This window comes from Pleurodeles waltl, chromosome 9 (genome assembly GCF_031143425.1).
Source record: "Pleurodeles waltl isolate 20211129_DDA chromosome 9, aPleWal1.hap1.20221129, whole genome shotgun sequence".
Lineage (NCBI taxonomy): Eukaryota > Metazoa > Chordata > Amphibia > Caudata > Salamandridae > Pleurodeles > Pleurodeles waltl.
Window position 1 is genome coordinate 622,944,262 of NC_090448.1, and position 144,179 is coordinate 623,088,440.

Sequence of the window (144,179 nt, forward strand, 5' to 3'; positions counted from 1 at the left end):
GGGCACGGCAGGGGCCCCCTAACAGGGCCCAACTAGGCTTTTCAGTGTCTGCGATGCAGACACTGAAAAGCGCGACGGGTGCTGCTGCACCCGTCGCACGCCTTCCACTCCGCCGGCTCGATTCCGAGCCGGCTTCCTTGTGGAAGGCGCTTTCCCGCTGGGCCGGCGGGCGATCTGAATCAGATCGCCCGCCGGCCCAGCGGGAAAGTCAGAATACCCCTCGCGGTCTATTGACCGCGGGGCGGTATTCAGGCGGCTTCCGACGGGCGGGCGGCAACTGCCGCCCGCCTAGGTCGGAATGACCACCATAATTCTACTCTCTGCCACATCATCTCACTCAGCGCCACATAATTCCACTGCACATCACATAATTCCTCTCTACTCCAAGACACACTATTCCAGGCCACACCACTCAATTCCAACACATGATTCCACTCCACACCTCATAACTAAGCTGCTCACCACATTGTTCTGTGCCATGCCAACTACTTCCACACCATGCCACGTAATCGAATCCATACCACACAATTCATCAGTACCCAATTGCACTCAATGCCACACAATTTCACATCTCACAATTCAACTTCATGCCACACAATTCCATGCCATGCTACAATTCCATGCCGTGTTCCACTCCATGGCACACAATTGAATGCCATGTTTCATTATTCCATGCCACATAGTTCTGCTCCCTCACAGGACACATCATTCCATGCCACACCACATCATTTAACACCATGTCAAATACTTCCACTTCACACAATGCCACTCCACATCAAAAAGTTGCTCTCAACATTACACAATTCCAGTTGAGGTCACACCTTTGCACTCCACACCACACATTCCCACTTCTCACAATTCCACCCCACCACACAATTCCACCCCATGCAACACAATTCTCAGCCACATAATTCCAGTCCTCGCCTCTTAATTCCACTCCATATTTCCGTTCTATTCCAGGCCCCATGATTCCACTCCAAGCCACTTAATTCCACGCCACATAATGGCACACAGCTCAATGCCATGCAATTTCACACCAGAAATCCACAAAACACCACATCATTTCAGTCCATCCCACAATACATAATGCCATTCCATGCCACATAATTCAATACAATTTATGCCACACAATTCCACTCCAGCCAACTTAATTTCACTCCACCTAATACCACACAAATTTGTGCTAGAAATCCAAGCCATGCCACATAATTTCAGCCCACTGTACAAGACATAATGTCATTCTATGCCACGTAATTCCACACAACCCACAACATTCCAGTCCATGCCACATAATTCACTGCACTCTGTGCCATACAATTCCACTCCTCGTAATTCCACTCTATGCCACACCACAGAATTCCCTCCATGCTGTATAAAACAAGCTGACTCCGCATAACACAGCTCAGCACAACACAATTTCACCCCATGTCATACAGTTCCACAGAACATAGTCCTACTCTGTGTGGCACAATTCCACACCTCTCAATGCTGCATAGTTCCCCTCCAGTACACATAAATCCACTCCTCGGAATTTCTATCTGTGCCGCATCATTCCACTCCACATCACACAGTTGCAGGGCACACAGTTATTCTTTGCCACCTTGCCATAATTTCATGCCATATAATTCCACACCATGTCAGATAATTCCACTCTTCTCCACATGATAGACCTATATGGAACATATTTAATTTCCACGTTACACAATTAAGTCCATGCCACACAATCCTACTCGTACCACACAATTCCACATCCCACAGTTCCACCCCTCCACAAAAGTCCACTCCACAGAAAATAATTCCACACCACATAATTTAGCCCCACTCCACATGATTCCACACCTCATAATTCAACTACTTGTGACATCATTTCACTCCACATATTTTCAGTCAAGTCTATGCCACATAAAGCCACTCTGTGCCACACAATTCCATACCACACAAACCTGTGCCACATCATTATACTTCACAATGCATAATTCCACCCCACATAACTCAACACAATTCTATGCAATGCAATTCCACACCAGATGTCCACGCCACATAATTTCAGCACAATCCACACCACATAATTCCATGCCATGCCACATAATTCCACACCAGGTATTTTTACTCCTTTTACAGAATTCCACTCTGTTCCTCATAATTACACTATACTGCAATGCATATAAGTGCACTCCATAGAATTCCATTCCAGTAAATCCAGCACAATTCCACCACACATCACACAATTCTACACCACAAAATTCCATTTATCCCACATAATTCCAAGCCACACCACTTAGTAAAATGCCATAACTCCTACTTACAACCCATTGGCACATAATGCCAATCCACGCCACATAATTCATATCCACACAGTTGCATTCCACACAAACAATTCAACTTCACTAAATTCAATGCCACGCACCACAATTCTATGTCATATAATTTTACTCCAGGCCACATAGTTCGTCTCCACTACACATAATTGCAATCTACACATTTCCACTCCACGACATGTATTTTGACTCCACGCCACATATTTCCACTCAACTGCACACCACATAATTTCACTCTATGTAGTGCAACACAGTTGCTGGGACACAGTTCCACACCAGGCCATATAAATCCCCTTCATACTACAGAATTGCATGCCATGCCGCCTAATTTCACCACACCCTACAAAATTCTAGTCAACACAACATAATTCAAATGCACACAATTGCACTCCTCACCACAAAATTCCGCTCGTCAACACATAATTCTACTTCATCCCTCACAATCCCATGCCACAAAATTCTACTCCATTCTATACAACATAATTCCACATTGAATAATTCTACACCATGTCATATAATGCACTCCACCCAGTGGCAATGCATATCATACAACTGCACTTCTCATTCCACAATTGTGCTCCAGGTGACACAATTGCACTCCATGCTACACAATTTCAGTCCATGGCACTCAATTCCACACCATTCAACACTATTCTATGCCACATAATTTAACTACACATGACATTATTCCACACTACCCTCATAGATACAGATTTAAGAGCACCGAGCGCCTCCTTGTGCCCCATTAAAGTAATGTTTTCATACTAATGTGGCCCAACGAGGCCATAAGTGCTGTGCCAAATATACAAAGTGGTGCAATGCATGCATTGCACCACTTTGTAGCCCTTTACGCTGCAATATGCCTGCACCAGGCCTTATGTATACAAAATGGGTATTCCCCAGTTAGGGACGCTGAAAAAATGGCGCAAAATAATCTAAGATATTTCTTTGCGTAATTTTTTGTGCACTTTTTATACCTGCTCAGAGCAGGTGTTAAAATGAGGCACACCATTGTTTACAATTAGTCTCAATGGGCTTTGCAGGATTAGTGTCAATACAATTTACACTAATCCTGCAAAGCTCCGAACTAGCGCTAGATCCTAACTTCTGGCATGGTGCGCTGTATATTAGATTCGGTGCACACATAGTGGCGTTAGGGGAGCACTAAGGGGCGCAAGAAAAGTGGCTCTGCACTGGGTGCAGCAACCCTTTTCTTCAATCTGTCTAGTAGTTCTACTTCGCATAGTCCCAATCCAGTCCACATCACATAATTCCATTCCTCTCCATTCAGTGTCCCACAATTACATGCCACACATTTTCACTTCATGCCACATAATTACACAAGACGAAACACCACACAATTTCATATGGCACAATTCCGTGCCACACAGATCCACAACAGAATTCCGCAGCAGATACTTCGGTTTAATTTAAGTCCTCACCCTACCGCAGAATCCCACACCATGCCACATAATTCCAATGCACTCCATGCTGCAGTCCCATGCCACACTGCACAATTCCATGCCATTTATTTCTACTCCATGCCACATAATTCTATTTCACACCATGCCACATAGTTCTAAACCATACAATTGCACTCCAAATCACACAACTGCACTCCACTTCATTCTACACCGCACAATTGCACTCCACGCCACACAATTGCACGGTGCACAATTCCAAGCCACGCCAAATAATTCCTTTACATGGTACATAATTGCACACCATTCACATCCAGTCTACTGCATGCCACTCAATCCCTTTCCATTAACCATAATTCCACTCAGCGCCACATAATTCCATCTCTGTTACATAATTCCATTCTGTCACATAATTCCACTACATACCACATAATTCCACTCTATAACACAACTCCACTCCTTTCAATGCAACACAATTACATAGTACACATTCACACCACATGCCTCATAATTCCATCGCACGCCACAGCTTCACTCCAATCTATAAAATTCATCTCCACATACTTTCACTCCACGTCATACAATTGCACTCCACGTCACACATTTGCACTATATGCCACACAACTCCTCTCCACACCACACAATTTCACGTCTCACAATTTGACTTCAAACCACACAATTCTAGAGCTCATAATCCCACTCCACACTACATAATTCCTCTCCTTGCCACATATTTCCACTCCACCACATGCAACATACTTCCACTCCACTCAGCGCAACACAATTGTACTCTGCAGAATTCCACACTACACCACACAGTTCCACACCCACTTTATAATTACACTCTATGGAACATACTTCCACTACATAATTCCATGGAATGTCACCTAATCCGACTCCACACAATTGCCCTCCAAACCACAGAATCCCACGTCATTCCATATAATGCCATGCAATTTCATGTCTGACAATTCCCTGCCATACAATTCCACGCCTAGCAACATTATACCACCAATATATGATAGCTTACCATTGGTTAGCTTCAGTGTCGCTCTCATTCTCATTGTTACTGTTCATTATAGCATTCATGTGGCTTGCCGTAATCTCGCCTTTGCCTCTGCCACCCCCCTCCATTCCCCGGATCACTAACCAAGTACTTATGTTTTTTCACTGCTCCTGTTTCTGGAGCTATGTGTTTTGGGTTCATGCACTCCGGATGAGTGCTTGTGATTTCAGACCATCTCCCATAGCCCCATCCTTTTGTTCCTTTTCCTCCTGCCCGCCCATCCGTGTTGCTTCTTTTTCCTTCTGCACGCCCCCTACACGTGTTATTTCTTCCACCCCACATGCCACAGTTTTACTCCATGTCGCATAGTTCTACTACACTCCATGACACACATTTCAACACCACATAATTCTACTCTGATTCATGCCAAACAACTGTATCACCCTCATCCCAGCACAATTTCCTACAGCACAATTCAATACCACATTATTTTCCTCCACAATACATAGGGGGTCATTCCGACTACCGCCAGGGCCGGGCACCGTAGATGCACCGCCAACAGGCTGGCGGTGCATCCATGGGCATTCTGACCGCGTCGGTACAGCCGCAGTCAGAAACGGGAAACCGGCGGTGTCCCGCCGGTTTCCCGCTGCCCTTAGGAATCCTCCATGGCGGTGCTGCAGGCAGCGCCGCCATGGGGATTCCGACCCCCTTACCGCCAGCCTGGCTCTGGCGGTTTTGACCGCCAGAACCTGGCTGGCGGTAACGGGTGTTGCGGGGCCCCTGCAGTGCCCATGTGTAGGAAAGTACCATCTTGCCTGGCATGTTACCCCCATTTTTCACTGTATATATGTTGTTTTAGTTGTATGTGTCACTGGGACCCTGGTAACCCAGGGCCCCAGTGCTCATAAGTGTGCCTGAATGTGTTACCTGTGTAGTGACTAACTGTCTCACTGAGGCTCTGCTAATCAGAACCTCAGTGGTTATGCTCTCTCATTTCTTTCCAAATTGTCACTGACAGGCTAGTGACCATTTTTACCAATTTACATTGGCTTACTGGAACACCCTTATAATTCCCTAGTATATGGTACTGAGGTACCCAGGGTATTGGGGTTCCAGGAGATCCCTATGGGCTGCAGCATTTCTTTTGCCACCCATAGGGAGCTCAGACAATTTTTACACAGGCCTGCCACTGCAGCCTGAGTGAAATAACGTCCACGTTATTTCACAGCCATTTTACACTGCACTTAAGTAACTTATAAGTCACCTATATGTCTAACCTTTACCTGGTAAAGGTTAGGTGCAAAGTTACTTAGTGTGAGGGCACCCTGGCACTAGCCAAGGTGCCCCCACATTGTTCAGAGCCAATTCCCTGAACTTTGTGAGTGCGGGGACACCATTACACGCGTGCACTACATATAGGTCACTACCTATATGTAGCTTCACCATGGTAACTCCGAATATGGCCATGTAACATGTCTATGATCATGGAATTGCCCCCTCTATGCCATCCTGGCATTGTGGGTACAATTCCATGATCCCAGTGGTCTGTAGCACAGACCCTGGTACTGCCAGACTGCCCTTCCTGGGGTTTCACTGCAGCTGCTGCCAACCCCTCAGACAGGCAGCTGCCCTCCTGTGGTCCAGCCAGGCCTGGCCCAGGATGGCAGAACAAATAACTTCCTCTGAGAGAGGGTGTGACACCCTCTCCCTTTGGAAAATGGTGTGAAGGCAGGGGAGGAGTAGCCTCCCCCAGCCTCTGGAAATGCTTTGTTGGGCACAGATGTGCCCAATTCTGCATAAGCCAGTCTACACCGGTTCAGGGACCCCTTAGCCCCTGCTCTGGCATGAAACTGGACAAAGGAAAGGGGAGTGACCACTCCCCTGACCTGCACCTCCCCTGGGAGGTGTCCAGAGCTCCTCCAGTGTGCTCCAGACCTCTGCCATCTTGGAAACAGAGGTGCTGCTGGCACACTGGACTGCTCTGAGTGGCCAGTGCCACCAGGTGACGTCAGAGCCTCCTTGTGATAGGCTCCTTCAGGTGTTAGTAGCCTTTCCTCTATCCTAGGTAGCCAAACCCTCTTTTCTGGCTATTTAGGGTCTCTGTCTCTGGGGAAACTTTAGATAACGAATGCATGAGCTCAGCCGAGTTCCTCTGCATCTCTCTCTTCACCTTCTGATAAGGAATCGACCGCTGACCGCGCTGGAAGCCTGCAAACCTGCAACATAGTAGCAAAGACGACTACTGCAACTCTGTAACGCTGATCCTGCCGCCTTCTCGACTGTTTTCCTGCTTGTGCATGCTGTGGGGGTAGTCTGCCTCCTCTCTGCACCAGAAGCTCCGAAGAAATCTCCCGTGGGTCGACGGAATCTTCCCCCTGCAACCGCAGGCACCAAAAAGCTGCATTACCGGTCCCTTGGGTCTCCTCTCAGCACGACGAGCGAGGTGCCTCGAATCCAGCGATGCTGTCCAAGTGACCCCCACAGTCCAGTGACTCTTCAGCCCAAGTTTGGTGGAGGTAAGTCCTTGCCTCACCTCGCTGGGCTGCATTGCTGGGAACCGCGACTTTGCAGCTACTCCGGCCCCTGTGCACTTCCGGCGGAAATCCTTCGTGCACAGCCAAGCCTGGGTCCACGGCACTCTAACCTGCATTGCACGACTTTCTAAGTTGGTCTCCGGCGACGTGGGACTCCTTTGTGCAACTTCGGCGAGCACTGTTTCACGCATCCTCGTAGTGCCTGTTTCTGGCACTTCTCCGGGTGCTACCTGCTTCAGTGAGGGCTCTTTGTCTTGTTCGACGTCCCCTCTCTCTGCAGGTCCAATTTGCGACCTCCTGGTCCCTCCTGGGCCCCAGCAGCGTCCAAAAACGCCAAACGCACGATTTGCGTGTAGCAAAGCTTGTTGGCGTCCTTCCGGCGGGAAAACACTTCTGCACGACTCTCCAAGGCGAGAGGGATCCGTCCACCAAAGGGGAAGTCTCTAGCCCTTTTCGTTCCTGCAGAAACCTCAGCTTCTTCTGTCCAGTCGAAGCTTCTGTGCACCCGCAGCTGGCATTTCCTGGGCATCTGCCCATCTACGACTTGCTTGTGACTTTTGGACTTGGTCCCCTTGTTTCACAGGTACCCTAGGTTGGAAATCCACAGTTGTTGCATTGCTGGTTTGTGTCTTTCCTGCATTATTCCTCTAACACGACTCTTTTGTCCTTAGGGGAACTTTAGTGCACTTTGCACTCACTTTTCAGGGTCTTGGGGAGGGTTATTTTGCTAACTCTCACTATTTTCTAATAGTCCCAGCGACCCTCTACAAGGTCACATAGGTTTGGGGTCCATTCGTGGTTCGCATTCCACTTTTGGAGTATATGGTTTGTGTTGCCCCTATCCCTATGTTTCCCCATTGCATCCTATTGTAACTATACATTGTTTGCACTGTTTTCTAAGACTATACTGCATATTTTTGCTATTGTGTATATATATCTTGTGTATATTTCCTATACTCTCACTGAGGGTACACTCTAAGATACTTTGGCATATTGTCATAAAAATAAAGTACCTTTATTTTTAGTATAACTGTGTATTGTGTTTTCTTATGATATTGTGCATATGACACTAAGTGGTACTGTAGTAGCTTCACACGTCTCCTAGTTCAGCCTAAGCTGCTCTGCTAAGCTACCATTATCTATCAGCCTAAGCTGCTAGACACCCTATACACTAATAAGGGATAACTGGGCCTGGTGCAAGGTGCAAGTACCCCTTGGTACTCACTACAAGCCAGTCCAGCCTCCTACATTGGTTGTGCAGCGGTGGGATAAGTGCTTGAGACTACTTACCACTCTTGTCATTGTACTTTTCATAAGAGAAAAATATACAAAACAAGGTCAGGGTATATACACATAGCCAAAAAGTTTTGCATTTCCTCTTTGCACTCTTTTCTAAGTGCTGAAAAGTACTTCTAAAACTTTCAAAAAAGTTCTTAAAAGTTTTAAAAGTTTTTTTTCTGTCTTTCCAAAAAGTTCTGAAAACTTTTTTCTCTTTTTCTATCACTTTAACTCTCTCTAAAAAATGTCTGGCACAGGAAAAAATGTTGAACTGTCCAAACTTGCATATGATCACCTTAGCTGGAAAGGAGCAAGGAGTCTCTGCATAGAGAGAGGTTTGAGTGTAGGGAAGAATCCTTCCTTAGAACTGTTAATTAATATGCTTAGAGTACAGGATAAGGCCATAAGTGCCCAATCTGTAGAAAAAGTAGCTAATGGTTCTCAATCTGATCCAGGGACTCCCCCAGGAAAAGGTTCAGGAAAGAAACTTCTCAGCCTGCCCATTACTAGACAGTCTAGCATAGTTGGTACAGAGGTTGAATCACACCATACTAATGGTGTGCTCTCACATTATACTGGTAGCCAAGCTGTTAGGGTGCCCTCTGTAAGGGACAGGTCTCCTTCTGTTCATTCCCATCATACCTCTGTATCTAGAAATGTCCCTCCCACCCACCCTGATGACAGATTGTTAGAAAGGGAGCTCAATAGATTGAGAGTGGAACAAACCAGACTGAAGCTCAAGAAGCAACAGCTGGATTTGGATAGACAGTCTTTAGAAGTAGAGAGGGAAAGACAGAAGTTGGGTTTAGAAACCCATGGTGGCAGCAGCAGTATTCCCCATAGTCATCCTGCAAAAGAGCATGATTCCAGGAATCTGCACAAGATAGTTCCCCCTTATAAGGAGGGGGATGACATTAACAAGTGGTTTGCTGCACTTGAGAGGGCCTGTGCTGTACAGGATGTCCCTCAAAAGCAGTGGGCTGCTATCCTATGGCTATCATTTACTGGAAAAGGTAGGGATAGGCTCCTTACTGTAAAAGAAAATGATGCTAATAATTTCCAAGTTCTTAAGAATGCACTCCTGGATGGTTATGGCTTAACCACTGAACAGTACAGGATAAAGTTCAGAGAGACCAAAAAGGAGTCTTCACAAGACTGGGTTGATTTCATTGACCAGGCAGTGAAGGCCTTGGAGGGGTGGTTACATGGCAGTAAAGTTACTGATTATGACAGCCTGTATAACTTAATCCTGAGAGAGCATATTCTTAATAATTGTGTGTCTGATTTGTTGCACCAGTACTTGGTGGACTCTGATCTGACCTCTCCCCAAGAATTGGGAAAGAAGGCAGACAAATGGGTCAGAACAAGAGTGAACAGAAAAGTTCATACAGGGGGTGACAAAGATGGCAACAAAAAGAAGGATGGTAAGTCTTCTGACAAGGGTGGGGACAAATCTAAAAATGAGTCTTCATCAGGCCCACAAAAACACTCTGGTGGGGGTGGTGGGTCCAAATCCTCCTTTAATCAGAACAAGGAAAAGAAACCATGGTGCTATTTATGTAAAATAAAAGGCCATTGGACAACAGATCCCAGTTGTCCAAAGAAAGGCACCACAGCTCCTACCACTACAACCCCTACTGCTACACCTAGTGTCCCTACTAATAGCAGTGGTGATGGGAGCAAACCTACTAATAGCCAATCCAAGGGAGTAGCTGGGCTCACTTTTGGTAATTTAGTTGGGGTTGGTCTGATTAGGGAGACCACAGAGGCTACTTTAGTCTCTGAAGGGGCTATTGATTTAGCCACTTTGGTTGCTTGCCCCCATAACTTGGAGAAGTACAAGCAACTAACCCTAATAAATGGTGTTGAGGTCCAGGCCTACAGGGACACAGGTGCCAGTGTCACAATGGTGATTGAGAAACTGGTGCACCCTGAACAACACATAATTGGACACCAGTACCAAGTAACCGATGCTCACAACATAACACAAAGCCACCCCATTTGTTGTAAATCTCAACTGGGGGGGGGTAACTGGTCCAAAGAAAGTTGTGGTAGCTTCAGATTTACCTGTAGACTGTCTATTAGGGAATGATTTGGAGACATCAGCTTGGTCAGATGTGGAGTTGGAGGCCCATGCAGCAATGCTGGGCATCCCAGGGCATATTTTTGCTTTGACAAGGGCTCAGGCCAAAAAGCAAAAAGGACAGGGAAGCTTGGATCCTGGAACAATGGACCAAGTGCTCCCTAAAGCTAGGGCTAGTAGAAGCAAACCACTTCCTACTATCCCTCCCTCTACAGTGGATTCTACTTCTGAGGAAGAAGAATTCCCTCCCTGTGCAGAACCTACACCAGAGGAGCTGGAAGCAGATACTGCTGAGCTTTAGGGTGAAGGGGGGCCTGCCAGGGAGGAGCTGAGTGTGGCACAGCAAACCTGTCCCACATTAGAGGGTCTCAGACAGCAAGCTGTCAAACAGGCTAATGGGGATGTCAGTGACTCTCACAGAGTTTACTGGGAGGACAACCTCTTGTACACTGAGCATAGGGATCCTAAACCTGGAGCTGCCAGGAGATTAGTGATTCCTCAGGAGTACAGAAAGTTCCTCCTAACACTGGCACATGACATTCCCTTAGCTGGGCACCTGGGTCAAATGAAAACTTGGGACAGATTGGTACCATTGTTTCATTGGCCTAGGATGTCTGAGGACACAAAGGAATTTTGTAAGTCCTGTGAAACCTGTCAAGCCAGTGGCAAGACAGGTGGCACTCCAAAGGCACCCCTTATCCCACTGCCTGTGGTTGGGGTACCCTTTGAAAGGGTAGGGGTTGACATAGTTGGCCCCCTTGACCCTCCTACTGCTTCAGGCAATAGGTTTATCTTGGTGGTAGTGGACCATGCCACAAGATATCCTGAAGCTATTCCTTTAAGGACCACTACAGCTCCTGCAGTGGCAAAGGCCCTCCTGGGAATATTTTCCAGGGTGGGCTTCCCAAAGGAAGTAGTATCAGACAGAGGAAGCAATTTCATGTCTGCATACTTAAAGGCCATGTGGAAGGAGTGTGGTGTAACTTACAAGTTCACAACACCCTATCATCCACAAACAAATGGACTGGTGGAGAGATTTAATAAAACTCTCAAAGGCATGATTATGGGACTCCCTGAAAAACTCCGCAGGAGATGGGATATCCTTCTACCATGCCTCCTTTTTGCCTACAGGGAGGTACCCCAGAAAGGAGTGGGCTTCAGCCCCTTTGAACTTCTTTTTGGACACCCTGTTAGGGGTCCACTCACACTTGTAAAGGAGGGTTGGGAACAACCTTTAAAAGCTCCTAAACAGGATATTGTGGACTATGTACTTGGCCTCAGATCAAGGATGGCTGAGTACATGAAAAAGGCCAGTAAAAACCTTCAGGCCAGCCAAGAGCTCCAGAAGCAATGGCATGATCAGAAGGCTGTCTTGGTTCAGTACCAACCAGGGCAGAAAGTGTGGGTCTTGGAGCCTGTGGCCCCAAGAGCACTCCAAGATAAATGGAGTGGACCCCACACAATTGTTGAAAAGAAGGCGGAAGTCACCTACTTGGTTGACTTAGGCACTGCCAGGAGTCCCCTTAGGGTGCTCCATGTCAACCGCCTGAAACCCTACTATGACAGGGCTGATCTCACCCTGCTCATGGCAACAGATGAGGGACAGGAAGAAGACAGTGATCCTCTACCTGATCTCTTCTCTTCCACAGAACAAGATGCTCTTCTGGAAGGTGTAGTTTTGGCTGATTGTCTTACTGCTGAGCAGAAAGATAATTGCATAAATCTCCTAGGACAATTTTCAGAACTCTTCTCTACTGTGCCAGGCACCACTTCTTGGTGTGAGCACACTATAGATACTGGAGACAGTTTACCTGTCAAAAGTAAGATCTATAGGCAGCCTGACCATGTCAGGGACTGCATAAAGCAAGAAGTTCAGAAAATGTTGGAACTAGGAGTAGTTGAGCACTCTGACAGTCCATGGGCTTCTCCTGTGGTACTGGTACCAAAACCCAATTCTAAAGATGGAAAGAAGGAAATGAGGTTTTGTGTAGACTATAGAGGTCTCAACTTGGTAACCAAAACTGATGCTCACCCTATACCCAGGGCAGATGAGCTTATAGATACACTGGCATCTGCCAAGTATCTAAGCACTTTTGATTTGACTGCAGGGTATTGGCAGATCAAATTGTCAGAAGATGCTAAACCTAAGACTGCATTTTCTACCATTGGAGGACATTACCAGTTTACTGTAATGCCTTTTGGTTTGAAAAATGCACCTGCCACTTTTCAGAGGTTGGTGAACACAGTCCTGCAAGGGCTGGAAGCTTTCAGTGCAGCATATTTGGATGATATAGCTGTCTTTAGCTCCAGCTGGGATGATCACCTGGTCCACCTATGGAAAGTTTTGGAGGCCCTGCAAAAGGCAGGCCTCACTATCAAGGCTTCAAAGTGCCAGATAGGGCAGGGTAAGGTGGTTTATCTGGGACACCTTGTTGGTGGGGAACAGATTGCACCACTTCAGGGGAAAATCCAAACTATTATTGATTGGGTTCCCCCTACCACTCAGACTCAGGTGAGAGCCTTCCTAGGCCTCACTGGGTATTACAGGAGGTTCATTAAGAACTATGGCTCCATTGCAGCCCCTCTTAATGACCTCACATCAAAGAAAATGCCTAAAAAGGTATTATGGACAGCAAACTGTCAGAAAGCTTTTGAGGAGCTGAAGCAGGCCATGTGCTCTGCACCTGTCCTGAAAAGCCCTTGTTACTCTAAAAAATTCTATGTCCAGACTGATGCATCTGAATTAGGAGTAGGGGCAGTCCTATCACAACTTAATTCTGAGGGCCAGGATCAACCTGTTGCTTTGATTAGTAGGAGGTTGACCCCTAGAGAAAAGCGTTGGTCTGCCATTGAGAGGGAGGCCTTTGCTGTGGTCTGGGCTCTGAAGAAGTTGAGGCCATACCTGTTTGGCACTCACTTCATTGTTCAGACAGACCACAAACCTCTACTTTGGCTAAAACAAATGAAAGGTGAAAATCCTAAATTGTTGAGGTGGTCCATATCCCTACAGGGAATGGACTATACAGTGGAACATAGACCTGGGAGTAGCCACTCCAATGCAGATGGACTCTCCAGATATTTCCACTTAGACAATGAAGACTCATCAGGTAATGGCTAGTCTTATTGTCCTTCGTTTGGGGGGGGGTTGTGTAGGAAAGTACCATCTTGCCTGGCATGTTACCCCCATTTTTCACTGTATATATGTGGTTTTAGTTGTATGTGTCACTGGGACCCTGGTAACCCAGGGCCCCAGTGCTCATAAGTGTGCCTGAATGTGTTACCTGTGTAGTGACTAACTGTCTCACTGAGGCTCTGCTAATCAGAACCTCAGTGGTTATGCTCTCTCATTTCTTTCCAAATTGTCACTGACAGGCTAGTGACCATTTTTACCAATTTACATTGGCTTACTGGAACACCCTTATAATTCCCTAGTATATGGTACTGAGGTACCCAGGGTATTGGGGTTCCAGGAGATCCCTATGGGCTGCAGCATTTCTTTTGCCACCCATAGGGAGCTCAGACAATTCTTACACAGGCCTGCCACTGCAGCCTGAGTGAAATAACGTCCACGTTATTTCACAGCCATTTTACACTGCACTTAAGTAACTTATAAGTCACCTATATGTCTAACCTTTACCTGGTAAAGGTTAGGTGCAAAGTTACTTAGTGTGAGGGCACCCTGGCACTAGCCAAGGTGCCCCCACATTGTTCAGAGCCAATTCCCTGAACTTTGTGAGTGCGGGGACACCATTACACGCGTGCACTACATATAGGTCACTACCTATATGTAGCTTCACCATGGTAACTCCGAATATGGCCATGTAACATGTCTATGATCATGGAATTGCCCCCTCTATGCCATCCTGGCATTGTGGGTACAATTCCATGATCCCAGTGGTCTGTAGCACAGACCCTGGTACTGCCAGACTGCCCTTCCTGGGGTTTCACTGCAGCTGCTGCTGCTGCCAACCCCTCAGACAGGCAGCTGCCCTCCTGGGGTCCAGCCAGGCCTGGCCCAGGATGGCAGAACAAAGAACTTCCTCTGAGAGAGGGTGTGACACCCTCTCCCTTTGGAAAATGGTGTGAAGGCAGGGGAGGAGTAGCCTCCCCCAGCCTCTGGAAATACTTTGTTGGGCACAGATGTGCCCAATTCTGCATAAGCCAGTCTACACCGGTTCAGGGACCCCTTAGCCCCTGCTCTGGCGCGAAACTGGACAAAGGAAAGGGGAGTGACCACTCCCCTGACCTGCACCTCCCCTGGGAGGTGTCCAGAGCTCCTCCAGTGTGCTCCAGACCTCTGCCATCTTGGAAACAGAGGTGCTGCTGGCACACTGGACTGCTCTGAGTGGCCAGTGCCACCAGGTGACGTCAGAGACTCCTTGTGATAGGCTCCTTCAGGTGTTAGTAGCCTTTCCTCTCTCCTAGGTAGCCAAACCCTCTTTTCTGGCTATTTAGGGTCTCTGTCTCTGGGGAAACTTTAGATAACGAATGCATGAGCTCAGCCGAGTTCCTCTGCATCTCTCTCTTCACCTTCTGATAAGGAATCGACCGCTGACCGCGCTGGAAGCCTGCAAACCTGCAACATAGTAGCAAAGACGACTACTGCAACTCTGTAACGCTGATCCTGCCACCTTCTCGACTGTTTTCCTGCTTGTGCATGCTGTGGGGGTAGTCTGCCTCCTCTCTGCACCAGAAGCTCCGAAGAAATCTCCCGTGGGTCGACGGAATCTTCCCCCTGCAACCGCAGGCACCAAAAAGCTGCATTACCAGTCCCTTGGGTCTCCTCTCAGCACGACGAGCGAGGTCCCTCGAATCCAGCGATGCTGTCCAAGTGACCCCCACAGTCCAGTGACTCTTCAGCCCAAGTTTGGTGGAGGTAAGTCCTTGCCTCACTTCGCTGGGCTGCATTGCTGGGAACCGCGACTTTGCAGCTACTCAGGCCCCTGTGCACTTCCGGCGGAAATCCTTCGTGCACAGCCAAGCCTGGGTCCACGGCACTCTAACCTGCATTGCACGACTTTCTAAGTTGGTCTCCGGCGACGTGGGACTCCTTTGTGCAACTTCGGTGAGCACCGTTTCACGCATCCTCGTAGTGCCTGTTTCTGGCACTTCTCCGGGTGCTACCTGCTTCAGTGAGAGATCTTTGTTTTGGTCGACGTCCCCTCTCTCTGCAGGTCCAATTTGCGACCTCCTGGTCCCTCCTGGGCCCCAGCAGCGTCCAAAAACGCCAAACGAACGATTTGCGTGTAGCAAGGCTTGTTGGTGTCCTTCCGGCTGGAAAACACTTCTGCACGACTCTCCAAGGCGAGAGGGATCCGTCCACCAAAGGGGAAGTCTCTAGCCCTTTTCGTTCCTGCAGAAACCTCAGCTTCTTCTGTCCAGTCGAAGCTTCTTTGCACCCGCAGCTGGCATTTCCTGGGCATCTGCCCATCTACGACTTGCTTGTGACTTTTGAACTTGGTCCCCTTGTTCCACAGGTACCCTAGGTTGGAAATCCACAGTTGTTGCATTGCTGGTTTGTGTCTTTCCTGCATTATTCCTCTAACACGACTCTTTTGTCCTTAGGGGAACTTTAGTGCACTTTGCACTCACTTTTCAGGGTCTTGGGGAGGGTTATTTTGCTAACTCTCACTATTTTCTAATAGTCCCAGCGACCCTCTACAAGGTCACATAGGTTTGGGGTCCATTCGTGGTTCGCATTCCACTTTTGGAGTATATGGTTTGTGTTGCCCCTATCCCTATGTTTCCCCATTGCATCCTATTGTAACTATACATTGTTTGCACTGTTTTCTAAGACTATACTGCATATTTTTGCTATTGTGTATATATATCTTGTGTATATTTCCTATCCTCTCACTGAGGGTACACTCTAAGATACTTTGGCATATTGTCATAAAAATAAAGTACCTTTATTTTTAGTATAACTGTGTATTGTGTTTTCTTATGATATTGTGCATATGACACTAAGTGGTACTGTAGTAGCTTCACACGTCTCCTAGTTCAGCCTAAGCTGCTCTGCTAAGCTACCATTATCTATCAGCCTAAGCTGCTAGACACCCTATACACTAATAAGGGATAACTGGGCCTGGTGCAAGGTGCAAGTACCCCTTGGTACTCACTACAAGCCAGTCCAGCCTCCTACACCATGCCACTGGCATGGGCACTGCAGGGGCCCCCTAACAGGGCCCCACCAAGATTTTCAGTGTCTGCCAAGCAGACACTGAAAATCGCAACGGGTGCAACTGCACCCGTCGCACCCCTACCACTCCGCCGGCTCCATTCGGAGCCGGCATCCTCATGGAGGGGGTTTCCCGCTGGGCTGGCGGGCGGCCTTCTGGCAGTCGCCCGCCAGCCCAGCGGGAACCTCAGAATAACCGCGGCGGTCTTTTGACCAAGCAGCGGTATTCTGGCGGTTCCCACTTGGCGGGCGGCTCCTGCCGCCCGCCAAGCTCAGAATAACCCCCATAATTCCATCCAAGACCACCCCACATAATTCCCCTCAAAACTACACAACATAATGCCACATTTTCTCACATAATTCAATCCACTTCATGCCACATCATTCCATTCTACACAATTGCACTCCTAGTCACAAATATACTAAACACCATGCAATTCCACGTCTCACAATTGCACACAATTCCTGCCCACACAACTCCAAAACACAACATCTAATTCCACGCCATGCAGCATAATTCTATTCCATGGCATGTAAATATGAGGTGCAAAATTTCACTCCACTCCATTGCGCAAAACAACTCCAAGACACATAATTCTACTCTCTGCCACATCATCTCACTCAGCGCCACATAATTTCACTCCACATCACATAATTCCTCTCTACTCCAAGACACACAATTCCAGGCCACACCACTCATTTCCAAAACATGATTCCACTACACACCTCATAACTTAGCTGCTCACCACATTGTTCTGTGCAATGCCAACTACTTCCACACCATGCCACATAATCGACTCCATACCACACAATTCATCACTACCCAATTGAACTCCACACAACACAATTTCACACCTCACAATTCAACTTCATGCCACACAATTCCATGCCATGCTACAATTCCATGCCGTTTTCCACTCCATGGCACACAATTGTGTGCTATGTTCATAATTCCACGCCACATAGTTCTACTCCCTCACAGGGCACATAATTCCATGCCACACCACATAATTTAACACCATGTCAAATACTTCCACTTCACACAATGCCACTCCACATCAAAAAGTTGCTCTCAACATTACACAATTCCAGTTGAGGTGACAACTTTGCACTCCACACCACACATTCCCACTTCTCACAATTCCATCCCGCCACACAATTCCACCCCACGCAACACAATTCTATGCCACATAATTACATTCCTCGCCTCTTAATTCCACTCCATATTTTCGTTATATTCCAGGCCACAGGATTCCACTCCAAGCCACTTAATTCCACTCCACATAATGCCAAACAGCTCAATGCCATGCAATTTCACACCAGAAATCCACACAACACCACATCATTTCAGTCCATCCTACAATACATAATGCCACTCCATTCCACACAATTCCACTCCAGCCCAATTAATTTCACTCCACCTAATACCACACAAATGCGTGCTAGAAATCCAAGCCATGCCACATAATTCCAGCCCACTGTACAAGACAAAATGTCATTCTATGCCACATAATTCCACACAACCCACAACATTCCAGTCCATGCCACATAATTCATTGCACTCCATGCCATATAATTCCACTCCTCGTAATTCCACTCTATACCACACCACATAATTCCCTCCATGCTGTATAAAACAAGCTGACTCCGCATAACACAGCTCAGCACAACACAATTTCACACCATGTCATACAGTTCCACAGAACATAGTCCTACTCTGTGTGGCACAATTCCACACCTCTCAATTCTGCCTCCAGTGCACATAACTCCACTGCTCGGAATTTCTATCTGTGCCACATCATTCCACTCCACATCACACAGTTGCAGGGCACACAGTTATTCTTTGCCACCTTGCCACAATTTAATGCCACATAATTCCACACCATGTCAGATAATTCCACTCTTCCTCACATGATAGACCTATATGGAACATATTTACTTTCCACGTTACACAATTAGGTCCATGCCACACAATTCTATTTGTACCACATAATTCCACATCCCACAGTTCCACCCCTCCACAAAAGTCCACTCCACAGAAAATAATTCCACACCACATAATTTAGCCCCACTCCACATGATTCCACACCACATAATTCAACTACTTGTGACATCATTTCACTCCACATATTTTCAGTCAAGTCTATGCCACATAAAGCCACTCTGTGCTACACAATTCCATGCAACACAAACCTGTGCCACATCATTAAACTTCACAATGCATAATTCCACCCCACATAACTCAACACAATTCTATGCAATACAATGCCACACCAGATTTCCATGCCACATAATTTTAGCACAAGCCACACCACATAATTCCATGCCATGCCACATAATTCCGCACCAGGTACTTTTTACTCCTTTTACAGAATTCCACTCTGTTCCTCATAATTACACTATACTCCAATGCATATAAGTGCACTCCATATAATTCCATTCCATCAATCCAGCACAATTCCACCACACATCACACAATTCTACACCACAAAATTCCATGCCACACCATAAAATTATATATCATGTCTTTCAGCCTCGCATAGATCTACTCCATACATTTGCACTTCACTTTTCACAGATGCACTCTACTCCACACTTTCACACCACACAATTCCAAACCATGCCTCACAATTCGAGGAGACACCATGCTACATTATTTCACTTCACTAAATATAAATTCCCCACAGTCCATACAATTTCAATCTGCACCACGTAATTCCACTGTACCACATAGTTCCGCTCGGTACCACATAATTCCATCACGCTACATATAATTCTACTCCACTCCACTACACGTCATTCCACTCCACTCAAAGCAACACAATTGCCTGCTTCACAATTCCTTGCCCATGGCTCTCAAATTCATAACACACCAATAATTCCATCTATCCCACATAATTCCAAGCCACACCACTTAGTAAAATGCCATAACTCCTAATTACAACCCATTGGCACATAATGCCAATCCACGCCACATAATTCATATCCACACACTTGCATTCCACACAAACAATTCAACTTCACCAAATTCAATGCCAGACACCACAACTCTATAGCACATAATTTTACTCCAGGCCACATAATTCCTCTCCACTACACATAATTGCAATCTACACATTTCCACTCCACGACATGTAATTTGACTCCACGCCACATATTTCCACTCAACTGCACACCACATAATTTCACTCTACATAGTGCAACACAGTTGCTGGGACACAGTTCCACACCATGCCATACAAGTCCCCTCCACACTACAGAATTTCATGCTATGCCACCTAATTTCACCCCACACCACAAAATTCTAGTCAACACAACATAATTCAACTGCACACAGTTGCACTCCTCGCCACAAAATTCCACTCCTCAACACATAATTCTACAACATCCCTCACAATCCCATGCCACGCAATTCTATTCCATTCTATATAACATAATTCCACATTGAATAATTCTAGAACATGTCACATAATGCACTCCATCCAATTGCAATTCATATGATACAATTGCACTTCTCATTCCACAATTGTGCTCCGGGTGACACAATTGCGCTCCGTGCTACACAATTACACATCTCACAATTCCAGTCCATGGCACTCAATTCCACATCATTCACCACTATTCCAAGCCACATATTTGAACTCCACACCACATACTTCCACACTACACTCATAGATGCAGATTTAAGAGCACCTAGCTCCTCCTTGTGCCACATTAGAGTAATTTTGTCATGCTAATGTGGCCCAATGAAGCCATAAGTGCTGCGCCAAATATACAAAGTGGTGCAATGCATGCATTGCACCACTTTGTAGCCCTTTGCACTGAATTATACCTGCGCCAGGCCTAATGTATGCAAAAGGGGCATTCTCTCATTAGGGAGGCTGAAAAATGGCCCAAAGAAATGTAAGACATTTCTTTGCGTTATTTTTATGGCACTTTTAATACCTGCTCAGAGCAGGCGTTAAAAGGAGGCACACCATTGTTAACAATGAGTCTCAATGGGCTTTGCAGGATTAGTTACACTTGGATAATTCCATTCCACTGAACGCAACACAATTATACTCTACAAAATTCCATGCTACACCAGACAGTTCCACACCCACTCCATAATTACACTCTTTGCCACATACTTCCACTGCACACCACATAATTCCATGCCATGTCACCTAATACCACACCATAACACATAATGCCACTCCGCATCACATAATTCAACTCTACACCATTGTACTCCATGCCACACAGTTCCACTCCAAGCCTCGCAGTACCACTCTACGTCAATCAATCAATCAATCAAAAAATGTATAGAGTGCGCTACTCACCCATAAGGGTCTCAAGGCGCTGGTGGGGTGTGAGGGAGGAGGAGGGGAAGTGGAGGCCGATTACTGTTTGAAAAGCCATGTCTTGAGGTGTTTTCTGAAGAGCAGGAGGTTCTGATTCTTGTGGAGGTTGGTGGGGAGGGAATTCCAGGTTTTGGGTGCGAGGTAGGAGAAGGATCTGCCTCCCGTGGTGGCGCGTTGGATGCAGGGGACTGTGGCGAGTGCGAGGTCGGCGGAGAGGAGGTGGCGAGTGGGAGTGTGGAAGTTCACTCTTTCGTTGAGGTAGGTTGGTCCAGTGTTGTGGAGGGATTTGGGTGTGTGGATGAGGGTTTTGAAGGTGATCCTCTTGTCGATCGGAAGCCAGTGAAGGGATCTGAGGTGTGAGGAGATTTGTTCATGGCTTGGGAGGTCCAGGATGAGGCTGGCCGCTGCGTTCTGGATTCTCTGGAGTTTTCGCTTGAGCTTGACTGTGGTGCCGGCGTAGAGGGCGTTTTCGTAGTCTAGCCTGCTGCTGATGAGTGCAAGGGTGACGTTCTTCATGGTCTCTATGGGAATCCATTTGAAGGTTTTTCGCAGCATGCAGAGGGTGTTGAAACAGGAGGAGGTGATGGCGTTGATTTGCTGGGTCATGGAGAGGGAAGAATCCAACATGATGCCGAGGTTGTGTGCGTGGGTTGCAGGTGTTGGTGGGGATCCTAGGGCAGTGGGCCACCAGGAGTTGTCCCATATAGTTTTGTTGGGGTCAAAGATGATGATTTCGGTTTTGTTGGAGTCTAGCTTGAGGTGGTTAGCTGTCATCCATTTGGCAGTGTCAAGGAGTCTGGCATGGATGTTGGTTTAGGCGGTGGTAGGGTTTCGGGTGAGGGAGATGACGAGCTGGGTGTCGTCTGCGTAGGACATGATGGTGATTCCGTGTGGCCAGAGGATGTTGGTGATCGGGCCATGTAAATGTTGAAAAGGGTGGGGCTCAGGGAGGACCCTTGGGGGACTCTGCAGATGATCTTGGTGGCTGGAGAGTGGAAGGGAGGGAGGCGGACTTTCTGGGTTCTTTCGGTGAGGAAGGAGGCAAGCCAGTCTAGGCCCTTGTGTCGAATACCTGCGTTGTGGAGATGTCTGCAGAGTATTTGGTGGCAGACAGTATCGAAGGCAGCGGATAGGTCCAGGAGGATGAGTGCGACGGTCTCGCCTTTGTCGACTCTGGTTCTGATGTCGTCAGTACATGCGATGAGGGCGGTCTCAGTGCTGTGGTTCTTGCGGAATCCAGACTGGGAAACGTCGAGTGCGTTGCTTTCCTCTAGGAAGTGAGACAGTCACACAATTCCACACCAAGCAATAAAATTCCAAGAGCATACACACCGCTGGCCACGTCATGGTGCTTTTTTACCTTCTCCTGACCCGCCCTCCACTCCCTCCCTTGTTGTGTTGCTTGCCTGTCCCCCATGTTGATTTGCTTATCCCTCCTCTAGACAAAAAAGCACTATGACGCGGCCAGCACTGGCAGCATAGTAAGGCTTTATTCTCGGACTTTCAGTCTTGCTGAACAGTAGCTGTGATGCTATACAACATGGCTAAAAAATCACTTGACAAAGCCAATAGCTGTTGCATTACCGAGACCTTTTGGCCTTGCTAGTGCTTGTTTAAGAAAGAGTTGAATAATCAACAATCTTCTATTCCCTCACCTACACTTCTTGTTAAGATACCGTTTTCTCCTGAATTCAAATTGTCTCTGTCAGGATCATCTTCTCCTTCTGGAGGTAACAAAGTTCTTCCCGTATTTGGGAGGAGACAGTTGTCCATCCATGGCATTCCTTGCCATTGGAGCATCAGCAGAACAAGTCTTGTGTTGATGGTATCTTCATCCTGCAGCTATGATGGAGTTCACTTAGGATTCAGCACAGGTCTTTCCGAGAACACTTTCTGAGGGAGGCAATCACCACGCTTGCTCCAGTGTGGCGCTAGGCTCATCACCAAAAACATTCTTTGAACTTATGCCGACTTTTTTGTCCACTTTCTGCCGTTTTAATTTCCTCACAAGAATTTTAAGAATTGTAGTCTGGAATATCGAGAAGGGAATATCATTAGATTTTAAAAACGTGCCAAAGTATTGAGTACAATACTGTAAAAAGGTTGTATATCCCCATCTGTGTACCTTCAAGATACACATATCTTCAGGGTATAGAGTTAGGGGTATAAAATCTATACATAATCACCTCTTGCTATTCATGTTCTCCATCTTATGGATACAATTGTATAATACAAGAATGTTCCCTGCTCGACATTCAGGACCCAAACCAATGGTAAGACCCATCTGGAAGGGACAGTGATTAACAGGCGTCATCCATGTCTACTTCAGTCATCACAGGTGCATAGTGGACATTGAGCCACAGGCGGTGTCTGCTCATTACCAGGTTCCCAGAGGCATCACTCGCAAGAGAATTATAAAGTTAACTTAGTGGTGAAGATGGTGCCCGTAAAACAAGCACCTGATCTTAATATTCACTCTATATTGTAATTGTATTTATATAGCGCTCACTACCCCTGACGAGTAGTCGAAGCGCTTTGTATATCCTCCAACCGATAGGCGCATGAAGATAACTGAGGGAGTTCACAGCTTTATGAAAGACATAAAGGATGACATTGTCATACATCCGTAATAGTAAACAAGCGACTCTGACTGCACAGCATTGGAGCTTAACATCTTAAATGGGTAAATCTGTACCCTCGTCCCATTAAAATAAAGAATAACAAAAAATAAAATATTATTTTAACAGGCAATATAACACAAGTACATTGTTTTTGGTACTCTGTGGTTCATGCATTGGCAGTTTGTTGACATTCTGTGGTATTGAGAGCAGGTGAAGAGGCGCAGCCGAGATGATGTTTAATGACGTAATTTCCTCCTGACATTTGCAACAACTCCAGGCGGAAGTGCTGACTTCTTTTCACATTGTAGTGCAGATTTTACCCGCTGGAAATGAGTTTTTTTGTAAAGTAAATTATGTTTTGTTTCACGGTGACAGAATGCTTTTCTAATACATGTTTGTTTTTTACAGGTTGGAAGTAACAGTTCCGGCCTTCACTTTACACGTCTTTTAGCAGATCCTAAAAGAATTGAAATCCCTTCTTTTTTGTTTAAAACTATTTTAGAGTGAAACATGTTTAACTATTCTCATCCACTATCATGCTGATAATATTGAAAACAGCACTGAGCAGGATTTAAGGGACAAGGAATGAAGAGGGAATATATTGATAAATGTACACATAGCACATTCTTGCGTGCAAGGTTGTGGAAGAGGTTTACAGTGCACGTAATGCCGCTTTCTTTGGGGCGCCTTCTCTAAAGATCAGCCTTGAAACGAACATTGTACAGCTGGATAACTTTCGGATTAGTGATTATCTAGTGAGGTGCCTGATAGCCCCACTTTTCAGCAGTATATTGCCCCTGTTGTCTCCGTGATGTTCCCATGATGCACTTCGGGGCAGTGTCATCCTACGACATGTATCTTGCAAATGTGTAAAGGCTGATCTCTGCTATTCTGAACTGCCCCTTAGTGACTCTAAAGGACTGAAGAGCCCGAGCCTCGGGGACGTTATAAAAAGTGCAGCAGGTGCAGTGGCGCCGGGTCTCTGGGCTTGTAAGCCACCGAGTGGACGCCAAAAGTAGCTGTTTTGGGGCCATATTTAGTCAATGGCACCTCTGCTGCGCCAGTGCTCGGAGCCAGAGTCATCAGCAGGGATGGGACATGGCGGTCATACCTTCAAATAGCCTGAATATTATTATTATGTTTACAGTACAATTTAGAAATAATATTTTAACTCTGTGTTTTCTTTTGCTTAGGATGCAGTAAGAAAGGCCCATAAAACATCGATTCAATAATCTGTTAAAAAAAGAGTAATACCTGTCATGCATCTCAAATCCTCAAAAAGCAGAAAAACATAAAACGGATGCCATTGTACAACCACATGTTATGTACATTAATGTAAATGTTCATTAAGGGGGCAATTAAACTAATGTGTGATTTACTCTACTTTTCTGCTGACAGAGGCCTGTTTGATTTACCAGACGCAGCACGGAGCTGGAGTGAAGGGGAGCGACTATCTGCAGGGGGTGTCAGATATAGTGGGGGGGTTTCAGCAGGAGAGGGAGGGCCAGGGAGACAGTGTGGGGGAAGATGCCGCCAAGGTGACCACTGAATTTAAGTGGACAGCGCGGGGCCTGTCTGTCTGTCAGTACAGAAAGGATGGTCGCACAGAAGCTGTGTTTACCCCGGGTCTTTTGACTATGACATTATACACCGGAAGTACGATCATCACGGCGGTGATGACAGACAAGAATGTTGCTTTCAATGTGTCGCCTCAGGATGGCTCAAACTTTCACCAGTTTCCTTGGAGCGAACCCCTGGAGCCGGGTGGGAGAGTAGTTATGGTGTAGAGAAGTGGGGGTGGGCCCCAGATTATGTTATGCAGCCACGGGGCAGTCAGAGTGGAGGCGAGCAGGAGGGGAGGGGTACAGAGTGTGGGGGCCAGCATGGGCGGGGGGAAGGAGAAAGTACAGGACAGCAGGCAGCCGGGGGGGTGGGCAGCCAGTGGGCGAATGGGGCTGAAGGAGGGTGGAAGCAGCAGTGGGACTGGGAGGGGCTGGGTGGCGGGGATCAGGGGTTTTGGGGCGCAGGAGAGACAGAATCCCCTGGAGAGGCAGAAGAGGCAGGACCGAGGTGGGGGGCAGGAGGGGTCAGCCAGGGACGGGGTTCAGGAGAGGAAGGGTCAAGGCAGCACTGGGACTGGCAGGGGCTGAGCGGTGGGGAGCAGGGGGCCCCTGGTTTCGGAGACCCCGGGCACCAGTGGGGCTGGTACGATGAAGGGATTCAGCGGCTGTGGGGAGAGTGCGGAGGGGAGACAGGGCCGCATGGGGGCGCTGGAGGGGTCAGCCAGGGCTGGAGCTCAGCAGAAGAAAGAGTCTGGCGGTGGGACTGTGAGAAGCTGAGTGCGGGGTGGCAGCAGGAGGGACTGACCAGGAAGGGCCCTGACGAGGGAGGCGTAGAGGGTCAGTGCAGCAAAGAGGAGGAGGGGAAGCAGGAGAAGGAACAGCACCTGGAGGTTGAGGAGGGACAGTTCAGTGAAGGCGAGGGAGCTGGAGTCAAGAGACAGTCTAGTGAAGGTGAGGGAGCTGGGCTGGAAGGACAGCCTAGTGAAGATGAGGGAACTGGAGTGGAGGGAGAGTCTAGTGAAGGTGAGGGAACTGGAGTGGAGGGAGAGTCTAGTGAAGGTGAGAGTGCTGGTCTGGAGGGACAGTCTAGTGAAGGTGAGGGAACTGGAGTGGAGGGAGAGTCTAGTGAAGGTGAGAGTGCTGGTCTGGAGGGACAGTCTAGTGAAGGTGAGGGAACTGGAGTGGAGGGAGAGTCTAGTGAAGGGGAGAGTGCTGGTCTGGAGGGACAGTCTAGTGAAGGTGAGGGGACTGGAGTGGAGGGAGGGTCTAGTGACGGTGAGGGAGCTGGGTTGGAAGGACAGTCTAGTCAAGGTGATGGAGTTGGAGAGGAGGAACATTCTAGTGAAGGCAAGGGAGCTGGAGAGGAGGGAGATTCTAGTGAAGGTGAGAGTGCTGGTCTGGAGGGACAGTCTAGTGAAGGTGAGGGAGCTGGAGTGGAGGGAGAGTCTAGTCAAGGTGAGAGTGCTGGTCTGGAGGGACAGTCTAGTGAAGGTGAGGGAGCTGGAGAGGAGGGAGATTCTAGTGAAGGGGAGGGAACTGGATTGGAGGGAGAGTCTAGTGAAGGTGAGAGTGCTGGTCTGGAGGGACAGTCTTGTGAAGGTGAGGGAACTGGAGTGGAGGGAGAGTCTAGTGAAGGCAAGAGTGCTGGTCTGGAGGGACAGTCTAGTGAAGGTGAGGGAACAGTGATTTGTTTAGGATTACAGACTGACTAACAAAAGAGTACTTTTCCAATTGGTCTTTATTGAAGTTTGTTAATATACAATGGGAAGGCAATATTTTGAGACATTTAGTAGTCTGACAACACTAAAGAATGCAACCTTTTGTCATTAAATACGTGAGCATTTGGAGTGCACTGTGATCTCGGGTATCCATGTACATTGACGTGAAGTATGGGTGAGTTGGCCTGATATGTGCAATACGTTTCTCTGTGTGAGAGGGCCGCCCTCAGCCATAAGAAGTCTGAGTTCGGACCGATGGCCATGACCAGTGTATTGACTCCAAGCTCTGTGTGCCAACTGCCCGAGCAGCCCCAGGACACAAGCCCTGACCAGCAGTCCTTCAGGGTGGCCGCCTGTCCGGGTCAGGCTCCGATGTAAGCAGTATCAAATCCCATCCAGTGATTTGGTTGGCCGAGCCCGCCTGTACTAGCAGTCTAGCAGTGGACTTCGTTCTGTCATGCCGCCAGAGGAGACTGAATATCAAAAGCATTACCAAGCGTTTCAACTTACACAACAACTTAGAAGACGTGCCTGATCAGGTCTCTTAGACAAAGATGCTGCCATATTACATATCTGGACACAAAAGCATAGTGGCTCTTTGAGACACCAACCAAGAATGGTGAATATTCAATGCACCAAATTGGGTTACTGGTTTAGGGGGGTGAAACCCTACTCAAGCAGTAACCACAATCTTTGTCAGGGTGAAGTCACAGACAAACCCCAAAATTAACCTGTGCTCAACCATCTGGTAGCTTCGCACAAGAGCAGTCAGACTTAACTTAGAGGCAACGTGTAAAGTATTTATGCAGCACGTCAAACAGTAATTAAGTCAAATACAACACAAGAAAAATCCCACACAAATTACAAAAATAGAGTAAAACTTAATAAACAATTTAAGATCAAAATAACAAAAATCCAATCAGTAGAACCGGAGATATGCAATTGTAAAGATTGCAGTGAATTTAGCCCCAAAAAGCACTGAACCAAAACTGTGGTTATCTGATCGTACCTGGCTGGGACAAAGTCATATGTTCAGGCCAACTGAAATGGAGCGTGGGCCAGCTGCAGGGACCCAGTTATGCCTGCAAAACAAAGTAGCTTAAATCCTGGGTGCAGAGCGTTGCGAGGCCTTGTGCCGAGGATGCATAGCGCAGCCGAAGCGATGTGAGGTCCTGGTATGTAGACGCATCGAGCATCGTCTCTTCCAAGGAGCTTCAAGGCGAGGACCTCCATCATCATCAAGGGGGCTATTGACCAGGGGGTTTGTGAGGTGAGGGCCTGCGTTGACAATATGTTGCGCTGCGGGGCTTCTGATGCAGAGTCATCCATTGGCGTCAAGGATGCCATCGAAGAGGGGCTTACAATCTGAGGACCAGCACCAATGATGCTTCACTCACCGGCTCTGATGCAGACTTTTCCAAAGGCAATGTGTCTGTTCCATTGGGAGCAAAGCTGGGCTGACACAGCACCTTCAGGCTCACTTCCAATGGTCCAGAACTCAGGAGGCACCACTTGGGAGGGTATCACTCACAGTAGGCAAAGTCCAGGTGCTGTGTTCAAAGTGGCTGGAGCCTCTCTCCATGAGGCGGTGGTCAGGAGGACAGCCAACTTTCCAACTTGGTGGTCATGGGTTCAAGAAGCAGGTCAAGTCCTACGTGCAGGCAGCACGGCAGTAGATCAGAAGTCCTTGTTGCAGAGCAACACAACAGGCCTCCTCCTGAGTTCCCCCATAGGTCCAGATGTGTACTGAAGAGCTGGGTCTAACAGTCCAATATTTTTACCTGGTGCCCACTTTAAAGTAGGAGAAGGTTTTGGAGGTTTCCACCCTCCCGCCCCCCACCCCAAGGGGTAAGGCATCCCCTTCCTCCTTACCCTGACCCCAGCTTGACTTGGTTCACAAAAGACCAGTGTCAGAACCTTTCTGAAAATGCTCCAGAAGAGCCTTTTTAATGTGCAAGCCTGATAGGTAACAGTTCTTCCCTTTCATCAACCCAGAGTGGCCTATCCTACCAATACATATCTTCTCTTCGTCTCACTCTCAGGGAGCAATACGCATGGACCAAATGCCAGTTGCAACTAGTCATTAGCTGTGACCCAGGGACAGTCTTCTGCCACCAAATGGATAGGCCAAGAAAATGCAAAATTTTGAAAAAGTGACATTTAAGTATTGTGGCTAAAAATGAAACTTTACTATTAAAGTGGACTTTTAATTACAATTCTTTAGAAGCCAAGTTTGATATTCCTACCTGCTGCCAATTGTTAGTTATCTCTTATTAAATGTAATAAGTTGATCCAATGTTATCCTTAAAGAGAGGTAGGCCTCAAAGCAGTTATTTGACTATCAAAACATGTAAAATCTAAAAGTACATGTCAAAACTTTCAAGTATATTGCAACCTGCCCTCTGGGCTATTTAGGATCTACCATAGAGGTGTCTTCCATGTAATAAAACAGAACAGGGGGGAGTGTTGCGCCTGGCAAGAGTTATATTTTGCCAAGTTGAAAAGGAAGTTTTAAATTGCACGCACAGGCTACAATGGCAGGCCTGAGACCTGTTTTAAGAACTACTTAAGTGGGTGGTACAATCAGTGCTGCAAACCCACTAGTACCTTTTAATTTACTGGCCCTGGGTGAATATACTACCAATTTACTAGGGACATCCAAGTAAATTAAATATGTCAATTGGATGTAAGCCAAAGTTATAATATTTAAAGGAGAGAGAACAAGCACCATAGCACAGGTTAGCAGTGGTAAAGTATGCAAAATTTTAACGCCAGCTAAAAAAGTGAGCAAAAACAGAAGGCTGTACAACAAAAAAGTTTGGGTAAATCCACATCAAGGATGTCAGGATCAACAGCACCTTTTTGGAGGACGCAAACTGGTGTCAGTTCCCTGCCCCTAGTGAAAATGTTTACTGCAATCCTAAAAGTCAAGCTGGGCTCATCTTCAGTGAAAGACAGAGTTGCATTTTATATCTCTCATCTATGCTCTGTCTCCAATTCAAATATTGGAGAAAATGCATTTATTATTTTATTGGGTGGACTATGCTGTCATAGACATGGTACATCAATATAGTGGACTCATTAAAACCCAGACTGTGTAACCAGTCTATAATTGTTCATATAATGTGTGTCACTTAACATTACTTTGTGTGTAAGTGTTTTCAGGTCATTTTGTGGTTTCTATCTCTCGATCTAATTATATGTACCTTTTGTGGTTTTTTTCTTCAACAGGCTATAGGTGGTTGTCATCAGCAGTGGAGAATTTGTTAAATGCCTCACTGATCAGAGGAATCAGATTTTTAACATATACGAATAGATATATTTTCATTTCTGTATTATGCATTTAGTTAATGTTTAGTTTACAATAGTTTTTAATAGTATTTCCTTCTGTATGCATTAGGTCACTAATAGAATAGAGTAATAGGAATAAAAAATTGAGAATATAAAAACCCAAGAAGCAGGAAAAGCAGCGCTACATGCTATCCACCTTCAAATTCAGGGATAGTATGAAAAATTTATATTTGAAGGGGGTGTTTGCTGAGCGCTTCCTCACCATTCTTAAGAACATAACAAATAACTAAAAAATATAGTGAATAAAGTGTGATTTTAGTATTCTACGAAATGTTTCTAAATATATTTCTGCTGTTTTCAAAGCAAGTCAACACTTGCAATTCTATTTAGGAATGTTAAAAAAAACATAAATAGGTACCTTAATTTACTTATCTTTATCCGAATTTCACTAAACTGGAACTTTCAAGCAAGTTTAATTTACTGACATTTGACTAAAATAAATAGGAAGACCTTTTGAAAGTAACACAAAATTTGTGTATGTCTAGGTTAGGTGATGGGAGGACAGAGCTCTGGGGGATCAAAATGTTAGGGTTTCACCATATAATTAGATGAAACAATGGTCCTGATGTCATTGAGACTTATAGTCCCCAAAACGCAACACAATTCGATGCCACATAATTACAGTCCTCGTCTCTTAATTCCACTCCATATTTCCGTTCTATTCCAGGCCACGTGATTCCACTCCAAGCCACTTAATTCCAATCCACATAATGCCACACAGTTCAATGCCATGCAATTTTACACCAGAAATCCACACAACACCACATAATTTCAGTCCATCCTACAATACATAATGCCACTCCATGCCACATAATTCACTACACTTTACGGCACACAATTCCACTCCAGCCCACTTAATTTCACTCCACCTAATACCACACACATTTGTGCTAGAAATCCAAGCCATGCCACATCATTTCAGCCCACTTTACAAGACATAATGTCATTCTATGCCACATAATTACACACAACATTCCAGTCCATGCCACATAATTCACTGCACTCCATGCCATATATTTCCACTCCTTGTAATTCCACTCTATGCCACACCACATAATTCCCTCCATGCTGTACAAAACAAGCTGACTCCGCATAACATAGCTCAGCACAACACAATTTCATACCATATCATGCAGTTCCACAGAACATAGTCCTACTCTGTGTGGCACAATTCCACACCTCTCAATGCTGCATAGTTCCCCTCCAGTACACATAACTCCACTCCTCGGAATTTCTATCTGTGCCACATCATTCCACTCCACATTACACAGTTGCAGGGCACACACTTATTCTTTGCCACCTTGCCACAATTTCATGCCACATAATTCCACACCATGTCAGATAATTCCACTCTTCTCCACATGATAGACCTATATGGAACATATTTACTTTCCACGTTACACAATTAAGTCCATGCCACACAATTCTACTTGTACCACACAATTCCACATCCCACAGTTCCACCCCTCCACAAAAGTCCACTCCACAGAAAAAAATTCCACACCACATAATTTAGTCCCACTCCACATGATTCCACACCACATAATTCAACTACTTGTGACATAATTTCACTCCACATAATTTCAGTCAAGTCTCTGCCACATAAAGCCACTCTGTGCCACACAATTCCATGCCACACAAACTTGTGCCACATCATCACACTCCACAATGCATAATTCCACCCCACATAACTCAACACAATTCTAGGCAATGCAATTCCACACCAGATTTCAATGCCACATAATTTCAGCACAAGCCACACACATAATTACATGCCATGCCAAATAATTCCACACCAGGTATTTTTTACTCATTTTACAGAATTCCACTCTGTTCCTCATAATTACACTATACTCCAATGCATATAAGTGCACTCCATATAATTCCATTCCAGTCAATCCAGCACAATTCCACCAGACATCACACAATTCTACATCACAAAATTCCATGCCACACCATAAAATTATATATCATGTCATTCAGCCTCGCATAAATCTACTCCATACATTCGAACTTCACTTCCCACAGTTGCACTCTACTCCACACTTTCACACCACACAATTCCAAACCATGCCTCACAATTCCAGGATACATTATGCTACATTATTTCACTTCACTAAATATAAATTCCCCACACTCCATACAATTTCAATCTGCACCACATAATTCCACTATACCACATAGTTCCACTCGGTTCCACATAATTCCATTACGCTACATATAATTCTACTCCACTCCACTACACATCATTCCACTTCACTCAAAACAACACAATTGCCTGCTTCAAAATTCCTTGCCCATGGTTCTAAAATTCATAACACACCAATAATTCCATCTGTCCCACATAATTCCAAGCCACACCATTTAGTAAAATGCCGTAACTCCTAATTACAACCCATTGGCACATAATGCCAATCCATGCCACATAATTCATATCCACACAGTTGCATTCCACACAAACAATTCAACTTCACCAAATTCAATGCCACGCACCACAATTCTATGTCATATAATTTTACTCCAGGCCACATAGTTCATCTCCACTACACGTAATTGCAATCTACACATTTCCACTCCACGACATGTAATTTGACTCCACGCCACATATTTCCACTCAACTGCACACCACATAATTTCACTCTATGTAGTGCAACACAGTTGCTGGGACACAGTTCCACACCATGCCATATAAATCCCCTTCATACTACAGAATTGCATGCCATGCCACCTAATTTCACCCCACCCCACAAAATTCTAGTCAACACAACATAATTCAAATGCACACAATTGCACTCCTCACCACAAAATTCCACTCGTCAACACATAATTCTACTCCATCCCTCACAATCCCATGCCACACAATTCTACTCCATTCTATACAACATAATTCCACATTGAATACTTCTACACCATTGCATATAATGCACTCCACCCAGTGGCAATGCACATCATACAATTGCACTTCTCATTCCACAATTGTGCTCCAGGTGACACAATTGAACTCCATGCTACACAATCTCAGTCAATGGCACTCAATTCCACACCATTCAACACTATTCTATGCCTCATAATTTAACTATGCATGACATTATTCCACACTACCCTCATAGATACAGATTTAAGAGCACCGAGCGCCTCCTTGTGCTCCATTAAAGTAATGTTTTCATACTAATGTGGCCCAACGAGGCCATAAGTGCTGTGCCAAATATACAAAGTGGCGCAATGCATGCATTGCACCACTTTGTAGCCCTTTACGCTGCAATATGCCTGCATAGGCCTTATGTATACAAAATGGGCATTCCCCAGTTAGGGACGCTGAAAAAATGGCGCAAAATAATCTAAGATATTTCTTTGCGTCATTTTTTGGGCACTTTTTATATCTGCTCAGAGCAGGTGTTAAAATGAGGCACACCATTGTTTACAATTAGTCTCAATGGGCTTTGCAGGATTAGTGTCAATACAATTTACACTAATCCTGCAAAGCTCCGAACTAGCGCTAGAACCTAACTTCCGGCATGGTGCGCTAAATACTAGATTCGGTGCACACATAGTGGCGTTAGGGGAGCACTAAGGGGCGCAAGTAAAGTGGCTCTGCACTGGGTGCAGCAACACTTTTCTTCAATCTGTCTAGTACTTCTACTTCGCATAGTCCCAATCCAGTCCACATCACATAATTCCATTCCTCTCCCTTCAGGGTCCCACAATCACATGAAAAACATTTTCATTTCATGCCACATAATTACACAAGACGAAACACCACACAATTTCAAATGGCGCAATTCCGTGCCACACAGATCCACATCAGAATTCCGCAGCAGATACTTCCATTTAATTTAAGTCCTCACCCTACCACAGAATCCCACACCATGCCACATAATTCCAATGCACCCCATGCTGCAGTCCCATGCCACACTGCACAATGCCATGCCATTTATTTCTACTTCATGCCACATAATTATATTTCACACCATGCCACATAGTTCTAAACCATACAATTGCACTCCAAATCACTCAACTGCACTCCACTTCATTCTACACAGCACAATTGCACTCCATGCCACACAATTGCACGGTGCACAATTCCAAGCCATGCCAAATAATTCCTTTACATGGTACATAATTGCACACTATTCACATCCAGTCCACTGAATGCCACTCAATCCCTCTCCATTAACCATAAATCCACTCAGCCCCACATAATTCCATCTCTGTTACATAATTCCATTCTGTCACATAATTCCACTACACACCACATAATTCCACTCTATAACACAACTCCACTCCTTTCAATGCAACATAATTACATAGTACACATTCACACCACATGCCACATAATTCCATCGCACCCCACAGCTTAACTCCAATCTACATAATTCATTTCCACATACTTTCACTCCACATCATACAATTGCACTCCACGTCACACATTTGCACTCTATGCCACAGAACTCCTCTCCACGCCACACAATTTCATGTCTCACAATTTGACTTCACGCCACACAATTCTAGAGCTCATAATTCCACTCCACACTACATAATTCCTCTCCTTGTCACATATTTCCACTCCACCACATGCAACATACTTCCACTCCACTCAACGCAACACAATTGTACTCCACAGAATTCCACACTACACCTCACAGCTCCACACCCACTTCATAATTACACTCTATGGAACATACTTCCACTACATAATTCCATGGAATGTCACCTAATTCGACTCCACACAATTGCCCTCCAAACCACAGAATCCCACGTCATACCATATAATGCCAGGCAATTTCATGTCTGACAATTCCATGCCATACAATTCCATGCCTAGCAACATTATTTCACCAATATATGATAGCTTACCATTGGTTAGCTTCAGTGTCGCTCTCATTCTCATTGTTACTGTTCATTATAGCATGCATGTGCCATGCCGTAATCTCGCCTTTGCCTCCGCCACCCCCTCTCATCCCCCGGATCACTGACCAAGCACTTATGTTTTTTCACTGCTCCTGTTTCTGGAGCTATGTTTTTTGGGTTCACGCACTCCGGATGAGTGTTTGTGATTTCAGACCGTCTCCCATAGCCCCATCCATTTGTTCCTTTTCCTCCTACCCGCCCATCCGTGTTGCTTCTTTTCCCTTCTGCACGCCCCCTTCACGTGTTATTTCTTCCACCCCACATGCCACAGTTTCACTCCATGTCGCATAGTTCTACTACACTCCATGACACACAATTCAACTCCACATAATTCTACTCTGATTCATGTCAAACAACTGTATCTCCCTCATCCCAGCACAATTTCATACAGCACAATTCAATACCACGTTATTTTCCTCCACACCACATAATTCCATCAAAGACCACCCCACATAATTCCTCTCAAAACTACACAACATAATGCCACATCTTCTCACATAATTCAATCCACTTCACGCCATATCATTCCATTCTACACAATTGCACTCCTAGTCACACAAATACACTACACACCATGCAATTCCACATCTCACAATTGCACACAATTCCTGCCCACACAACTCCAAAACACAACATCTAATTACAGGCCATGCCGCATAATTCTATTCCATGGCATGTAAATCTGAGGGGCAAAATTCCACTCCACTCCATTGCGCAAAACAACTCCAAGACACATAATTCTACTCTCTGCCACATCATCTCACTCAGCGCCACATAATTTTACTCCACATCACATAATTCCTCTCTACTCCAAGACACACAATTCCAGGCCACACCACTCAATTCCAACACATGATTCCACTGCACACCTCATAACTTAGCTGCTCACCACATTGTTCTGTGCCATGCCAACTACCTCCACACCATGCCACATAATCGACTCCATACCACACAATTCATCACTACTCAATTGCATTCCATGCCACACAATTTCACATCACACAATTCAACTTCATGCCACACAATTACATGCCATGCTACAATTCCATGCCGTTTTCCACTCCATGGCACACAATTGAGTGCCATGTTCATAATTCCACGCCACATAGCTCTACTCCCTCACAGGACACATAATTCCATGCCACACCACATAATTTAACACCATGTCAAATACTTCCACTTCACACAGTGCCACTCCACATCAAAAAGTTGCTCTCAACATTACACAATTCCAGTTGAGGTCACACCTTTGCACTCCACACCACACATTCCCACTTCTCACAATTCCATCCCCCGCCACACAATTCCACCCCACGCAACACAATTATATGCCACATAATTACAGTCCTCGCCTCTTAATTCCACTCCATATTTCCGTTCTATTCCAAGCCACATGATTCCACTCCAGCCCACTTAATTTCACTCCACCTAATACCACACAAATTTGTGCTAGAAATCCAAGCCATGCCACATAATTTCAGACCACTGTACAAGACATAATGTAATTCTATGCCACATAATTCCACACAACCCACAACATTCCAGCCCATGGTACATAATTCACCGCACTCCATGCCATATAATTCCACTCCTCGTAATTCCACTCTATGCCACACCACATAATTCCCTCCATGCTGTATAAAACAAGCTGACTCCGCATAACATAGCTCAGCACAACACAATTTCACACCATGTCATGCAGTTCCACAGAACATAGTCCTACTCTGTGTGGCACAATTCCACACCTCTCAATGCTGCAAAGTTCCCCTCCAGTACACATAACTCCACTCCTCGGAATTTCTATCTGTGCCACATCATTCCACTCCACATCACACAGTTACAGGGCACACAGTTATTCTTTGCCACCTTGCCACAATTTCATGCCACATAATTCCACACCATGTCAGATAATTCCACTCGTCTCCACATGATAGACCTATATGGAACATATTTATTTTCCATGTTACTCAATTAAGTCCATGCAACACAATCCTACTCGTACCACACAATTTCACATCCCACAGTTCCACCCCTCCACAAAAGTCCACTCCACAGAAAATAATTTCACACCACATAATTTAGCCCCACTCCACATGATTCCACACCACATAATTCAACTACTTGTGACATCATTTCACTCCACATATTTTCAGTCAAGTCTATGCCACATAAAGTCACTCTGTGCCACACAATTCCATGCCACACAAACCTGTGCCACATCATTACACATCACAATGCATAATTCCACCCCACATAACTCAACACAATTCTATGCAATGCAATTCCACACCAGATTTCCATGCCACATAATTTCAGCACAAGCCACACCACATAATTCCATGCCATGCCACATAATTCCACACCAGGTATTTTTAATCCTTTTACAGAATTCCACTCTGTTCCTCATAATTACACTATACTCCAATGCATATAAGTGCATTCCATAGAATTCCAATCCAGTCAATCCAACACAATTCCACCACACATCACACAATTCTACACCACAAAATTCCATGCCACACCATAAAATTATATATCATGTCATTCAGACTGGCATACATCTACTCCATACATTTGCACTTCACTTCTCACAGTTGCACTCTACTCCACACTTTCACACCACACAATTCCAAACCATGCCTCACAATTCGAGGATACACCATGCTACATTATTTCACTTCAATAAATATAAATTCCCCACACTCCATACAATTTCAATCTGCACCACGTAATTCCACTGGACCACATAGTTCCACTCAGTACCACATAATTCCATTACGCTACATATAATTCAACTCCACTCCACTACACATCATTCCACTCCACTCAAAACAACACAATTGCCTGCTTCCCAATTCCTTGCCCATGGCTCTCAAATTCATAACACACCAATAATTCCATCTATCCCACATAATTCCAAGCCACACCACTTAGTAAAATGCCATAACTCCTAATAACAACCCATTGGCACATAATGCCAATCCACGCCACATAATTCATATCCACACAGTTGCATTCCACACAAACAATTCAACTTCACCAAATTCAATGCCACGTACCACAATTCTATGTCATATAATTTTACTCCAGCCCACATAGTTCCTCTCCACTACACATAATTGCAATCTACACATTTCCACTCCACAACATGTAATTTGACTCCACGCCACATATTTCCACTCAACTGCACACCACATAATTTCACTCTACATAGTGCAACACAGTTGCTGGCACACAGTTCCACACCATGCCATATAAATCCCCTTCATACTACATAATTGCATGGATGCCACTTAATTTCACCCCACCCCACAACATTCTAGTGAACACAACATAATTCAAATGCACACAATTGCACTCCTCACAACAAACTTCCACTCATCAACACATAATTCTACTCCATCCCTCACAATCCCATGCCACACAAATCTACTCCATTCTTTACAACATAATTCCACATTGAATAATTCTACACCATGTCATATAATGCACTCCACCCAGTGGCAATGCATATCATACAATTGCACTTCTCATTCCACAATTGTGCTCCAGGTGACACAATTGCACTCAATGCTACACAATCTCAGTCCATGGCACTCAATTCCACACCATTCAACACTATTCTATGCCACATAATTTAACTACGCATGACATTATTCCACACTACCCTCATAGATACAGATTTAAGAGCACCGAGCGCCTCCTTGTGCCCCAATAAAGTAATGTTTTCATACTAATGTGGCCCAATGAGGCCATAAGTGCTGTGCCAAATATACAAAGTGGCGCAATGCATGCATTGCACCACTTTGTAGCCCTTTACGCTGCAATAAGCCTGAGCCAGGCCTTATGTATACAAAATGGGCATTCCCCAGTTAGGGACGCTGAAAAAATGGCGCAAAATAATCTAAGATATTTCTTTGCGTCATTTTTTGGGCACTTTTTATACCTGCTCAGAGCAGGTGTTAAAATGAGGCACACCATTGTTTACAATTAGTCTCAATGGGCTTTGCAGGATTAGTGTCAATACAATTTACACTAATCCTGCAAAGCTCCGAACTAGCGCTAGATCCTAACTTCCGGCATGGTGCGCTGTATATTAGATTAGGTGCACACATAGTGGCGTTAGGGGAGCACTAAGGGGCGCAAGAAAAGTGGCTCTGCACTGGGTGCAGCAACACTTCTTCAATCTGTCTAGTAGTTCTACTTCGCATAGTCCCAATCCAGTCCACATCACATAATTCCATTCCTCTCCCTTCAGTGTCCCACAATTACATGCCACCCATTTTCACTTCATGCCACATATTACACAAAACAAAACACCTCCCAATTTCATATGGCACAATTCCGTGCCACACAGATCCACAACAGAATTCCGCAGCAGATACTTCGGTTTAATTTAAGTCCTCATCCTACCACAGAATCCCACACCATGCCACATAATTCCAATGCACCCCATGCTGCAGTCCCATGCCACGCTGCACAATTCCATGCCATTTATTTCTACTCCATGCCACATAATTATATTTCACACCATGCCACATAGTTCTAAACCATACAATTGCATTCCAAATCACACAACTGCACTCCACTTCATTCTACACCGCACAATTGCACTCCACGCCACACAATTGCACGGTGCACAATTCCAAGCCATGCCAAATAATTCCTTTACATGGTACATAATTGCACACCATTCACATCCAGTCCACTGCATGCCACTCAATCCCTCTCCATTAACCATAATTCCACTCAGCGCCACATAATTCCATCTCTGTTACATAATTCCATTCCGTCACATAATTCCACCACATACCACATAATTCCACTCTATAACACAACTCCACTCCTTTCAATGCAACACAATTACATAGTACACATTCACACCACATGCCAAATAATTCCATCGCACGCCACAGCTTCACTCCAATCTATATAATTAATTTCCACATACTTTCACTCCACGTCATACAATTGCACTCCACGTCACACATTTGCACTCTATGTCACAGAACTCCTCTCCACGCCACACAATTTCACATCTCACAATTTGACTTCACGCCACACAATTTTAGAGCTCATAATTCCACTCCACACTACATAATTCCTCTCCTTGCCACATATTTCCACTCCACCACATGCAACATACTTCCACTCCACTCAACGCAACACAATTGTACTCCGCAGAATTCCACACTACACCACACAGTTCCACACCCACTTTATAATTACACTCTATGGAACATACTTCCACTACATAATTCCATGGAATGTCACCGAATTCGACTCCACGCAATTGCCCTCCAAACCACAGAATCCCACGTCATTACATATAATGCCATGCAATTTCATGTCTGACAATTCCATGCCATACAATCCCACGCCTAGAAACATTATTCCACAAATATATGATAGCTTACCATTGGTTAGCTTCAGTGTTGCTCTCATTCTCATTGTTACTGTTCATTTTAGCACGCATGTGCCATGCCGTAAACTCGTGTTTGCCTCCGCCACACCCCTCCATCCCCCCGGATCACTGACCAAGTACTTATGTTTTTTCACTGCTCCTGTTTCTGGAGCTATGTTTTTTGGGTTCAAGCACTCCGGATGAGTGCTTGTGATTTCAGACCGTCTCCCATAGCCCGATCCATTTGTTCCTTTTCCTCCTGCCCGCCCATCCATGTTGCTTCTTTTCCCTTCTGCACGCTCCCTACACGTGTTATTTCTTCCACCCTACATGCCACAGTTTCCACTCCATGTCGCATAGTTCTACTACACTCCATGACACACAATTCAACTCCACATAATTCTACTCTGATTCATGCCAAACAACTGCATCCCACTCAACCCAGCACAATTCCCTGCAGCACAATTCCATACCACATTATTTTCCTCCACACCACATAATTCCATCCAAGACCACCCCACATAATTCCTCTCAAAACTACACAACATAATGCCACATCTTCTCACATGATTCAATCCACTTCACACCACATCATTCCATTCTACACAATTGCACTCCTAGTCACACAAATAAACTACACACCATGCAATTCCACATCTCACAACTGCACTCCATGCCACACAATTCCTGCCCACACAACTCCAACACACAACATGTAATCCCACGCCATCCCGCATAATTCTATTCCATAGCAGGAAATCTGAGCTGCAAAATTTCACTCCACTCCATTGCGCATAACTACACCACTTCACATAATTCTACACTCTGCCACATCATTTCACTCTATGCCACTTGATTCCACTCCACATCACATAATTCCTCTCTACTCCAAGACACACAATTCCAGGCCACACCACTCAATTCCAACACATGATTCCACTACACACCTCATAACTAAGAAGCTCACCACATTGTTCTGTACCATGCCAACTAATTCCACACCATGCCACATAATCAACTCCATACCACACAATTCATCAGTACCCAATTGCACTCCACGCCACACAATTTCACATCTCACAATTCAACTTCATGCCACACAATTCCATGCCATGCAACAATTCTATGCCGTGTTCCACTCCATGGCACACAATTGAGTGCCATGTTTCATAATTCCATGCCACATAGTTCCAGTCCCTCACAGGACACATGCTAGACAATTCTATGCCCCATAATTCCAGTCCTTGCCTCTTAATTCACTCCATATTTCTGTTCTATTCCAGGCCACATAATTCCACTCCAAGCCACTTAATTCCACTCCACATAATGTCCCACAGCTCAATGCCATGCAATTTCACACCAGAAATCCACACAACACCACATAATTTCAGTCTATCCCATAAGACATAACTCCATTCCATGCCACATAATCCATTTCATCCCACATAATTCCACTCCATGCCACATAATTCACTACACTTCATGCCACACAATTCCACTCCAGCCCACTTCATTTCACTCCACCTAATACCACACAAATTCATGCCAGAAATCCAAGCCACGCCACGTAATTTCAGCCCATTTGACAAGACATGATTCCATTCTATGCCACATAATTCCACACAACCCACAACATTCCACTCCATGACACATAATTCACTGCACTCAATGCCATATAATTCCACTCCTCGTAATTCCACTCTATGCCACACCACATAATTCCCTCCATTCTGTATAAAACAAGCCGACTCCGCATAACACAGTCCAGCCCAGCACAATTTCACACCATGTCATACAGTTCCACAGAACATAGTCCTACTCTGTGTGACACAATCCCACACCTCTCAATGCTGCATAGTTCCACGCCAGTACACATAAATCCACTCCACGGAGTTCCAATCTGTGCCACATCATTCCACTCCACATCACACAGTTGCAGGACACACAGTTATTCTTTGCCACCTTGACACAATTTAATGCCACATAATTCCACACCACATCACATAATTCCACTCTTCTCTACATTATAGACCTATATGGAACGCAATTACTTTCCACATTACAAAATTGCACTCCATGCAACACAATTCTACTCCATACCACACAATTCCACATCCCACAGTTCCACCCCTCCACAAAAGTCCAGTCCACAGAACATAATTCCACACCACTTAATTTAGCCCCACTCCAGATGATTCCACACCACATAATTCAACTAATTGTGACATAATTTCACTCCACATATTTTCAGTCCAGTCCATGCCACATAAAGCCTCTCTGTGACGCACAATTCCATGCCACACAAACCCATTTCACATCATTACACTCCACAATGCATAATTCCATCCCACTGAACTCCACGCAATTCTACGCAATGCAATTCCACACCAGAATACCATGTCACATAATTTCAGCATAAGCCACACCACATAATTCCATGCCATGCCACATAATTCCGCACCAGGTATTTTTACTCATTATACAGAATTCCACTCTGTTCCTCATAATTACGGTATACTCAAATGCATACAAGGGCACTCCATAATATTCCATTCCAGCCAATCCAGCACAATTCCACCACACATCACACAATTCTACACCACAAAATTCCATGCCACACCATAAAATTATATATCATGTCACTCAGCCTCGCATAAATCTACTCCATACATTTGCATTTCACTTCTCACAGTTGCACTCTACTGCACACTTTCACTCCACACAATTCCAAACCATGCCTCACAATTCGAGGATACACCATACTACATATTTTCACTTCACTAAACATAAATCCACTACACTCCACATAATTTCACTCTGCACCACATCATTCCCACACACTACAAATAATTCTACTCCACTCCACTACACATCATTCCACTCCACTCAAAACAACACAATTGCCTGCTTCACAATTCGTTGCCAATGGCTCTCAAATTCATGCCACACCAAAAATTCCATCTATCCCACATAATTCCAGACCACACCACTTAGTAAAATGCCGTGACACCTAATTACAGCCAATTGGCACATAATGCCACTCCACGCCACATAATTCCTATCCTCACAGTTGCATTCCACTTAACAATTCAAATTCACCAAATTCAATGCCACACACCACAATTCTATGTCATATAGTTTTACTCCAGGCCACATAATTCCTCTCCACTACACATAATTGCAATCTACACATTTCCACCCCACGACATTTAATTTGACTCCACGCCACATATTTCCACTCAACTGCACACCACATAATTTCACTCTATGTAGTGCAACACAGTTGCTGGGACACAGTTCCACACCATGCCATACAAGTCCCCTCCACACTACAGAATTTCATGCCATGCCACCTAATTTCATCCCACCCCACAAAATTCTAGTCAACACAACATAATTCAACTGCACACAGTTGCACTTCTCGCCACAAAATTCCACTCCTCAACACATAATTCTACAACATCCCTCACAATCCCATGCCACGCAATTCTACTCCATTCTATATAACATAATTCCACATTGAATAATTCTAGAACATGTCACATAATGCACTCCATCCAATTGCAATTCATATGATACAATTGCACTTCTCATTCCACCATTGTGCTCCGGGTGACACAATTGCGCTCCTTGCTACACAATTACACATCTCACAATTCCAGTCCATGGCACTCAATTCCACATCATTCAACACTATTCCAAGCCACATATTTGAACTCCACACCACATACTTCCACACTACACTCATAGATGCAGATTTAAGAGCACCTAGCTCCTCCTTGTGCCACATTGTCTTGAGGTGTTTTCTGAAGAGCAGGAGGTTCTGATTCTTGTGGAGGTTGGTGGGGAGGGAATTCCAGGTTTTGGGGGCGAGGTAGGAGAAAGATCTGCCTCCCGTGGTGGCGCGTTGGATGCAGGGGACTGTGGCGAGTGCGAGGTCGGCAGAGAGGAGGTGGCGAGTGGGAGTGCGGAAGTTCACTCTTTCGTTGAGGTAGGTTGGTCCAGTGTTGTGGAGGGATTTGTGTGCGTGGATGAGGTTTTTGATGGTGATCCTCTTGTCGATCGGAAGCCAGTGAAGGGATCTGAGGTGTGAGGAGATTTGTTCATGGCTTGGGAGGTCCAGGATGAGGCTGGCCGCTGCGTTCTGGATTCTCTGGAGTTTTCGCTTGAGCTTGACTGTGGTGCCGGCGTGGAGGGCGTTTTCGTAGTCTAGCCTGCTGCTGATGAGTGCAAGGGTGACGTTCTTCATGGTCTCTATGGGAATCCATTTGAAGGTTTTTCGCAGCATGCAGAGGGTGTTGAAACAGAAGGAGGTGATGCGGTTGATTTGCTGGGTCATGGAGAGGGAAGAATCCAAGATGATGCCGAGGTTGCATGCATGGGTTGCAGGCGTTGGTGGGGATCCTAGGGCAGTGGGCCACCAGGAGTTGTCCCATATAGTTTTGTTGGGGCCGAAGATGATGATTTCGGTTTTGTTGGAGTTTAGCTTGAGGTGGTTAGCTGTCATCCATTTGGCGGTGTCAAGGAGTCTGGCGTGGAGGTTGGTTTAGGCGGTGGTAGGGTTTCGGGTGAGGAAGATGACGAGCTGGGTGTCGTCTGCGTAGGATATGATGGTGATTCCGTGTGGCCAGAGGATGTTGGTGATCGGGCCATGTAAATGTTGAAAAGGGTGGGGCTCAGGGAGGACCCTTGGGGGACTCCGCAGATGATCTTGGTGGCTGGAGAGTGGAAGGGAGGGAGGAGGACTTTCTGGGTTCTTTCGGTGAGGAAGGAGGCAAGCCAGTCTAGGCCCTTGTGTCGAATACCTGCGTTGTGGAGGTGTCTGCGGAGTATTTGGTGGCAGACAGTATCGAAGGCAGCGGATAGGTCCAGGAGGATGAGTGCGACGGTCTCGCCCTTGTCGACTCTGGTTCTGATGTCGTCAGTACATGCGATGAGGGCGGTCTCAGTGCTGTGGTTCTTGCGGAATCCAGACTGGGAAACGTCGAGTGCGTTGCTTTCCTCTAGGAAGTGAGACAGTCACAATTCCACACCAAGCAATAAAATTCCAAGAGCATACACACCGCTGGCCACGTCATGTTGCTTTTTTACCTTCTCCTGACCCGCCCTCCACTCCCTCCCTTGTTGTGTTGCTTGCCTGTCCCCCATGTTGATTTGCTTATCCCTCCTCTAGACAAAAAAGCACTATGACGCGGCCAGCAGTGGCAGCATAGTAAGGCTTTATTCTCAGACTTTCAGTCTTGCTGAACAGTAGCTGTGATGCTATACAACATGGCTAAAAAATCACTTGACAAAGCCAATAGCTGTCGCATTACCGAGACCTTTTGGCCTTGCTAGTGCTTGTTTAAGAAAGAGTTGAATAATCAACAATCTTCCATTACCTCACCTACACTTCTTGTTAAGATACCATTTTCTCCTGAATTCAAATTGTCTCTGTCAGGATCATCTTCTCCTTCTGGAGGTAACAAAGTTCTTCCCGTATTTGGGAGGAGACAGTTGTCCATCCATGGCATTCCTTGCCATTGGAGCATCAGGAGAACAAGTCTTGTGTTGATGGTCTCTTCATCCTGCAGCTATGATGAAGTTCACTTAGGATTCAGCACAGGTCTTTCCGAGAACACTTTCCGAGGGAGGCAATCACCACGCTTGCTCCAGTGTGGCACTAGGCTCAGCACCAAAAACAATCTTTGAATTTATGCCGACTTTTTTGTCCACTTTCTGACGTTTTAATTTCCTCACAAGAATTTTAAGAATTGTAGTCTGGAACATCGAGAAGGGAATATCATTAGATTTTAAAAACGTGCCAAAGTATTGAGTACAATACTGTAAAAAGGTTGTATAGCCCCATCTGTGTACCTTCAAGATACACATATCTTCAGGGTATAGAGTTAGCGATATAAAATCTATACATAATCACCTCTTGCTATTCATGTTCTCCATCTTATGGATACAATTGTATAATACAAGAATGTTCCCTGCTCGACATTCAGGACCCAAACCAATGGTAAGACCCATCTGGGAGGGACAGTGATTAATAGGCATCATCCATGTCTACTTCAGTCATCACAGGTGCATAGTGGACATTGAGCCACAGCCGGTGTCTGCTCATTACCAGGTTCCCAGAGGCATCACTCGCAAGAGAATTATAAAGTTAGCTTAGTGGTGAAGATGGTGCCCGTAAAACATGCACCTGATCTTAATATTCACTCTATATTGTAATTGTATTTATATAGCGTTCACTACCCCTGACGAGGCGTCGAAGCGCTAAGTATCGCCTCCAACCGATAGGCGAATGAAGATAACTGAGAGGAGTTCACAGCTTTATGAAAGATATAAAGTATGACATTGTCATACATCCGTAATAGTAAACAAGCGACTCTGACTGCACAGCATTGGAGCTTAACATCTTAAATGGGTAAATCTGTACCCTCGTCCCATTAAAATATAGAATAACAAAAAATAAAATATTATTTTAACAGGCAATATAACACAAGTACATTGTTTTTGGTACTCTGTGGTTCATGCATTGGCAGTTTGTTGACATTCTGTGGTATTGAGAGCAGGTGAAGAGGCGCAGCCGAGATGATGTTTAAGACGTCATTTCCTCCTGACATTTGCAACAACTCCAGGCAGAAGTGCTGACTTCTTTTCACATTGTAGTGCAGATTTTACCCGCTGGAAATGAGTTTTTTTGTAAAGTAAATTATGTTTTGTTTCACGGTGACAGAATGCTATTCTAATACATGTTTGTTTTTTACAGGTTGGAAGTAACAGTTCCGGCCTTCACTTTACACGTCTTTTAGCAGATCCTAAAAGAATTGAAATCCCTTCTTTTTTATTTAAAACTATTTTAGAGTGAAACATTTTTAACTATTCTCATCCACTATAATGCTGGTAATATTGAAAACAGCGCTGAGCAGGATTTAAGGGACAAGGAATGAAGAGGGAATATATTGATAAATGTACACATAGCACATTCTTGCGTGCAAGGTTGTGGAAGAGGTTTACAGTGCACGTAATGCCGCTTTCTTTGGGGCGCCTTCTCTAAAGATCTGCCTTGAAACGAACATTGTACAGCTGGATAACTTTGGGATTAGTGATTATCTAGTGAGGTGCCTGATAGCCCCACTTTTCAGCAGTATATTGCCCCTGTTGTCTCCGTGATGTGCCCATGATGCACTTCGGGGCAGTGTCATCTTAAGACATGTATCTTGCAAATGTGTAAAGGCTGATCTCTGCTATTCTGAACTGTCCCTTAGTGACTCTAAAGGACTGAAGAGCCCGAGCCTCGGGGACGTTATAGAAAGTGCAGCAGGTGCAGTGGCGCCGGGTCTCTGGGCTTGTAAGCCACCGACTGGACGCCAAAAGTAGCTGTTTTGGGGCCATATTTAGTCAATGGCACCTCTGCTGCGCCAATGCTCGGAGCCAGAGTCATCAGCAGGGATAGGACATGGCGGTCATACCTTCAAATAGCCTGAATATTATTATTATGTTTACAGTACAATTTAGAAATAATATTTTAACTCTGTGTTTTCTTTTGCTTAGGATGCAGTAAGAAAGGCCCATAAAACATCGATTCAATAATCTGTTAAAAAAAGAGTAATACCTGTCATGCATCTCAAATCCTCAAAAAGCAGAAAAACATAAAACGGATGCCATTGTACAACCACATGTTATGTACATTAATGTAAATGTTCATTGAGGGGGCAATTAAACTAATGTGTGTTTTACTCTATTTTTCAGCTGACAGAGGCCTGTTTGATTTACCAGACGCAGGACGGAGCTGGAGTGAAGGGGAGCGACTATCTGCAGAGGGTGTCAGATCTAGTGGGGGGGTTTCAGCAGGAGAAGGAGGGCCAGGGAGAAAGTGTGGGGGAAGATGCCGCCAAGGTGACCACTGAATTTAAGTGGACAGTGCGGGGCCTGTCTGTCTGTCAGTACAGAAAGGATGGTCGCACAGAATCTGTGTTTACCCCGGGTCTGGTGACTATGACATTATACACCGGAAGTACGATCATCACGGCGGTGATGACAGACAAGAATGTCGCTTTCAATGTGTCGCCTCAGGATGGCTCAAACTTTCACCAGTTTCCTTGGAGCGCACCCCTGGAGCCGGGGTGGGAGAGTAGTTATGGTGTAGAGAAGTGGGGGTGGGCCCCAGATTATGTTACGCAGCCACGGGGCAGTCAGAGTGGAGGCGAGCAGGAGGGGAGGGGTACAGAGTGTGGGTGCCAGCAGGGGTGGGGGGAAGGAGAAAGTACAGGACAGCAGGCAGGCGGGGGGGGGGGGCAGCCAGGGGGCGAATGAGGCTGAAGGAGGGTGGAAGCAGCAGTGGGACTGGGAGGGGGTGGGTGGCGCGGATCAGGGGTTTTGGGGTGCAGGAGAGACAGAATCCCCTGGAGAGGCAGAAGAGGCAGGACAGAGGTGGGGGGCAGGAGGGGTCAGCCAGGGACGGGGTTCAGGAGAGGAAGGGTCAAGGCAGCACTGGGACTGGCAGGGGCTGAGCGGTGGGGAGCAGGGGGCCCCGGGTTTCGGAGACCCCAGGCACCAGTGGGGCTGGTATGATGAAGAGATTCAGCGGCAGTGGGGAGAGTGCGGAGGGGAGACAGGGCCACATGGGGGCGCTGGACGGGTCAGCCAGGGCTGGAGCTCAGCAGAAGAAAGAGTCTGGCAGTGGGACTGTGAGAAGCTGAGTGCGGGGTGGCAGCAGGAGGGACTGACCAGGAAGGGCCCCAAGGAGGGAGGCGTAGAGGGTCAGTGAAGCAAAGAGGAGGAGGGGAAGCAGGAGTAGGAACAGCACCTGGAGGTTGAGGAGGGACAGTTCAGTGAAGGTGAGGGAGCTGGAGTCAAGAGACAGTCTAGTGAAGGTGAGGGAGCTGGGCTGGAAGGACAGTCTAGTGAAGATGAGGGAACTGGAGTAGAGGTAGAGTCTAGTGAAGGTGAGAGTGCTGGTCTGGAGGGACAGTCTAGTGAAGGTGAGGGAACTGGAGTGGAGGGAGAGTCTAGTGAAGGTGAGAGTGCTGGTCTGGAGGGACAGTCTAGTGAAGGTGAGGGATCTGGAGCGGAGGGAGAGTCTAGTGAAGGTGAGGGAACTGGAGTGGAGGGAGAGTCTAGTGACGGTGAGGGAGCTGGGTTGGAAGGACAGTCTAGTCAAGGTGAGGGAGTTGGAGAGGAGGAACATTCTAGTGAAGGCAAGGGAGCTGGAGAGGAGGGAGATTCTAGTGAAGGTGAGAGTGCTGGTCTGGAGGGACAGTCTAGTGAAGGTGACGGAACTGGAGTGGAGGGAGAGTCTAGTGAAGGTGAGGGAGCTGGAGAGGAGGGAGATTCTAGTGAAGGTGAGGGAACTGGATTGGAGGGAGAGTCTAGTGAAGGTGAGAGTGCTGGTCTGGAGGGACAGTCTAGTGAAGGTGAGGGAATTGGAGTGGAGGGAGAGTCTAGTGAAGGCGAGAGTGCTGGTCTGGAGGGACAGTCTAGTGAAGGTGAGGGAAATGGAGTGGAGGGAGAGTCTAGTGAAGGTGAGGGAACTGGAGTGGAGGGGGAGTCTAGTGACGGTGAGGGAGCTGGGCTGGAAGGGCAGTCTAGTGAAGGTGAGGGAGTTGGAGAGGAGGGAGAGTCTAGTGAAGGTGAGGGAGCTGGAGTGGAGGGAGAGTCTAGTGAAGGTGAGAGTGCTGGTCTGGAGGGACAGTCTAGTGAAGGTGAGGGGATTGGCGTGGAGGGAGAGTGTAGTGAAGGTGAGGGAACTGGAGTGGAGGGAGAGTCTAGTGAAGGTGAGCGTGCTGGTCTGGAGGGACAGTCTAGTGAAGGTGAGGGAACTGGAGTGGAGGGAGAGTGTAGTGAAGGTGAGGGAACTGGAGTGGAGGGAGAGTCTAGTGAAGGTGAGAGTGCTGGTCTGGAGGGACAGTCTAGTGAAGGTGAGGGATCTGGAGTGGAGGGAGAGTCTAGTGAAGGTGAGGGAACTGGAGTGGAGGGAGAGTCTAGTGACGGTGAGGGAGCTGGATTGGAAGGACAGTCTAGTCAAGGTGAGGGAGCTGGAGTGGAGGGAGAGTCTAGTGAAGGTGAGAGTGCTGGTCTGGAGGGACAGTGTAGTGAAGGTGAGGGGATTGGCGTGGAGGGAGAGTGTAGTGAAGGTGAGGGAACTGGAGTGGAGGGAGAGTCTAGTGAAGGTGAGAGTGCTGGTCTGGAGGGACAGTCTAGTGAAGGTGAGGGAACTGGAGTGGAGGGAGAGTGTAGTGAAGGTGAGGGAACTGGAGTGGAGGGAGAGTCTAGTGAAGGTGAGAGTGCTGGTCTGGAGGGGCAGTCTAGTGAAGGTGAGGGAACTGGAGTGGAGGGAGAGTCTAGTGAAGGTGAGGGAACTGGAGTGGAGGGAGAGTTTAGTGAAGGTGAGGGAGCTGGAGTGGAGGGAGAGTCTAGTGAAGGTGAGGGAACTGGAGTGGAGGGAGGGTCTAGTGACGGTGAGGGAGCTGGAGTAGATGGAGAGTCTACTGAAGGTGAGGGAGCTGGTCTGGAGGGGCAGTCTAGTGAAGGTGAGGGAACTGGAGTGGAGGGAGAGTCTAGTGAAGGTGAGGGAACTGGAGTGGAGGGAGAGTTTAGTGAAGGTGAGGGAGCTGGAGTGGAGGGAGAGTCTAGTGAAGGTGAGGGAACTGGAGTGGAGGGAGGGTCTAGTGACGGCGAGGGAGCTGGAGTAGATGGAGAGTCTACTGAAGGTGAGGGAGCTGGTCTGGAGGGACCGTCTAGTGAAGGTGAGGGAACTGGAGTGGAGGGAGAGTCTAGTGAAGGTGAGGGAACTGGAGTGGAGGGAGAGTTTAGTGAAGGTGAGGGAGCTGGAGTGGAGGGAGAGTCTAGTGAAGGTGAGGGAACTGGAGTGGAGGGAGGGTCTAGTGACGGTGAGGGAGCTGGAGTAGATGGAGAGTCTAGTGAAGGTGAGGGAGCTGGTCTGGAGGGACAGTCTAGTGAAGGTGAGGGATCTGGAGCGGAGGGAGAGTCTAGTGAAGGTGAGGGAACTGGAATGGAAGGAGAGTCTAGTGAAGGTGAAAGTGATGGTCTGGAGGGACAGTCTAGTGAAGGTGAGGGATCTGGAGCGGAGGGAGAGTCTAGTGAAGGTGAGGGAACTGGAGTGGAGGGAGAGTCTAGTGACGGTGAGGGAGCTGGGTTGGAAGGACAGTCTAGTCAAGGTGAGGGAGTTGGAGAGGAGGAACATTCTAGTGAAGGCAAGGGAGCTGGAGAGGAGGGAGATTCTAGTGAAGGTGAGAGTGCTGGTCTGGAGGGACAGTCTAGTGAAGGTGACGGAACTGGAGTGGAGGGAGAGTCTAGTGAAGGTGAGGGAGCTGGAGAGGAGGTAGATTCTAGTGAAGGTGAGGGAACTGGATTGGAGGGAGAGTCTAGTGAAGGTGAGAGTGCTGGTCTGGAGGGACAGTCTAGTGAAGGTGAGGGAATTGGACTGGAGGGAGAGTCTAGTGAAGGCGAGAGTGCTGGTCTGGAGGGACAGTCTAGTGAAGGTGAGGGAAATGGAGTGGAGGGAGAGTCTAGTGAAGGTGAGGGAACTGGAGTGGAGGGAGAGTTTAGTGAAGGTGAGGGAGCTGGAGTGGAGGGAGAGTCTAGTGAAGGTGAGGGAACTGGAGTGGAGGGAGGGTCTAGTGACGGTGAGGGAGCTGGAGTAGATGGAGAGTCTAGTGAAGGTGAGGGAGCTGGTCTGGAGGGACAGTCTAGTGAAGGTGAGGGAACTGGAATGGAAGGAGAGTCTAGTGAAGGTGAAAGTGATGGTCTGGAGGATCAGTCTAGTGAAGGTGAAGCAGCTGGAGTGGAGGGACAGTCTAGTGAAGGGGAAGGAGTTGGTCTGGAGGGACAGTCTAGTGAAGGTGAGGGTGCAGCAGTGGAGGGACAGTCTACTGAAGGCGAGGTAGCAGCAGTGGAGGTTCAGTCCATTGATGGTGAGGGAGCTGCATTGGAGGGACAATCTAGTGAAGGTGAGGGTGCTGGAGTGAAAGGAAAGTCTATTGAAGGCGAGGGAGCTGGAGTACATGGACAGTCTCGTGAAGGTGAGAGTGCTGGGCTGAAGGGACTGTCTCGTGAAGGTGAGAGAGTTGGTCTTGAGGGACAGTCTAGCGAAGGTGAGGGAGCTGGAATGGCCGGACAGTCTAGTGAAGGGGAGAGTGTTGGTCTGGAGGGACAGTCTAGTGAAGGTGAGGGAGTTGGAGTAGAGGGACAGCCTAGTGAAGGTGAGAGAGTTGGAGTAGAGGGACAGTCTAGTGAAGGTGATGGAGGTGGAGAGGAGGAACAGGCTAGTGAAGGGGAGGAAGCTGGGCAGGAGGCACAGTCTAGTGAAGGTGAGGAAGATGGGCTGGAGGAACAGTCTAGTGATGGTGAGGAAGCTGGAGAGGAGGAACAGGCTAGTGAAGGTGAGGGAGCTGGAGTGGAAGGACATTCTATTGAAGGTGAGAGAGATGGAATGGAGGGACAGTCTTGTGAAGGTGAGGGCGTTGGGCTGGAAGGACAGTCTAGTGAAGGTGAGGGTGCTGGAGTGGAGGGACAGTCTTGTGAATGTGGGGTAGCTGGGGAGGAGGGACAGTGTAGTGAAGATGAGGGAGCTGGGCTGGAGAGACAGTCTAGTGAAGGTGAGGGAGCTGGGGTAGAGGCAGAGTTTAGTGAAGGTAAGGGAGCTGGAGTGGAGGGACAGTCTTGTGAAGGTGAGGGAGCTGGAGTGGAGGGACAGTCTTGTGAAGGTGAGGGATATGGGCTGGAGAGGCGTTATAGTGAAGGTGAGAGAGATGGGCTGGAGGGACAGTCTAGTGAATGTGAGGGTGTTGGAGTGGAGGGGCAGTCTAGCAAAGGTGAGGGAGATGAAGTGGAGGGAAAGTCTATTGAAGGTGAGGGAGCTGGAGTGGAGAGACAGTCTAGTGAAGGTGAGAGTACTGGTCTGGAGGGACAGTCTAGTGAAGGTGAGGGAACTCGAGTGGAGGGACAGTCTAGTGAAGGTGAGGGAGCTGGATTGGAGGGACAGCCTAGTGAAGGTGAGGGAGTTGGAGTGGAGAGACAGTCTAGTGAAGGTGAGGGAGCTGGAGTGGAGGGACAGTTTTGTGAAGGTGAGGGAGATGGGCTTGAGGGACAGTCTAGAGAAGGTGACGGAGCTCAACTGGAGGGACAGTCTAGTGAAGGTGATGGAGCTGGGCAGGAAGGACAATCTAGTGAAGGTGAGAGAGCTGGAATGGAGTGACGGTCTTGTGAAGGTGAGGGAGATGGGCTGGAGGAGCATTATAGTGAAGGTGAGAGAGATGGGCTGGAGGGACAGTCTAGTGAATGGGAGGGAGCTGGATTGGAGGGACAGTTTAGTGAAGATGAGGGAGTTGGAGTGGACGGAAAGTCTAGTGAAGGTGAGGGAGTTGAAGTGGAGAGACAGTCTAGTGAAGGTGAGAGTGCTGGTCTGGAGGGACAGTCTAGCGTAGGTGCAGGAGCTGGTGTGGAGGGACAGCCTAGTGTAGGTGAGGGAGCTGGAGTGGAGGGACAGTCTAGTGCAGGTGAGAGTGCTGGTCTGGAGGGACAGCCTAGTGTAGGTGAGGGAGCTGGAGTGGAGGGGCAGTCTAGTGCAGGTGAGAGTGCTGGTCTGGAGGGACAGCCTAGTGTAGGTGAGGGAGCTGGTGTGGAGGGACAGTCTAGTGTAGGTGCGGGAGCTGGTGTGGAGGGACAGTCTGGTGAGGGTGAGAGAGTTTGGCTGCAGAATAAGCAGGTGAAGGCGTTAGAGGAGGAGGGCCTGGTGGGTCTGGGCGATGAGGAGACACTACAGCGCCAATTCACAGATGACTGCACTGAGGTAAAATATTTCTTGTAAATATAGGATGATTTGTAAACGCACGCACACGGTGTGTGGAATAGTTGCAGCATCTCAAGGTAATATTCCCTCCTAACAGACCAGATACATGTAGAGACATGTACTGAGTGTGGAATAATACAGGAATAGCTGAGTCCTCACTCTGTGTGTCCACCTGAAGCTCAGAATATGCTAGAAGGGAGGAATAATCAGCTAACAATGAGAACTGATTAAAGCTGTCAGTCAGTCAGTCAGTTCCGTGTTCAGTCACTGATCAGTGACCTTTCCTCTGAGTTTTCAAACAACTGCATATGTGGAACATGTCAAACGAATGAGAAATCCATCCATGTGAGCATGTAGTGAACCCCCACCCCCTCCATGATCCTTTGCATACCACAGCAACTTCTGACATTGGTTAAACAAAGGCCATCACAGCAGAGTCAGACCATAACCAAAAGTAGTTACAGCCTCTGCCAATGAGCAACACCGGCGTTTATCTTTAAAAAATGACTTGTCTTTAGATATGTGCGTATCCAGTCACATTACGAACATATTTGTCAGGTTTCTGAAAGCATCACATTTATTCATATAGAGCGTGTTCTGATTGGCTAAGAGGTAGCCTTTGTTATGTAATCTTATTAATCTGCCACTTGAGTCACTTAAGGATAGGGAACATTTTGGTTCACTTTTTCTGTTTTTTCCAATTTAATGCCAGAGAGGTTTAGTCTCTTAAGAGTGATATTAGCAAAAAGTAAACCCCTCCCCCACCCCAGAAGAGTGTACTTGGAGGCATTGTCAGATCGAAGACACCCATAGTCTCTGTGCTCATTATTTACTGGTCCCCGCATCCTTCCGGTAATCTGCACGAGGACAGGTCTTCTACGTCAGAGGTCAGCGGGGGCGTTGAAGTATGCGTGGATGTCAGTGTGCATGGAAGTGCATTCCACCCTCGTCCAGGCTCCAGCATCTTATTTCTGTAGCCTCAGTGTTCATCACTCTACAGCAGGGGATGGATTTACAATGAAGATGTCTTTTTCACCTTTTCTACTCAAGGTTTTTACGTTTTATTTTAGCTTCCAATGCCGCTCTTCTTTCATGTGGACTACGAGTACTTAAAACCACTAACTGAATTGGATGCAATTATTGAAATATTCAATAAAATAATATATTTCTGTTCACATGAAAGCTTAGATGCAGAATTTTCTCCAATGAAGCATGTTTCTTTTACTTTTCTTTGTCCCAGCCTGAAATGGATGTGAGCGACTCATGGTTTCTGTCAGAGACTCTGCATAGCCTTAGATTTCTGCGGGTCGCTCTTTTATTTCAGCTTGTTTGTACCACCAAAAGTATCTAACCTTGGGGAACCCTCTTCAAGGTCATAAGCATGTGTCTAAAACCCTCTTTGTGTTTATAATCCGAGTCTCCCCATCAGTTTCTGGTTGAGATGGATGCTTGCTGTGCTACAGACGTTTCTCCAGCGTGGGATACTTCACACGTGGTTGCCAGAGCAACCATGGAGAATGATCAAGCAAGGATGAGTTAGGAGTTGGAGTGCGTCACCGGGATTGTAAAATTGTCACCTTATCTACTAAATAACAGCTCGTTCTGTTGTTCATCTCGCTGTAAGTGGGGTACCTCAGATCTATCACTGTAGTGGTTTCACGCCGAGTCTTCAGGTAAAATCCACAGCTGTGTTTTGAACCTTGGGATTTGGGTGCACCGATCAGTGCCAAGAATTGAGCAAGACACAATAATGGAACTCTGTGGGAGTCAGTGGTTGCTCTGGCAGGGGGGAGGTAGTGGGGACTGACAATAACATCAGTCAGGGCCCGATTCACAAAGGTAGACTTAGTCCTGAACTGTAATTGAAATCTGAAGTCTAACTTTAGACCTGAAGTCCAAACTTAGACTTCAGATCTAGCCTATACTTTAGGTCTAGCATTAAACTTAAGGTCTAACATGGACTTCAGGTCTAAAGTTGGATTTCAACTCTAAATGTACCTTGTTGAATCAGGCCCTCCGTGTCTGAGTGGTAGACGCAAGGGTAGGTTTGTTTGTAAATCACAACAATAATTTGTATTGTTTACTTTACAGCATCTTGCACCTGAGGCTCTGGAAGAAGGTAATGGCTGTATCTTCTAGAATTCTTTATATTTGTTATTGAAACAAGCATTCTTTGGGACACGTAGGACCATCCTTGCTATACTAAGGTCCCCCTTGGAAGAAAAAAGTGAAGTCTGCCTACCACCCATCAACTTAAACATGGCATAACCATTCACATTTATATAACCAACAGCAGGATATAATTGATTATCTAATAGACAATATAAAGTCCTTGAACTGTGCATATTTCATAGAAATTGTTCTTTATTGTCACAGATGAATGTTCAGTTTGAGAAATGCATTGTCCCAGATCAGTTTCCAATTTGGCATGGTTCTTCTTACAAAATAATACATGACAACCTGGATTCTTCATACAGAGTAATTTTTAACAGCCAACACATGTTTTGTGAAAAATCGCTTCTTCGGGGCTCACTTATGAATACAAATAGAACTATCTTGAGGGCCTAGCTTGAATTTCTTTATCTCCCTTGATAAGGGTATCTGATCCGACTGCTTCAGTATAAAATTACTCTGTATGAAGAATCATGCTCGCCCTGTAATATATTGTAATAAGGATCAGGTCAAATTGGAAATTCATCTGTGACAATGAAAAGACATTTCTCCACCTAACTGGGCTTTGTAGGACTAGCGGCGATAGCCGTGTAAATCAGTGAGGGTCAAGCCATTTTACCAATCTCCTTCAAGGAGACATAACTACTAGTCTTGCTTGTCTAAAAGATTGAGTCAGTCTCCGTTTACTGTGATATTTTTTCTCTTTCTGTCTGTAGTTGCCGGTCGTCTCTCTTTCTCTTTCCTCATTCTTCTCTTCCTCTTTCTATTTTACTATGTCCTATTGCCTCTCTGTCCCCCTTTTGTAGCTCTCCCGCTCTTTCTCTCTTTTTATATCCCTCCCTTCCTCTACCCAACCAAATGCTCTCTAATTTTATTGTATTTATTTTCTTGTGTAGGCAATGGGAAGCAGACTTATGCAACGCTTTCGTAAGTATGCCTGATAACCTTCTGAACTGTTGATGCTGGTGAAAGTGTAAGAGGGTGAACTGACTGCCACCACTTACCAGCACTCACTCTTTTTAGCTTTCACACCCTGTGTGTCACCACCAAGTTCTCTTTGAGCTATATCCCATGTCACACCTCTCACGTGCAGTGCTGGAGCTGTAGTACAGAAAATCAGAGTAGAAAACAGAAGGGGTCCCTGACTAGATAAGGAGAGAAATCGAGGGAGCAACACTCTGAAGGCGACACATGAGTCTCTCCTACTGTATTCACAATATATCACATCAATAGTTGCTCTACATATTTTTAGAAAAAAATGTTATTTTATTCAACAGATAAGTACTTCATTATACAGTTTCCAAGCAGAAAAAAGCAAAAATTCCCTAAGCTAACATGAAATAAAAATTAAGCACATCAACATACTTAAGACAAGACAATAATAAAGAAAAACTCCAATTAGAGACCGACAAACACAAAACCACAATAGCAACAGACCAACATACAACAACAAATATCACATAATGATAACCACACCTATATATCAAGCAAAGAGTTCATTACTCATAATTTATCACAGATAATGGCAAATCCATGTTCTATACCAAAACTACAGTTGTCAGTCTTTTGTCCAACTACTAATAGGGGCACATTCAGTGCCAGCAGATGATTATTAATTTCGAGCGCTGCAGCCCTTTCGTGCGCCACTTGGTGATAATCGAGATTCGCGTACTAGTGATTATTGAAATAGTTGTCCATAGTGAACACTGAAACTCTTTCATGGGCCACTTAGAGATCCTCCAAGATCATGGTAGGCAACATAGACTTCTTACTGCCACTCAGTAACCTTTCGCCAACTCTTGGCTGTTGCCTAGCCGTTGCTATTGGCGACGCGCATTTCGGCTATTGTGGCTTTGTTGGCCCTTAATTGGAGTATTTCTAGATTATTGTCTTGTCTTATGTATGTTGATATGCTTTGTTTTTATTTCTAGTTAGCTTAGGGAACGTTTGCTTTTTTTCTGCTTGGAAACTGTATAATGAAGTATGTATATGTTGAATAAAATAATATTTTTTTCTAAAAATATTTATAGCAACTGTTGATGTGATATATTGTGAATACAGTGGGAGAGATACATGTGTCGTGTTCAGAGTATAGAAAATCAGATGCAATTAAAATGCAGGTTATATTAGAGATTAAGGGCCATGTTTATAATTTGATAGACACGATACTCTGTCACAAAAGTGGTGTATGTCCCTCCACTCCACTGCAAATGTATAAGAGGCACTTGTAATTCAGCAGATGGAATATCTTCCACGGTTTCACAGAGTAACAGTCCAACAAACTCTAATTAATACCAAAATGATTTATTTTACTTACTTTATTTTGGGGTTCTGTGGCTTGTGCAAACTGTTCCATCCACAATGCTTTGCAGGTGAGCAATATATAGTAGTTTGGGCTTATATAATATATAGTTCTCAATGGAGTCAAGTAAAAACAGTTCAATAAATTGGAAGGGGTACCACTTAATGGTGATAGGGCCAGCTGAGATAAGGTTCCGAAAGAAGCGTCCCATCAGGCAGGTGAGATAGTTACTTTTGAGCGTTTGTCTATTGTATTCAGCACTGTGCAAAGGGGTACAAGGTAGTGACATTAGTATATAAAATTATAGCAGGACCTCAGTCCCCCATTGTGTTAATCGAGCATCATTCATGAGCACTGACTTGAGAAACATTATAAAAAGCACAAAAAGAGAAAGTCTAGATGCTCCCTTGCTCAGAAGTGGAATCTTATTATTTCTGCGATATGAGAGATGGCGCCCTGCACCCTGGTACTCAGTGGTTAGTACTGTTCTCACCTGAGCAGTGAGAGAGGTATGACAGGAGGAACTTCCTTAACTACTGGATTTCATTTTTATAGGGAGTGTACTCTTTGAGAAAGGTGTGTGTGTCTGTGTGTGTTTCTGATGTATACATCTACCTGTGGATTGCTCACCTTTTGAATACCCCCAATGCGCCACCAGAAAAAGCGTTACGAAGGTGAGAAAATTGTTTGTTGGTATAAGCAAAGCCAAAGTTGAATAAAAACTGCAGCTTCTTTTCACATGTTTTGTTTTATAGATCCAGGGAGACGCTGGCCAGAAGAAAATGGTGGCACAGGTATACAACTAATGTGTTAATTAGTATATATTTTAACTGAAAAGAGAAAATGGCGTAACAAACTAGGAGTTTCTTAATTCCTTGAATATAAGTGAGCACAGACTGAGATCCAGTCACCAGGATATTATGAAGCACACAAACATACACACAAAGAACACAAAAACAGACATGGGGCCTGAGTCACAAAGGTAAACTTACTTTTGTGTAAGTTTAAATATTTTTTGGTATTCACAAACTACGAGTCAATGTTAAGTTTCTGCTGTGGAGAGTCTGCAGTTGGGGCAGAGAACTTCACACATAAAAATTGAGGATAGGCCTATCTTTTTATGTGCATAGCTCTCCCCCCAACTGTTGAGTTTTTGCAGTTGTAAACTTACTAATAGGCCAGGCCTATATTTTTATGTGTGTAGTTCTCTGCTCTGACTGCGGATCCTCCGCAGTCCTAAATTTAGTATTAACTTGTAGTTCGTGACTACCAAAACATGTAACTTACACAAAAGTTTGTTTACCTTTGTGAATCAGGCTCCATGTTTTCTTGTATACTTATTGAGCTTTAGCAGGACCTCTCACAGCAGTGATGTTCGTAGCATCCCAAGAGTGGAAATAACGGAGTTACCTTCTGGGTAGGTACTTTAGGACAACACATGGAATATGGTGGTTGAGTTGTGCTGTGCAGGACAAACAGTCATGTATGCTATGTAAATGTACATACGGAATGGCAGTGAAGGAGGGTCATTTTGTTGATGGACGGCATTGATTGAATGTTGGATACCTTGAGTCCTTAAGAAAAGGGGGTGTATTTTTATTTATCCACTGAGCTCCACTAGGAGGTCATACACACACCTGCAAACACAAATATACTACCACTCATTGTGCTGTGGTCTGTGCACATAAGAAGCATCTGCTAAAAATAAATAGGTTCATTTTTATAAAGGGACTGTGTATTATAGACTTTTTAAGACCTCTAGTTAATACATGTCACCCATGACGAGTACAGTTCAGTGACACACTGGGTTTTATCTAAGTCATACTTTTCTTTTTTGCTTTACAGATTCTTTTGTTGTTGTTTCCACAAGAAGAAATAGGTGTTAATTGGTAGTGGTGCCTTCAGGTGCGTACCTTTCTTGATTTCCACCCTGGAATGATTTAACCATGAGCTGTAGATGCGAGTGATACCCAATCAGTTTCTGACCGTTTCACACAAACCATCAAGTGAAAATGATGGATTTCCCATTTTGCGGTTTTGTGCATCAGTGCTGTTCCTGTACCACTCCTCTAAAAAGATCATAAATTCTGCAGGTACTAGCCTCACCATGTCATACCTGCTCGAAAAAACCTGTTGTGTCACAAGCTCTTATTTTTCAATAACTGCTTGGTTTGTGTGTGGAACCTGTGCAGGTGTGGAGCATCATCTTTGTGATAGCCCAATTGTGGCACCACAGACAACTGTGTCTACTTTAGTCCTATTTTGTTACTGAGGTTCCTTTCTCTGCACTATGACCCCCTGATCCTGCTATTGCTATGTCAAAAAGCACACAGATACTTGTTAACCTTGTGGTGCTTAATGTCCTAGGGCTTGTGTACTTTGACAGGTACGCAAAAAAGCAAGAAGCATTTTCTCAGAAGTGGTCCCAACTGAGCCTGACTTTGCAGACGTCCCTTCATATATTTTAGTCTATGGTTTCTTTATCTTGATCAAACAGAGAACAGCCTTCTACAAGGGTCATACACGTGGATTTAAATCTTCTTGGTTAGCATGAACCCTGTGACCCAGTGGATGAAGAAGCTATTGAGAAATTGTCATATCTTGTTGTCTAATTAAACATCAGAAAAGTCTGCTTCAGTGAACCACTAAAAAGGAAACTTATGAGCAACAAGAGAACCACACTTTGAAGTACTATCTTGTGCATAAACACAGGATTAATGACTTAGGGCCTCATTTCAACCTTGGCGGTCTTTAAGCAAGACCGCCGAGGTACTGCTGTGCTGAAGACCGCCAGTGCAGGTGGTTTTCCGCACAGCGTATCATGACTGCTGGCAGCCCTCCACCCTTTTTCGGACAGAGAGCCGCCAGCAGCCATACTGGCGGTCGGTGGGGAAGTGGAGGCTGCTCCACCTCCACCGCCACGTCATCAGAACACCGCCCACCGAATCACGTCCCATGATTTGGTGTGTGTTCAGGTGACGGGGAGCTGGCGGAGGATGATCACGGAGGATCACCGGACCAGGTAAGGTGATCGTCCATTAGGGGAGGGGGGTGGGGGGTGTTGTGTGCATGCATGAGGGTGTGAGTGTGTAGAGGGTGTGTGTGAGTGTGTGTATGCATGTGGGGGGTGTGTTGTGTGTTTGGAAAATGTGTGCGTATCTGTGTGTATGTCTGTGTGTATGTGTGCGTGTATGTGAAGTTGTAGTGTAAGTGTGCATGTAGGGGGTGTGTGTGTCAATGTTAGGGGGGGGAGGGGGGTCCAACCACCTTTGGGGGTGGCATGGGGGTCGTGGGTTTGGGGGGAGGACACTGGGGAGGGGGAGAGGGGTGGGGGAGGCCCCTGTCAATGCCAGGGAACAAACTCCCTGGCACTGATAGTGCCTACCGCCATGGATTTTGTGGCGATACAGAACCCCAAGAACTCCAGGGAGGTATGCGGGGTCGTGATGCTGCCGGCAGTGTAGTAACGGCCGCCGAACTGGAGACCGAAGCCTCCAGCCCAGCGGTCATTACCACCCTGGCGGTCGGAGTGGAGAAGTGGCGGTTTTTCATGGCTGTCACCGCCATGCTAATGCATGATCATACTACTTCAAGTTACTACTACCCCAAAATAGGGAAATTTTGCTAACAAACACTAAATTGGACTATTAAGATTCCTTTGTTTTCTAACTTGCAGTTGAAGGATACGAATACTGGAAAAACACTATCAATGTAAAAAGTGTACAGGGAATACAAGATAGAGAAAGGGTATAGAAGCTTTGTTTAGATCATGCCTTATTCCTGTCCAAATGATCTTTCTAAATGACACAATTCAACAGACATCCTGTCTAGGATTAGCAAAAATGAAGAAAATAAATGCACACAGTATCCCCACACTGGCAAAATTCACTAATTGGCAGTCCTTCCTAAACATCACAGTGGAAGAATTAGATGAAAAGGTTCAGGCTGGTACCTTTAATTCTTCACTTTCCATTTCCGGCAGGTGGTTATTGTGGCATAGAGACACAAATGGGTGTCAGGCGCGTTTTCTTAATTCCTCAAGGGGTTTCAAGATTTGCCGGCCGGACCCTTGCTTTGTCTGAGGTCAACACTTGGGTATAGTTACCACAAACAGTATGGGTAAATTGTGCCAACAATTGTTACAGATGACCACCTTAGCAGCAGTTAAAGACCATCCTAATACGTTATCTGAAGACATAGCCTTGCAAGACTTCTTGTTAGGTCCAAGAAAGACGTGCTCTAAAAGATTCAGGGGGTCATTCCAACCCTGGCAGTCGGTGTTAAAGCGGCGGCTAACCCGCCAACAGGGGGGCGGTAAAAAAAATGGAATTCTGACCCTGGCGGAAACCGCCAACAGAGACCGCCACTTTAACACTCCGACCGCCACGGCGGGACAAACAAACAGCGTGGCGGTCACCGCCAACAGATAGGCGAGAGTCAATGTACCTCCCACCCTATCACAACCCACCAATCCGCCACCTTTTCCGGGGCGGTAGCCCCGCCGATAAAAACACGGCAGAAACAGCCATTTCAAACGGAAAACGCTCACCTCTACACACTCCACGAGGAATCTGGACAGCATGGAACCCGAACTACACATACTGCCAGCTATTGTATTCCTGCTCCTCTACCAGGAGCACGAACGCCGGCGCAGAAGACAACGGTGAGTACTGCACCTACGACACAGGGGAGGGGGGAGGAGAAAATATTACGGGCACACACATACGTGACACACCCACCCTTACCCACTACAACACACACATCAATGCATAGCAACAACTCAGAGTGACACCCCCAAACCCCCCGGAAGAATGCAAATACAAAAGAAAATGATTATGAAATTTGAATTATATTGTACGGCTGAGTAAAAAATATATCAAACATCTATAACTATATATATATATAAAATGTCCTGTCTGAATTGTGTATCAGCCATTGTTTGTGGGCCACTGGGCCAAAACACATGGGCAAAGCCCACACAGGATACCTGACTCCAATGGAGAGAACACTGCAGGGGCATCAGATAGGAAAACTACAAGCACCTCAGGGGGAAGGGAAGGGGGGGCACCTCAGCCACATGAGTCCACGACGCCAGATCCACGAGGGGCCTCCATGGCCACTGTTCAATCCTGGGGAGTGCAAAGCCACAGTCTCACAAGTCTCTACAGTGGGTGGGTGCCCCCTGTTCCATCCTGGGGAGTGCAAAGCCACAGTCTCTCAATGCTATACAGTGGGTGGGTGCCCACTGTGCCATCCTGGGGAGTGCAAAGCCACAGTCTCTCAAGTCTCTACAGTGGGTGGGTTGCCCACTGTACCATCCTGGGGAGTGCAAAGCCACAGTCTCTCAAGTCTCTACAGTGGGTGGGTTGCCCACTGTTCCATCCTGGGGAGTGCAAAGCCACAGTCTCTCAAGTCTCTACAGTGGGTGGGTGCCCACTGTGCCATCCTGGGGAGTGCAAAGCCACAGTCTCACAAGTGGATTACAGACTCCACTGGTTCTGGAGGAGGCATGGTTCCCAGAGTGCTTCGTGCAGCCCTGCCCGACACAGATGCGGGCCTGCCCCTTCTGCCAATGGGCCAGCGGTGCTTGAGACGGCGGTGCCCAGCGGAGCGGTGCTTGAGACGGCGGTGCCCAGCGGAGCGGTGCCTGAGATGAAGGGCCCCGCGGAGCGGTGCTTGGGATGAAGGGCCCAGCGGAGCGGTGCTTGAGACGGCGGTGCCCAGGGAGCGGTGCTTAAGATGAAGGGCCCAGCGGAGCGGTGCTTGAGACGGCGGTGCCCAGCGGAGCGGTGCTTGAGACGGCGGTGCCCAGCGGAGCGGTGCTTGAGATGAAGGGCCGAGCGGAGCTGTGCTTGAGACGGCGATGCCCTGTTCTGCGGTTCTTGACTTGAAGGGCCCTGTTCAGCGGTGCTTGAGACGGCGGTGCCCTGTTCAGCGGTTCTTGACTTGAAGGGCCCTGTTCAGCGGTGCTTGACTTGAAGGGCCCTGTTCAGCGGTTCTTGACTTTAACGGCCCTGTTCAGCGGTTCTTAAGACGGCGGTGCCCTGTTCAGCGGTTCTTGACTTGAAGGGCCCTGTTCAGCGGTTCTTGACTTGAAGGGCCCTGTTCAGCGGTTCTTGACACGGCGGTGCCCTGTTCAGCGGTTCTTGACTTGAAGGGCCCTGTTCAGCGGTGCTAGACTTGAAGGGCCCTGTTTAGCGGTGCTTGAGATGAGTGTCCAGGTCAGCAGATCCGGCCATGCCATGGATGTCACTTGCAACCTGACATGTGGCTGCCGGGGCCTTCCTGCCCATCTGTCTTTTCGCTTGCGGGGCCCTCCTGTGCTGCAGTACCGGGCCTGTGGGTGTCCTCCTGCACACCTGGAATGGGGCTGGTGGGGCCCTCCTGGGCAGCTGGCCTGCTGCCGGACTTGTCGGGCGTGCTGCCCTTGCCACCCTTCCCTGCTCGTCTGTGGCCCTTTCCTCCCTTTGGCGGTGTGCCAGGTGGCACCCCACTTCCTGACGGAGCCAGGGTAGTGATTTTGGAGCCTGCTGTCTTTGGCCTCTCGCGCCGGGCACTGGGAATCTTTGCTTTTTTTTCCAGGGGTGGGCCGGCCGTGTCTTTGCTCCTAGCCGAACTAGCTGGCCTTGAGGGTGGGTGACTCCAAAGTCCTTGGACTATTGTCTTTGTAGGTCCGGGTTTTGTGGTGGCTGAGGTGCTGATTGGAGTCTTATGAATGGACGGGGTGGGGGAGTTGTTGGAAAGAGGTCAAGTTTGGAAAGGAAAAGCAATTTTGAAAGAGAGGGACGGGTAGGTGTAGTGGGTATGGGAGTGGAGGAAGAGGATGTGGTTGTAGGAGAGTGAAGTCTGGTGTCTTTGGGTGCAGATGCTGGTGCTGGAGGCTGTCGTGAGGTGGATGGCTGTTGGGTGGGTGGCTGCCTGCGTTTGTGTGGTTTGGAAGAGGGGGTGACAGACACACTGGGAGAGGACACAGGGGACGTGTAAATGGTAGTGGGGGTGGTGACTGCACATGTGCGGAGTGTTCTGGTGAGTGTGCTGGTGATGGACGTAGTGGCTGAAGATGTTGTGCATGCAAGTGTGAGTGGAGACGTCACAGGGAGGGAGGAGGGAGACGAGGAGGAGGGGGACACTGAGGAGGCAGTGGCTGTTGGTATGTCTGAATGTGGATGTTGCTTGAGTGAATGCTTGTGTGATGTGTGGTGCTTATGTCTGGATGAGCTTCCCTTGGGTGTTGAGGTGTGTGCAGGCTGGTCTGATGGTGTGTCTGGGATAGGCAGAGGTACAGGGGAGTGGGACTGGGTGGAGGAAGTTGGAGGGGGGAGGCAGGAGACAGGGACAATGGCTGACATCAGTGCTGAGGCCAGAGTGTTGAACGATCGCTGATGGGCAGCCTGACCAGAATGAATGCCCTCCAGGTATGCATTACTCCGGTGCACCTCCCTTTCTACACCCTGGATGGCATTCAAAAGGGTAGACTGCCCAACAATGATGGTCCTCAGGAGGTCTATGACCTCCTCACTGAGGGCAGCAGGGGTGACTGGGGCAGGGCCTGAGGTGCCTGGGGCGAAGGAGATGCCCACCTTCCTGGGTGAGCAGACACGGGGCGAACGCTGAGGGGCTGCTGGGAGGGCGGTGCTGGTGCGCTGGGTGGCGGCTGTACCTGTTGTTGCGGGGGGCACGGATGTTGCCGCCACCACAAGGGAGCTCCCTTCCAAGGACGAGTCTGTGTCGCTGGTGTCACCACGTGTCCCCGCTGTGGAGCTCCCCTCGCCCTCCGTCCCACTGGTGTACTCAGAGTCAGTTGCATGGCCCTTCAGGGCCATGTGGGATGCAGCTCCCTCGTGCTCCGATGCCACTTCTCCTCCGCCTGATGATGCTAATGCACACATGAACAGGAAGAGCACAAAAAAAGGGGGGGGAGAAATAAAGACATGTTGAGTGCATGCATTGGCGACACCGTTGGCGGAGAGGACAGACACAGGACCCCCCTGCACTACGCCGCGCACTTGGGGTACACTACTCAATCAGTGGAACATGGCCTACAAGCCTATGGACGACAACTCCACATATAGGGGACACAGGGCCATGAATAGCTGTACTAGGCACCCTACAGAGGTGGGGGGCGGGGGCACAGGGCCATGCCTTACGGAGGGGCCTAGCCTACAGAAATCGCCCTGGCCTAGGGATACCCACAGCCCTCCTCCCCCACCCAGACACCTCCACTGCGCACAAAGATTGCAGAATGTGCTTGTACTCACCCCCTTGTGTCTGCTGTGATGTCCTCACGCGCCCATCCAAATCGGGGTAGGGCACCGCCAGGATCCGGGACATCAGGGAGGTCAAAGTACGACTGGCACCCCTCCTACGTTGGGAGGCCATCCCCAGCTGAGCCTCCTCCGTCTTCCTGCTCCAGCGTCGGATGTCCTCCCACCTCTTCCGGCAGTGGGTGCCCCGTCTGTTGTGGACCCCCAGGGTCCGGACGTCCTTGGCGATGGCACGCCAAATAGCGACTTTCTGGTGGGCGCTGACCTATGTGACATGTACAGGGGGAGAAAAAAATCATCACCTTCTGCATGCTCGATGTGAGTGGCCCCCGATCCCCACCCTTGCCATGTGGCACATGCTCTCATCTGTCGTTTGATGCATGCCTCAATCGCTCCCCTCCCCACCATCTTTCATTCACCACACTCAACACAGGCATTGGCCACAAAGCATGCTCCCAGTGTACTTACCTGTTGGTCTGGAGGACCGTAGAGTAGCGCATACTGGGGGGGACCCCATCCACGAGTTTCTCCAATTCTTCAGAAGTGAAGGCAGGAGCCCTTTCCCCAGTCGCAGCAGCCATTGTCCCTTCCAGACCGAGGTCACAGCAGCACTTGCAGTATAGGTCCTTTCCTGTGGAAGATCAGGTATCGAGTGATTAAGCAGATAGAAAATGGCAGTCACGCCCGCGGCGGTGCGTACCGCGACCGCCGGCGCACATCGTCATTGGCTCCTGAAACCCATAGAGTTCAATGTTAACCAATGCGGCTTTGCGCCGTGGTCTTCGACCGCCTACCGCCACGGTGTGCCACGCCAGCGCATTGACCTCACATCCCACTGTCGCACTTCACAGGTCAGGCAGCCGCCATTTCAAGGGCCCACATGGTTTAATTTCTACTGCGTCACACATACCTAGGCCTTGCATCGACACTCATACAAGCCATTCAATGCATTGAGAATCGTGTACTGTGCAAGCTGTGGGAACGTACCTGTGGGTTGATTGACTCTGTGCTCCATGTTGTCCTTCATAGGCACCGTCCGCTGGGACATGCGAGGAGATGGAGGAATCTTCCCGTGTACAGACCGCTGGTGGACCTGTCGACAATGGTGGAACGACATGTCATACTGACATACAGGCTGGACCGAGCCACTATACGGGAACTATGTACCCAGTTGGAGCCAGACCTGATGTCACCCATCCGCCAACCCACAGGGATCCCCCCTCTAGTGCAGGTGCTGTCAGTGGTCCATTTCCTAGCAAGTGGGTCATTTCAAACAACAGTGGCCATATCATCAGGGATGTCCCAGCCCATGTTTTCCAAGGTGTTGTCCAGAGTGTTGTCTGCCCTGCTCAAACACATGCGGAGCTACATAGTTTTCCCTGAGGTGGTGGATTTGCCTACCGTGAAGGGTGATTTCGATGCCCCTGGACATATCCCCAACATCATAGGTGCCATTGATGGGACACATGTTGCTTTGGTCCCCCCAGCAGGAGTGAACAGGTGTACAGGAACAGGAAGAGTTATTATTCCATGAATATCCAGGTGGTCTGTTTGGCAGACCAGTACATCTCCCATGTTAATGCCAAGTTCCCTAGCTCAGTGCATGACGCCTACATCCTGCGGAATAGCAGCATCCCGTATGTGATGGGTCAACTCCAGAGGCACCGGGTGTGGCTATTAGGGGACTCTGGTTACCCCAACCTTCGCTGGCTATTGACCCCAGTGAGGAATCCCAGGACCAGGGCAGAGGAACGGTACATTGAGGCCCATGGGAGAACTAGGAGGGTGATCGAGCGAACCTTTGGCCTCCTGAAGGCCAGGTTTAGGTGCCTCCATATGACAGGTGGATCCCTAATGTACTCACCAAAGAAGGTGTGCCAGATCATCGTGGCCTGCTGTATGCTTCACAACCTGGGTTTGCGACGCCAGGTGCCTTTTCTGCAGGAGGATGGTCCAGATGGTGGTGTTGTAGCAGCTGTGGAGCCTGTGGAGAGTGAAGAGGAGGAAGGCGAAGAGGACGACATAGAGAACAGGAACACAGTAATACAGCAGTATTTTCAATGACCCACAGGTAAGAGTCCAACCCGTCATATTACATTTACTTAAACACTCCTACCTCTCTACTGTCTGACTTTTTCCTCCAGTGTATGGTAACTGTGTTGTGACTTTCCCTTCCGTTTTCAGATACGTGGGCCCCACTGCGTGACATCTGCTTTGTTTCCCCATGGATTAAAGCTGTGTGACAGCGGTTTGTTGGCATCACAATGTGAATGAACATTTTGGCACGGTCATGTCTAATACATTTGTTCAAAATCACAGCCAGACTCCAGATTGTTTTGTGCAACAAGTGTGTTTATTCAAGTGCTCTAAATTGGATGGGTGGTTGCAAATCGGTGAGGGGTGATGGTGGAGGATTGTCCATGGCAGAGTCCAGACTATCAGTATCACAGGTGCATTGTCCAAATGCCTGTGGGAAGTGGGGCAGGGGCAATTTAAGGTTGGACAGGGTGACAATGTGGGACAGTGGGATGACAATCAGGGCGGTATCCTTTGCTGGCGGGGGTCTTGACATCTTACTCTGTCTTCTTCCTGGATCTCAGGGCCCGCTTGCGGGGTGGTTCTCCTTCTGCAGGGGGTGGGGTTCTGGTGGCCTGTTGGTCTTGTGTCGGGGCCTCCTGTCCACTAGCGTCGGCGGAGGTGGTAGGCATTTCTTGGTCCATGCTAGTGTCAGGGGCCCTTTGTGGTGCCACAGTGTCCCGCAATGTGGTGACTACCTGATTCAGGGCCACTACGATGGTACCCATTGCGGAACTGATGTTTCTTAGTTCCTCCCTGAACCCCATATACTGTTGCTCCTGCAGAAGTTGGATCTCCTGAAACCTGGCCAGTACCGTCGCCATCGTCTCCTGGGAGTGGTGGTATGCTCCCATGATGGAGGAGAGGGCCTCGTGGAGAGTGGGTTCCCTGGGCCTGTCCCCCCCCCTGTCGAACAGCAGCCCTCCCAGTTCCCCTGTTTCCCTGGGCCTCTGTCCCCTGGACCGTGTGCCCACTACCACTGCCCCCAGGTCCCTGTTGTAGTTGGGGTGGTGGGTTAGCCTGGGTTCCCTGTAGTGGTGGACACACAGCTGATTGACGTGTCCTGGGGACAGAGTTATGGGCCCGCTGGGTGGGTGCTGTGCTGGTGTTCCGAGAGGGGGGAAGGTCTCCTGTGGCCTGTGACTGCCTGAGGGGAACCTACTGTCCCGAGGTCCCCGATGGACCGGGCTGGTCATCTAGATCCAGGTCGACAGAGCTGCTGTCCTCACTGTGGGCCTCTTCTGGGGGTGGAGTGGACATTTGTGGACCCTCCTGCACGGTGACGTGGCGTTCGGGTCCTGCAGGGGTACAAAAGTATGATTATTGCATCTGTGTGTGCCATAGTGTGCAATGGGTGGGTGCCCGTGTACCCCAGGGCTGGCATTCCTTTGTGGGGGCTGTTGTGACGGTGCTTTGGTGGGGGGGGATGGGTATGTGCAGTGGGCATGCTTTGGTGATGGGTGTCCATGGTTTGTGGTCGGATGCAAGGCCAGGTTTTGGGATGGGTGAGTTGTGATGGTGAGACATTTGCAAGGAGTAGGTGTGATGGGGGTGGGGGTGTGGGTGGGGGTTTGAGTTGGCATGCTGGTGGGGTGGGGGGATGAAGTATTGAAGATTTGACTTACCAGAGTCCATTCCTCCAGATACTCCTGCGAGGCCCTCAGGATGCAGGATGTTCAAGACTTGCTCCTCCCATGCTGTAAATTCTGGGGGAGGAGGTGGGGGTCCGCCGCCAGTCTTCTGCACCGCGATGTTGTGCCTGGATACCATGGAACGCACCTTCCCCCGTAGGTCGTTCCACCTCTTCCTGATGTCGTCCCTATTTCTTGGGTGCTGTCCCACAGCGTTGACCCTGTCGACTATTCTGCTCCATAGCTCCATCTTCCTGGCAATGGTGGTGTGCTGCACCTGTGTCCCGAACAGCTGGGGCTCTACTCGTACAATTTCCTCCACCATGACCCTGAGTTCATCATCTGAGAACCTGGGGTGTCTTTGAGGTGCCATGGGGTGGTGTGGGTGATGTGTGGGGTGGTGTGTGTGGTGATAAGTTTGGTGATATGTAGTGGTGTGTGGTGTTTTGTGTGTGGAAGTTGTGTGGGTGATGGTGTTGTGTGCCTTTGGCTGCTAGTTTATATATGGTGGGGTCTCTCTCTGGCCTTCTGTCGCAATTGTGGTCGTAAGGGTTTTTGGGTGATATGGGTGTGTGTTTTATATTGTAATGGGTGTGTGGGTGTGGTGTGTGTATGTGTATCAGGTGTGTGTATTTTGAATTGTCCAATGTGGCTGTGTTTTGTAAATGTGTGTGTATTTCGAGCGCGGCGGTGTGTACCGCCAATGAAATACCACGGTTGAAAGACCGCCGCGTGGATTCGTGTGTCGTGATAGTGTGGGCGTATTTCTGTTGGCGTGACGGTGGAGGTTTGGTCATCGCCAGTTTATCGCTGGCCTTTGGTGTGGCGGACTTTTGTGGATGTCTGGATTTTGGCGGTTTGCCTGTTGTGGGTCAGAATGACCGTGGCGGTTTACCGCGACCGCGGCGGTGTTATGGCGGTCTTCTGTCTGGCGGAAAGCGCCTTTTACCGCCGAGGTTGGAATGACCCCCTCAATTATGCCATATACAATGAGATCTGGAAGCTTTCTCAAATAGAAACAGCTGCGCATTTAAGGCATACTGATAAGGAAAATTTGGAAAAGGTGTTAGCTATTGTCGATAATGGCATGAACACTCTTTCCAACAGAATATACTCCCTTAATAACACAGTGTCATCTGTAATAGACATCATTCAGAATGACATGTCCTTTTTACACCATGGACAAAGTCAACTGCGTTCCATCATGCAGTTAAGTTGGATACTGCAGATTCTGAAAAATGCCCATGTTCCCTGGAAATATATTAACAGTAGTGACCTTTTTGCTGCTTTTAATTTATCCAGGGAACCACAGACAATGACTTAAAGGGAAGCATGTTTCCCCATGCTTCATATAGAAAAATTGCCTTTCATGGTTGCAGAAAATCCATTGACGGTATGGCTTGTCCATGGTATTATAAATCTGCTTATTTCCACCTTTCGTTTTTCTCAGTGCTTGAAACATCTTGCCGTAGGCAGATGTGGGCAGCTAGGCGATAGCTATATATTAAAGAAGAGAGGGAGTTGCCCTTTGAATATAAATGTCTGAAAGGCGAAACAGAGGTCATTCTCAGCGGAAGCAAATGTGAGATTACTGTTAGTCATTCAATGATTTGCAAACAGGTGCCCCTTCATATCCTTTGCAATGCAGGGATCACAAACTTGGCCTGTTTTCTGGAGGGTACTGCCGTCCCTTTGATTCGTCCAGGATTTCATATACTTTCGAATGGAAGTTATGTGGTCCTGAAAGAACAGAGCTGTTGCGGTATGAGACCAGGAATTGCCTACGCAATTTCAGTCTCCAAGATTGTAACTTGTTATGGACATGTTCTATTCCCTCCACCCCACACAAGAGATAAGAGTGCCTCCTGTGGACCAAGAACTGTTGATGTTCCTGATGAGGGTTCATTCACGGTCATGCTCCATGAGACTGAGGTTGATTAGTGAGGCCACTTACAAGCAGCCCTTGATGGACTATCTGGCTCCCCCATGCACTTTGGATGGTGCTGCCCTCGCCGGTGATCCTGCCCTTGAGGCTGCTGCACACTACTGCTCCGTGGATCCATCCGCCAATCCTGCCATTAATCTGACATCTGACTGTGTATTCATTCCTGGATGCCCTTCATTTTGATGACTTCGGAGACATTCTTCAAGATCATGAATATTGTTCGATTAATTTGACCATTGGCTTTATTCTACAATTCCAAAGTCATGCCAAAAAGGCCTTTTTGATCGACTTAACTTTGGTCTGCTGCTGTCATGTTTGACATTTTGTCTCTTTGTATGTTTTTGCTATTTTTAACTGTTTTCTAATTAGATTGTGCTTTTAGTTCACAGCATTTTAGCTTGGGTTCAGGCTCCTTCTCTGGCATCATCATTATGGCATCATACTTCTCTTGGCAATGTGGAGGGTATAGTGGATCCTATTTAGTTTTTAATGGAATCAGGAGTTTAGCTTAGCTTTCTGTCTTGCAGGCCTGTGCCCCCGTCACCTAATGACTTTTAACTTATTTAGCCTGCTCTGTTTTAGCACATTTATTTAGTTATTTCTTCTAAGATGGCTGCTGTGTGTATAGTTAGGAAGATGTTTTGATTTCACGATATAAGGGCCACCCTGTGAAGGCGTCACTATCAGCGTCAAAGACAAGAAATATACGTAGGTATTCACATCATGTCCCTTTCCCACTTGTATAAGGAACATAATGTACTTTTGGAAAGAATTGTTTATGTAATTGCCGCCCCAAGCATGCTTTCTTATCTATTGTTTGGGAACATACCTGCGTCAGGAGTCCTACAAGATCTGTATAAATACACCTCACACAGAAAGGTTTATCAGAGGGATTCTTAGCAGATGTTATCAATCCTATCTATGCTACACATCGCCTTGATGCAGACCTAGCCTTCATGTCCCCACGGAGTCTGATCTAGAGACCTCATTCCAAGGGTTGGGGCGCTCTTCTCATGGAAATGGTACTGGCAGATTAGGTTTAACACACCTATCTCTCTTTAGGTTAGGGATTAAGTTCATCATGCTAGGATATTAGGGCCTATTTCACATCTCATGTTATTGCAAGATGGTGGGGATCTCCATATTCACGACTCTCCTTTTTACATTTCTTGCAGTGCTCATTATCCTAATCATTGCAGCTCATGCATTTTACAGTAGATTGCAGTCTTGTTAATAAAAACGATTGAAAACTTTACTGCATCTTCTTCATTGCCTGCATGTGACTGAGGCTTGTTGCTCATGTGAGAAAAGGGTAATCTCTGTTTAGCCACAACTTCCCTGAGATGTCTCACTCTTGAGCCCATGCATAAAGGAGGGTTGGGTCGACAGTTGTGATTTGTTGCAGGATTGGCCTAGTAACTGTAGTAGGCTGGTCTGGTTTGTAGTGGGTACCCAAGGTACTTACACCCTATTCCAGGTCCAATTATCCCTTATTAGAGAAATGTAGGCAGTGTTCTAGAAGTTTAGGCTGTCTAGGGGTAGCTGTTGCAGAGCAGCCAAGGCCGAACTAGGAGACATGCAAAGCTCCTGCAATACCACTACAGTTACACAGTACTTATACACAATAAAAGACAATACTCAGTCTTACTAAAAATAAAGGTACTTTATTTTAGTGACACAAGGTCAAAAATATCTTAAAGGCAATACTCCTTCTGGAGGTAAGTATTATACACAATATATACACTAATAACCCAAATCAGGTAAGTAAACAGTTATAGAATAGTGCAAATAGTAGAAAATACAATAGATTGCAATGGGCCTGGGGTAACACAAACCATATACTAAAATAGTGGAATACAAATGTTGAATTTCCCCCTAGGCAGGTGTAGTGTGTAGAGGGGTGCTGGGAGTGTAATAAAACACAAAAGGTAAGTAAAGTGCCCCACCCCAGAGCCCAGGAAAGCAGGAGTAAAGTACAGCAAGTTTCTGCAGAACACACTACAAATTGTGATGAAGAATTATGCAAGAACCAAGCAACACTGCAAGCAACAACCAATGGGATTCCTGGACCTGAAGACCTGCTGGTAGAGGAGACCAAGTCCAGAAGTCGAAGAAGAGTCCAGGAAGAACAGGAGCCCCTGCCAACCTAGAAGAAGGTGCAAAAGTGGATTCTCTGCTTAGAAGAAAAGTACAGAAGTGCACCAAAGAAGATGGCTGCGGGTATGTGCTTGGTGCAAGAGATGGCCCACGTCGAGATGTTGGATGCAGGCTGTTTGCATCACTGGATTCCGCCATCAAGCCTTGGTTCAAGCAAGTACGCGTTTTGCGTCAAAGAGGAGCTGCTTAGACCCAGGAGGGACCTGGGGGTCTCAACTCAGACCGAGTAGACAGAGGGGGCTCTCAGCACTTCAGAGAGTCATCAGAAGACCAGACAGCACCCACGGGAGTCCCAGAACATGGGACAAAGAAGATGCAAAGTGCTGTCGTCACAGCACTACACTGGAGGGTCTCACGCCGCTGGGGAACAAATCAGTGTGTCGCAGGATGGAGTGCTGGGGACCTGGGCTACGCTGTGCACGAAGAACTCTTATGAAGTGCACAGAGGCCCAAGAAGCTTCAGAAGACGCAGAGCACAGGGTTACTGTCGCAGCACGGGGGTCAAGCTCTTACCTCCACCAAATTTGGACAGCTGGGTCACTTAGGTCCACCACCTGTGTTCCAGTGAGCACGCTCATCATCAGGAGAGGAGTACCAGAGTACCGCTCGTCGTTGCAGAAGGGTGCCTGCTGAAGCAGGGTAGTGACTCTGTCACTCCACGGGAGATTCCTTTGGTTCCTATGGTGCAGGGTGAAGACAGGCAGTCCTAAGAGCGTGCACACCTTGGAAACTGTTGCAAATGCTGGCTGGAGCTGAAGTTGCAGGTCACAGAAGTTGTCCTAGATACTTTGTTGCATATACAGCGGTTCCTGGAGCAGTCTGCGGTTGATCTGATGATCAGAAGCTGAAGCAGATGATGCAGAGGAGTCCTGGAGGAATCTTGCAAACCGAATCTGAGGAAACACACAGAGGAGAGGCCCTAAATAGCCCTGAGAGGGGGATTGGCTACCTACCCAGGTATGCACCTATCAGGAGGGGTCTCTGATGTCACCTGTTGACACTGGCCACTCCAAGGTCTCCAGAGGGTCCCCACACCTTGGAATCCAAGATGGCTAATGCCAGGGACACTCTGGAGGAGCTCTGGGCACCCCCCTGGGGTGGTGATGGACAGGGGAGTGGTCACTCCCCTTTCCTTTGTCCAGTTTCGCGCCAGAGCATGGACTGGGGGTCCCTGAACCGGTGTAGACTGGATTATGCAAGGAGGGCACTGTTTGTGCCCTTCAAAGCATTTCCAGAGGCTCTGGGAGGATACCCCTCCCATGCCTGTAACACCTATTTCCAATGAGAAAGGGTGTAACACCCCTCTTGCGAAGGAAATGCTTTGTTCTGCCTTCCTGGGATTGAGCTGCTGGGATTGGCTCCCCAATACCAGATTTGGATTGGGGGTCAATTCCATGTTTTTAGACACCCACATGTCCATATTCGGAGTTACCATTGTGAATCTACATATATGTATTGACATACATGTAGTGCACACTTATAATGGTGTCACCGCACTCACAGGGTCCGGGGAATTGGCCCTGGACAACGTGGGGGCACCTTTGCTAGAGCAACGGTGCCCTCACACACAGTAACTTTGCACCTAGCCTTCAGTAAATGAAGGTTAGACATATAGGTGACTTATAAGTTACTTAGTGCAGTCAAAAATGGCTGTGAAATAGTGTGTGCACTATTTCACTCAGGCTGCAGTGGCAGTCCTGAAGAAAGGTTTGTCTGACCTCTTTCTGGGCAGCAAAAGAAATGCTGCAGCTTGTAAGGATCTCCTGGAACCCCAATGCCCTCGGTACCTAGGTATCATATAGTAGGGGCTTATTAGGGGGGTCCGGTGTGCCAATCAGAATTGGAATATGGAGTCACTAAACTGTAGTGACTAATTTGGTAAGTAGAGAGAGCATAAGCACTGGAGTTCTGGTTAGCAGAACTTTAGTGACATGGTTAAGCATACTGACAACACACATAGACCACAAACTATGAGCACTGGGGTTCTGGCTAGCAGGATCCCAGTGTGACAGGCAAAACACACTGGCAAATAGGTTTTAAACTATGAGCACTGGGGGTTCTGGCCAGCAGGATCCCAGTGAGACAGTAAAAACACACTGACAAACAGGCCAACATTGGGGGTAACCATGCTAGAAAGAGGATATGTCCTCACAGTTACCTACAAACAAAAGTGCTGTCATCCCTAAACCAAAAGTCTTGCCTAGAGCAAGAGTCCAACTATGACAAAGATGGAGTAATTGCCTAATTTTGGTAGTTTTGCATTACAAGACTCAGGGCATGATTATGGAAATTACTCCGTCGTAATTCAAATTTTGCCCAGACCTAGTTAAAGTCTGTCCTGTTGGCTTTGCCAGAGCTGGGGGAAGTACCAAAAAAATATTACTTTCTGTATAGAATACCTGCAGGAAATAAAGAATTGAATGCGAGAAATTGCACAATTAGTTTACTTTTTGCATGTTAAGTAGTTCTTTCTGTATTCCAGTGGATGCACTTTTTGGAAGGAAGAATGATACACCAATTACCCAATATAATTAGGTGAGAGAGCCACAGTTCTCTAAATGGAGCAACCTCTATATATACCTAAAATAACTGGTAACAGGTTGTCCCGGAGTCTGCTTGTATGTCAAGTCAAACCTAAAAAGGGATGTTTTGGATGCTCATATCTGATTTGTTGTGGTTTGGGATTTCTATTTATGACCTTCATCTATAAAGTTTGCGTGTGTCTTGCATTTTACGTGTGGTATAAGCTATTAGATTATCAATTATTTGCACAGCAAAGAACCATTCTGCTGATGACTAGTAGCCTTCCTGCAACCAAGACTTCTTCATCACAAGCCCACCCAAGAAACATTCTAACTTCCTTTTTTTAAAACAAAATTTAATCAGTTCATGTAACGTGCATATATGGTCCTGGTTTCCATTTTATTGTTGCTGCTAGTTCTTGTAAGAAAGAAAAATAGCCACCATTCCTGCAAAATACTAATAACACCTAGCCTTAACTCCTCATTATATCTCTTTAGCTTGCTTTTTTGCATGTTTATCTCTCCTCAGTTTATTTGTCAGCATTTTCCTTTCTTTTGCTTCCTCCTTTTTTCTACTTTTGTGTATTTTCTCTCATGCTGTGGACAAAGATGGGTAAAAAAAAAATCAGTCACAGTCCCCAAAAAGGAATGCTGATGATCACCACCTGCGACCACTGACACCAGTAAGCACTGCACATTTCGATTCTTTGCCCTAGAAGTTAAGGGCCAGATGTATCAAGCTCCCGGTTTGCATTTCTTAAATACAAATTTTTAAGAAATCGCTATATAAGAAATGCAAAATGGGATGTATCAAAACTGCGAGTCGGTAATAGCGATTTCTTAAAATTCGCAAAAGCAATTTGCGAGTTGCACATACTGGATCGCAAAAAAATAGCAAATTGGTATTTGAAAATCGCAAATTGCAAAAACGGCAAACGGGAACAGGCTGATGACACCACAACAAGGAAGTGAGTCAGCCCATGCTGTTTCCAGGAGCCACAGGAGCAGGCAGAGAAACACAGCCCAGCACCAGGGAGGCAGCCCTGAGAGCAACGCAGGACCAAACAGCAACATGGTCACTGATGGGAATGTGAAGGAGAAAGGTGACAGGAAGCACTAGCTCAAATTCAGTAAGCAGGAATTGGAGATGCTCACTGAGTAGGTGGTCAGGAACCATGACAAACTCTTTGGGAAGAACTCACTCCAGGTACCTGAAAGTGAGAAGAGGAAACTGTGGTCAGACATCCAGACCAAAATATGTGCAGTGGGTGTTGCGCAGCACACCGTGGAGGAGATATGCAAGCTGTGGTACGACTTGCGTTCCCGTCCCAAAGAGACGGTGGCCAGCAGGCTAAAGGAGGTGAGAAACACCAGAGGAGGACCACCTACCCAGACACCATCCACACCAATGGAAGACATGATGGAATCCACACTGCTTCCTGAAGCACCTCAGGGACACCCAGCACCACCAAAGGTAAGAGCAGCAATGATGTGTATTCCCCATATGGGCATGTACAAATGCCCCCTAGAAAAAAGCTATTAGCTCGATGCAGTGTGATAAATAGTCCATGCCACATCTTACATACAACGCAACAATGCCTTATGGGAGTGGTAGTCCACACCCCTAAAGTGCAACTACCACATAAATAGCATGATAGTATTCAAACAAAGAGAAACAACATAAATGACTCTTAATGATAAAATGTTAGTGTACATTTAATACAATTATGCAACTATTTGTGCAATATTTAAAAATGACATGCTGCACATTGTCGTTGTAGATGTCCCGGGTCCTGACGCAGCAGAAGGTGGAAATGCAGGGGGTAGTGAAACACAGCCACAGTCCGTCTCAAACACCAGTGAGTCCTTCATTATTGCACCAACTAGACGCAGTTCAAGAGTGTTACCTCTCCCAGAGTATAACCAGGACTCAGACGAAATGCCGGATGAAGTTCCCACACCACCCCCAAAGGCTAGAAGCACACACAGACAGCAGTCCCTCGCCCCCAGCGTCAGTCCACTCTGCTCAGGAGGCGTCACAATGCAGGCAGATAGTGCACTGATGCAGGAGAGGGCCCATCACTTTTTGACGGCCTTGAAGCTGCCATCTGGAAAGCTTAGCACCTGCAATGTAAACACATGAGGTCAATGCACAGGCAGTTGGTGTCTTACAATGTGTTCTGCTTTCCTTCTTATCTCGTAATCAGAGCTTACAGAACATATCAAGAACGCACTTCTGAGTTCAAAGAAGACCTTTATTGTTGTTAATTCTTCCCCACCCACAAGTTCGTGAGAGACGAATTAATAGATTTCAAGCACAAAAGTAGTCACAGCATTAAAACAAAATATATCTCAATTGCAATGTACACAGCAGGTTATATTTATAAGATATTGAATGCAAAGCAAAACAAATACTTCACCGTGTGGTGTGAGAAACTATTTACAGCTTCATCTTTCTGGGGTCTGCAAGTTGATGACTCCGGTCAACTGCGAGAAAGAGATTATCTACCCACACGGGAGACTGGCAACTGGCACCAAGTTCCAGCCTGAAGTCAGGCAGATTCGAATCTAATTCTCTGAAGCCCGAGTCATCCGTTACAAAAGCGTGCCCCCTCCTCTCAGACTCGGGAAAACTACGCAAGCCTTTGGAGACTGGCCAGATCTCCTAGACTGCTCCTCTTCCCAAGCTTGAGCAGAAAGGTAAACACCAAATGTACTCTCTCTTATCAGGTCTAGTCTAGTGTGAGAAGAAAACAGCTTGGTTCATCTTGTGGAAAAACATAGCTTGGAAAAATACAGCTTGGATTCTCAACTGCAATGTCTAACTCCACGTTAAAGGCAATAGGCAGCTAACCTAAATATCAAATGCAATGTCAAATGTCATGTCAAAGCTAATAGGCAGCTAAGCTGAATACAAAATGCAATGTCTAATATCATGTCAAAGCCAATAGGCAGCTGAGCTGAATACAAAATGTAATGTCTAATATCATGTCAAAGCCAATAGGCAGCTGAGCTGAATACAAAATGCAATGTCTAATATCATGTCAAAGCCAATAGGCAGCTAAACTGAAAACAGCATGTCAAAGCCAATAGGCAGAATACAGAATGTAATGGCTAATACAATGTCAAAGCCAATAGGCGGCTAAACTGGATACAGCATGTCAAAGCCAATAGGCAGAATACAGAATGTAATGGCTAATGCAATGTCAAAGCCAATAGGCGGCTAAACTGGATACAGAAAGTAATGGCTAATGCCCTTTCAAAGCCAATAGGCGGCTAGGCTGAACAAAACATATAATGTGCTACTGGTGAACATTGAGCAACTAATATGCGCAGTGGTGAAACACAAAGTCATTAGTCAAACATAATCAATATCATCACATTCCACCCTATGACAAATTAATTTTTGTTTTACATATCTCTTGTTTCAAACAAAAAAATTAAAAAGACATCAGCACAAAAAAAACATTATCAGCAAATCAGATTTGAATGATCAAAGCAATCACTGTAAAGCAATGGAAGTGGATTAACATATAGATCTCATAACCTTTCACCTCAGATACATCTACACAGAAAAGACTGAAACTTTTATACTCTGAATGAGACTATAGTGTCTCTAAAATAGCATTTGATGTAGCATGAGTTCTACTCATTTAAAGGTGCACGGTCCACCTGAAAGGTTCACAGGAAGGTAAGTGAAAGTCAGAGTTCCACACGAAAAAACACAGACAGTTAACTGTTAAGGTTGCTTAGTTCCAGTGGAAGAATGTAATCAAACAAGTTGAACTTCAACTGAAAGCGCCACTTGCGCAAAATGGATCAATGGTGCTTGTACTGTACTCAGCCAGGTTCAGGTTGGGGGTTCGGTCCCTTCCCCGACCCCTCACGCACACACCCGAAGGGGGACCACACAGCACACTCAGGGACAGTGGCGAAACGTGGTAGGATCTGCAAAAGAAAAAAGTATGACTTTTCTTGCAAATAACATTTGTCATTTAAAAAGTACCCTTCCTCTTCCTTTCCCTGTTTTATAATCAGCAGGATGTTTTTGGGGCCCTTTGTTATATTTTCTGCAGGTTCTGGAGGGTCACTTGGGGCTTCAACCCACACCTCAGCACTGAGGTTTTTATCTGCTGCACCACAGCTTCCCTTTTCTTGCACTGTCAGAAGGGCTGGGGCCGACTTATTCTTTACCAAACCTCCATTCACTGCACTTTTGACAAGTTGGGCCATTCTGTCTCTAATTTATATGAATGAATCAGATTCTTTTCTAGTTATCAGCATAATTTTGATTTCTCCTTGGTAATCTGCAGCAATCACTCCCCCTAAACCCTGATCAATTTGCCATATCTGTTCTGGTAGCTTTCCTCTCCCCAACTGCTCTGTGACTGCTTGCATGACAGATTGCGCTCGTGCGTGCTGCACAGTTTTGATCAAATCTAGGGGAATGTGCATCTCTCTCATCTCTGCCCACCTGTAAGTGGCTTTTTCTCCCAGCTGTTCACATTTCTGGTGCACCCACTTAGCCATCCCCACTAAGTCAGAATTCTGGGTGAACACTTCTCTCTCTGAATTTTTCTCTTTAACATCTGCAAGGGAATTGAACCAGTTAGGTGCAAGCCATGTGGAAAACCAAACGGCTAAACCATTGGCAATGAACCAAGAATCAGTGTAAAAATGACACATCTCACGTAGCTCTTGCTTTAAAATCTGACACACATTGTACAACGCTGTTCCTTCTCCTGTGCCAGAAAATAACATTTCAGTCAATAAATCATTAGTCAAACAAACATGCTCTTTATCCTCAGTGGACACAAATTCAAATGGTGCACACAATTTCACAAGCGACTCTTTTACCTGTGGCACTCCAGCCCTGTCTTGCAAGTACCAGATCCAGTGTATGATTCTAGCTAGGGGCACTCTTTTCTTCCCCTGTTCATGAGTTACACATAAATCAGTGTTTTCCTCTTGCACTGCGCAGAAACCTAAAGTCTGCATTATTTCATTAGCCAAATCACAAGCGCGCAGCTGCATATAATTTTTCCCAGTGACCATATACCAAAGTGTTAGGATTTCACTCAGATGAGGGCTATTCTGTTTCCAAAAATCAAACAAGCTAATGAAACTCGGTGTCTCTTGCTTAATGCAAACCGTAAGAAACTCTAAAATCTTTCCTTTTACTTCATATTGCAACAGTAACTCGTAAATCACATTCTGAGCTCTCTCATCGTTCTTCGTGTTATCAGTTAAGGAATGCACTTTGACTGCCAAAAAACCGGGCTCACAGGAAGGCTCAGAGTAGCTCACAGCTGTCTTAACCCCCTCATTACTGGAATGGGAAAAGAAAGATTCTTCTAAAACAGCATTTTTATAACTTTCAGCATTATCTTGAATTAATGTATTCTGGCTAATTTGCTCACGTAAATTCTCATTTTCATGTTCCAACTGCCTACATTTCTCCTGCATTTCTCTGTAAGCAGATGAAAGTATCCAAACCCTTCTGTCAAAAACAAAAGGAACATCACTTCTCTCAAAAGGCACATTTTCTAAATATGCTTCATCACAACAAAACATGTTTCTCAAAGCACCATCAGGCAGTTTAGCTACACATGCATTTTCAAACATGGTCTGCCGTGCTTCTGTAATTCTCCAAACAACAAAAAACAATTACACTTTTAAATTGTGCACATAGAAATCTATAATTCGACCCTTAACCCACTCCTGGTACCAAAATGTTCTGCTTTCCTTCTTATCTCGTAATCAGAGCTTACAGAACATATCAAGAATGCACTTCTGAGTTCAAAGAAGACCTTTATTGTTGTTAATTCTTCCCCACCCACAAGTTCGTGAGAGACAAATTAATAGATTTCAAGCACAAAAGTAGTCACAGCATTAAAACAAAATATATCTCAATTGCAATGTACACAGCAGGTTATATTTATAAGATATTGAATGCAAAGCAAAACAAATACTTCACCGTGTGAGAAACTATTTACAGCTTCATCTTTCTGGGGTCTGCAAGTTGATGACTCCGGTCAACTGCGAGAAAGAGATTATCTACCCACACGGGAGACTGGAAACTGCCACCAAGTTCCAGCCTGAAGTCAGGCAGATTCAAATCTAATTCTCTAAAGCCCGAGTCATCCATTACAAAAGCGTGCCCCCTCCTCTCAGACTCGGGAAAACTATGCAAGCCTTTGGAGAGTGGCCAGATCTCCTAGAGTGCTCCTCTTCCGAAGCTTGAGCAGAAAGGTAAACACCAAATGTACTCTCTCTTATCAGGTCTAGTCTAGTGTGAGAAGAAAACAGCTTGGTTCATCTTGTGGAAAAACATAGCTTGGAAAAATACAGCTTGTATTCTCAACTGCAATGTCTAACTCCACGTTAAAGGCAATAGGCAGCTAACCTAAATATCAAATGCAATGTCAAATGTCATGTCAAAGCTAATAGGCAGCTGAGCTGAATACAAAATGCAATGTCTAATATCATGTCAAAGCCAATAGGCAGCTGAGCTGAATACAAAATGTAATGTCTAATATCATGTCAAAGCCAATAGGCAGCTGAGCTGAATACAAAATGCAATGTCTAATATCATGTCAAAGCCAATAGGCAGCTAAACTGAATACAGCATGTCAAAGCCAATAGGCAGAATACAGAATGTAATGGCTAATGCAATATCAAAGCCAATAGGCGGCTAAACTGGATACAGCATGTCAAAGCCAATAGGCAGAATACAGAATGTAATGGCTAATGCAATGTCAAAGCCAATAGGTGGCTAAACTGGATACCGAAAGTAATGGCTAATGCCCTTTCAAAGCCAATAGGCGGCTAGGCTGAACAAAACATATAGGGGGTCATTCTGACCCTGGCGGCCGGTGACCGCCAGGGTCACCGACCACGGGAGCACCGCCAACAGGCTGGCGGTGCTCCCGAGGGCATTCTGACCGCGGCGGTTCAGCTGCGGTCAGAAAGGGTAAACCGGCGGTCTCCCGCCGGTTTACCGCTGCCCCATTGAATCCTCCATGGCGGCGGAGCGCGCTCCGCCGCCATGGGGATTCAGACACCCCCTACCGCCATCCTGTTCATGGCGGGAAACCCGCCATGAACAGGATGGCGGTAGGGGGTGCCGCGGGGCCCCTGGGGGCCCCTGCAGTGCCCATGCCAATGACATGGGCACTGCAGGGGCCCCCGTAAGAGGGCCCGCAAAGTATTTCAGTGTCTGCTTTGCAGACACTGAAATACGCGACGGGTGCAACTGCACCCGTCGCACCCCTGCAACTACGCCGGCTCAATTCTGAGCCGGCGTCCTCGTTGCAGGGGCATTTCTGCTGGGCCGGCGGGCGCTCTTTTGGAGAGCGCCCGCTGGCCCAGCGGAAATGTCTGAATGGCCGCCGCGGTCTTTTGACCGCGGTGCGGTCATTCGGCGGCGGAACCTTGGCGGACGGCCTCCGCCGTCCGGCAAGGTCTGAATCACCCCCATAGTGTGCTACTGGTGAACATTGAGCAACTAATATGCGCAGTGGTGAAACACAAAGTCATTGGTCAAACATAATCAATATCATCACACAATGACAACATGGGAGTACTGCACAAGCAGTTAGAGTCTCTTAATGAAAACATGTGCAAGCTGCAGGAGGGACAGAAAACAGCAGCAGAAAACTCAAAGCAGATGACAAACACCATTAGGGAACTCTGCACTGTGATTCAGCAGGAGCGTGTCAGCCACTATGGGGGTCATTCCAACTCTGGCGGGCGGCGGAGGCAGCCCGCCAAAGTTCCCCTGTCGAAAGACCGCTCCGCGGTCAAAAGACCGCGGGGGTCATTTCGACTTTCCCGCTGGGCCGGCGGGCGACCGCCTAAAGGGCGCCCGCGGGCCTAGCGGGAAAGACCCTGCAACAAGGAAGCCGGCTCCGAATGGAGCCGGCAGAGTTGCAGGGGTGCGACGGGTGCAGTGGCACCCGTCGCGATTTTCACTGTCTGCAAAGCAGACAGTGAAAATCTTTATGGGGCCCTGTTAGGGGGCCCCTGCACTGCCCATTGCAGTGGCATGGGCAGTGCAGGGGCCCCCAGGGGCCCCATGACACCCGTTCCCGCCATCCTGTTTCTGGCGGTGAAAACCGCCAGAAACAGGCTGGCGGGAAGGGGGTCGGAGGATTCCCTGGGCCAGGGGAAAACCGGCGGAAACCGCCGGTTCCCCTTTTCTGACCGCGGCTTTACCGCTGCGGTCAGAATGGCCCTGGAAGCACCGCCAGCCTGTTGGCGGTGCTTCCGTGGTCCCCGGCCCTGGCGGTCATGGACCGCCAGGGTCAGAATGACCCCCTATATGTGCCATCACCAATTGATGGGCAAGTTGGATGGGTTCTGCAGATTGGTCAATCAGCTCGCTACCTCAACTGCCTTGATATCACGACGTGCTGTGGGCATACAAGTGGAGTTGGCACATTGCAGTCGGGACGTTGCACAGGGATTGGTGCAAACCACCAATGTTTTGGATACAATGCAGACAGCACGGAGTGCTACAAACAGCGAACTGGGTGGTTGGGAAGGTGAGGAGCTCTCTAGCCTCAGCATTCTCACAGCCCCTGTGATGGATCCTAGGCGTCGCAGTACCGGACACATTACTGTGTTTGAACCTGCTAAAAGAGGTGCCACCGAGGCCACTAAGCACTCAAGTGGAGTGCGTGGACGTAGGAAGTTATGATGAGGGGTATAGGGGGCTAGCTTAACATGTAGCAAAACTATTATACTATAATGCTAATAGTGTGACACTGTTACTCACACCTGTTTGCGTCTAGTGCATAGCTATGTCCTATTCACACATATGTTACCTGAAGTCAAGGCAATAAAGATGCTACCTACAGCAATAGATATAATAGACGTAGTATTGTCATTACTTACATCAGAAATGGTTGCGCATGATGTCAGCACGTCTTTGTCTGCCCTCTGCTGCACTGCTTCTGTCTAGTGAGTGAAGGGGTGGTAAGGGATCATCATCCCCATCGGAGTTTGGCTCAGTGGGTTCCACAGGTATGCCCCTCATTGTAGCAATGTTGTGCAATATAGCACATGTAGCCACGATTTTGCAGGTTGTTTCAGGGCTGTATTGTAGTGCACCACCACTCTTGTGGAAGCATCTGAAGCGGCTCTTCAGCAGTCTGAAGGTCCTCTCCACAACACCGGGTTGTCCTGTGAGCAGCATTAAATCTCCTTTCGGCTGGCGTTGCGGGACTCAGGTAGGATGTCAGTATGAAGGACCACATAGCGTAGGCACTGTCTCCTGGAATGACATGTGAGAATAATGAGTACTTGTTATACATTACGTCTTATTTACATCAATGCAACATTGTCAACTATTACATTACCCAGTAGATATCCTTCGCCAAACTCCCCAGCTAGTAGCCTTGTGTAAATTCCACTGTGGTGAAAGATGTAGGAGTCATGTGTGCTATCTGGATATCTGGCCACAAGATTGGTTATGATGTTGGAGGCATTGCTAATTGCTTGTATGTTCATGGAATGTGAATTTTTACGGTTCCAATAAACATACTTTGTGGCCGATGCCAGACAGATAGCTACATGTGTGCCATCGATGGTGCCTATTACATGTGGGAATTGGGCAATCTGGTAGAAATCAAATTTTGTCTGTAGAAATTCCTGTGGGGTGCTGGGGAATCTTATGTGCTGTTGAATTTTGCTCAGCATGGCATTGAGAAATGCATTGAAAAATCATGAGAGGGCATTCTGAGACCCCTCCAGCTGCTGCTATAACCCCTTGATAGCTGTCTGAGGTTAATAGGTGCAGGGAGCATAATACCCGCACCTGGGTGGGTATACTATTGGTCCTGTGTGTTGTGCGCTGCAATATGGGTTGTCAATCAGCTATCAGGTCAAGTATCATGGCTGAGCTTAACGTGTACTTCTCATATATCTCCTCCTCTGTCTGGTCAAAAAGGGTTATGCGCACTCTGAAAATGCACTCCTGTCTCCTCCTCCCTCTCCACAAACCTGCCAGATTCCTCATCCTCCTCGCCATGACGTAGAGTGCGGCCATTGTGGAAAAGGGGCTGAGTCATTCTGGGTTTCTTTACATAGGTTATTTGTGAATTTTTTATGCATAGCATTGCGAGACAAATTTGCGTGTCGCAATCTGGGTTTCGCAAATAGTGACATGATTTTGCTATCTGAGAATCGCAAATCTAGGTCACAATTTGCGTTATGCAGATAGCAATTTGCTAAATCATGCCGTTATTTGCGATACCTAGATTGCGACACGCAAATTATTGTCGCAGTTGCATGGAATCACAATTTTAGCGATTCCTTATATTTGCACTGCAAATGCCTTTCATACATTCTGAAAGGCATTTTTGCATTTGCAAACAGCTGAAATTTGCGATTTGCACCATTTGCGAATGGAAAAGAGTTTGGTACATCTGGCCCTAAATCTTAGGAAACAAATTAAAATTCTCAATTATGAGGCTTCTTCCTGGGTCCTGAACAGGAAGCAATTGCTGGGCTGCATCTGTGGTGGCGGCTACTTTTCCATTTATGCCCTAGAGCCACAGGTGCTGTTGCACACTGGTTAGATGGTTGGTTTGGTCTCTGACTACTGGACTGTCCAAGGATGACAGGGCTAAGTAGTAGAGAAGTTTTCAAGGGTTGGTGGAGGATTTGGTACTTTGGTACAGGATGGCATAGTGACTGCACTCTTCAAACTCCAAGTCCAGCCTGGTGTTGCCTTATAGTGTCCGACTCCATACTTGATAACTGCAATATCTGTATTCAACTTTATTTGGTTTAGTTACAATGAGTGCAGATGTGCTTACTAGAGTTATTAAGGTATAAATGTTATAGAAATCTACAAGAATCTTTTCCACTTTTGACAGGTTTTGAGTAATCAGATGTTAAAAGAAATGCAAGATGAGCTTAGTCGGTTCATTAAAAAGAGGTGGTTTTGAGGAATGAAACACATGTTTTGAACTACTTGTTTAAAGAGATAATGGTTCACTAAGTGTTGAAGATGCAATGAAAGGTTTTCATCAAATTTAATTTGCTGTGAAGGCCAGGAAAGTGGCTCTGGAGCCTACTATAGGGCGTCTAAAGAGCTCTTAGGGTTGCTGAATAAAATTGAAGTGGGGAGCTCTTCATACTTGGGCCTTAAACTGAGAGTCTGAGGTTCAGCAGACATTCATGGATGTCTGATATTCTAATAGGTCAGCATTCAAAGGAAGCAACAGGGTAAGTATGTTTGACATATATTTATGGTAAACTGGAAACAGCGCTACCACCGTCCACTCAGCAGCTTTCTCCTAGCAATCTCTGGAACTTTTCTCTGAATCTATGTTTGCACACAATTGTCAGTCACACAGCTGACTTGCCCCACCTGAGATCATATTCAACACACGGACATCAAATTACACCGATGTCTTTATAACTAGAAATTAACACAACACTGGTGTTTCATAATCATAGTACAATCAAGATACATTTTTGTTCGAACAGTTGAACCATAACTCAATTACTCTAATTTCCAGGCATTACACTTCTTCCTTCACAAGCCTTGCCTGAAATTCTTTCTTACCTCTTCATCATTCAAAAGTACAGTGAAGTTCTTCTCTGTCTACAGAAACAACTAATTCTCTAAAAAGCAATGCTGAATCCTGATTCAGCATGTTTCCATCCTGAGACCTCCTGGTTGTACTTATCTCTTACGTCCTCCACATGAACCGGCTTGAGCAATTTGGACTTCTGCACACAATCTTCAGTCATTCACATTCACCCTAAACTACCTGAATATTTTCCTGCATTTCCAAAAAAGCAAAACTCACTTTGCCTCACTATCCATCTTGATTAAATGCTTGACCATTGCCTGCCACACAATACCTTCTTGTCTATCTTCCTCGTCTCAGTATTTATATCATGAGCATTAGCCTCCCAGAAACTCTGAAGTCCAAAAAGTTAGCACACTGGTTAATCATCACTCCAACATGGCTGACTTCCCGCTCCCCCTCACTGTGCATTAAGATCACATCCTGTTTTTTAGTTTCTGGATCATGAAACTTTGAGTCAAGTACTGGAAGAGCCAGGTAAAGATGATACAGGTTGCGGTAGCGGCTGCTTTTTAGGAAAGGGAACTAGGTTCTTCCCCTAAAAAGCTTCGTCTTGAGCCTGTGACCCCTGCAGATTGTGAGGCAGAGGAGGAAGAATTTAAGGGGCAATATGTGCAGGGTCTGGAATTGAAAGGAGTCCTGCAGCATAGCAGGCACAACTTGGAATTCCCTGAGTTGGTTATGCAGGAGGATAGTGAGGATTTTTTCACCCATTATCAGCAGAAGGAACCTGAGTCCCTGCTGCTCCACTCTTCTGTTAAAAGGGTGATGGAAAAGGAATGGAAGGAGGTGGACAAGCATGCTTTTCCTAGATTATTGGCAAAGAGGTATCTGTTGCACGGCATTGCAGAGCTATTTTCAGAATCCATCAAGGTGGATTCTTTGATGGCAGGTCTGGTGTCCCAGGGGGCTGTTATTTCTGAAGACACTGCCCTCACAGATCCAGTGGATAGGAGGGTTGATGTCGCGGTTAAATGTTCCTTTGCTGTTAGGGTGACTGCTTATTCCTCCTATGCCATTCACTCCTTATGAAGGACTTCAGACTCTGGCAGAATTAATGGATCAGGGGAAGATGTTACTCCTACTTTGGCTCGTATGGAGCAGCAGGTGCATCTGTTGTCAGATATTTGCTTTGATTTCCTGGGGGTCGGCAGCATCCTTAGCTGGTTCTTCCATTGCGATCCAACAACAGTTGTGGTCACCTTCTTGGAAAGCAGATGCTGCACAGAAGGTGTTATTGATGGAAATTTCCCTTTTTGGGGTTAATCTCTGTGGACCCCTTTGGAGGAAATGATCCAAAAAGTTGGCGGTAGACCTCAAGCTGAAGGCCCCAGAAAAAGTGGGTAAACAGAAATTTTTTCACTCATAAAAGGGCGTTCGGGACATCCAGGCAGGGTAAAGTCCAAGATCCCCTTTGTGGTAGAGGGTATGGCCAGGGTGCCCCTTACACTGACAAATCGGCAGCCGCCTCTCAGCCTTCCTCCAAGCCCTGACTATATGATTGATATTCATGCCTGATGAAGAGACGACTGGCTTGGTTCTCCAAGATTTGGGAGGAGACAGTGTTGGATCAGTGGGTCCTTCAAGTTATGAAGGAAGGTTTCCGGTCTGGGTTCCCATCTTTCCCACCAGATGTATTTCAGCCTACCCCTTGTCCAAGAGACGGAATAAAAAAGCAAACTTTGCAAGATGGAGTTTAAATACTTCTGGAAAAAGCACTCAAGCAAGCAAGGCCTGTGATCAATCTAAAATGGTTGAATCAGTTCATCCCTCATCTGAAGTTCAATATGATGGCACTGCAGAAAAGTCTTCCCTTCATCAATCAGGGGGATTTTCTGGCATCCTTAGACTTCCAGAATGCTTACCTTAATGTCACTGTCTACCCACAGTAACAACGGTTTCTCTGGTTTTCTGTAAGGAACAGCATTATCAGTTCAGGGTATTACCCTTTGGTTGAGTTCTTCCCCTAGGGTTTTCACTAAAGTGCCTCCCCCCCTTATTGGTGTCATGCATATGAGGGTGATTAAGGTGTTTCCATATCTTGATGATATGATGATATTTGCCTCTTCTTTCTCCAAGACGGAGCTTCAGGTCCAGGAGATGTGCAGTGTGTTGCAAGTTCACGGACTCTTGATCAATCACAGAAAATCAAGTCTCACTCCAGCACAGGACCTAACTTTCATCAGGCCACATTTCCAGACATTGGTTTGGTGGAAGGGTGTTTCTACCTGTGGACAGGAAACAAACTTCGGTGGCAGAAGTCCAAGGTTTACTGGTGCAGCACTGCCCCCCTGTGAAACAGTGCTGAGGGTACAGGGCCTGATGTCAGCCTCTCTTATGGTCCTTCCCTAGGCATGTCTGAATATGTACTCCATGATCAATCATTTGCTGTCCCACTGGGTGACGAGCACTTTGGAATATGCCCAGGTGGTTCCCATGACATCAGTTGTGAGGGAGGCTCTGAGCTGGTGGTCAGACAATATGAATCTGTCAAAAGGCCAATTTATTCCAGGTAGTGCCATACAGAGCAGTGGTCACAGATGCCAGCAAGCAGGGTTGGGGTGTGACGCTGGGGGACCTGTCAGCTCAAGGAAGATGGTCAAAAGTTCAGGCGGGTTGTTTTTCAAATTACAGGGAGTTGAAGGCAGTTCAGTTGGGTCTCCTGGATTTTTCCCCTTAACTTTGACGGGTCATCATGTGCAAGTCCCGACAGACAACAAGGTGGTCATGTGGTATGTGAATCACCAGTGGGGTTGCAGGGTTCCCTCCCTCAATCGCCTGAGTCTGGATATTTGCAACGGGCAGAGAGGGAACTAGAATCTCTGACTGACATCTACTTACCTGGGAAAGAGAATGGGGTGGTAGGTTCCCATCCAAAAGCTCATTGTCTTTGATGATGGAGGTGTTTTGTCTACTGCAGAAGAGGTTTGGGACAACAAGAATAGACCTGTTCACCTTGAAAGACAATGCCAAACTAACACGTTTTTGCACAATTATTCCTTGCCGTGAGGCATGGTAATTGGATGCAATGCTGTTCCAGTGGCCGGAAAGGCTGCTTATTTCGTTTCCAGAATCCCTATGATTCCCAGGATATTGCAGACAATCAGGTAGGACAAGGCTATGGTAGTTCTGGTAGTTCCAGGTTGGCACCAGCGATCTTGGTTTGCCCTTTTATTGGGATTGGCGATTCGGCCACATTGGGAGATTCCATGTCACCCGTACCCCCAATGGGTCCTGGCCTCCTGGTCACAGTCCTTCTCACTCTGCATCTTTAAGCCTGGTTGTTGAGAGGTTAGGGCTGATGGATAGGGACTGTTCTGCAGTAGTGGTGAACTTGATTCAATAGTCTCACCAGCCTTGTACCTTGTAGGCTTATGCTAAGCATTGGGTGCACTTTGTTACATGGTGTGTTGGGTGGTGTTGAAGTAAGCCTCAGCAAGGCCTACTAGTGCAAGGGGTTCACCCTTCTCTGCACAAAGTCCTCAGACCATATAGGAAGAAGTTGGCACAGAAACTGAAATAAAAGGCAAAGTTTATTAAACCTCATGAGGTGGTACTACAGTTCAAACAGCACCCTTCGGTAATGTTTGAAGTAGCACACTGAACTGAGAGAGCATGGTCCTTTTATACCCACGCAGGGGCTAAAAGGAGGTGGTACAATTATAGAAGCAATACTTGCATACATGTAAGGTCATGTGGAAATGCACAGTCGACAGGTAGGAGGGGCTAACAGTTTTCAAGGACTAACAGCTGCAGACCTTACTGGGCATGTGCAAAAGTGGGAGATGCTAAATATAACTTGTCACTAGGCAGATTTTCAAGAGTAGTTAACAGAAAGGTAGGACAGAGCACATGGTGAGCACATGGCAGCATGTGGCAGAGAAAATGGCTGCCATGAATACAAAATGGATTCCGCGAAATATTCACAATAGTTACTAAATACAAGATGTCTTCTGCTAATGCTTAATCTAATCGCTATTAAGTTACAGCAGTGGGGTCTTGACATGGACAATGTTGATCCTGACTTTTGATGGATTTGATGTAGGTCTGTCCTCTTTGACTCTGAGAGAACAGTGGGCAGCACTACTGGCCTTGCTACTCCTCGGTTTGATCCTTTGGAGCAGCTAGTAGCGCAGCTCTTAAAATACTGTTCTTTGAAGAGACCTAGACCTATTAGCAACAGCCCCTTCATGGGAGTTGCCTTCTGTTTCAAAAGCCTGCAAGGGGATCCCTTTGAACCTCTAGACTTGGTGAAGATTTCCTCAGCTAGGAGGATTGGTGAACGGGGTGCCTTTTTAAGGTCTGAACCATTTTTGAGAATTTTGGCAGACAGGGTGATTTTGAGGGCTCTCCCTACTTCTTTCCCTAAGGTCTCTTCCTATTTCCACAGGTTGGCAGGGGTGGTCCACCCTGTTTTTCCCCCAATCCTACATCCGATGAAGAGGCTTTGTTACACCTCTTGGATGTTAAAAGGGCATTGTTGATTTACTTGGCTAGGATAAAGTGTTTCAGGAAGGTGGAGAGTCTGTTCATATGCTTTAATCCAGTGAGGAATGGTTTGAAGCCCTCTAATTCCATGCTTAGCTGATGAATCAAGCTGGCATTTCAGTTGGCTTATGAGCCTCGGAGACAGGTGCTTCAGTGTAGGGTGCAGGAAGATCCACTAGGGCCTTGTCCACTTCCTGGGCTGCGTTTGATGGAGTCTCTAAGGAGGAGATTGCCAATTTAGCCATCAGGGCTACTTCTCATCCTTTTATGGAACTCTATTGGTTTGAAATCTGGGCGGTGCCACTGTGTCTTTCGCCATTTCTATACTAACTTCTAGTATGATTTTATGTGCTGTCACACATTATTTTGTGTGCTATTTCTATATTAAAACATCCTGTTTCTGATTCTGGCAGGTTGGCCTTTGTTCTCTTTTGTCAATGCAGCCGATTCTGGCTTGGGTATCAGCTCATGATGTAAATATTGAGGTGAGGAAAACGGATGAGAAGGTAACGCCTTGGTTACTTACCAGTAATCGTCATTACTTCAAGTCCTTGTCATCCCTGCCCCAGTATGCTTCCCCATTCCTCCCTGCCCTTTGGGAACTGACTTCATTGGGTTTTGTGGCATTGGGATGCAGGATGTGATATGGGTCAACTTCCTCTTTAAGCACGCTGACGGGCAAGGGGAAGTCAGCCATGTTGGAGGGATAGAAACTAGTGTGCCAACTTTATTGACTTTGGAGTTTCTGGGAGGCTAAAGCTGATGATGTAGATACTGGGGCGAGGAAGACCATGACTCGGAGTAATAAAGATTACCAGTAAGTAAGCGTGGCAAGGTTCAACAAACAAGGCACCTTCTTTCCCTTCAATACTTATGTATTTAACAGAACCATTTTCACAGAGTTAAAATCTTTGAAAAACAGTTGTGGAACGTGGTCCACATGTGAGCAAGGAGCACCTGGCACAGGAAAGTACAGGCAGGTAGTCTTCTCTTAATCTCTTATCAACCTGCAAGAGTCCACCATTCTGCAAAAAGTATCAAGTTCCCCAAAAGCAGTGGCAACAATCAAGTACATGCAACACAGGTTTAGTATATAAAATCTAAAAGCAGGTAAATTAAAATAAAATAAAAATGTTTTGCAAAGCAATACCCTACCAAGCCGGAGCCCAACTTTCCATGCATCCATGCAAAGTATGTTCCTTTTTAGGTTGAGCCTGGGCACGGCGCATGCGCTGTCTGTTCAAGACATGTTGTGTTCAGTTTGTGAGGTTTTAGCCCACACTTTACTTGTGATTGGTTATATATTTTATATGTAAAGGGCTTGCTTATATGTAGTTGTTTCAGCTGTAATGTCCCTCCTTTTGTTGTGTTGTTTCCACCCATGGAGCATGCCTGCATTTCTTGTATCCTTTCACTTGAGTGTGTTTATGTTTGTTGTACACACTTTTTTTTAAATGGATTTTGTGTGCCATCCTTGGAGCATGCAGAATTGTTTCTGCCTCCCATGGATCACACCAGTATTACTTGTCTTCTCTTTTCAATTGAGTATATGAGTCTATTTATTTCTAATGGATTCTGTCGGCCGTCCAGTGACCATATCTGCATCACTTGTCTTCTTTGCAATTCGGGGTATTTTTGTTTTTTGTGTGCCTTATTTTTTTTTAACAAATTTTGGGGGTCATTCTGACCCTGGCGGTAAAATCCGCCAGGGCCAACGACCGCGGGAGCACCGCCAACAGGCTGGCGGTGCTCTCTTGGGCATTCTGACCGCGGCGGTACAGCCGCGGTCAGAAACGGAAAACCGGCGGTGTACCGCCGGTTTTCCGCTGCCCTGGGGAATCCTCCATGGCGGCGCAGCTTGCTGCGCCACCATGGGGATTCCGACCCCTATACCGCCATCCTGTTCCTGGCGGTTTTGGCCGCCAGGAACAGGATGGCGGTATGGGGTGTCGTGGGGCCCCTGGGGGCCCCTGCAGTGCCCATGCCAATGGCATGGGCACTGCAGGGGCCCCCGTAACAGGGCCCCACCATGATTTTCAGTGTCTGCCATGCAGGCACTGAAAATCGCGACGGGTGCAACTGCACCCGTCGCACCCCTTCCACTCCGCCGGCTCCATTCGGAGCCGGCATCCTCATGGAAGGGTGTTTCCCGCTGGGCTGGCGGGAGGCCTTCTGGCGGTCGCCCGCCAACCCAGCGGGAAACCCAGAATACCCGCGGCGGTCTTTTGACCGCGCAGCGGTATGCTGGCGGTTCCAGCCAGGCCGGCGGGTTCCAGCCAGGCCGGCGGCTTCCGCCGCCGGCCAGGGTCAGAATGACCCCCTTTATCTTTGTTTTGGCTAGGGGGTGTTATGTTTTTTGTCATATTTGTAATATGGCAAGGGTTGCTGTTTGTTTTGTTGTTATGTTTATGCTATGTGGTGTTGTGTTATATAGTATCAGGTTGTTTTTGTTGTTGCAGAATATTTTATATAGCTAGCTATGGGTGTTTAATTAATTTTTCCGTTTGGTTGGAGTAATGTATATTTTTGGGGCAGAGAGTGTTTGGTAGTGACTTATAGAGACTTGAGGCTTATTTAAAACTATGAACCCTTGTTGGTGCTCCGATATTTATATCGCTAGGCAGGGGTGTTTAATACATTCATCCATGTGGTTGGAGTTATGTGAATATTTTTGGCAGACTGTGTGTGATAGTGATTTAAATATTTCTGAGGTTGATGTAAGATTGTGTACCCTGTTTGTGCTCTGATATTTTATACCACCAGCGGCAGGTGTTTAATGGCTTTATCCGTGCTGTTGAAGCACTACGTATTGTCGTCAAGGGAGTTTAATGCATTTAAACATGTGATTAGAGTTATGGTTTTTTTGGGGAGGCATAGAGTGTGCAGTAGTTATTTAAAGAGACTCGAGGCTGATTTAAAACTATGCATTGTTGTTGTTTGTGCTCCTATATTTCACACCGCCAGCCATGGGGGTTTACTACAATTATCTGTGCAGCTGGAGTTATGTATTTTCTGGGGCAGAGAGTGTCTGGCAGTGATTTAAAGAGACTTGAGTCTGATTTAAAACTATGCACCCTCGCTTTTTGTGCTGTCATATTTCACAGTGCCAGCCATGGGTGTTTAATGCATTTAAACGTGTGGTTTGAGTTATGTTTTTTTTGGAGCAGCGAGTGTCTGGCTGTGACTTAAACACACCTGATGCTGATTGAAAACTACGCACTGTCGCTTTTTTGTGCTCCAATATTTCACAGTTCCAACCACAGGTGTTTCATGCATTTTTTGTGCAGATGGAGTTATGTTATTTTAGGGCATAGAGTATGTGGTAGTCACTTAAAGAAACTTGAGACTGATTTAAAAATGTGCGCCGTGTTGTTTGTGTTAGCGTGTCTGTCCTCATTCGGTCTTTTATTGTTTAATTTATAAGGGGACGCGTAAGAGTTTCAATAGACCTTTTGACTACACTTAAAGTGATTCCACCATAAGTCCTCAATTCAATGCAATTATAACATCATAATCAATAAACATCATCAAATACTCTTTGGAGCCAGTAACCTTCACACACCATGACCCATTTAGCCACAAATAACCATACCGTTATGTAGCACAAAGGGTTACAAAGTTGCACAATGCATACATTGTGCCACTTTTTAAATTTGCGACTGCGATTTTTGCCTTGTTGGGCCACATTAGCATCAAAGGAAATTATGCTAAGATCACTCAAGGATGTGCTAGGGGCTCTTAAATCTGCCCCCGTGTGTTTCCGAGGGGTTATCGTTCATTGATCTTTGTTGAGTATTCTTTTCCATTCCCCTATATCAGGGTAACCAATTCCATTGAATTTTCTGATTTTGGGGGAAAATCCTTGTGTAATGTTAGCCCCATTGGAGTATAATGAGAGTCCCTCTAGCTGTAATCAGATACTGAAGAAAAATCTGGAGACCTTACTGCTGCCTTGCTGTTCAGTTCTGGTCCAGTGCATTGATAACTCACAGGTGAAGTCAGTAACTTGAGAAACACGTAAGCAGGATGACATTGCTTTGTTGAAAAACCTTGCAGAGGACGGAAACAAGGTATCCCCTACAAAACTACAGCAAAGTCAGAGGGAATTTCTTTACTTGGGACACCACATTGAGAAGTGAGTTAGGAGAGTGTCCCAAGAATGTACCTCCACAGTTTTGAGAATGAATGCTCCCATGGCACAGAGAGAGAAGTCAGGATGCTTCTGGAAATGATAGGTTACTGTCGTCGGTGGATTCCCAACTTTTCCCTAGAGGCAAAGACCTGCAGAGACTTACACACAATGATGTGACTGATCTGCTACCCTAGGACAAAGAATGCATGAGTGACTTCTTAGTGCTCAGAGAAAACCTCTGCCATGCTTCAGCACTGGGAATGCCTGATTGCAAGACTTTTGTTTTGTACTACCTCAAGCATACAGGAAGCATACGATCTGTGTTGACACAGACCTATGGGAAAGCAATACGGCCAATGGGTTACTTCTGTGCTTCACTTGATCCAGTGACTGCAGCACTTCCTGAGTGCCTAAAAACCAAAGCCACTGTTGGTGTTAGCATCCAGCAGTCTGAGGGCATAGTAATGGGCTATTCACTTACTATGATGGCACATTCATTGGAGATCTTACACATGCAAACTCAGCACATGACAAGCAACAGACTCACTAAATATGAGATAAATGATTTTGGGAGCAGAAAATGTTTTTCTTAGGAGGTACAATTTTTTTAACTCTGCTACTCTTTTGCCTCTTCTGGAGAGTGGTTCACTTCACTATGCCTTGTTTGCCTGATTGCCTTGTTGTTACCGAGTGGTGCACAAAGTCAAGATATGACATTTGAGATGGTCCTCTGGAAGAGCCCAATTTTACTTTGTTTGTGGACAGCTCTTGTTGAAGAGAGGGGCGAGGGATTTTGAAAGCAGCTTAAGCTGTTTTCCCCATTGAAAGTGTGGTGGAAGCCTCCTATTTGTGCAATGTAACATCCACATAGGGGGCTGAACTAATCATACTTACTAGAGCATCCAGTGGTTCCTATAGTTTGAGTAGTCCACCACATCGGGTAGTTGTCATAGTGGGGTTTCCTGACCTCTTCTGCTTCCTCAATCAGGAATCTGAAATGTACCATGGACTTGCTTGAAGCACTGCAGCAATAGCAGTTGTGAAATGTGTAGCGCCCAAGAGTGGGGTGGGATTGTGTTCCTGCCAGAAAACGCTATGCAGGAGAAATGGCTAGGTATTGCACTTTTGAGCCCTGTACATTTAGCCAGAATGGGCAATGAGAAACTGACAATGACACTGTTTCTAACATTACTGAATTCTGTAAATACATATCTGAAGTTGGGAGAGTTACAGAATGAAATGCCAGAAACTGAGAAAGAAAAGTGAGTGAGCACTGGCGGGTAGAGCATCAGAATGAGATTTCGGTTTCATGGGTTGGATTACCTGTTTTACCTGATGCTATTCTGTCCCCAGTGGCCAGGGATTTCCATGGCTCTACCCATGAAGGAAGAGACACCATGGCTCTAACTCTGTAATTACTGGTATGATTCCGATTTCCATGCCATCGCTGAGAATTTGTCTCATAGGTGCATTACTAGCCAGTAGCTAAATGCCGGCAAAAGAACAGTTGTGACCATGAGTCACATAGAGAAGTCCAATTGGCCCTTTCATCACATGCAGTTAGGCTTTATAGAGATGTCCATCTACAGTACAATGGACTTCAGTACATTTTTGTATTAGTTTGCCTCTTCTGATGTTGGGTTGAAGAGTACTCATCCAGGAACTGTGATAGCATCATAGTTGAGAAATTATTATTGATTCAACTACTGTAGTCTACCTTACGGTTTTTTTTTAGAGTAAGATCCAGGATGCATTTCAAGGATAAGGTAATAAAACTTTTGTGTGTAACTTTAAAGATTGACCAAAGATTCTACTGCAGTTAATGACCAGAAGCATCCGGCATTGTAAAGCAAATCAATGGTGCCCTGAAGTCCAAAATGGGCAAGGTGTGCTCCTCTACCTCTTTAAAATGCCAAATGCTCGTCCTCTTGTTCGTATGAACTTTCAAAGCACTACCAATCGAAAGTCTGCACTCCCCCACCCCACCTCTCAACATCCTGATATGGAGACCCATGAGAATTTCATCAGTGCCTTCAGCTTCGCTTGTGGAACATAACTGATGATATGGTTCTTGACTACTGCAAAGGATGAGGTGATGTGGTGGTTTCTGTTTTTTATCAGTTGACTTGGTGACCACATCTTCGAGACAAGAGTTGCATCATGACCTAAGTGCAGGCAGCTGCGTCCAGGTGTAGGAACACATCAGGAAAATGTGCCTTGATCCCCGTTGGAGAGGACCCTTTAAAGTCATCCTTGTGAGGAAAACTGTTGTTAAGTGTGGCGGATTACTGACTGGATCCATGCATTCCTTGCCAAGAGAGTGAGACAAGTGGGTGAACAAGTGGTGACAACAGCTGCCAATTTCGAAGAGTCAAACTCAAGCTCAGAACAGATGTTTAGAGGGAGGAGACGATTGAACACAAGACTCCCAAAATCAGACTGTAACAATTCAACAGAGAATAACAACAAGAATCAGTGAAGCAGCTGAGATTGACAGTATGCATCAGTAAGAAGACATTGCAAACACTTCAGATGGCAAAGTGCAGGGGGAAGAAAAGTGGCCAAAAAGTGGAGCAAGACTGAGAAAAGTCTTGACTGAAGAACACATTCCAGAGGGGATTGAGGAAGAACCAAAGCCAACAGAACAGCTTGCTAGTGATAAGGAACCACTAGAAGTCCTTAGACCTAAGAGGAAAATGGTACCAAATCAAAGATATTCAACACCGGAATGGGCTTCCTTTGTCAAACGCAATTCTGATCTGAGGAGTTATGAAACTGAAACACATGCAAGTGCTTTTGAAAAGTCCCTATGACCAATACTACAGAGCTAAAGATTGAATAATTTGAGTGATGAACTCAGTGGCATACATCCTTATGTTTGAAAATTCCTGTTTTGTTGTGACTCCATAATCAGCTGATATCCTGTTTGTGTTTGAGTGCAGTGCCACTTCTTTTCGGCCTACATATCCAAAATATTCCAGCCTACCCTGTCTCATAACATTCGATTTTACTGCCTTGATAAAACATTAGCGAAGAGTCCATGGAACGCTCAAAAGAAAAATGTGAGCTTCTCCCTACTGTGCTTAAATTACATACAGTTATATGGCCTGCAGTCACCATTCAGTAGATTTGCTAATGTCTGTTTGCTGTTAGTTTGACGGTATGTTTATGGAAGGACTGCTCATGAATAGTGTCTTTTAAGCTAAGAAAATACACCATGGGAGACCCAAGATCTGTTGATGCAGTGTCATGATGACCGCGGAACCAACTGAGGCAACTAAGACCATTCCCAGTAACTGAAGAATGCTTTTTCTTATGAACCAGAGAGCCTTTAGAATTGAAGTACCTCTTCCCATATGCTTAAACCAGCTCCCCTTTTAATTTGGTGGCATTGGATTTTCTGCTTCAAATTTGTCCTATGTGACTACTGTGGGACAGAAGTAAAAAGTAGCCATCTTTGTTACAGTTGTGGATCCAGTGCCTGCAATGCCACCTGAGTCAAGCTACCCTGGCTGATGAGGGGTGATAGCCCAAAACCGGACCCAGGATGCTTGTTTCTGATCCACAGAGGACCTGGCCTGGCAGTTCAGTCTGGACTGTTCCCATAGGGAGCAGGGTCAAAATTGATTTGCAAATAGCTGGGTCCAAACTGGAATGGCATGGCAAGCAAAACAACTGATGGATTAATCCGGGGTCTGTGACTTGGGATGAAGGTTTGATTTGTTCCACATTATGTCCATCATCTGTTCGTTTTGCACTTGTCGCCCCAAGTTGTCATCTTTGTTACAGTTGTGCAACATTCTCTCCACAGAACCTAGGTCTAAAACACTACAGGTTTTCTCCAAACTTCATGACGCTGATCCCCATTGAACCCACTCTCTGAAATGTCAACTGAATTCAAGATCTCTGTTCATCCACAAGTAAGAGCAGCAGGACTTCCTCATTTGTGAAAAGCCAGGTATTTTTTGCTTACTTAAAATATTGCTCACTTCAAAATCTCTAATAAATAAAGTTTTATAAGAACATTTCTTCTTGCTTAGGGGACAAATTGTTATGAGTTACAAAATGGCTGCAGAGATCCTAATACTAGTGACAGAATGAGAGAGAAAATAGACCAAAGCCCCATTAGTGAATCATATAGCTAAAAATGGGGCCCATGTTTGCAATTCAGGGCAGTTTTGAACTTGTAAGGACGTTCTGAATAAGCGTTTTGGGAGGGATGAGAGACTGCATGCATTTGTGATTGCTGCTGTTAGTGATTGTGGCAGTATTAGGGGAATCAACAGTAAAACCAGCCCACCAGACCATAAAAAGACCCACAAGCGAAAAGGTCCACGTACCGCCCTTTCAGGCAAGCCCTTCTGGCACTGCCAGATTTCCCATTAATTCAGTCCAACCCTGTAAAAAGCACTAAGCTCACTATGACTTAAGGCTAAGGATTTCTTGGCAATGTAGAAACAGGGAATTAGGAAATAAATAGTTCTATGCGTTTTTACACCTAGGAATTCTGAGTAAACAATTTTATGGATCTGCAGCTTTGATAATTTTCCATCAAACTTCACCATTTGAATTTAGAGATTACAAGTGTCATGTCTGATGAGAATGAACACAAAGACTGATTCAGCTGGTACCAGGTGAATAATATTTTATACAGACAAAAAAGCTCATTTTTAATGGTTTGTAGCCACACGGTAACGTAATGGGTCCATCCTCTGAAGAGAAATGTCTAGGCCTTGAGAAAATTCCTGTTGCACCTGCATAATCCTAGGTAATTATAGTAATTGAGCATTACGCTTCTTACTCGAAATTCCTGAGATTTTGAAGGAAGAGCCAATATCGCAGAACAGGAGGTTGAAGCCACTGCACAGACTGGGTGACCTGCTCGTGTTTGGAAGAAGTAATGCAGGCTCCCTCTGCACAGTGTCACATATTTTTTGACCGTCAGTTGTCGGAGGCTTTTCTGATTGGCTCAAAGAAAGCTAGCTCACATTGGCTGCAGCTGTTTCTAGCTCCAGGGAGGAAGACTCTGATTGGTTAAACCATGTACAGCCATGATTGCTGTCCTGGAGTGGGGGTAGGTTTCAAACTGGCACTCTTTAAGGAAAAACAAAGACCTGAATACAACATTACAACATTTTGAAAGCTGCATCAGCATAGGTTTCAGAGAAAAGGTGGGTACACAGGGGTTCAGTGATCTAAGGGGGATTAAAAGGATTACCCTATTGAGACAGGGGTGTTTAGGGTGCCCAGACCATCAAAGGAGTTGGCTAGTAGTGTAAGGTCAAGTAAAGGGTTACTTCATGGGGAAAGGTTGTGGAGAGACCTCATTTTTCTGTAATAGTTGTCACCCTAAATCCGGTGCATAGCAGTGGCTGTTGGTGGGATATTTAAATGGAGGTGCACAAAAGGCAAAACAAACATTATATATAAAAATAAGTTACACTTATCTTTCATATCTTTCATTGCCGGCCACACGTCCCTGATGTTTAGCAGCACATCCTCGGTGTTGTGTTGCTTGCTCCGGACTCCAGTCCGAGCGCAAGGTCTCACAGACAACAGCTTTTTCCAATCCAGATGCTGCTCTCTTGCTGTTAAGCTGCATGAGTGAAGTGTCTGGATTGGCTGGAGCGGGCTGCCTCAATGCTCTGAAAAGCACTGGTGGCCTCTGTATGACAGCTGTACTGGAGTAGTTTGAATTGCGCATGTCAGTTTGGTCATAGTACGGTAGCCAGCCAAACCAACATGCACACTTCAAACTGAAGTGACCACTCCTCACTGCTGCCAATCAGCAGCAGTGACACACTGGCCCTGCCCTCACAGTCTGTTTGTTGATAAAGAGTAAAAAATTAAATAACAATAAAATAATTTTGTTGCTATTTGATTTTCACACTTTCTGTGCAGCAGTGTGGGGGTGCAATGCTCCTCCGTTCCTATGGCGGAACCGCAGCTGGTTAGTTAGCAATATTCCAGAAGGTTCAGTGTCACAAGGGCCCAGGGAAGGAAGAGCTCACTGCACTCTGACTGCTTATTTGCTTTTTTTATTACTGAAGCAGGGTTATTCGTAGAAGTTTTGTGTTACAAAACCAGGGATTTAGCCTCAATATCCATCCTTACAGCTCAGCCCCTGAGTCACAGGCTATGGGCTGCACTGAACACCAGGCTCACTCAGCTTTAGACTCTATGCATACCTCCCAAAGTTTGTACCTCCAGGTGTGGTGAGATTTAGAGGGATTCTGGTAGATAGAAGCAGGGTTGGGAGCACACTGCCTAACATCCCAGCAGAGTTCGCCGTTCTGTGTTATGGTAAATGTGATACACAATTAGCGCTTACTTCAGATTTGTCTGTAGTTTTTCACCAAGGTTGGTGCAGGTAGTGCAGTATATATCAAGATGCATATGCATGGTCCTGGATTTCGTCCTTCATCCGTAGATGGCAGTGAAATGTAATGTTGGGTTGCTGGAAAAGCTTCCTAAATCTTCACAGGTCACAGTGCCACTCACAAGCACACAGGTGCATCTCCACAGCTCATCAGCTTCCTGGCTCAGGTGAGCCTTATAAACAGAATGGGGGGTCAGGGCACATTGCCTCACAAACCTTCACAGGGACCCTCAGTTGTAAAGACTTTGGCAGCATTTCCAGCAACCTCAGATGAAAGTTTGCTTCTCTCTACAGATGAAGGAAGAACTCCAGAAACATATGCACGTGTCTAGAGACATACAACATTATCTGCACCAACATTGGAAAAAAACTACAGTTATTATTGAAATGAGTGCTAATTTTGTACCACATTTACCATAATGCACTGGGGGAACTGTGCTGGGATGGGAGACAGTCTGCCCCCAAACCTTTCACTTTCTCGAACTGCACACCCTTCGTATACCAAGACCTTATTTAATTGAATTCTTGCCAAATATCACTATTTTGATTTTGTTTAAGTTGATCTTAATTGCATTGTTATTACAGTATTGTGCCAGGGCTTTGAGAAAACTCTGTAAGCCTACTTCAGTGCGAGCTAGGATAACCATGTCATCTGGTTATTGGAGTATTTGAAACTCCCGATTGACCAACCATGGTGGGCGTGATCTGGGGCTGATCAGGTTGCTTTCCAAATCTACCACAAAGAGGTTAAATTACAGGGATGCTAAGATATATCCTAACTTAAGACCTTTATCTATGGGGATTTTCTCTGAAGTGGACCAGTTTGGTGTCAGTTTGATTTTCAACCCAAATCCCACGGGACAGAAAGTCAATTGCTTTCAGTAGTCGAGGACCAATTCCCCAGCTGTGTAATTTGCCCACAGCCTGCCCCTTGGAGCATTGTTGAAGCTGTTAATGAAATCAATAAATGCTGTGTACAGTAACCATGCTTTTGGGCAAACAGCATCCTAAGTTAAACAGGACAAGGTGAGCAAATTGTCCTCATTGTGGCAGTTTCTTTGGAACCATAGGATCAATTATTATTCATAGGCCCACGCTTCTAATTCCTAATTCAGAAGTTGTGCATAACATTTCCCCTGTACATCCATTAACACTATCATTTCATAGCTACTCTGATTGTTGGCACTCCTTGTTATGAATTGGAACCAATCTTGAGTGACTGACTATGCACAAAACTTGCATCTTCCCAGCCATTGAGTGATTGTCTGTTGATAATTGTTAGAAATGGGTTCTTTGGTAGGCAGTCAAGTTACCCCATGTCCAAGCAAGGACCCTCACTCTAGTCAGGGTAAGTCACACACAATCCAAATGATCCTGTGCCCACCCTCCTGTAGCTTGGCACTGAGCAGTCAGGCTTAACTTAGTAGGCAATGTGTAAAGTATTTGTGCAATAAATCATGCAATATCACAGTAGAACACCATAGAAATACACCACACAGTGTTTAGAAAAATCTATAATATTTATCTGATAAGATGCAGGTCAAAATGATCAAGATTCAAAAAGTATACGTTGAGATATCACTGTAAAAAAATTATAGAAAGTGTCTTTAGTCTTTGAAAAAGCAACATGTGTCTCTTGCAAGCACAAAGCACCTGGTTTGCTTTCAAATCCTCTGCAAGGGACCGCAGAGGAGTTGCGTGGAAAACAGGGAGGTGTGCGTCAACTTTTCCGGTGAACACAGGCGATGCGTCGTTGAGTTTTCACGCAGGGCAGGGCGTTGAAGTCCTGGGTGTGCAGGACGAAGTCACAGGGGCTGCGTCCATCCGGTGGGCATTGCATGGAAATTTCTGCTCCGCAGCAGGAGCTGCATTGATTCCTCTCAGGAAGTCGGGCTGCGTCGTTCTGACTCGGCTTTGCGTTGATCCAGTGGGCCATGCGTTGAATTTCCTGTCGCAATGCTGGCGCTGTGTCGTTTTCCTCTTCGGGAAGTCGGACTGTGTTGATCCAGTTTCTCACAGCGATGCAGGCTGTGTATCGTTTTTTGCAGGCTGTGCATCGATTTTCGCCACACAAGGAGTTTTTTTTCAGGAATTAAGTATTTTTGGTCCTGAGACTTCAGGGAACAGGAGGCAAGCTCCATCCATGCCCTTGGAGAGCATTTCTCAGCACAGCCAGAGTGCAGCAAGGCAGCAGGGCAACAGCAAGGCAGCAGTCCTTCTCAGAAAAGCAGTCCAAGTGAGTCCTTTGGGCAGCCAGGCAGTTCTTCTTGGCAGGTTGCAGGTTCTGGTTCACAGATTCTTCACTAGTGGTATTTTGTCCATAAGCGTCTGAGTTGGTAGGGTCAGAGACCCTGCTTAAATACCCAAATGTGCCTTTGAAGTGGGGAAGACTTCAAAGAGTGGCTTGGAAGTGCACAAGGTCCCCTTTCAGTTCCATCCTGTATGCCAAGGTCCCAATAGGGGGTGTGGCAGTCCTCTGTGTGAGGGCAGGCTACTGTCCTTTGACATGTAAGTGTCAGGCCCTCCAACCTCCCAGCCCAGAAAGACCCATTCAATATGCAGATGTATGTAAGTGTGACTGAGCATCCTGTGTTTGGGGTTGTCTGAGTGAATGCACAAGGGGGTTTCAACTAAACCTAGCCACACGTGGATTGTAAGGCACAGAAGGATTTAAGTGCAGAGGAAGGCTCAATTTCTAAAAGTGGCATTTCTAAAATAGTAATATTAAATCCAACTTCACCAATCAGCAAGATTTGGTATTAGCATTTTGGCCATACTAAATATGACCTTGTTACTCTTTTCAGATCAGAATCTACCACTCAAACAGTATATGAGGGTAGGCCTATTGTTAACCTATGAAAGGAGCAGGCCTCACAGTAGTGTAAAAACGAATTTAGGAGTTTTACACTACCAGGACATATAAACTACACAGGTATATGTCCTGCCTTTTATCTACATAGCACCCTGCCCGATGGGTTACCTAGGGCCTACCTTAGGAGTGACATATATATAGATAAAGGGGAGTTTAAGGCTTGGCAAGTACTTTTAAATGCCAAGTCAAAGTGGCAGTGAAACTGCACACACAGGCCTTGCAATGGCAGGCCTGATGCATTGTTAAGAGGCCACTTATGTGGGTGGCACAATCAGTGCTGCAGGCCCACTAGTAGCATTTAATCTATAGGACCTGGGCACATGTAGTGCACTTTTCTGTGGACTTACAAGTAGATTAAATAAGTCAACTGGGTATACACCAATGTGACCATGTTTTAAGGGAGAGAGCATATGCACTTTAGCACTGGCTAGCAGTGGTGAAGTGCGCAGTTCTAAAATCAGCAAAAACAGTGTCCAAAAAGTGTAGGGAGGCAGATAAAAAGTTAGGGGGGCTACCCTAAGGCTGTCAGGTCTAAAAGTAGTCCTCACCCTCTTTGACCAGCAGTAAGCAGACTCCAACACCCCAGTTTCTCAAGGGGCAAAGTAAGGATTTGCTTGAGCACATTTTTCCAATGAGTGACTACCTCATATTGACAACCCTCATTCCCACTAATAATGTTTGGATTCCCAATCGAATGGATAATTGGGTTGATAATAAGTTTTGGACAGTCTTCACTCAAGAGTGACACGCCAAAGGCAGAACTCATACCAAGGTGACAGGCTGTCGACCAACCTTCCAACCCTGGTAACAGGTTACAGCAGGCATCACGCCTGAGTGACATGATATGAGCAGGTCTCACAACTAAGTGGCAGACTATGGACAGGCCTTTTACACAACACATAGTCTGTAGACAGGCATTGTTCCCTGTACAAGCCTCATACCCTTGTGACAGGCTAGGGATGAAGAAGAGGACTAGGATGAGGAAGAACAAGAGGAGGAGGATGATCAGGAAGAGTAGAACAAAGGGGAAAGAGGACCAGAATTAGATTCAGCAGAACTAGGAGGCGAATGAGGCAAACCATCAAAAAGAGGACCAGGATCCCAGGGAGGACCAGAACTGTCAGGGGGAGGAATCCAGGCAGAAGAGGACCAGAGGGACATTTAAAAAGACAAGAAAAACCAGCACGAGAAGTAAGAGGATAAGCAAGTCGAGTATTCCTAGGACCAGGAAGATGACCAACAGGTGGACCATAATGGAAGATGCACCCATTGCACAAGACTATAAATCAGCAGCAGTCCTGTTGCTGACTGTATTTCCCTATGGCCAACCCTGTAGTATGGTAGTTGAGTCTTCGGGTCTGCCTGGTGGGTTGTGAGATCCCCACATGAGAGTCCTGAGGTCTAACACAGATCCTGAGGTCTAACAGGGGGTGCAGCAGACAACAATAATAAAAGTGTGGGTTATCTTCTGGGCTACAGTAACTAGCTAAAGCAATCTGTATTGCCCCAGGAGCAGACGCAAACAGTAGCAGTCACAGCTGCCCTTGAAGTAGTGTATGGTGACATAGGGACTGAAGATGTTAGCAATGGCAGTATTTGCTGAGATAAGGCCATTATCAAGTATCCATTAAAGCGGGTGCTGGCCAGGAGAAGTTACCAGCTGTTACGGTTGTGGCTGAAGGAGGAGCATAAATGGCAATAACATAAATAGCATAAAGAAAGGCATGCCCTAAAGACTTCAATGTCCAACTATAAAGTGTGTGTGTAACTGTTTCCTGCCATGTGAACAGCAGTCACCAGCAATAGCACTGCATGCTGTTTTTGGGGCAGCAGTCCCCTTCAGCTGTTATGATAACTGTCCTGGGGGCAGTAGTCACCAGCATTGGCAATGGTCCTGGAGGCCGGAGTCTACAGCAATAGTATTATATGCTGCTTTGAGAGCAGTAGTGCGAGCCATTATTGCAGGTTCTGTCCTAAGAGAAGCAGTCGCCACACTTGGCAGAGGTAACTGCCCTGGGGGCAGTGGTTACCAACTATGGTTGTGATAGCTGCCCTGCAGGCAGCATCACCGACCACATCACTGCATGTTGCCCGGGGCACCAGACACCATTCCTGGTAATGGCCTTGGGGGTATAAATCATCAGTTATTGTTACAGGTTCTACCTGGAGCAAAATAGTTACCAACTACTATAACTTCCCTGCTTCTAAGGGCTGCCCTGGAGGCACTAGTCACAAACCATCACTAGGGGGAAGCTGTCACTAATCATTGCACTGCAGGCTGGTCTGCCGACAGCAGTCATCAATCATGGTTGTGGTAACTGCCCAGGGGCAGCAGTCCCCAGCTATAGCACGTTACCCGGGGGCCAGCAGCCACCAGCCATTGTTGCAAGTACTGACTGCCCTTGGGATAGAGTCAACACCCACAACACTGCACGCTGCTTTAGGGGGCTACAGTCACCAATTATTTTGGGGGTACATGCCCTTGGGGCAGCAATCAACAGCCATAGTACTGCATGCTGCCTTGGGGGCAGCAATCCATACGCACTGCTGAAGGGTCTGCCGAGGGAGCAGCAGTCACCAGCTTTGGTTGTAGTAATTGCTCTGGAGACAGTGGTTATCAGCCATGGCTGTGGTAGATGCCTCACCAGTCAGAGCACTGAATGATTCTTTGGGGGCAGTAGTCAGTACCCACTGTTATAGGTTCTGTCCTGGGTGCAGCAGTTACCAACAATGATTTTGGTAATTGTGCTGGGAACAGCAGTCACCAATCATAGTGCTGCATGTTGCCCTGGGGGCAGCAGTCATCAGCCATTGTTATGGTAGCAGCCCTCAGGGCTGGGGTCACTGGGCTTTTCGTTGAATGCTGCCCTTGGGGCACCAGACAACAGCCATTATTGCAGGTTCTCCCATAAGGGCAGCAGTCTCCAGTCATGGGTGTGATTACAACGTGAGGGCACCAATTATCAGCTGTAGTTGTGGTAACTGGCCTGAGAGCAGCAGTCACGAGCCATACAAATGCAGGCTCCCTCAGGGGCAGCAGTCACCAGCAATAGCACTGCATGCTGCCTCGGGCCAGCAGTCACCAACCATAGCGGTGGTAACTGCCCTTGGGGCAGCAGTCACCAACCATAGCGGTGGTAACTGCCCTTGGGGCAGAAGACCTCAGTTAATATTACCGGCTCTGCCAAGGGGCAGCAGTCTCCCCTATGGTCGCAGAAAATGTCCTGGATACCCCAGTAACCAACCAAGGTTAGATAGGTGCCCTGGGGGCAGAGGTCCCCAGTAATAGCACTGGTTGCTACTGAGAGGCAGCTGTTACCAGCCCCTGTTGCAGGTCCTATCCTGGGGCAAGAGTCACAGTTACAGAGCCGTGTGCTGCCCAGGGGGCACCACTCATTAGCCATTGTTATGTGAGCTTCAATAAGGACAGGGGTCATCATTCAATGTAAAGGTGCTGCTCTTAAATCGTAAGTTATTTACGGGCCTGTTGACAGCCCCTGCAGTCACAATTGAATGCAAGAAAACAAGCTTTGGAAACGCGAATAGAAATGGAATTAGTCGTTAGACATTAGGCAATTCTTGCTATGTTTTTGAAAATTATTATTCAAGAAGCTGCCAGTCCTTCATCAATCTAAATAAATGGTTAAAGGCAAAAATGTTTTTGGTCTCAAAAAAGCACAAATTACCGTAGTACTCCCTAGCACTGAAGGAGTACTTTGTGTGAGGATGTGCTCCTTCTGAAAGGGCAGTATGCCGCAATTCATGGTGCAGTCAGCCAACGGCTAAAGTGGGTTGACGCAGTGCCCCCTGATGTATGCTGGAGTGGATGGAAGAGAAATCTGAATGAAACAACCACAGACGAATGAATGACATGTGACTGAAGCCCCCTATAAGTAATTGTGTTACATTTATAATTTTATTAAAATCCAAATGTTTTGGCTAACGCAGACCTAAAAAAGCCGATCATTCTATAGCCTCTTGGCTTTGAGAAAGAAAGACTGCAAGAGAAAGAAAGAACATGAAAAGAATTAAGGAAAAAAAAGAACTCAAAAGTAAAAGAAAGAGAAAGACAGGGAAAGCGTTACAAGTGCTGCAAATAAAACACAATGAAGGCTGTTTTCTCTGTGAGCAAAGTTTATTAAAGAACCTTTGGTGAAACTGTGCAGATTAAAAGTGTTCTGAAGAATTGTTCGCTTATGAATTCACGTGGTATAATATTGAAGCTTTCGGTTTATGTACTGCATAGGTAGTGAAAAGCGGATAAATTAATACAGAACAGTTTCAAGTGGCAGCAAACTGTTATTCATTGGCTTGAGAAAGAAACTGATAAAGATGTAATGTGCCCTGTGCTGTCATCTGGAAGAAAGTGTCCTGCTATCACATCAGGCTCTAAACACAATTGCAGCATTGAAGTAATTACAAAGTACAAACCAAAAACGTGCACTGAAGGGACCTACCGCGTCTGTGGATGTGCTCATTGGGAGAGAGCAAAATGCAGTCACTCAAAGTGGAGTTAACCAGTGACTTTATTAATCTGACCCACTGCCTCCTGCTGTATGCTGTACTGAGTATGAGTGACATAACAGACTAATGGATGAAGAGATGTGGCTGAAAGCCCCTTTAAGTAAGTATATTAGACATATAATTTTAGAAAAGTCAAAGGTTCTTGACTAATGCTAAAAAGTGAAACTTCAGTATCTCAGGCCTCAGCCTAGTGGCTCACCATACCTACGTGGCCCAATGACAGAAGGGCTGGGCGACTTTGCGAGGTTGCTCACATTTTTGGAACCAGTCAGTAAGAGACACCAGGCTGCAGCCAATCCGAGCCTGCGGTGCTCCCAGGGCACAAGTGAGGGAAAAAGACCCCAGCCCCTACCCTCACAGAGTCAAAGGGTTGGTGTAGGAGGCTGGCCTAGCTTGTAGTGGGTACCAAGGGGTACTTACACTCTGTACCAGGTCCAGTTATCCCTTATTAGTGTAGAAGAGGAGTTTCTAGCAGCTTAGGCTGATAGAAGGTAGCTATAGCAGAGCAGCTTAGGCTGAACTAGGAGACATGCAAAGCTCCTACTATACCACTGGTGTCATATGCACAATATCATAAGAAAACACAATACACAGATATACTAAAAATAAAGGTACTTTATTTTTATGACAATATGGCAAAAGTATCTCAGTGAGTACCCTCAGTATGAGGATGCCAAATATACACAAGATATATGTACACAATACCAAACATATGCAGTAATAGCAAAAGGAAGTAATGCAAGCAATGTATAGTTACAGTAGATTGCAATAGGAGCACATAGGTATAAGGGCAACACAAACCATATACTCCAAAAGTGGAATGCGAACCACAAATGGACCCCAAACCTATGTGAGCTTGTAGAGGGTCGCTGGGACTGTAAGAAAACAGTGAGGGTTAGAAAAATAGCCCACCCCAAGACCCTGAAAAGTAGGTGTAAAGTGCACCTATATTCCCCAGAGAGCACAGAAGTCGTGATAGGGGAATTCTGCAAGGAAGACCAACACCAGCAATGCAACCAAAGTGGATTTCCGGACGAGAGTACCTGTGGAACAAGGGGACCAAGTCCAAGAGTCGCTACAAAGTCGAGATTGGGCAGATGCCCAGGAAATGCCAGCTGAGGGTGCAAAGAAGCTGCCACTGGATGGTAGAAGCTGTGGATTCTGCAAGAACGAAGAGGGCTAGAAACTTCCCATTTGGAGGATGGATGTCCCACGTCGTGAAGAAGCTTGCAGAGGTGTTCCCACGCAGAAAGACCGCAAACAAGCCTTGCTAGCTGCAAGGGTCGCGGTTAGGGTTTTTGGATGCTGCTGTGGCCCAGGAGGGACCAGGATGTTGCCACTTGGATGAGGAGACAGAGGGGGCGTCCAGCAAGTAAGGGAGCCTTCACAGAAGCAGGCAGAACCCGCAGAAGTGCCAGAACAGGCACTACGAAGAGGAGTAAACCGGAGCTCACCCGAAGACACAAAAGGGAGTCCCACAAGGCCGGAGGACAACTCAGGAGGTTGTGCACTGCAGGTTAGAGTGTCGGGGACCCAGGCTTGGCTGTGCACAAAGGAAATCCTGGAAGAGTGCACAGGAGCCGGAGCAGCTGCAAATCATGCGGTACCCAGCAATGCAGTCTAGCGTGGGGAGGCAAGGACTTACCTCCACCAAACTTGGACTGAAGAGTCACTGGACTGTGGGAGTCACTTGGACAGAGTTGCTGAGTTCCAGGGACCACACTGGTCGTGCTGAGAGGGGATCCAGAGGACCGGTGATGCAGTCTTTTGTTGCCTGCGGTTGCAGGGGGAAGATTCCATCGACCCACGGGAAATTTCTTCAGAGCTCCTGGTGCAAGAAGGAGGCAGGCTACCCCCAGAGCATGCACCACCAGGAAAACAGTAGAGAAGGTGGCAGGATCAGCGATACAAGGTTGCAGTAGTTGTCTTTGCTACTTTGTTGCGGTTTTGCAGGCGTCCTGAGCAGTCAGCGGTCAATCCTTTGGCAGAAGGTGAAGAGAGAGATGCAGAGGAACTCTGATGAGCTCTTGCATTCGTTATCTAAAGAATTCCCCAAAGCAGAGACCCTAAATAGCCAGAAAAGGAGGTTTGGCTACCTAGGAAGGAGGATAGGCTAGCAACACAGGTAAGAGCCTATCAGAAGGAGTCTCTGACGTCACCTCCTGGCACTGGCCACTCAGAGCAGTCCAGTGTGCCAGCAGCACCTCTGTTTCCAAGATGGCAGAGGTCTGGAGCACACTGGAGGGGCTCTGGGTACCTCCCCTGGGAGGTGCAGGTCAGGGGAGTGGTCACTCCCCTTTCCTTTGTCCAGTTTTGCACCAGAGCAGGGCTGGGGGATCCCTGAACCGGTGTAGACTGGCTTATGCAGAGATGGGCACCATCTGTGCCCATCAAAGCTTTTCCAGAGGCTGGGAGAGACTACTCCTCCCCAGCCCTGACACCTTTTTCCAAAGGGAGAGGGTGTAACACCTTCTCTCTGAGGAAATCCTTTGTTCTGCCTTCCTGGGCCAAGCCTGGCTGGACCCCAGGAGGGCAGAAACCTGTCTGAGGGGTTGGCAGCAGCAGCAGCTGCAGTGGAACCCCGGGAAAGGCAGTTTGGCAGTACCCCAGTCTGTGCTAGAGACTCGGGGGATCATGGAATTGTCTCCCCAATGCCAGGATGGCATTGGGGTGACAATTCCATGATCTTAGACATGTTACATGGCCATGTTCGGAGTTACCATTGTGACGCGGTACATAGGTAGTGACCTATGTACAGTGCACGCGTGTAATGGTGTCCCCGCACTCACAAAGTCCAGGGAATTTGCCCTGAACGATGTGGGGGCACCTTGGCTAGTGCCAGGGTGCCCACACAATAAGTAACTTAGCACCCAACCTTTACCAGGTAAAGGTTAGACATATAGGTGACTTATAAGTTACTTAAGTGCAGTGGTAAATGGCTGTGAAATAACTTGGACGTTATTTCACTCAGGCTGCAGTGGCAGGCCTGTGTAAGAATTGTCAGAGCTCCCTATGGGTGGCAAAAGAAATGCTGCAGCCCATAGGGTTCTCCTGGAACCCCAATACCCTGGGTACCTGAGTACCATATACTAGGGAATTATAAGAGTGTTCCAGTATGCCAATGTGAATAGGTGAAATTGGTCACTAGCCTGTTAGTGACAATTTGGAAAGCAGAGAGAGCATAACCACTGAGGTTCTGGTTAGCAGAGCCTCAGTGAGACAGTTAGTCATCACACAGGGAACACATACAGGGCACACTTATGAGCACTGGGGCCCTGGCTGGCAGGGTCCCAGTGACACATACATCTAAAACAACATATATACAGTGAAATATGGGGGTAACATGCTAGGCAAGATGGTACTTTCCACCAGTTGGCAGGTTTATTTTATATTCTCAACTTTAACAAAATGTGTCTGAGAATAAATCCTGATTTTAAACTTTAATATAATGTGTTAAATATATGAGCTTTTTGCTTCCAGGGACACAGCAATGCCGCCCCCAGTGTCAGTGGAATGTGTCCCTTGGATGGAATGCTCACGGCTGCATCACAAAGACGCCATGGCATTAGCCTCAAAACACATTCTGTTGTGAGGTCACCAACTTCCTGCACACACTGAAGCCTCCCAGGGGGATGACGTCACAAGTGACATCACAATGGCTGCAGTTTTTGAAAGCGCTCAGAAGCAGCAGTTAGTTCTTGGCTTTTCCTGAGTGGAGCTGGTCAGGAGAGGCGACTCTTGTGGCTGGTGACCGGTTATTTCTGTTTCACGTAAGTTTTATGACCCTTGTCTTTCCTTTTCTGTGTCTTTTGAGTTGTAGGGTGAACTCCTACTTTTAGTCTTATTTTGATTTTGATTTCGCCTTCATTCCATCTCTTTCAGCTTTAAATCTCTAAAAGCAATAACCAAACCAGTGCAAAAGTAAGAGAACTCGACAGATAGTGCGAGGAGGAGAGAGAGGAAGGAAAGAGTGGGGTGGTCCCACGTGTGGGGTGGTCCCACATGTGGGGCCCACGGCTGAGTACAGAAGAGGAGCAGGCCAGTCAGAGCATGTGAGTGGAGGGTTTACTAGAAGCTGGTTAGTGCTTGGAGGGGAGAGGGTGTTGTTAGAGAGAGAGATGTACATTGTGCAAAAAGCAGAAACGTGAACATGTATTTTATTTACACTTCTGATCAGTCCTGACTGTAACCTGCAATGTATTTGTTTTTAAAATATGAACTAATATGCAAAAGTGACGGAAGTGTTTCAACATTTAGTATTAATGAGAAAGGCCTTTGATAACCCGGCTCCTCTTGTCTGAAGCCTCGTGGGAGTGTTTGAGCCATTGTAACCCGGAGCAAGGCTGCCCCCTGGGCTGAGGAGTACTTGTGCTCCACACTAGAGGGGCTCCACCCATGCAGGGCCCGACTGGGACCCCAAAGCAGCCCTCACCAACCCCCATAGGGTGCATAGGGAGCGAACCTGACCAATACAATGGGGCGTGGGGGGTTCTCCCCTCAAAAACAAATCGGGAAAAGTGGCAAAAATGGTGCCTTCTACAACATATTTTTCATTATATATTTAATTGTATTCGTTTTTAAAACATACTAAATGATGACCTTACAGGGTACCAGGGTATGGCAGTCTTTATTGGGGTTCTTTGATGGTTCCCTCACCATCACCCTGTGACGGTGCCCCTCATCTCTCCCTAGCCCCTCTCTCATGCATTTAATTTGTTTAATAGCACCTCTCTAACCAGCGTAGGGTGTGGGGCACTTTACTTCACTCACACATAGAGACAATGGATCCTACAGGTGTAAATCAGTGAATAGAACATGTTACATAAGACAAAGGGGCTGCAAGGTGTAGGATTCACGTCATCCTTTTAAGAGTGCTTGGTCTGGGGAAGCATAAACTCCGGATTCAGACCATCGCACAGTGGTTAGGGTTGACTTTACTAATAACCATTTATTTCTACCCAAACAAACCCCTTTCAGCAAAATTAGGATAATCAAAGACTAGTAAAAACATAACCTGTATCACGCAGTTTGCACGCAGCTCTTTGTGGCAGTTCATAGCTCACTCTGCTATATTATGATTGTAACTTATAAACTGCACAGTAGCGAAAGGTGTGAGGGACAAGAGGTAAGACATGACGGGGAGGGGGTCAGTGATGAGGCTTGTCTAAGGGGTAAGAGGGTCAGAGGAGACACTGTCAGTGAGGAGGGGGACAAAGATGGGGATTCTCTGGACCAGAGATGAGACGGGACAGTGGGGGAGGGGGTTGTGCTGAGACGTGGCTCCTGAGGATGAGGAACCAGAGGCAGGGGCGTAGCTTCGGGGGTGGGGGTATTTAGGGTGGTACAACCCCCTAATAAATGTATGTTCTGATAAATAGTTAGGCATTGTGCGATATCAGTGTGATGTGAGCAGGATTTTTTGCATACACACAGACAGAAACATGCACATAGTTTCTCAGTCTCTGTCTTGAAACTCCTTAAAAATAAAGCTTATTTGACAAAATACAAAATATTGTGTTTTGTCTCTTGCGACTCCTACCAATCCTCATTCCTTTCCCTTTCCACTGCCCCTTAGGCCCCTCTCATGCACTTTGCTTGTCGTATAATTTATTTAAACATTTAATGCCAGCCTGTCAGAACATCTGAAGCCCCCCATATTACTGACCAAGCTACGCCCCTTACCTTACTAGAGGGGAGGCAGGGTTAAATGGGGTGGGCAACAGGAAGTGAGATGAAGCTACAGTATAAAGGTGTCAGACAGGAAGTGAGGTGGGCCCGCATTAGGAGCATGAGCTCAGGAGCCAATGAAACCCCTGGGATATATCACCCCAGAGTCTGGAGTAGGGGGGACTCAGGGGGCAGTATCCCTAGATGACGCTCTGAAGCTAAGCTGCACATCTCCAAGTCTTCCTGAAGCCTGTCCCAGAAGCTCTGGGGCCTCTGTGTTTTGTAAATGATTTCACTGCAGTCACTGGAACCTTGAGTTTCTCCTACAGTGGTCTTGGTTGTCAGGCCAGATGAGAAGGCCGGGGAAGCAGCGATGCCATTTTATGTTACTGGTACTTCTGGCTCACCTGAGTAAAGAAAGAGGATGATTTAGGAGAGGATCGACACCCCAATGGCTGCAATTAAATAATTGCCAAAAAGCAAAGAGGCCTTGCGGTCCCCACAGAGCTTCCTCCCTTGGGTACAGCTCTTCTCGGAGACCCAAGAGAAGTGCAAGATGGCTTCAGACCGACGAGCTCTGTCGCTGGGATTTATCTTCATTACAAATAGAAGAGCCCACCTTTCAGTCTCATGGCCGCTCGTATGGTTGTCTGTGAGTGTTTAGTGTCAGCTTGAGTTAAGATGTGATAAGTGTATTCATTGCACTCCATGTACTAACACACGTTTATGAAGTAACTGAATACAAATCCCGACCACTGGCGTTAAAGAAGAGAGACGGATGTTACCCTCCAGTGGCTGAAGTGTACAAAGTGCACCAGGAAACCTTGTCTCAAATCCCAGCCCCGCACTGGACCATCTTGTGTGATGATCCGTCCATCACTTTATTACACTTTGCATCATTTCCCTTACTCAGTCAGTCTGAGAGCACACTGCGGTATTTCAGCCGAGGATCTGCGCTCTGGTAATAGTTCTCTTGTATATGATTAACATAAAATAATCTTGCCTCACAATTAATAACTATATAGACTACATAAAAAGATAGAACAAACTGACCAAGTTTTAGGGTAACTCGTCTCAAAGATGATAGGGCATGTGGGTACTGAATGTTTCTTTTTAAAAAGAATATTACTTTCAATAGATGTTACTCAGTGCAGTAATGTATAATGTATACTTAACAGATGAATGTTGATATTATAGTCTATCATATTTTGTTATGACATTTGTTGCCTGAGTTACCTCCTTTGATCTCGTGGCTCGTACTTTGAGTCTTAGCGCCAAGACCGGCCCTGACTCTCTCTCCCCACGGCCTTCTGTCCCACCAGAAACGTAATCACTCCTTCTGCAGAGGATGGCAGTGGGTGGGAGAAGCTACAGGGACAGGGGGCAGAGGTGAGAGGAGACAGCGGGGTAGGAGGGCTGAGATGAGCAGGGGCAGCAGGGGAGGGGGCAGAATCAGGCTCAGGGCTGAGGAGGGTGGCAGCGGTGAGACTGCTCTATGGGGGAAGAGAGAGCAGAGGTGACAAGAGAGAGGGAGGCCAGAGATGAACTGTGACAGCACAGGGGGTGGGATGCGAGGTGAGTTGGGGGAGGATGACAGGTGGTAAAATAGGACAGTGGAGCAGGGGCCAGAAATGACACAGGGCAGAGGGGAGGGGCAGAGATGAGACTGGGCAGCAGGGGAGGGGGCAGTGATCAGCCGTTTGAGGTGGTGACAGGACCGTGGGGGCCGGAGGTGAGACGGGCAGTGGAAGGTGGGTTCAGGCGTGAGACAGGTCTACAGGGGTGATGGCCGAGGAGGTACAGGGCTATGAAGGGAGGGGGTTCAGAGGTGGGACAAGGATATGTAGGGGGGGTCAGAGGAGACCGCTCGGGAGGGGTGGTCTGAGGTGAGGCGGGGCAGTGGGAAGAGAGGGGTGAGAGGGCAGACAGGGCACCAGGGCAGAGACAAGACAGGGCAGAATGACGAGTGGCAGAGGAGACAGAGGGCAGTGGGGGCAGTCAGACATAAGACAGCAAGGAAGATAGCGCCCAGAGGTGCGAGAGGAGCCAGAGGTGAGACAGAAGAGTGGGGTGATGAGGACTAGATGTGACAGGGGATGGGGTGGCGGGGAGGCCCGAGTTGAGATTGGGCTACTGGGGAGGGGGAACCACAGGAGACAGAGTCAGACTGAGAAGGGGTCAGAGGTGAGACAGGGCTGCAGGAGAGAGGATGGGCAAAGGTGAGACACGGCGGCAGGGGTGTGGGCCCGGTCTGAGTCGGGGCAGCAGTGGAGTTGGTCAAGACCTTAGCTGGAGCAGTGGGTGGATGGGGTCAGAGGTTAGAGGGGAGGGCACAAGAGGGGAGTCAGGGCTACAGAGCGACGTGCAGAGGAGGCACAGGGCTACATGGAGGAGACCAGAGGCGTAACAGAGCGACATCAGGTTAAATAATACTGGGACAGTAGGTGGGGGCTCCAGTGACACAGGAGGCCGCGGGGGGAGGAGGACAGAGTGACAGGGAACAGAGAGAGGGGACCAGCGGTGAAACAATGTTACTGGGGTGGTCAGAGGAGACAGAGATGAGAGGAATTAGATGAGGGCAGGGTATGGGCAGAGAGCCGGAGGTGAGCGGGGACAAGGCGGGTGCAGAAGGGTAGCAGGGCAGTGGGGAGAAGGAGGTCAAAAGTGAGGGATCCAGAGATGAGTAAGGACAGTGGACTGAGGTGACAGAGGTGAGATGAGACAGCGAGGGGGGTGGACGACAGGAGGCTGTAGGGGGCGGGAGGTGATGTGGGACAGTGAGGAGGGGATCAGAAGTGAAACAGGCCTGCAGGGAAGGCGGCCAGATAAAAAGGTGAGACGGGGCAGTGGGAGTAGCGGGCTTGAGGTGTTATGAGCAACTGTGGAGGAGGAGTCGGAGGAGACAAGTGCTGAGTGGAGGAGGGGAACAGAGCAACTGTCTCCTACAGCCGGGTGTGGTGTGATGGGACCGCAGGGTGTGATGGGACAGTGGGTGTGATGGGACAGTGGGTGTGATGGGACAGTAGGGTGTGGTGTGATGGGACAGTGGGGTGTGATGGACAGTGGGGTGTGATGGGACAGTAGGGTGTGGTGGACAGTGGGGTGTGATGGGACAGTAGGGTGGGGTGTGATGGGACAGTAGGGTGTGGTGTGATGGGACAGTATGGTGTGATGGACAGTGGGGTGTGATGGGACAGTAGGGTGTGGTGGACAGTGGGGTGTGATGGGACAGTAGGGTGTGGTGTGATGGGGCAGCGGGGTGTGATGGACAGTGGTGTGTGATGGGACAGTAGGGTGTGGTGTGATGGGACCGCAGGGTGTGATGGGACAGTAGGGTGTGATGGGACAGTAGGGTGTGGTGTGATGGGACCGCAGGGTGTGATGGGACAGTGGGGTGTGATGGGACAGTGGGTGTGATGGGACAGTAGGGTGTGGTGTGATGGGACAGTGGGGTGTGATGGGCAGTGGGGTGTGATGGGACAGTAGGGTGTGGTGGACAGTGGGGTGTGATGGGACAGTAGGGTGGGGTGTGATGGGATAGTAGGGTGTGGTGTGATGGGACAGGGGGGTGTGATGGACAGTGGGGTGTGGTGGGACAGTAGGGTGTGGTGGACAGTGGGGTGTGATGGGACAGTAGGGTGTGGTGTGATGGGGCAGTGGGGTCTGATGGACAGTGGTGTGTGATGGGACAGTAGGGTGTGGTGTGATGGGACCGCAGGGTGTGATGGGACAGTAGGGTGTGATTGGACAGTGGGGTGTGGTGTGATGGGACAGTAGGGTGTGATGGGACAGTTGGGTGTGATGGGACAGTGGGGTTGTGGGGGCGGGGGGAGTCAGAGATGAACCATGAAAGCTTGGGGGTGGGGACCAGAGGTGACAAAGGTTGGGAGGTTGGGTGAGCTGGAGCAGCGGGGGGAGTACCAGAGCTGGGAAGGGGAACGGGGTGGTGAAGACTACAGGAGACAGGGGTCAAAGAGTAAATGGGGCACGAGATGAGAAAGGGTGGCAGAGTGAAAGGGGCCAGAGGTGAGACTGGTCCATCAGTGTGAAGCTGTAGGAGACAGCTTCACGAGGGGAGACCATGAATAGTGCAGAGCTGTGGGGTGAGCGGGAGCAGTGGGCGGAGTATCTAGAAATAAGGTGGACAGTGCAGAGGGGGCAAGAGGAGGGTGGGGCAGAGAAGGAGGGGGCAGAGGTGAGTCAGGGCCCGGATCAAGGACAAGAGGAGACGTGGGAGAGCGGAGGGGCATCCAGTGGTGATCAGGGCTGCGGAGGACCAGAGCTGAGCTAGATGAGAGGGGGGCGAGAGGTAAGAAACGGCTGATGGCGGGAACCAGCCCCAAAGACCAGGATCTGTGGGTAGAGGAGGCGAGGCACAGAGGCAGAGGTGGTGCCTGGAAGGAGGGGCTCAGTGGTGAGGAGAGGAGAAACAGCAGGGACGGGGGCTACAGTGACACGGGACAGGGTAGAGGGGCTAGAGGGGAGAAAGGGCAGCAGGAAGTGGGGGTTCAGAAGGAAGACAGAGCAGTGCGGGGTCATAGACTAGAGGGGCAGATGAGAAGGGGCAGATGTGTGGCCGGGCAGCAGAGGGAGAGGCGCTGGAGTTGTGCGGGGCAGTCACGGGGAGAGGGGAAGAGGTTAGATGAGGCCACAGTCGGAGGTCAAAGGAGACACCAGGCGATGGCCGAGATGGACACGAAGTGGCAGAAAGGTCGGGGGTCTGGCGGCTAGCAGGGGGCGGGGGTGGGAGAGAGGGGGTAGAGCAGAAATACTGCAATATCGGGAAATTCACCATCAAAACATATCTGAATCCGAATTCGAGGATGTAGAAGACACCGACGACAGCACCACCGCCGATCCCAGACCACAGCACAACCCCACAAGGTGATCAGAGATGCCCCAAATCCCCCGAGACTCATTGCAGAAATGTGATTCACTAGAAGGATGAGAAATCTCACGGGCCAACGAGGGGAGATGTGATGGCGCCAGTTGAAAGACACTAAGTGCTCCACCTGATCAGAGGACACAACAACAAAGGACAACAAACAAGCGGGGGACAAATGTGAAGGTGGGGTGGACCCCGAGAGGAAGGCTGAAGGCACAAGAGAGGAAAGGCGGTCGTACGATAAGGGGTGGGCACGAACTGCACATGGAAAACTGTATTCTGAAGATCTCAGAGTGACGTCCCCATACCTGCTCAGTCTGGTGTTCAAGGTATCAGAGGTGGGGCAGTGAGGGGACCACACCGGTGTGATGGTGTAGCAGGGGGAGTGGTAAAGAGGTGCGATGGGACAGGGGACAGAGGGGAGAAGGAACAGTGAGGCAGACGAGGGCCAGGAGGCAGCAGGGCACAAGTCGGGGTACACGTGGGTGGGCAGCATTCACCCACTAATTTCACAGCGAAGATGCCGCCCACTGCGTGGCCAGTACTTAATTTGTGATTGTTATTTCCGGTGCTGAGCACCGGCTCTTATTTTTTAGGGCCGACGCTTATTCTTCTGCCTCAAGCATTTGCTGCGAGCAAAAGAGACATATGGCAAAGACGAGGAAGAGAAAAACTAAAAAGCGTCACAAAGGTGGAAAGCAGAAAGCTGCAAGAGTGAGCTGAAGGGGCAGGGAGTGGCTTTAAATGGACTGAAGAGGCCCGAGATGGCTTCAGGATTATGCTGCCTCAGTATTCCGTGTTCGCACATTTAAGTGCAGCAGCCACGTGTTTAACAGGAGGGCTTTGGGCACCGGCACGTTTTTATTTACAAATTAAGCACAGGTTGGGCCTCAGTAAAATAATTGTCCACGTGTAATTTGCGGACGCCGGACCCAGCAGCATCTGCACCTTGTCTGTTTTCCCTTCACAACAGCAACGTACTGGCAGGAAGGGGGCGCCCATGTTTAAAATTCCAGCTGGGCCCAAGCCAAAGATGGCATTTAATGGGCCATAAGCTCTGCTGCTGTTTCAGACTGATCCTGGATGGGAGCTACCGGGACCTCACACATAGGTGCCACTGCAAATTAGAGGAAACAGAGGCACAGGATATCTTTTCACAAGTAGTTCAAGAAGCTGTGATTTGGAGGCAAGCTTTTGACTTTGTTCAATTGCTGTGCATATTGATGTGTATGCACCTTTAGAATGTGCAATGCATTCCACTGGACCAGTATTTACACACACACCAAAAAAAATTAAATAGCACTATTTTTTTACATTATCTTTTTTACATCATTACTCATCCCACCGAGGGTGTCTGGCTGCTTTACTTCACACACACACACTTTAAATGATCAATAAATCATAGAAGTGTGTAATTCAATGTGTAGAATGTAATTGTAATTATATTTATATAATGCTTACTACTCCTGACAAGGCGTCAATGTGCTTTTCAGGGAGTAGCACGCTACTGTGGAACCCCAAAAGGATTAGTGGTGGATTAGTATGGGGAAATATCACAATGTTACAGACTGTAAGGATCACAATTTGAACGAGTCACATGTCATTCATAGACCATTGTGCTATATTAGAAGGGTTGCCATTTATGAACTGCAGGTAACATAAGGATCTTTGTTAAATTCAGTAACCCACTTACCTTTTTACATAAAATAAAAATCTGTCATCTGCATTTACAAGGTGTGCTTTGCAAAAAACACATGAACGCTATATGCTGCTTTGAGTCAAAACTGTGACTTGACAAACTTTGATCTCTCCAGCAAGTGCATTAACCACCAGAGTTATCTTACCATTACTATTATGCCATTAGATTTACCGGACACACAGAGATCTCTGCGCAGGTGCCTTAAACCCAGCAAGATATTTTAAAATGTAGTCTTTGCCACCAATTAAGCCAGAATTGATTTACTGTCACGTTTCTTCTTGTTGCCATTTTTGTTGTAGCAGTTTAATAAAAAAAAGTATAAGTTGAATGTTAGACTCCATACCATGACTCTGCCACTTGTGATTCTACCCCATTCCATTGCCACATCTTGATCCCAAACATATGGGTGTCCAAAGTAAAGATTTTCAAACTCCAGCTCTGCTGTAAGAATTGCACGCACAGCAGTCGCAAAGCTGCAAAGCCGTTTCAGCAGCGGGACGTAGCTTCAGGGGATGGAGTGGGGTACTCCTTTCATTAGTTTTTAGTCAGATCTTGGCCTGATAGTAAAAGTGGGATCCACTGTGCGCTGCAACAGTGACAACAGTGACCTCAAATTACTACAGACCGAGTATTGATGGGCGAGTCACTATATTAAAAGGGACAGCTGAGCAAAGAGTCTGGCTTGGCTCTTGGAGCCCAGCATGAGCAGAGCCATGAAAATATTTGCCATGTAAATAAAGCAATATAAAATTGTGACAAAGTTGCCTCAACATTTCAAAACAGTGCATTTTTGTAACATGTGGAGGCTTTTCACCTTCATATTCAGATTAGATTAATGAAGTTCTTAACAGTAATAGTTTAAAAACTTGAACTTAGACATATTGAGTTCATCCCCACATGCTGATAATGCCATTAGTGAAATCACACTGAAGTTTACGAAAAAGTGATGGATGGAATGAATGCTTGTGGGTATTCTGGTGGTACAGATTACAGGGAGAGCTATCCTTGGGTGGATTAGTGAATGTGAGTTTGGTTTACCTATAGTTATGCCAAGAATAAGAACAAGATAAATATCTGCTTCTAGTTGTGGGTGACAACCTTTTGGGGGCAGTGTGTGTGCCTAGCTTTCAGCACTTAGTGGTTTATCTACTGTAGGTAGTGAGACACCAAATGTCATCCCAATGTGAGATGTTATTTCCTTTAGACAGGGAACTCAAGTCACAGGCTTAAGTAGTGATCAGCTTTCATTTGTTGCATCTTGTGGGGGACTCGAATGTACTCATGACATACCTGCTAAAGATATGTGCGAGGTCTTAAGCTCTGACGTCACTTCTTATGATATCACTTCCTCTGAGGTTATGGGTTGTGATGCCACTTCCTGTAATGTCATGCTCGATGTAGCAGGTCCAGAGGTGACACAGAAGAGCAGGGGAATGGTGAGACAGGGCTGGTGATGGGCGAGGGGCTAGAGGTGAGGCAGGACTACTAGGACCAGTGTGCAAAAGCCGCCTCAGACCTATTGGAGGAGCAGGGCCAGTAACAAGATGGAGCTATAGGGGCCTGAGAGTACATGGAGGGGTGGGGGTCAGAGGAGTGACGGCAGTGGTTGGAGGGTGGATGGGATAGGAAGCAGGGGAGGGGCCCTCACATGACATAGGACAGCACCGGAGGGGCCCAGAAGTGAGAGTGAGCAGCAGGAGTGGACGAGAGTTGTGATTGGGCATCAGATGTAGGAAGGCTACATAGAAATGGAGACAGTGTAAAGAGGGACCCGAGGTGAGACGGGCAAAAGGGTGAGTGGGGTCAGAGGTCTGACAGGTCTGTGGGTGTGCTGATCAGACAAGGCGGAAGGCTATGATGGGTGGGCAATAGAGGTGTGACAGGACTATCGGGCAAAAAGGACCAGCGACGGAAAGGGACATTGGGGGAGGGGCACAAAGGTGAAATGGGTGGGAGAAGCTGGCAGGAAGGGAGGACAGTGGGGGAGAGGGCACTCATTGGTGACCAAGGACTGGAGCATTTCTGAGGTGAGAGAAGGCAATGGTGGGAGGGGCCTAGATGGGGGTGTAAGATACGAGGGGAAAAGAGGGCAGAGGAGACACAGCACTATGGAGGCGGGGTAAAGGTGTGATAGTCCCGCTGGGGCAGGTATGCAAGAGGTGACATAAGGGGAGGGGTCTCAGTTATGATTGGTCATTAAGGGGTGGGGCCAAGGTGAAATTGGTCAGTGGGGAGATGGGGACACCGGTGACAGGACAGAATTTTGAAGTGTCTAGACATGAGAGGGCAGGAGGAGGAGGAGCTCAAGATTCAGAGTGCTGTTGGGGGGCAACACCAGTGGGGAGAAGGTGCTGGTATAGGAGTGGGGCAGGGGGAGGTGGACTAAAGGAGACAAGGGATGGAGGGACCAGAAGTTAGATGGGACAGAAGTGTGACGGGGCTCCAGGTGGATCGGTGCCTAAGGTGACGTGGGACTGTGAGTGGAGGGGTCAGAGGCAACACAGGCAGGGGATGGACTGGGACAGAGTTCAGAAGAGGCTTCAGGTGGAACACAAGCACTAAGGAGCAGATGGCACAATGGGGAGCTAGACGTGAGAAGGGACAGTGGTTGGAGGGTGAACAGGACTGGTATGGAAAGGTGGAGAGGGGGCTAAGAGAGGAGGTAGGGCAGAGCGGACATGGTGGGGTGGATGCCAGTCAAGACAGGGTGCCAGTCCTTTCCCTTCTTGCCAGTGCAGGCTTGGGGTCACACCCACCTCAAGTTTCTTAGCATGAGCAAGGAACATCTATTCAGTAAATGGAGTAGTTGTGTGCTGTGTGCGACATAAATTATATTCATTCATGCATTCAATTATTCATTCATTAATTCAGTGAGAGGTTAAGACCAGAAGTGAAACAGGACGGTGTTGTAGGGGGGGCAAATATGAGAAAGGTTATTAGAGGGAGTGGGCCAGAGGGGGCATGGGGCAGTAGAAAATGGTAGCCAGTGGTGAGGTAGGGCAGTGGGGGATAACTATGAGACATGACAGCAAGGTAATGGGGAATCTAGAGGTGAGGCAGTACTATGGGGGAGGGTAGATAGAGCAAGGTAGGGCCACTGGGGCAGGGGGGCAGAGGTGACATAAGGAGGGAGCTAGAACTTAGACAACACAGCAAGAGAGAGGGAACAGTCACAAGATGGGTCACCGAGGTGGGGACACCTTTGAGGGGGACCAGGAGATACACTGAGAGTAGCGGGGGAAAGTGGAGACATTCGATGTCGGACACTGGGGAAGGGAGAACGCATTTGAGACTGAACACCAGAGCAAGAGGAGCGATGGGGCAAAGGGAGTTGGAAGCAAAAGGTAAAATGGGACAGTGGGGAAATGCAGTGAAGATGTGGATTGGGGCTGCAGTGGGACAGGGTCCAGAGGAGAAACAGGGCTACAGGCTCCAGAGGTGAGACAAGGCACGGTGCACAATCACAGGTGACACTGCACAGCAGAGGGCAAAGGAGAGACAGATCAACAGAGCCGTGGGCTCTAGCGAAGAGATAGGGTGACAGGGGAAGGGCCACACTAGACACAGTGCTCCAGGGGAGGAGTCAGAGTGGGAGGGCAGGAGTTGGGAGAAAGATCCAATATGTGAAATGGGAGAGCAGGAAGAGCCAGAAGTTGAGACAGTGCAGCGAGGGCTGGGGGGGTCAGACATGAGGTGGCGCTGTGAGTGAGGTGGAGCCAGCGGTGGGGTGGGACAGCAGAGCAAGGGGTCCAGAGATGATGCAGGACGGCATTCAAGGAGATCGGATTGGTGGCAGCGTGCAGCATGGGTAGGGGCTGCAGGTAACAGGACAGTCGAACCGCCCAGAGAATAGATCATCCTATGTGAGAGATGCCCCAAGAAGGCGCAGTGTAAGAGGGAGAGGGGCCGGAGGTGTGACAGGGTTACTGGTAGGGCAGGACTAGAGGTGAGAAGGGGTTGAGAGAGGCCAAAAGTGAAATGGGACAATGGGGGAGGGGCCAGATGTGAGAAGTGAAAGCGGAAGGAGGGGTCAGATGTGAAATGGCGCAGCGGGCAGGGGGAACCAGAGTCGAGCTGTGACTTCCAGGGGAGGGGACAGAGGTGTGACACAACAGTGGTTGCAAAGGGTGGTAGAAGTGACGCAGCCCACCAGGGAGGGGCCCAACATGAGATGAAACAGTGGGTAGAATGGAGCTGAGCTGGGAGAGGCTTCAGAGGGACAGTCAGAGCAGCGAGGAGGGGAGATGAGACATGGGATGCTTCTTTTGGGAGCCGGGGCTAGAAACATTTGTCATGAGAAGTGTACTCGATGTGAGAAGGCGCTACTGGGGGAGTGGGTCCAGAGATTTGACAAAGCTGTAAGAGTGGAGTGGGGGAGCTGAGAAGCGGGATATCAAATATGAGCTACAGTAGGGGAGCGGACATACCAACTTAATTAATAAAATATTTTGCTGTGGTGGGGTGGAGGGACCTTGGGGCTTGTAGCCTCAAGCTGAGAATTACCTAAGAAGCACTTCCTCCCCCTCTCCCTACTAACCAATCTCCTCTCCTAGAAAGAAAGCTTGCTGAGGTTGGCACTGATGTCTTGGGGTGTTTTCACACCACTTAATGGTCACTGACTTTTCAAAGATTATGAAGAGGAGCTGGAAACTCATTCTGTGCAGTGGTTTCCGGCTCATCCTCCCTGCCACCGTGTAATATCAGCTGTCCTCTGTTTGTCCACAGGTCACTCATGACAGCAGGGAGGGAGCCCAAAGGTGAGGCCGGGCAGCTGGGCGAGGGGGATTTGAGATAACTTGAGACAGTCCGGGAGGTGGGCTGGAGGTGAGACATCTACTGGGAGAGGGGGCCGCGTTAGATGGCCTAAAGACCAAAAAAAGAGACATGGGACTGAACTGAGGGGGGCTGGTATCAGTGGTGAGACTGCACAGTGGAAACAGGTAGGCTAGAGGTGAAACAGGGCAGCGTGGGAAGAAGGGGCAGAGGTGAGACAGATAAGATGGTGTACTGCCATTTGTTAAATTTTGTTTTGACCAATGACTTTGTGTTTCACCACTGCGCATATTAGTTGCTCAATGTTCACCAGTAGCACATGGTATGTTTTGTTCAGTTGAGCTGCCTATTGGCTTTGACATGGCATTAGCCATTACTTTCTGTATTCAGTTGAGCCGCATATGGGCTTTGACATTGCATTAGTCATTACATTCTGTATTCTGCCTATTGGCTTTGACATGCTGTATCCAGTCTAGCCGCCTATTGGCTTTGACATTGCATTCCTATTGGCTTTGACATGATGTATTCAGTTTAGCTGCCTATTGACTTTGACATGCTATTAGATATTTTGCCTATTGGCTTTGACATGATATTGTATATTGCATTTTGTATTCAGCTCAGCTGCCTATTGGCTTTGACATGATATTATACATTGCATTTTATATTCAGCTCAGCTGCCTATTGGCTTTGACATGATATTATACATTGCATTTTGTATTCACCTCCGCTGCCTATTGGCTTTGACATGATATTATACATTGCATTTTGTATTCAGCTCAGCTGCCTATGGGCTTTGACATGATATAAGACATTGCATTTTGTATTCAGCTTAGATGACTATTGGCTTTGACATGACACTAGACATTGCATTTGATATTTAGGTTAGCTGCCTATTGCCTTTAAAATGACATTGCATTTGATATTTAGGTTAGCTGCCTATTGCCTTTAACGTGGAGTTAGACATTGCAGTTGAGAATCCAAGCTGTATTTTTCCAAGCTGTGTTTTTGCACCAGAGAACCAAGATGTTTTTCTCACAGTAGACTAGACATGATAAGAGAGAGTACATGGGTGTTGTTTTTTCTTCGCTTGAGCTTGGGAACAGGAGTAGTCTTGGAGACCTGGCCAGTCTCCAAAAGGCTTGCTCAGTTTCCCAGGTCTGAGAGGAGGGGGCACACCTTTGTAACGAATGTAACAGGCTGCAGAGAGTCAGATTCGAATCTGCCGGACCTCGTGCTGAAGCTTGGCGCCAGCTGGCAGCAATCCCGTGTGGGTAGATGAATCTCTCTTTCTCGCGGCTGACAGGGGTCATCAGCTTGCAGACCTTAGAAAGATGAAGCTGTAAATAATTCCCACACGGTGAAGTATTTGTTTTGCTTTGCATTCAATATCTTATAAATATAACCTGCTGTGTATATTGCAAACTGATATATTTTGTTTGATTAACGCGGACTTGAAAGCTACTAATTCGTCATTCATAAATATTGTGGTTGGGGAAGAATTAACAACAATAAAAGTTTTCTTTGACCTCAGAAGTGCATTTCTGTTGTGTTATGTTAGTGCTTAGAAACTAGATAAGAGGAAAGCACTACAATTGGTACCTGGAGTCGTGGGGTGTCGGTCATTAAGAGGTGATTAAGGGGGTTTGACGAGTTAGTAGATTTCTAAGTGCACACTTTAAAAGTGTAATTGTTTTTTTGTTGTTTGGAGAATTACAGAAATTGTTTTCTGTTTGGAGAATCGCAGTAGCACGGCAGACCATGTCTGAGAATACATGTGTTGATGAACTGCCTGATGGTGCTAAGAAAAACTGTGAATTGTTTTCTGTTTGGGGAATTACAGAAGAAAATGCATGTGTAGCTAAAATGCCTGATGTAGAAAAAGTGTGTTTTGGAAGTAATGATGACAGAAAGGTCTGGATACCTTTATCTGCTTACAGAGAAATGCAGGAGAAATGTAGGAATTTGGAACATGAAAATAGGAATTTACGTGAGCAAATTAGCCAGGATACAATAATTCAAAATAATGCTGAAAGTTATAAAAATGAAGAATCTTTCTTGTCCCATTCCAGTAATGAGGGGGTTAAGACAGCTCCGAGCTGCACTGAGTTTTCGTGTGAGCCAGGGTTTTTGGCAGCCAAAGCGCATTCCTTAACTGATAACACGGACGAGAATGTGAGTTACCGTTGCAAAATGCACAAGTAAAACGAAGGATTTTAGAGCAAGACACCCCGAGTTTCATTAGCTTGTTTGATTTTTGGAAAAAGAATAGCCCTCATTTGAGAGAAATCCTAACACTTTTGTATATGGTCACTGTGAAAAATAAAATGCAGCTGCGCACTTGTGATTTGGCAAATGAAATAATGCAGACTTTAGGTTTCTGCGCAGTGCAAGAAGGGAATACTTATGTACATGTAACTCAAGAACAGGGAAAGAAAGAGGAAGGGTGCAGTTTAAATGAAAAATGTTATTTGCAAGAAAAGTCATACTTGTTTCTTTTGCAGATCCTACCACGTTTCGCCACTGTCCCTGAGTGTGCTGTGTGGTCCCCCTTCCGGTGTGTGCGTGTGGGGTCGGGGAAGGGACCAAATCCCCAACCTGAACCTGGCTGAGTAAAGTGCCAGCACCATGGATCCATTTTGCGCAAACTGCGCCTTCAGTTCAAGTTCAACTTGTTTGATTGCATTCCCTCTCGTATGGAACTCTGACTTTTGCTTACCTTCCAGAAAACCTTTCAGGTGGACCGTGCACCTTTACATGAGCAGAACTCATGCCACATCAAATTGCTAACACTGTTGAATTAGAGACTCATTCAGAGAAAAAAAAAAATTGCTCAGTCTTTTCTATGTAGATGTATCTGATGTGAAAGGTTATGAGATCAATGTGTTAATTCACTTCTATTGCTTTACAGGGATTGCTTTGATCTGATGTTTTTTTGTTTTTGTTTGAAACAAGAGGTATGTGAAACAAAAATTCATTGGTCAAAGGGCGGAATGTACTGCCATTTGTTAAATTTTGTTTTGACCAATGACTTTGTGTTTCACCACTGCGCATATTAGTTGCTCAATGTTCACCAGTAGCACATGGTATGTTTTGTTCAGTTGAGCTGCCTATTGGCTTTGACATGGCATTAGCCATTACTTTCTGTATTCAGTTGAGCCGCATATGGGCTTTGACATTGCATTAGTCATTACATTCTGTATTCTGCCTATTGGCTTTGACATGCTGTATCCAGTCTAGCCGCCTATTGGCTTTGACATTGCATTCCTATTGGCTTTGACAGGATGTATTCAGTTTAGCTGCCTATTGACTTTGACATGCTATTAGATATTTTGCCTATTGGCTTTGACATGATATTGTATATTGCATTTTGTATTCAGCTCAGCTGCCTATTGGCTTTGACATGATATTATACATTGCATTTTATATTCAGCTCAGCTGCCTATTGGCTTTGACATGATATTATACATTGCATTTTGTATTCAGCTCCGCTGCCTATTGGCTTTGACATGATATTATACATTGCATTTTGTATTCAGCTCAGCTGCCTATGGGCTTTGACATGATATAAGACATTGCATTTTGTATTCAGCTTAGATGCCTATTGGCTTTGACATGACACTAGACATTGCATTTGATATTTAGGTTAGCTGCCTATTGCCTTTAAAATGACATTGCATTTGATATTTAGGTTAGCTGCCTATTGCCTTTAACGTGGAGTTAGACATTGCAGTTGAGAATCCAAGCTGTATTTTTCCAAGCTGTGTTTTTGCACCAGAGAACCAAGATGTTTTTCTCACAGTAGACTGGACATGATAAGAGAGAGTACATGGGTGTTGTTTTTTCTTCGCTTGAGCTTGGGAACAGGAGTAGTCTTGGAGACCTGGCCAGTCTCCAAAAGGCTTGCTCAGTTTCCCAGGTCTGAGAGGAGGGGGCACACCTTTGTAACGAATGTAACAGGCTGCAGAGAGTCAGATTCGAATCTGCCGGACCTCGTGCTGGAGCTTGGCGCCAGCTGCCAGCAATCCCGTGTGGGTAGATGAATCTCTCTTTCTCGCGGCTGACAGGGGTCATCAGCTTGCAGACCTTAGAAAGATGAAGCTGTAAATAATTCCCACACGGTGAAGTATTTGTTTTGCTTTGCATTCAATATCTTATAAATATAACCTGCTGTGTATATTGCAAACTGATATATTTTGTTTGATTAACGCGGACTTGAAAGCTACTAATTCGTCATTCATAAATATTGTGGTTGGGGAAGAATTAACAACAATAAAAGTTTTCTTTGACCTCAGAAGTGCATTTCTGTTGTGTTATGTTAGTGCTTAGAAACTAGATAAGAGGAAAGCACTACAGATGGGCAGGGGGCAGGAGTTCACATAGGGCTTCTGGGTGGATGGAGCCAGAATAGAAATGGAGGTACTGAGGGCACGAGAAGAGCAAAAGAGGGGACAATATTGACACCTATTTTAAGCATGGAGAGGGAATTCTAGGCTGTGGGTGGTGTGTGCAGAGGTGAGGGGGTTATAAGCTGAGGAGAGGGGCAGAAGTGAGAAAGGGTGAGAAGGAGCTGCTGGTAGGAAAAGAACCAGTGAAGTCACAGAGTTAGAGGGGGGAGAGGACAGATGGATCTACAGTGCTGGGTAATAGAGTTGAGGCTGTACAGCAGTGAAGGTTGTTTAGGGGTGAAGGATAGCAAGGAAAAGCAAGAGTTGGAATGGGGGCTAAGGGGAGAGGGACCATAGGAGTTACATGTCTCCTAGTGGGCTTGCCTGGTTGGGCGGTGGCCTGCCCATATGTGCATGGGTTGGTGTTGGGTAACTGTATATTGAGGCAGGGCCGACTGTTGAAAAATGGCCTCTCTGAAGGGTCACCCCAAACTTTTTGTCTTTCTCCTCTTCTTTTTGTCACCTCAATTTTGCTGGCTTTAGGATTCTGGACGCTTTACAACTGCTAACCACTGCTGAAGTCCATATGCTCCCTCCCTAAAAACATGGTAACATTGGATCACACCCAATTGGCATATTTAACTTAATTGTAAGTCCTTACTAAAGCGCACTACATGTGCCCATGGCCTTTAAATTAAATGCTACTAGTGGGCCTGCAGCACTGATTGTCCCACCCATATAAGTAGCCCCTTAACCATGACTCAGGCCTGCCATTGCAAGGCCTGTGTGTGCCGTTTCACTGCCACTTCGACTTGGCATTTAAAACTACTTGCCAAGCATTAAACGTACCTTTTTCTACATATAAGTCACTACTAAGGTAAGCCCGAGGTAACCCATAGGGCAGGGTGCTAAGTAGGCAAAGATAGGACATGTACTTATGTGTTTTACATGTGATGGTAGTGAAAAACTCATAAATTGTCCACTACTGTGAGGCCTGCTCCTCTCATAGTCTAGCATTAGAACTGCCCTCATATACTTTTGAGTGGCAGTTTCTGATCTGGAAGAAGTGGCCCTGTCATGTTTGGTATTGCCAGAATGGTAATAGAAAATCCTACTTATTGGTGAAGTTGGAATTAATATTGCTATTTTGGAAATGCCACTTTTAGAAAGTGGGCATTTCTCTGCACTTACTACCATCTGTGCCTTACAGTCTGTCTCCAATCCACGTCTGGTCTGGGCTGGTTGACTGCCCCCCTTGTGCATTCCACCCAGACAACCATAGACACAGGACACTCAGTCACATCTGCATACTGAATGGGTTTTCCTGTGCAGGAAGGGTAGAGTGTCTCCCTCATACATTTTACAGGCCAGTGACTTGCCCTCACACAAAGGACTGATAACCCCCAACAGGGATCCTGGCAGGCAGGACTGGGCTGAAAGGGGAACTTATGCACTTCAAAACCACTCTTTGAAGTTTCCTGCACTTCAAATGCATTATTGGGTATGTAAACTGTGTTTCTGACCCCACCAAATCAGACACTTCTGGACCTACACCTGCAATCTGTCAGATGAACTGCCTTGCTGCCCAAAGGACTCTTCTGGACTGCTTTGCTGAGAAGGACTTTTACCTTGCTTGTTGTCCTGTTGCCTTGCTGTTCCTTTGACTTTGCTGGAAGGACTCTGCCTTCCTCCTGAAGTGCTCTCCAAGGGCTTGGATTGAGCTTCCCTCCTGTTTCGTAATTCTAAAGGGCCAACAATGACTTCACCTCTTCAAGAAAATCCTTGTGTGTCGAAAACCGGTGCAATGCCTGCAGAAATCAATGCAAAGCCTGAATCGTGGCTGGGAAATCGCTGCATCGCCGACCGGAACAACGCAGCACTGAATCCCCGATGGAAAAGTCAACACAGCTCCTACCTTGGAATGGAAAATTCTACACATCACCAACTATAGCAATGCAGCACCTGCTCCTTTTACTAGCACGTGAAGGATTTTCAAGGCATTGTCCCTGGGCGTCAAAATATCCCTTCATCGCAGTGAGGAACCAAGCCTGCGTGCCTGAAAAATGACACAACCCCTTGCAGCGTAGAAAGAAATTACGTATCGTCTATGCCATGCCGGAAAAACCAACACAAAACCTTATTTTTCCACGCATCGCCTCCTCTGTGGTCTCCATGGGTTGTTATTATTGATGCCTCGCAGGTACTGTGTGTTACAAAGAAACAACTATAGATTTCTAAGGATTGAGACTCTTTTAAAACTTTTAAATGTGATATTTCAATTTGTGCTTATAGGATTTATGTCGTTTTCACCTTATTTTATTCAAATAAATATGATCTATTGCTCCAAATCTGTGGACTGTATTTTTGTGGTGTTTTCACTGTGTTATTCTATGGTTTATTGCACAAATACTTTACACATTGCCTTCTAAGTTAAGCCTGACTTCTCAGTGCCAAGTTATTAGAGGGTGGGCACAGGATAATTTGGATTGTGTTGTGACTGGCACTGACTAGGATTGTGGTCCCTACTTGGATAAGGGGGTATACTTCTGCCAACTAGAGACCCCATTTCTAACACCAACTAACACCTTAGAGGTCCCTGTCCCTGACAGCAAGTGAAGCGGAAGAGCAGCCGGTGGTTGCCAGCCCTGTCAGCCCTGTCAGGGCGGCGAATGCCCCAGGGCCCCTGCTCGGCTGATTGCGGCCTGTGGGGGGGCAATGAGATATTTTGAGCCTGCACGCAAGGCTGTGCTGTTCTGCAGGAGGAGCTGCCCAGATACACAGATGTGAACTGTTCCCTGATGGACAACTGGGGCCCTGAGGTGAGTGACTGGACCTGTCCTGCATTGCAGAGGAGTGGCCGACTGGTGCTGGTTGAACCTCTTGAGGGGGTGCTTGACTGTATTGAGGACTTTATTCCTTGGCGCACAAGGAGAAGAATAAGCAGCAGGGGACTCCTGAGTGCAATACAATGGAGCATTATGCGATTCTAGCCTCTGTATCGCAGAACACTAAGCGCCTTAGCTCTGGCCGGGGTGGCTCTCAGGAGGCACTTCGCGTTTCGTTGATATACCTGAGGATGTGTGGCAGTGGCTGGAGGCATGGGATAAAGTACCTAATGAGTGCAATTCTACATGGAAAACTGGGTCACGCAAACCATCTGCACAGGAAGGTACTGACCTGAGGACAGGAGAAGCATCGGAGACGGCCCTCCGTCAGTACACCGGGAGGCCTGAACCTGGCAGAGTGGGTATACAGGTGGATGGTGTCATGGCCCTTCCCTGCCACTTCATCGGAGGAGACTGCACTCCAGACAGAGTCCATGGCCAGAATACTTACAGACCCATAATACTTACAGTCGACTGGGCCTTTTCCTGGTGGGAGGATTTGATTGTCCCCGGATAGGTGCAGTGCTACACATGACAAGGTTTCTCTCAGATCATGCCCCTGCTTTATTGACTTTGAATTGGAGTGGGAGGGTTGCCAGAACGTGGACATGGAGCATGCCATCGGACTTACTCTTTGACGTGGCCTGTAAGGTGGACCTTGAAACTGCTATAGATAATTATATGGCCACAGATTGGGGAACCAGGGACACTAGAGCAGTGGAGTGGGAGGCATTAAAGTAATCAGGGGAGAGTGCATAGGTACAGTCTGTGGAACGCGCAGACGACTCATAGGAGACCTGAAAAAACAAGAAGACCAGTTGGCTGAGCTCCCCAAGACAGGAGCTCCATACGGCTGAGGTGTATGGGGAGATGTAAGGAAATGGCTCCCTGTTGCAGTTACCCCCCACTTTTTGCCTGATACTGATGCTGACTTGACTGAGAAGTGTGCTGGGACCCTGCTAACCAGGCCCCAGCATCAGCGTTCTTTCACCTAAAATGTACTATTGTCTCCACAATTGGCACAACCCTGGCACCCAGGTAAGTCCCTTGTAACTGGTACCCCTGGTACCAAGGGCCCTGATGCCAGGGAAGGTCTCTAAGGGCTGCAGCATGTCTTAGGCCACCCTAGAGACCCCTCACTCAGCACAGACACACTGCTTGCCAGCTTGTGTGTGCTGGTGGGGAGAAAATGACTAAGTCGACATGGCACTCCCCTCAGGGTGCCATGACAACCTCACACTGCCTATGGCATAGGTAAGTCACCCCTCTAGCAGGCCTTACAGCCCTAAGGCAGGGTGCACTATACCACATGTGAGGGCATAGGTGCATGAGCACTATGCCCCTACAGTGTCTAAGCAAAACCTTAGACATTGTAAGTGCAGGGTAGCCATAAGAGTAAATGGCCTGGGAGTCTGTCAAAAACGAACTCCACAGCTCCATAATGGCTACACTGAATACTGGGAAGTTTGGTATCAAACATCTCAGAATAATAAACCCACACTGATGCCAGTGTTGGATTTATTAAAAAATGCTCACAGAGTGCATCTTAAAGATGCCCCCTGTATTTTACCCAATTGTTCAGTGCAGGACTGACTGGTCTGTTCCAGCCTGCTGTTGAGAGATGAGTTTCTGACCCCATGTGGTGAGGGCCTTTTTGCTCTCTGAGGACAGAAACAAAAGCCTGCTCTAGGTGGAGGTGCTTCACACCTTCCCCCTGCAGGAACTGTAACACCTAGCAGTGAGCTTCAAAGGCTCAGGCTTCGTGTTACAATGCCCCAGGGCACTCCAGATAGTGGAGATGCCCGCCCCCTGGACACAGCCCCCACTTTTGGCAGCAAGTCCAGGGGAGATAATGAGAAAAACAAGGAGGAGTCACCCACCAGTCAGGACAGCCCCTAAGGTGTCCTGAGCTGAGGTGACCCCTGCCTTTAGAAATCCTCCATCTTGATTTTGGAGGATTCCCCCAATAGGAATAGGGATGTGCCCCCCTCCCCTCAGGGAGGAGGCACAAAGAGGGTGTAGCCACCCTCAAGGACAGTAGCCATTGGCTACTTCCCTCCCAGACCTAAACACACCCCTAAATTCAGTATTTAGGGGTTCTGCATAACCTAGGAAACTAGATTCCTGCAACCTAAGACGAAGAAGGACTGCTGAGCTGAAAAACCTGCAGAGAAGATGGAGACACCAACTGCTTTGGCCCCAGCTCTACCGGCCTGTCTCCCCACTTCCAAAGAACTGCTACAGCGACGCGTTCCACAGGGTCCAGCGACCTCTGAAGCCTCAGAGGACTACCCTGCATCTAAAAGGACCAAGAACTCCCGAGGACAGCGGCTCTGCTCCAAAGAAGAAACATCTTTGCAACAAAGAAGCAACTTTGAAAGAACACACGTTTCCCGCCCGAAGCGTGAGACTTTGCACTCTGCATCCGACGCCCCCGGCTCGACTTGTGGAGAACCAACGCTACAGGAAGGACTCCCCGGTGACTGCGAGCCCGTGAGTAGCCAGAGTTGAACCCCCACAGCGACACCTGCAGAGGGAATCCAGAGGCTCCCCCTGACTGCGACTGCCTACTTCTAAGAACCCGACGCCTGGTAAGGACACTGTACCCGCAGCCCCCAGGACCTGAAGGATCCGACCTCCAGTGCAGGAGCGACCCCCAGGTGGCCCTCTCCCTTGCCCAGGTGGTGGCTGCCCCGAGGAGCCCCCCCTTGCCTGCCTGCATCGCTGAAGAGACTCCCATTGGACTACATTGCAAACCTGATGCCTGTTTGCACACTGCACCCGGCCGCCCCCGTGCCGCTGAGGGTGTACTTGTTGTGCTGACTTGTGTCCCCCCCCGGTGCCCTACAAAACCCCCCTGGTCTGCCCTCCGAAGACACGGGTACTTACCTGCTGGCAGACTGGGACCGGGGCACCCCCTTCTCCATTGAAGCATATGCGTTTTGGGCACCACTTTGACCTCTGCACCTGACCGGCCCTGAGCTGCTGGTGTGGTAACTTTGGGGTTGCTCAGAACCTCCAATGGTGGGCTACCTTGGACCCAACTTTGAACCCTGTAGGTGGTTTACATACCTGCAAAACTAACAAACACTTACCTCCCCCAGGAACTGTTGAAAATTGTACTACGTGTCTAGTTTTAAAATAGCTTATTGCCATTTGTGTGTAAACTGTATATGCTATTTTGCTAATTCAAAGTTCCTAAAGTTCCTAAGTGAAATACCTTTCATTTAAAGTATTGTTTGTAAATCTTGAACCTGTGGTTCTTAAAATAAACTACGAAAATATTTTTTTCTATATAAAAACCTATTGGCCTGGAATTGTCTTTGAGTGTGTGTTCCCCATTTATTGCCTGTGTGTGTACAACAAATGCTTAACACTCCCCTCTGATAAGCTTACTGCTCGACCACACTACCACAAAATAGAGCATTAGAATTATCTCTTTTTGCCACTATCTTACCTCTAAGGGCAACCCTTGGACTCTGTGCATGCTATTTCTTACTTTGAAATAGTACATACAGAGCCAACTTCCTACAGGAGACCTTAGTATCTTCTAGAGATATCTATTCCCTTTGGGATACCCTAGACAAGACTGGCCTAAAATCGTATTGCCAAATGTTGCACAGGGATGGAGATAAATCAAGCAGGCTGCTAGTGTGGATACTTTGACGGGAGATGGAGATAACCCCCATCTTGACCATATGTAATGCGCATATTGCTCTAGGCCCAGTTACTGGGTAGGTTTCCATGGGACAATGACATGACCTGTGGGGAGGGATCAGAGGGGGAGGGTTGATACCCCTGAGATTATTGACCTGGTGAGAAAAAACTATGGTTAAAAGGAGGCCAGGGGACCCTCAGGGCAGTTATGAGAGTGGGCCAAGGTCACTCTGGAGAAAAGAAGCTAAAAGTGAGACAGGACAGCAGCTTGAGCAGTGCCAAAGGTGAGATTGGACAGCCGTGTGTGAGGGGGCCAGAGGTGAGATGGGGCAGCGGGTGGAGTGGACTTGACGGGAGATGGGACAATGATGGTCCTAATATGAGATGAGTCAGTGGGGTTGGGGCCTAGAGGTAAGACAAACTAATTGGTGGCTGGGGGCAGAGGAGAAACAGGTTTGGGGGAATCGGGCCGACTATACAATGGGACTACTGGTGGAGGAGAGTGTCAGACCTCCGTTCATGGGCCACATGGCAGTCAGGGAATACTAGGCCTCAGCCACACTGGCTGGTGTCATTTGCGTCTTACATCCCAGAGCCTGTCCTACTGTGGCTCTGCAAACGGGGACAACTACATCCCTTTCCACACTTGACTCTCAGGGTGTTAAAGGTGAGGAGTCACAGGCTTCTCAGGGAGGCAGTGTGGGTGTGCTCAAGGTGAGAACTCAACAATCATTCAGCAACACCAGACTAACTTAGGACCATATGTACGAACACATTTTCCCATAGACACAGAATGGGCAAAACTGCTTGCTACATCTGGCCCTTAGTTCACATCTTTTCTAGAAAGAATGTACTTCATTTGCTCAATGGTACTCAATATTGCACTCTACTAGTAACAAAACCAAGTCAGAGTTTCACTACTCTGGAAGGTGCTGCACACTCCCTGCTCCCCTGCAGTCCCTCCACTGTCCACAGGCTCTTCTATCTCTATGGGAAAACAGGAGCAGCATGAATTTAGCGCAGTTGCAGTTTAGTCACTAACAGTTTGTGCGCTCAGTCATAGTCTCTTACCCTGTTACAGGTGAATTAGAGTCTTACTCAGGCTTCCCAGTAGCACACCCACATGCTCTGAGGAGTGGCAGTGTGCTGCCAGGCAGCTCCGGAGTACCTTTTGCCAAGGGCATTGGGCTGCTTTGGGCTATGTGCCCATTCTTATTCTTTATCACTGGTGCCTGAGTTAGCAGTCCTGAGATGGTGAAGACCTGTCTGGAAGGGCAGTGAGTGCCATCATTCAGGCCGCTTTAGTTGACAGTTGAAGCCCATGCCAGGCCAGTTGGGACACAGAGTTTTGCAACATTTGGCAGGCGCACCCACCACAGTTTGCCCTGAATAAGGCCAATGCAGTCACCAATTGGGCTAGTCACAAATTCTGTAATTACAGCACTGCATGGGCTGAACGTAACCCGTAACCCGATCCCTGGGCTATAGAAATGATATCATTATGAAGTCATGGTACCTCCCTGGAACCATCAGGAAAGTCTGGGCAGACTTTCTGAAGCATGGATTAGCAAGATCACTCTCTTGCAACTGAACCTCCTACTGTCACTGGGGATGTTCTGAACCTTACTCTTTCCTGGACTGTCTCTCCTGCAGGATGGACAGGCTCCTTTCTTCTCTCAGCAGACTGCAGGCTTCTAGACACTGTAAGGTTTTCCTTTCACATGTCATTTCCAGACTCTTCTCCCTACACAGCCCCTGTGCAGAGTGATGCTCCTCACAGCAGAACTGTCTCCATCCTGGTACACCAACAAGAGAGGCACAAATGAGATGTGAGGTTTCTTTACCTGGCTGTCATTAGCCCCATAGAATGGGTACTCTGGGAAGGAAAAAAGGGGCAGGCCACACCTAAAGGTTTAATCACCTTTGACAACATACTCTACTGTACCACCCTTGACCCTACCATTCAGCAACTGGCACTGTTCAGAGGACTATTCAACAGCTACTTGTTAACCAAAAGGTCTGATAGAATATCTAAAGGAGTCTTGTTGTCTCTATCCATGTGCCAATGTCGAGGTCATGTTAGTACAATTCATATGCAGGATGTTAGTGCAAAACTTTGGGCAAGCACATAGAAGCAGAATGTCAAAGGATTGGTTCAGTAGGCCTTCCCTCCAATAATTTAGATCTGGTCACACTATTAATTCTCAAAACAAGAATGCTGCCACCACCACTCTCTATGCAAAACCCACAACAAGGAGAGTAGCAATCTATCAGCTAATTAGGGGGTGCTTACTGAGCTCCTCCAGGTCACAAGAGACTTCCAGGGCCTACTTGTAGTCATAGAACAGGCCTGGGCATCTGCACCTATGGTAGATTAGAATGACTCCAAGGCCAAAAATCAATAGTCGGGATACCAGATACATGCAGTCAGGTACTGAGAGCTCAGGAATATACCCGTTTATCATGCAGGGATATTCCTTTCCCAAAAGAGGACCAGGATTGACATGGGGATACAAAGATGAGACCGTATAACTGGTGGAGGTCTCAGGGTATATGAGAAAGAAAGGGGAGGGTGGTCAGAATGGCTGGGTAGAGCAGGGTGCTAGAGGTGAAACAATGCTGCTGATGGGAGTGGGGCCAGCAGTGGCATGGGCAAGGAAGCCAGATGTGTGATTGGACAGCTGGGCGAGAGACCATAGATGAGATGTGAGACAGCTGGCAAGTGGTCCAAATGTTAGACAGGACAGCAGGGGAGGAACTAGAAGTTGGATGTGGCAGTGGGGCCCAAGGGAGGGTACATATGAGATAGGGCTGCAGATAAAGGGGAGATTGAGGTGGTATGCAACAGCTGGAGGAAGGTGTTAAGGGGAAACAGAGGCTTATGGAAGGAGGGGTACAGAGGTGAGAACATGCTATGGGGAGATGGCAGCAAGAGGTGACACGGGGCAGGAGGAGTAGGGGGCCTCAGGTAAGACAAGCCAGAAGGGGAGAATGCTGCCAGAGGTGAGATGGGATAACACAAAGAGGAGGCAAGATGACAGATGGGACCGCAAGGGGAAGGGGGGGTAGAGGAGGAGGCAAAAGTAACATTGGACTGCAGAGTAGGGGTTCAGTAATGAGAAACGTTTATAGGGGATAGTAGGAGACTGGGTGGGCACAGAGGTGAGATGGGCTAGCAGGGGCCAGGAGGGGTCAGAGAGGAGACAGTGTGAGAGAGGACCTGCATACGTGAGATTGGACTGAAGTTTCTTAGAGATGGGCAGGAGTGGAAGGAGGCCAGAAGTGAGATGGGCCATCAGGGGGAAGAGGTGGGACAGTGCACCTGTGGGTCAAGCTGCATAGAGGTGAGTTGGGGATTGTTTTAGAAATGAAATGGGACAATACAGCAAAGTGTGCCAGAGGTGACATTGACCAACGGGCACAGGAGGACTGTGGTGATAAGAGTTTACAGAGGAAGGAGTTCAGAGTAGTTACAGTTCTAAAGAGGGTAAAGGGTGCAGAGATGAGAGTTGTCAGAGGTGTTCCTTGGTGTACAAGGAATAGCTCAGGATGGTGGCCTGAGATGAGACATGGCAGCAAGGAAAAGACCAGACAATACAATGGACTTGGAGAGGATTGTGTCCTGTGGTGATCCAAGACAGTGGGGGCAGTGGTGAGATATGACAGCAGAGGCTCTGTAGGTAATACTGTACTGTTAGAGAGGGTGGCCAGATATTACTCAGGGGAGGGGATGCAGTTGTGAGATGAAAATCCTGGGGAGGGGTGCAACAGGGGAGATGTGATAGTATGGGGATGAGGACCAAAATAGGTCAGGAAAGCAGTAGTAGTAGTTTGTTCCTGAAAGCCCAGGGGTGATAGCCACCTTCCTGGAACTCACGCCTTGTTAGCTGAGGTGGTATACATACCTTGCCTTACACTTTTTGGGCCAAGCAAGGGAGCAAGTTTCGTTAACTATCAAGCCCCCACAACGTGGATCCATGGATCCAGGGGGACCAACAAGTGGCATTTAGCTGTGACTTCTGGCCCTCCAGTCACCTGGCCCTCTACCCACTGACCAGATGGTTCGGGCCTGCCACCGACCATATAGACAAGTCCAACCAATGACCAGTTGGCCCATTCCAACAACTAATTTGGGGGCCCATGCAGCCTCTGATCAGAGTGCCCAGGGACATGGGCTTTACCAACCAGAGTTGAAATACACATTCCAGACAGTAATAGGAATCCCCCACCCGTTCAGGACCTTCTTCAAGCCAACAACTTGCTTCATGACCGTCATAACCCCTGCCAGAGGGCCATGGGGGCTTGCAGGGGTTTCTGGGCCCAACTGGGGTGGTTGAGGTCTTTTAGTCCTCATGTCCCAATGCCAAGCCTGCTATAGATCCTAAGCTGCGAGGCCAAGTATCTTTCTGCACTTGACTCTCAGTGATAGCTGTGGACAAGCAGTCAAAGGCTCCATTGGGAAGGGGAGGAAGTGTAGATACAGATTAGTGAATAGGGCTCATAACTCAAAAAGAGCATAGGAGTATCAATAAAGCAATGTCCATTCAAATACTTATTTTTGTAATAAAAAATAAGTATTTTGTTTCTAACTCTGTGCGTTCAAAGAAAAATATGACATTCATAAGC